Here is a 121,896-nt window from a genome sequence, read left to right as displayed (position 1 = left end):
GCAATGTAGTGAGACCCTGTCTCAAAGAAAATTAAAAACTCAAAAGGCCAATTTATATGTTTTAATTAAATTTATTTAATTAATTTATTTTTTATTTTTATTAACTTTATTTCAGAAAGAGAGAGAGAGATACACAGAGAGAGAATGGATGCTCCAGGGCCTTTGGCCACTGCAAATGAACTCCAGATTTATGTGCCACCTTGTGCATCTGGCCTATGTGGGTCCTGGAGAATCAAACCGGGGACCTTTGGCTTCACAGGCAAATGACTTAACCACTAAGCCATCTTTCCAGCCCTATTCTTAATTTTTCATGTGAAATTTCTATAATTATAGACAATAAACCATGAAAATCGTTCCCTTCTTACTCTCCCCTTCATAACTCCTCTCTCCATCGTAGCCCCTCCCTCTCTCAATCTGTCTCTCTCTCTCTTTTTACTTGTTTTTTCGAGGTAGGGTCTCATTCTAGCTCAGGCTGACCTGGAATTCACTCTGTCGTCTCAGGGTGGCCTCGAACTCACGGCGATCCTCCTACCTCTGCCTCCCAAGTGCTGGGATTAAAGGCGTGCGCCACCATGCCAGGCCAGTCTCTTTTACCTTGATGTCATCATCTTTTCCTCCTCTTATGATGGTCTTGTGTAGATACTGTCAGGCACTGTGAGATCACGGATGTCCAAGCCATTTTGTGTCTAGAAGAACATGTTGTAAGGAATCCTACTTTTCCTTTGGCTCTTATATTCTTTCTGCCACCTCTTCTGCAACGGACCCTGAGCCTTGGAAGATGTGATAGATATTTCACTGCTGAGCACTCCTCTGTCAGTTTTTCTCAGCAACATGGTGCCTTCTGATTTATCCCAGAGGTCATCATAAAAGGCCAATGTCTTAATGTTTTTTTTAAGGTTTTTAATTTTTATTTATTTATTTGAGAGAGGGAAGGAGGGAGAGAGAAAGAGGCAGAGAGAGGGAGAGAGAGAATGGGCGCCAGGGCCTCTAGCCACTGTAAACGAACTCCAGACACATGTGCCTCCTTGTGCATCTGGCTGAGGTGGGTCCTGGGGGATCGAACTAGAGTCCTTTGGCTTTTCAGGCAAATGTAAAAGACCAATTTCTTTTTTTTATAAATTTTTTAAATTTTTATTTATTTATTTGAGAGCCACAGAGAAAGACAGAGAGAGAATGGGCGCGCCAGGGCCTCCAGCCTCTGCAAACGAACTCCAGACGCGTGCACCCCCTTATGCATCTGGCTAACGTGGGACCTGGGGAACCGAGCCTCGAACCGGGGTCCTTAGGCTTCACAGGCAAGCGCTTAACCGGTAAGCCATCTCTCCAGCCCTAAAGACCAATTTCTAAGTCAGGGTAAGGAGGCCAGCTGTCCCTCACAGATTCCCAACACTGGAGACAGGGCTTTAAGACCTGATTCAATCCTTGATTATCCAAAGTTGCTGCTGTTGTGTTTTACATATTCTCTTTGGTTCTTTGTTAAGGAATGAAAATAATGTTATTTGCTTAAAAAAAGAAGGAGGAGGAGGAGGAGAAGTAGTAGTTAGCCGGCACGGTGGCGCACACCTTTAATCCCAGCACTTGGGAGGCAGAGGTAGGAGGTTCGCCTCGAGTTCGAGGCCAGCCTGAGCTAGAGTGAGACCCTACCTTGAAAGAACAAGATAAACAAGTTGGGCTGGAGACACGACTTAACAGTTAAGGTGAGGCTAAGGTGCTTGCCTACAAAGGCTGATGATTGGCGTTTCATTCCCAGTACCCACGTAAAGCCAAATGCACAAAGTGGTAACTGCATCTGGAGTTTGTTACAGTAGCTGGAGGCCCTGGCATGCCCATTCCCTCTGTTTTTCTTCTATGTCTCTCTGCTTGCAAATAAATAAACTTTTTTTAAAAGTTGTTCCAGGCGTGGTGGCATATGCCTTTAATCCCAGCACTGGGGAGGCAGAGGTAGGAGGATTGCCATGAGTTTGAGGCCACCCTGAGACTACATAGTGAATTCCAGGTCAGCCTGTACTGGAGCAAAACGCCATCTCAAAAAAACAACAAAAATGTTACTGTGGGTTTAGAGAGATGGCTCAGCAGTTAAGCACTTTCCTGCCAAGGCTAGGTGCCTGGGTTCGATTCCCCAGTACCTACTTAAAGCCAGATGCACAAAGTGGCATATGGGTCTGGAGTTTGTAGTGGCTGGACATCCAGGCTTGCCTATTCTCTCTTCTCCCTCCCACCCTATCTCTCTCCTTGCAAATAAATAAATAAAATATATATCTTATTATTTTTATTAATAGCTTCCATGATTATAAACAATGTCCCATGATAATGCTCTCCCTCCCCCCACTTTCCCCTTTGAAACTCCACTCTCCATCATATCCCTTCCCCATCTCAATCAGTCTCTCTTTCATTTTGATATCATCATCTTTTCCTCCTCTTATGATGGTCTTGTGTAGGTAGTGTCAGGCACTGTGAGGTCATGGACATCCAGGCCATTTTGTGTCTGGGGGGAGCACATTGTAAGGAGTCCTACCCTTCCTTTGGCTCTTACATTCTTTCCACCACCTCTTCTGCAATGGACCCTGAGCCTTGGAAGGTGAATAAAAATATTTTTAAAAGAAGTTGCTGTGTACTATATGTGGTAAGTTTGATTCAGGTGTCCCCCACAAACTTCTATGTTCTTAATGTTTAATCCCCAGAATTTGGGAACTGGAATCTTGTTGGAAGTGTGTTTTGGGGGGAGGTGGGGGCGGGCTTATGGGTGTTATAGCCAGCTTCCTCTTGCCGGTGTCTGACACACTCTCCTGTTGCTGTGGTCCACCTGATGTTGGCCAGGGGGTGATGTCCATCCTCTCTGCTCATGGCATGTTTTCCCCTGCCATCATAGAGCTCTCCCCTTGAGACTGTAAGCAAAAAATAGACCCTTTCCTCCCACAAGATGCTCTTTGGTCGGGTGCCTTTATGCCTTCTGTGTGAAGCTGACTGCCACAGTCAATTTGGTACCAAAATAATTGGTACCAATTATTTACCTAGGTCAATGAATGCCCAGGGTGCTGGCTGCTGCTGGTCCTTCGGCCAGTGCCCCCATGTCCCCGTGCCCGTCTCCTCCGGTGCCCACAGGGACAATACACACAGTGCCTTTGCAGAGCTGTTCAGACGCTAGGGACCTGGGTGCAACTTCCAGTTCCACAATACCAGATTTCTACGGGTTTGGCCTAGAGGTTCGGGGTCGGAGGTTGGGGGGGGGGGTGGAAATCCCTGGAGCCCGGGCTCAGCGGGCAGAGAGCTTGCTGTCTCTGGGATCCCCATTGACACCTCAGAGTTGGTTGACATCAGCCTTCAAGGTCCCCATCTCGCGGGGCGCAGCAGAGGGGGGCGGGGGGCGGAGCCGGGCGCCGTCGCCCCGCCCCCTCCCGGCCCCCGCGCGCTGCGGGCCCGGGGCGCACCGACCCGAGCGCTGCGCACCGCTCAGCAGCATCAGCAGCCTCGCCGCTGCGGCCCCGGGAAGAGGATTGCGGGCTTCAGGTGGGTCTCTTCCCACCTCCCCCCCCCGAACCCCAACCCCGGCCGCAGCCCCAGGAGGCCTGGTGCCTGGCCGCGAGGGAGGGGAGGAGGGAGGTCGTGGCTCTGCAGATGGAGAGAGGGAGATGGAGATGGAGGGAGGGAGGCGAACCTTTGGCAAGGACCTGGGCTGCGTGGAGGAAGATTTGATGAGGTCCACGAAGCTTGAGGATCGTGGGTGGGGCGAGATCCATCTTCCACCTGCTTGAGTGTGATCCCGCATGTGTGTGTGTGTGTGTGTATGGGGGGGGTGAGTTGGGGACGTGTGTGCAAATGAAGCGCACCAGCGGGCAGTCGTGGGTAAGAAGATTGCGGGCCTCAGGATTTCCAGGAGTCTGTGGGAGGTGAAATGAGCTTGTTGGAATGGAGCAGGGAGGCCAAGGCCTTGAGATGGTGGGTGTGGGTGTGTGCGATGTGTGTGTTTGTGAGGGGGTGGCCTTGAGAACGTGGGTGTGTAGGATGTGTGTTGGGGGGTGGTCTTGAGAATGTGGGTGTGTAGAGGGTGTGGGGGGAATGGCCTTAAGAACGTGGGTGTGGGTGTGTAGGAGTGGGGGGGATATGTGGACTAGAGTGATGTTTATTAGAGATGTGTGTGTGTGTGTGTGTGTGTTTAGGTGTGTGGCGGTCTGGGGTGCGGGAGGGGGTGAACAGGGAATGTGCACCTGGGGGGTGTGAGCCTATCTGGGTGTAGAGAGACGGCTTATGGGTTATGTAAGTAAGGCATAGCTTACAGCGGGCAACAGGTATGTAAACTGTCTGAGAACCCAATGTCCAGGGCCTTGAATGGCCTATCATAAGTGGTGTCCACACCTCTTTCACTCTCCAGGCCTCAGTTTTCACGGGCCATGTAAAAGGGGTCTGACAAGGGCTGGAGAGATGGCCCCGGGGTGTTAAAGGTACTTGTTTGCAAAAAGCCTGATGTCCCAGGTTCGAGTCACCAACGCCCACATAAAGCCACACTCACAAGACGGCGCGCACATCTTGAGTTCATTCTGCAAAGCCTCTGCATCACCCTCTCACTGCCCACCTCCTCTCACAAATAAAAACGATTTAAAAAAGTCCAGGTGTGCCCTCCAGACACAATGGGACCAGACTGTAGGGCATGGGTACAGAGAAATGTGACAGCTTCCAAGGGAAGTAGGCAAGAAGGGTCTCCATTGAGTCCTGCCCCGAGGACCCCTGTGCAGAATAAAACAGTCTTTCTTCAAGTGAAGAGCACTGGAGATGTCGTTCAGTTGGTAGAGTGCTTGCCTTGCATGCCCTAGGCCATGGATTCCACCCCAGCATCACACAAATTGAGCATGACAGTATGTGCCTATAATCCCACCATTTGGCCAGTTTAGGCTACATGACACCCTGCCTTTTAATAAAAGGCAGTGGGGAGGAGGTTCTTTCTTGAGCAGGAAACTAGGAGTCATCAACCACCAAAAGAAGTTCCCACGAGCTGGAGAGATGGCTTAGCAGTTAAGGTGCTTGCCTGTGAAGCCAAAGGATCGTGGTTCAATTCTCCAGGACCCTGTTAAGCCAGATATACAAGGGGGAGCATGCATCTGGAGTTTGTTTGCAGAGGCTGGAGGCCCTGGCGCGCCCATTCTCTCTCTCTCTCTCTCTCTCTCTTCCTCCCTCCCTCGTTCTCTGTCAAATACACAAAAATAGTGTTTGCTTTAAAAAATGTAAAAAATAATATTTATTGAGAGAGAGCAAGAGAGAATGGGCGTGCCAGGGCCTCCAGCCTCTGCAAGCGAACTCCAGACTCATGCGCCCCTTGTGCATCTGGTTTACGTGGGTCCTGGGGAATCGAACCTGGGTCCTTTCACTTTGTAGGTAAATGCCTTCACTACTAAACCATCCCTCTAGACCTAATATATATATATATATATATATATATATCTTTTTTTTTTTAATTGAAAAAGAAAGAATGAACAAACTTGAATTTGTGTATCCCTCTCTTTCAGGAAGCCCCTGCCCGTCTCTCCCCAGCCATGGACAGTCCTAGCCTTCGAGAACTTCAACAGCCTCTGCTGGAGGGCACAGCCTATGACCTCCCGGCCCAGAAGCCTGGCAAACCTGAGCTTGGCTTTCCCTTCCCAGAGTCACTGCGGGGGTGGCACCTCCTCCCTCCACCTCTCCCGTCAGTGAGCGCTGGCCTGGGGGAGCCGGAGCCCGACGACTTAGAGGTAGGAGCTTGGGGCTGACATCCTGGCAGCTGGAGGCTCCTGCCTCAGGACTGGGGGTCTCAGGTCCCCACGCACATGTGTGCGTGCGTGTGTGTGTGTGTGTGTGCGTGCGCGCGTGCACTTCCAGGTCTCCCACTGACTGTTTGTCTTGTCCTGTCTCCCATGTCTTTCCTGTCAGTTGCTTCTCCAGAACTTTCATCTTAGTTCCCTGGCCCTGGTTCCCCTCTGCCCGGCCTGTCTTCTCTGTCTACAACACACACACATCAGGCCTTTTTGAACCATTCTTTTCTAAACATTTTTAGCTGGGGGTGGCGGTGCACGCCTTTAATCCCAGCACTCGGTAGGCAGAGGTAAGGAGGATCGCCATGAGTTCGAGGCCGCCCTGAGACTACAGAGTGACTCCCAGGTCAGCCTGGGCTAGAGTGAGACCCTACCTCCAAAAAGAAAAAAGAAAAAAAAAGAAAAAAGGGGTCAGGGTCTAATGCAGGAGTGGTGGCGGAAAGAATGTAAGAGCCAAAGGAAGGGTATGGCTCCTTACAACATGCTCCCCCCAGACACAAAATGGCCTGGATATCCATGACCTCACAGTGCCTGGCACTACCTACACAAGACCGTCATAAGAGGAGGAAAAGATCATGACATCAAAATAAGAGAGACTGAGATGGGGCGGGGATATAGAGAATAGAGTTTAAAGGGGAAAGTAGGGGGAGAGAGGGTATTACCATGGGGTATTTTTTATAATAATGGAAGTTGTTAATAAAAATTTGAAAAAAGAGCTGGGCATGGTGGCGCACACCTTTAATCCCAGCACTCGGGAAGCGAAAGTAGGAGGTTTGCCGTGAGTTTGAGGCCACTCTGAGACTCCATAGTGAATTCCAGGTCAGCCTGGGCTAGAGACCCTACCTCGGAAAACCAAAAAAAAATTGAAAAAAAAAATGGAGAGGTGGCTTAGCAGTTAAGGCATTTGCCTGCAAAGCCAAAGGACCCAGGTTTGATTCCCCAGGACCCATGTTAGCCAAATGTACAAGGGGTACATGTGTCTGGAGTTTGTTTGCAGTGGCTGGAGGCCCTGGCGTGCCCATTCTCTCTCTCTCTGTTAAATAAATAAAAATAAAATATTAAAAGATAGCATTTTAATTTACTTATTTGAGAGAGAGAAAGAGACCGATTGAGAAAAGGAGAATGGGCGCACTGGGACGAGCCAGTGACTGCAAATAAACTCTAGATGACTGTGCCACCTTGTACACGGGGATTACATGGGACCTGGGGAATCGAGCCTCAAACCCGGGTCCTTAGGCTTCACAGGCAAGTGCTTAACTGCTAAGCCATCTCTCCAGCCCAAGCCCTTTGTTTTTAAAACAGGATCTCACAGCCGGGTGCCACTACACCTTTAATCCCGGCACTCAGGTGGCAGAGGTAGGAGGATTGCCATGAGTTCGAGGCCACCCTGAGACTATGTAGTGAATTCCAGGTTAGTTTGGGCTAGAGTGAGACCCTACCTTGTTAAACTAAAAAAAAAAAATTAAAAAAAAAAGCAGGGTCTCATGTAGCCCAGGGTGGCCTCAAACTGAACTTGCTTTTATAGCAAAGGACGACTTTGAATTCCTGATCCCCCTGCCATTAGCTCCTGAGTGCTGGGATTACAGGCATACCTGACTTTAGAACTCATAGTTTGGGGCTGGAGAGATGGCTTAGCAGTTAAGGCAGTTGCCCGCAAAGCCTAAGGATCCAGGTTCGGTTCCCCAGGACCCATGTAAGCCAGATGATGCGCAAGGTGGTTCATGCGTCTGGAGTTTGTTTGCAGTGACTGGAGGCCTTGGCACACACATTCACTCTCTGACTCTCTCTAAATAAGTAAATAAAAATAAAATATTAACAACAAAAAAAAAAGAACTGATAGTTTTGGCAGGTAGGTCTGTTTAATAATTTAGAACATCATGTCTGTACGAATGCCAAGGTCTCTTGCTGCCCCCAACAAAAGCCCATCTGTAACACCACAGCAATCAGGAGGTAGAGGTAAAATGACCACGAGTTCAAGCTCAACCTGGGGTAGTGTGAGGCTCTACCATGGCCGGGGGTGGGGGTGTTGTGTGTGCAGGGGGAAGCCTGTCTAGTTTTCCATTTGTGGCTGGGGAATTGAATCTAGGCTGACAGGCTTGGCAAGCAAGCGCCTTTAACTGCTGAGCCATCTCCCCAGCCCTAGGACACTGAGACATTTAATACTCTCCACCTTTCTTGCAGTTTCCTCTCTCTTAGGCAGCCTGCCTCCACACTGCCTCTCATCCCCTGATTACAAACAACTGATCCCTAATTGCACCCTGGGAGGGAACTCAAAACCCTAGTGTGGCTGTGGGTCTTTTCTCAAGATAGCACCCACAGCCTCCCCTCCGTGGGACCCAGGGTACAACAATGTTTGAGGCCACCTCTGTGATCATTATTTTGCGTCTCTGCGGCGGGGGAGGGGGCGGCTGGGAGCATTTGTCTTTGGGGGAGATGGGAACGGAGTGGTGAGCAGGGCGGAATGGGTGGAAATGACCACCCATGTTCTCTCGGTCCATAGGACACGTCATCCAGTGACAGTGACTCAGACTGGGATGCAGGCGACCGTCTGTCCCCACATCTGCCCCATGACCACCTCGGCTTGGCAGTCTTCTCTATGCTTTGCTGTTTCTGGCCTGTGGGCATCGCAGCCTTCTGTCTGGCCCAGAAGGTTAGTCTGTGTTTTGGGACTGGGAGGGTTCCTGGGCATGGGAGAAAAAACCAAACCAAATGAACCATGACCAACCGTGCTGGCCGGAGAGGGGTAGACTACACAGAGGGATAGCCAGGCACGGTGTTATACACCTAGAACGCCAGCATCTGGGAGGCTGAGGCAGGGTGACCACCTTGGGTTCAAGACTAGCCTGGGCTACAGAGAAAGATACTGTTTAAAAAGGACCAAGAGAGCTGGAGAGATGGCTTAGCGGTGAAGGAGTTTGCCGGCAAAGCCAAAGGATCCCGGTTCAGTTCTCCAGGACCCACGTAAGCCAGATGCACAAGGGGGCGCATGCATCTGGGCTTCGTTTGCTGTGGCTGGAGGCACTGGCCTGCCCCTTCTTTCTTTCTCTCTCTCTCCCGCTTTCTCTTTCTCAAATAAATAAATATTTTTAAAAGGACCAAGAAAACCCGGACGTGGTCGTGTATGCCTTTGATCCCAGCACCCAGAAGGCAGAGAGGTAGGAGGATCAGCTAAATTCAAGGTCAGCCTGAGACTACGTAGTGCATTCCAGGTTAGCCTGGGTTAGAGTGAGACCCTACCTCGAAAGAAACAAAAAAACAACAACAAAATGAGAAGCCTGGCAGGCCTGGTCGTGCACGCCTTTAATCCCAGCACTCGAGAGGCAGAGGTAGGAGGATCACCGTGAGTTCAAGTCCACCCTGAGACTACATAGTGAATTCCAGGTCAGCCTGGACCAGAGCGAGACCCTACCTTGAAAAACAAACAAACAAACAAAAAAAAAAAAAAATAGAAGCCTGGAATGGTGGCACATGCCTTTAATTCCAGCACTTGGGAGGCAGAAAGATCACCATGAGTTCAAGGCCACCCTGAGACTCCATAGTGAATTCCAGGTCAGCCTGGGCTAGAGTGAGACCCTACCTCGAAAAACCAAAAAAAAAAAAAAAAAAAAAGAAGAAGAAGAGAGAGAGAGGAGGAGGATGGGCACACCAGAGCCTCTTGCCACTGCAAACTCCAGATGTATGAGTCACTTTGTGCTTTACGTGGGTCCTGAGGAATTGAACCTGGGCCATTAGGTTTTGGAGGCATGTGTCTTGAATTGCTGAGCCATCTCTCAAAACCTAGTAACATGTTTCTTCTTCTTCCTTCCTTCCTTCCTTTCCTTCTTTCTTTGTTTCTTTCTTTCTTTCCAAGGTAGGGTCTCACTATAGCCCAGGTTGACCTGGAATTCACTATGTAGTCTCAGAACTGGCCTCGAACTCAGGGTGATCCTCTTATTTCTGCCTCCTGAGTACTGGGATTAAAGGCGTGCGCCACCACGCCCGGCCCCAGGAACATGTTGTCGGTCAACCAACGTCTCTGTTGCCAAATGTGGCCCATCTGTAGTCTTGGATAGATGAATAAACCATATGCTGGATGAGGGCAGGGCCCGAGGAAGCAGAGTGGGGATGAGTGGACCTGTTGGTCATCACTGTCCACCGTCTCTACAAACCAACAAGGCTTGGGCCAAGGGGGACATCCAGGGGGCAGGGGCCACCTCCCGCCGTGCCTTCGTGCTGGGGGTCCTTGCCGTGGGGCTGGGCCTGTGCATGTATTCAGCCACCCTGGTGACCCTGGCTGCCTCCCTTGCCTCCCGAGACCCACCCTAGCTGCAGCTCCGGACCCCACCCTGAATCCAGAGACTGGCAGTCCAGCGCATCCCTGGGCAGAGCGGATGATCACGGTGACGGTGGAGACCACTGCAGCGTCCAGAAGTCAGAACGAGCGGGAGACCCCTTTCCCTTCCTGGCCATCCCCCACCACACCAGTGATGTAAGAGATTAAACAAGAGACCCCTGCAGCCAAACCCAGTTCCGTGTCTGTCTGTCTATGTGTTTGTGCTGGGTGGGGGGCAGTTGGGAGAGGGGGACAAGAGGATGTGCCTGAGGGCTTACGGGGACTGACCAGGGGGACAGATTTTGGTTGACGTCAGACCTCAGAGCTGGAAGAGGTGGGATGCATAGGGTAGAGTTTTCTTTCCCAAATTGGCATTTTATTTTATTTTATTTATTCATTTATTTGAGAGAGAGAGAGAAGCAGATATATAGAGAGAATGGGTGCACCAAGGGCTTTAGCCACTGCAAACAAACTCCAGATGCATGCACCCCCTTGTGCATCTGGCTAACGTGGGTCCTGGGGAATCAAACTGGGGTCATTAGGCTTCGCAGGCAAATACCTTACCGCTAAGCCATTTCACCAGCCCCCAAATTGATTTTTTGTTTCTGTTAATTGAGCTGGGTCTCATTGTAGCCCATGCTGACCTGAAATTCACTATGTAGTGTCAGGGTGGCCTCAAACTCATCCTCTTACCTCTGCCTCTCGAATGCTGGGATTAAAGGCGTGCACCACCACACCCAGCAACTTTAAAAAAATTTTTAGCTCTTTTTTTTTAGTAATTAAAAATTTGTTTTAATTTATTTATTTATTTGAGAGCGACAGACAGAGAAGCAGGCAGATCGAGAGAGAGAGAGAGAGAGAGAGAGAGAGAATAGGCGCACCAGGGCCTCTAGCCACTGCAAACGAACTCCAGACACGTGCGCCCCCTTGTATATCTGGCTAACGTGGGTCCTGGGGAACTGAGCCTCAAACTGGGGTCCTTAGGCTTCATGGGCAAGCGCTTAACTGCTAAGCCATCTCGCCAACCCCTTTAAAAATTTTTTTGAAAGGGGGTCAGAGGGAAAGAGAGAGAAAGGGTGCACCAGGGCCTTCAGCCGCTGTGAATGAACTCCAGATGCATGTGCCATCTTGTGTAGCTGGCTTATGTGGGTCCTGAGGAATTGAACCTGGGTCCTTTCAGGCAAGTGTCTTAAGTGCTAAGCCATCTCTCCAGTCCTAAAAATATTTTTTAATATCTTATTTTCATTTATTTATTTGAGAGAGAAAGGGGGCAGGGGGAGAGGATGGGTGTGCTAAGGCCTCTAGCCACTGCAGACAGACACCAGACACATGGGCCATCTTGTGTATCTGGTCTAAGTGGATCGTAGGGAATTGAACCTGGATCCTTTGGCTTTGGAGGTAAGCACCATAACTGCTAAGCCATCTCTCCAGTCCCCAAATTAACTTTTTCACCTGCAAAATGGAATGTGGTTCTCTGCTGCAGGCCGAGTTGAGACTCCATGGCACTCTGTGTGCACATGACTGTCTGCTGTCTCCCTCTGAGCTCTTCCCACAGCAACTGGAACTCAGCTAAGACAGCCAAAAAGTTAAATGTGGTCAGGCAGGTTCTGGGAGCCACGCCTGTATTCCAGCTACTTGGGAGGCCGAGGCAGGAAGAGCGTAGGTTCAGAAATCAGCCCGAAAGACTAAAAGAGGAGGTTTCATGGGGGACACTTAACTAGCATGTGCAAGGCCTGGAGTTCAAACTCCAGAACCTTACAATAAAAATAAATGTAAAAGGTAGGAGGAAAGCCGGGCGTGGTGGCGCATGCCTTTAATCCCAGCACTCAGGAGGATCACCATGAGTTCAAGGCCACCCTGAGACTACAGAGTGAATTCCAGGTCAGCCTGGCCTAGAGTGAGACCCTACCTCGAAAAACAAAAACAGAAAAAACTCTTGAGCCCAAGAAAGCTGGACTCTAGATGGGCTTAGAAATCCCAAAGCCAGTGGCTTTCAAGTTCTTCTTTTACGATTAGCAAAGAATTGATAAGAACAGACACAAAGAAGGGTAAAGTTAGGGTTGTGACAGATTTTTTTTGTTTTGTTTTTTGTTTTTCAAAGTAGGGTTCACTGTAGCTAGAATTCAGTCTGTAGTCTCAAGGTGGCCTCGGACTCACAGCGATCCTCCTACCTCTGCCTCCCGAGTGCTGGGATTAAAGGCGTGAGCCACCATGCCTGGCAGGGTTATGAAAGATTTTTAAAGTATAGGTATATGTATTTTAAATTTTATTTTACGTTTTTTTAAAATGTTTTATTTTCATTTATTTATTAGACAGAGAGAGAGAGAGAGAATGGGCGCGCCAGGACCTCCAGCCACTGCAGACAAACTGCAGACACTTGCACCCCCTTGTGCATCTGGCTAACGTGGGTCCTTGGGAATCGAACCTGGGTCCTTTGGCTTTGCAGGCAAACGCCTTAACCTCTAAGCCATCCCTCCAGCCCTATTTTATGTTTTTGTTGATGATTTCCATAATTGTAAACAATAACCCATTGTAATTCCCTTCTCCCGACTTTCCCCTTTGAAACCCCATTCTCCATTCTATCCCCTCCCCCTCTCAATCAGTCTCTCTTTTATTTTGATGTCATGATCTTTTCCTCCTATTATGATGGTCTTGTGTAGATAGTGTCAGGCACTGTGAGGTCATGGATATCCAGGCCATTTTGTGTCTGGAGGAGCACTTTGTAAGGAGTCCTACCCTTCCTTTAGCTCTTACATTCTTTCCGCCACCTCTTCCGCATTAGACCCTGAGCCTTGGAAGGTGTGATAGAGATATTGCAGTGCTGAGCACTCCTGTCACTTCTTCCCAGCACCATGGTGCCTTCTGAGTCATCCCAAGGTCACTGCCATCTGAAAAGAAGCTTCTCTAACCAAAAGTGAGAGTAGCATTAATCTAAAGGTATGAACATTAAGAGAAGTGCTTACCAGACACCAGCAGACATTACACTTCTGAGGCTCATGACTACCCCTGTTGTAGGTTTTCAGTAGCAGGGATGTATTCTCTCCCATGGAGTGGACCTCAAGTCCAATTAGAGACCGTTGGTTTCCTCCATAACAGACGTGCCTCTATTGCACATGTTGGCTCATTTGGTGTGGCTGGCCAAATTTAAGGCTTGCAGTGTCCACTGTTGAGTATCGTCACTGGTGATTTCTCTTTCTCCCATTGAACAGCATGCAGAATGACTTTTTCCAGCTTTCTGTCAGCTGGTCTCCATAGAGGAGGTTTTCAGCTCAGCTCCAGCAAGATTTCTCAGTGGCCTTGCAGCCCAAGTATGTGGAGTCTTCAGCAATAGGGTCTTACTATCTCTTCCTGGTGGGAAACCAAGGGCCTCAGCAACAGCCTGTAATGTTTTGGACATATCAGGGACCTCCCTGGCCAACAACTCACTGAAAGGTATCCCATCCCTGGCACTGACAATTTTGTAGTAACAATCTATGGCTTCTGAGTGTTCCATTTTCCAAAAAAGTAGGTTTTCATATGACTTATTTTTATCCTCTTAGATTTTGATTAGCCCTCCCTCCACCTTTCCTTTACTCAGTCTCTTCCCCGACCTCACTTTGTCCTTTTCATCCCCATTAATCTGTTCTTCTACTTACATAAATACAATACCATGCTATTAAGTCCCTTCCTCCCTCCCTCCCTCCCTTTCCATTCTCTTTATATCTCCTTTCTAGCATACTGCCTCTGCTACTGAGTTTTATTCCCACTCACACAGAAGTCCAATCATTTGTAGCTAGGATCCACATATGAGAGAGAACATGTAATGTTTGGCTTTCTGGGCCTGCATTACCTCACTAAGTATAATACTTTCCAGATCCATCAATTTTCCTGCAAATTTCATAATTTCATATTTCTTTACCACTGAATAGAATTCCATTGTATAAATGTGCCATATCTTCATTATCCACTCATCAGTTGAGGGACATCTAGGCTGGTTCCATTTCCTAGCTATTGTGAATAGAGCAGCAATGAACATTTTTCAGCAATTATCTCTAAAGTAATTAGATGAGTCCTTAGGATATATGCCTAGGAGTGCTATAGCTGGTCATATGGTAGATCTGTCTTCAGCTGTCTCAGGAACCTCCACACTGACTACTACAATGGCTCGACCAGATTGCATTTCCACCAACAGTGAAGAAAGTTCCTCTTTTTCCGCATCCTTGCCAGCATTTATGGTGATTTGTTTTCATGATGGTATGGAATCTCAACGTAGTTTTAATCTGCATTTTCCTGATGACTAGGGATGTAGAACTTTTTTTTTTTAGATATTTACATGGCATCTGTATTTCTTCTTTTGAGAACTCTCTATTTAGTTCCATAGCTTTTATTTTTATTTATTTATTTATTTATTTTTTGAGGTAGGGTCTCACACTAGCTCAGGCTGACCTGGAATTCACTATGTAATCTTAGGGTGGCCTTGAACTCACTGTGATCCTCCTATGTCTGCCTCCTGAGTTCTGGGATTAAAGGTATTCATCACCACACTCGTAATTCTATAGGCCATTTTTAATTGGGTTGTTTGATTTCTTATTATTTAATTTTTCAGTTCTTTGTATGTCCTAGATATTAATCCTCTGTCAGCTGTACAGCTGATAAAAGATTTTCTCCCATTCTGTAGGTTGCCTCTTTGCTCTATTTACAGTGTCTTTTGCTGTTAAAAAATTATTAAAAAAAAAAAAAAAAAAAAAAGCTTTGTAATTTCATGAGGACCCAGCGGTTGTTCTGTGGTTTTATGTCCTCAGCAAGTGGGACTATACACAGAAACTGTTTGCAAATAACAATATGTTGAAGGGTTTCCCTTCCTTTTTCCTCTAGCAGTTTCAGTTCTGATCCATTTGGACTTAATTCTTGTGCATGGAGAGAGAAGGATCTATTTTCATCCTTCTATAGATACATATCCAGTTTTCCAGCACCATTTGCTGAAGAGGCTATCCTTTTTACCAATGACGATTTTTGGCATTTTTTGTCGAAGATCAGGTGACTATAGCTACCCGGACTTACATCTGGGTCCTCTATTCTGTTCCATTGATCTACATGTCTGTTTTTGTGCCAGTACCATGCTGTTTTTGTTGCTATGGCTCTGTAGTATAGGTTAAAATCAGGTATGGTGATACCACCAGCCTTATTTTATTTTTCCCCAAAGCAGCCAAAACCAGCTCACCCATTTATTTGATTGAGAACATTAAGGACAACAAAATTAAACAATTTTTTGATGCAATTGTGAATGGGAGTGATTCTCTGATTTCATCCTCTGTGTGTTTGTTATTACCATATAGGAAGGCTACTGATTTCTGTGTGTTTATTTTGTATCCTGCTACATGTCTATAGGTGTTTATCAGCTCTAACAGTTTGCTGGTAGAGTCTTCAGGGTCCTTTATGTATAGAATCATGTCATCTGCAAATAATGATAACTTGACCTCTTCCTTTCCAATTTGTATCCCTTTTATGTGTGTCTCTTGCCTTATTGCTATGGCTAAGACTTCCAGTACTATATTAACTAAAAGTGGGGACAGTGGACATTCTTGTCTTGTTCCTGATTTTAGTGAAAAAGCTTCAAGTTTTTCTCCATTTAGTATTATGTTGGCTGTAGGTTTGCCATAAATAGTCTTTATTATGTTGAGATATATTCCTCCTATTCCGAGTTTATGTAGGACTTTTATCACAAAGGGATGTTGGATTTTGTCAAATGTTTTTCTGTATCCAATGAGATGATCAAGTGATTTTTGTCCTTCAGTCCATTTATATATTGTGTTATATTTATTGATTTGCTTATGTTGAACCATCTCTGCATCTTGGGGATAAAGCCTACTTGGTCAGGGTGAATGATATTTCTGATATATTCTTGTATTCTGTTTCCCTATTTATTTATTTGGTTTTTCAAGGTAGGGTTTCATTCTAGCCCAGGCTGACCTGGAATTCACTATGTAGTCTCATGGTGGCCATGAACTCACCATGATCCTCCTACCTCTGCCTCCTAAGTGCTGGGATTAAAGTTGTACACCACCATGCACAGCTTGTTTGCCAATATCTTGTTGAGATTTTTTTTTTCCTTTTTCGAGATAGGGTCTCACTCTAGTTCAGGCTGACCTGGAATTCACTCTGCATTCTCAGAGTGGCCTTGAACTCACAGCGGTCCTCCGACCTCTGCCTCCCAAGTGCTGGAATTAAAGGTGTGTGCCACCACGCCCAGCAATGGTGCCTTTTTCTTCTCTAATTTTGTTAATTTTTGTCTCTCCTCTCTTTCTTTCAGTTAGATTTACTAAGGGTTTATCAATCTTGTTTATCCTTTCAAAGAACCAACTCTTTGTTTCATTCTTTGGATTTTTTGGGGGGGTTCTATTTCATTAATTTCTGCCCTAATCTTCATTATTTCTTCATGTCTACTGATTTTTGGTTTGCCTTGTTCTTCTTTATTTTTATTTTTAAATTTTCATTTATTTATTTGAGAGCGACAGGCATAGAGAGAAAGAGGCAGATAGAGAGAGAGAGGATGGGTGTGCCAGGGCCTCCAGCCACTGCAAAAGAACTCCAGACGCGTGCGGCCCCTTGTGCATCTGGCTAACGTGGGTCCTGGGGAGTCGACCCTCGAACAGGGGTCCTTAGACTTCACATCAAGCTCTTAACCACTAAACCATCTCTCCAGCCCTTGTTCTTCTTTTTCCAAGCCCTTAAGGTAAAGCATTAAGTTGTTTACTTGTAACCTTTCTAATTTCTTAATGTAAGCACTTAAATCTATCATTTTCTCTCTTAGGACTGCCTTCATTGTGTTCCAAAGGTTTTGGTATTTTGAGTTCTATTATCATTTGATTCTATAATATTTTTGATTTTTTCATTGAACCATTCATCATTTATTAATGTGTTGTTTAGTTCCCATGATTTTGTGTATGCTGTATAGCTTTTCTTGCTATTGATTTGTAGTTTAATCCCATGTGATCAAATAGAGTACAAGGAATTATTTCACTTTTACTGTATTTGTGAAGATTTGGTTTGTGTCCTAATATACGGTCTATTTTAGAGAATGTTCCATGTGCTGCTGAAAAGAATGTTTATTCTGCAGCATTTGGGTGGCATGTCCTGTAGATATCTGGAAGGTTCATTTGTTCTGTGATCTCATTTAATTCATATATCTCTCTGTTTATTTTTTCTTGGGATGACCTGCCAATTGATGATAGTGGGGTGTTGAAGTCACCCACTACCACGGTGTTTGGTATTATCTATGACCTTAGTTCTAATAGCCTTTGTTTGATGAATTTGAGAGCCCCCATGTTAAGTGCATATATGTTTAGGACTGTAAAGTCCTCCTGTTGGAGTGTTCCTTTAATCAATATAAAGTGACTTTTGTTATCTTTCTTAACTAATGTTGGTCTGAAGTCTACCCTGTCAGATATTAGGATAGCAATCCTGCTTGTTTTCTAGTCCCATTTACTTGAAACACCATTTTCCAACCTTTTACTGTAAAATAGTGTCCATCCTTTGTAGAAAGGTGGGTTTCTCGGAGGCAACAAATTGAAGGATCCTGCTTTTTAACCCAGTCTGCAAACCTATGTCTTTTGGTTGGAACATTGAGGCCATTGATATTAACAGAAAGGTGTGTATTTATTTTTACTATTTTTCTTGTTTTGTAGTTCTTCTGGTTTTACCTTTGCTCTCTTGTATTAACTAGTATGAGTATTGTTTGTCTTTTCCAGGTTCCTTATATGTGTGCTTTTCTTTCTCTTCAGCATGGAGGATCCTGTCAAGTATTTTCTGTAGAGCTGGTTTGGTCTTCATATATTTCTTTAGCCTGCTTTTGTTGTGGAATGTCCTTTTTTCTTGATCTCTTTTGAACAGATAGCTTTTCAGGATAATCTTGGATGAAAGTTGTCTTTCAGAACTTGGAATATATCACTCCAAGCCCTTCTGGCTTTTAAAGTTTGTGTTGAGTAATCTGCTGTGAACCTGATGGGCTTGTCTTTGTATGTGATTTGATTGTTCTAACTGCTTTCAATATATTTCCTTATAAATGTATTATTTATTTATTTGAGAAAGAGATAGAAAGAGGCAGATAGAGAGAAAGAGAGAATGGGCATGCCAGGGCCTCCAGCCACTGCAAACAAACTCCAGATGCATGTGTCTCCTTGTGCATCTGGCTTACGTGGGTCTTGGGGAATCAAACCAGGGTCCTTTGGCTTCACAGGCAAATGCCTTAACAGCTAAGCCATTTCCCCAGCTCAATATATAAAAATATTTTTTCTTTGCTTTGTGTGTTTTGTAGTTTAATTATAATATGACAGAGAGAGGTTCTTTCCTGATTTTGTCTGTTTGATGTTCTATAGGCTTCCTGTATCTGTATTGGCATCACTTTCCCTAGGTGGGGGAAGTTTTCTTCTATGACTTTGTTGAAAGTACCTGTTATGCTGGGTGTGGTGGCACACGCCTTTAATCCCAGTACTTGGGAGGCAGAGGTAGGAGGATTGCCATGAGTTCAAGGCCACTGTGAGACTCCATAGTGAATTGCAGGTCAGTCTGGGCCAGAGTGAGACCCTTCCTCGAAAAAACAAAAAAAACCAAAAAACAAAAAAAAAACTTGTTATACCTTTGGAGTGAATTTCTTCTTCTACCGCGCCCTGAATTCTTATGTCTGATCTCTTCGTACTGTCCCAAATCTTTTGAAATTCCCATTTATGCCTTCGTATTAGTTTGTCTTTCTCTTTGTTGGACTATATTAGATCTGCCACCTGGTCTTCTAGTTTAGACATTCTGTCCTCTCTCGCGCGCACTCTCTCTCTCTCTCTCTCTCTTTTTTTTTTTTTTTTAAGGTAGGGTCTCACTCTGGTCCAGGCTGACCTGCAATTAACTATGGAGTCTCAGGGTGGCCTCGAACTCATGGCAATCCTCCTACCTCTGCCTCCTGAGTGCTGGGATTAAAGGCTCATTTCTAGTATTTCTGATTGGTATTTTTTTATTATTATTTCTATTTCCTTACTCATATTTTGTATTGACCTCCTTATTTATTTATTTTGGACTTTTGAGGTAGGGTCTCATTCTAGCTCAGGCTGACCTGGAATTCACTCTGCATTCTCAGGGTGGTCTTGGTCTTGAACTCATGGCGATCCTCCTACCTCTGCCTCCTGAGTCCTCCCACCTCTGCCTCCTGAGTGCTGGGATTAAAGGTGTGGCACCACCACACCCAGCTGACCTCCATATTTCATTAAGTTGTTTTCCTGCCTTCTCTTGGGATTCCTTCAGGAGTTGGTTTTCTTCTTTGATTCCTTTGATTTCTGCAAATATATAGTGTTTTTCTCCCCTTCGCAAAAGTAGGGTCTCACTCTAGCTTAGCCTGACCTGGAATTCACTATGTAGTCTCAGGGTGGCCTTGAATTTTCAGCAATTCTCTTACCTCTGCCTTCCAAGTGCTGGGATTAAAGGCGTGTGCCACCACAACTGACTGTATATAATCATCTTTAAAAAAATCTTTGTCAGGCATTTCATCTAAAGTAGTCTCACTGGAGGTCATTTCTGATGGGTTTATAATTTTTGGTGCAAGTGTATTATCTTGATTTTTTTTTTGTTTCTTTGTATTATAACAAGGAGATTTTTGCATCTTGAGTTAATTTGATGTTTGTGTTTTCTAATTATCTGCAGTGTTCTTGGCTGTATAAAACGGACTTTATATGTCTTCAGTGTTGGGGTTTAAGGTGTCAGGTGTAGCTTTTATACTCCAAGAGAAACAGCAGAATTTACCCTGGGTGTTGAGTATGTCTGCTATTCAAGTGTTGTAGTAGACTGGGTGAAGTAAATTACTGGCAAATTCTAAAATTCAACTAACCAGTATAGACATTCAATCAAAACCAGCACAGAGGACTGGAGAGACAGTTTAGTGGTTAAGACGCATGCCTGCGAAGCCTAAGGACCCTGGTTTGATTCTCCAAGTCCCACGTAAGCCAGATGCATATTGTGGCACATGCATCTGGAGTTCTTTTGCAGTGGGTGGAGGCCTCGGCACACTCATTCTCAGTTTTTCTCTCTCGTTACCCCTCTGTCTGTCTGTAATAAATAAATAAATGAAGATAAAAATAAATCTTAAAAATAAGAAAGACCTTGTTGAAACCAACAAAAAACACTGCGTATACAAGCTTGGGGATTAAACTAAACAGATAATCTAGTAAAGCCAAAGTCCCCGAGGGTGTGTGTTGCCCCACACCTTTAATCCTATCAACTGGGAGGTTGAGATTTCTAGTTTGAAAGGGTTCTAAATCAACCTGGGGCCGGTCAGCCCCTGCCCCCAAGAGTGACTTAAGAAAAAGACAAAAGCCCTAAAAATCAGGAAATGTCAAATGCATCAGCAGTCAACACCAAAATACAGCTTATTTAGGAAGGGTAAAGCCAACCAGGACTGTTATCAGTCAAACGTAATACATATCCTTTCCTGACATGGAAAGGGAGCCAAACACTTCCAGTGCCGGCCTATGTATCTGGCTTTGTACAAATCGGCTCTGTTACCTTTTTGGATGGCTTCAATCTCACCCATGCTGAGTGCCCACCTTGGTCCCTCTCGTTGCTGGGCACCCAGGGGTGAATGAGTTCTACCTATGCTCACAGCCCTGATAGTTGGGGGATGGGAAGCCTTGCAGGGTGCCTGGAGTTGCATCGGATATGCTCAGCGGGTCCCGCTTGTATCTCCTTTTGCAGCTGCTCAGCTGGTCTCTGGAATCTTCCCTTCCAGGTTTCTTGCGTTGCAAGGAGGTTGGTGTGAGCTGAAAATCCCCTCACCCCGTTTCTGCTCCAGCCGCTCTGCACAGGCAGTTCCGGACTGCTGGTGCCGTGGCGGGATTCTGGCCGGTTTCCTCCTTTCTGGAAGATCTTGGGTCTCTCCTGCCTCTCTGCTGTGGTTCATAATAACTTATTTACCTTCACTTTTTTCTTTTTTTGTGAGGTAGGTCTCACTCTGGTCCAGGCTGACCTGGAATTCACTATGTAGTCTCAGGATGGCCTCGAACTCCTGTTGATCCCTCTCCCTGTGCCTCCGAGAGTGCTGGGATCAGAGGCGTGCGCCACCACACTCGGCTATACCTTCACTTTTCAGAAGAATGTATTTTTGCTGTGTTTCCGTTTATTTCCCTCCCTAGGCTGCTTTGGTGTGGCTGGTGAAGGACCCCGGAACCATATGGACGCCATGACAGGCTTCAGAGTCCTCAGTAGGCCTAAGTTTCTGTTTCCCAGCAAGATCTAAGTGTTTTATCTTCTGCTAAGGATGGGCCTAACAGATACTGGAAACTGATCATGCCATACATTCCTGAAGTCATAAAGTTCAGTTCCCCTAGCTCCGGCCCGCCGACCTTGCCGTAAGGGTAGGCTTAACAGTTTAACCGGTTATGCCATACATTATGCCATACAGTCCTGAAGTCATGAGACATTCCTGTAGTCCTGGATGAGCTCAATTCCCCTAGCTCCAGCCCGCCAAAATCCTAAACCAACCAGAGAGTAACTGTTTAAATCAACCAATCATGTACCATTCCCTTCTTCTATGTTCAAATCCCTATAAAAATCCTACCCTCCCGCTACTCGGGGCCCTTGTACGGATCCACTGAGTTGGTGAAGTCAAGAGACTGAGCTTAAACCCGAATTAAAGCTCCTTGTCCTTGCATACACGTTTGGTTCTGGGGGTGCCGAGAACTGGGCATAAGAGCTGGTATGCCACCATCTTACCCAGAACTCTTGGTTCAAAATTTTAAACTGCTGAGCCATACCCTCAGCCCCCTTGGTCCAAATTCTAAAATCACCAAACAAAACCAAGAAACTGTCCGGTACACCTGACTTCTTTTACACACACACACATATATTCATTTATTCATTTTTTTTTGTGTGTGTGTACCAGGGCCTCCGGCACTGCAAGTGAACTTCAGATGCATATGCCACTTTGTACATCTATGTGGCTTTATGTGGTCACTGGGAAATTGAACCTGGGTCATTAGACTTTGCAACCAAGCGCCTTTAATCACTAAGCCACCTCCTCAGCCCCTCAGAAAGTCCTGGCAGGTCAAATCCTCCACAGACCTAGGTCCCGTTTCCCTGGCGACTCCCCGAAATCACAGCCAACCAGGCCCTGTCAAGGAGGCATCCTTCAGGAAAGAGCAAAGTGCTGGTTGGCACCAGGCAAGGTGAACCACATCTTCCCAGTGCTCAGGGAAGCGCACAGTCAGGGCTTGTGAGTAGGCCTGAGGCCACCAAGGAACATCCAAGCAGGTTAGTGTGTTCAATGCCAGGTGATGGATCTGAATGAAGAAAATACCTTCCCAAGTGGGTGTGGGTGGCGCACGCCTTTAATCCCAGCGCTCGGGAGACACAGGTAGGCGGATCGCTAGGAGTTGGAGGCCACCCTGAGACTATATAGTGAATTCCAGGTCCGCCTGAGCTAGAGACCCTATCTCGAAAAATAAAAGGGGACAATGACCTCACGGGTGCTGGGGGCAGCACTTCAGATGCCACCTACGACCCACAGGGCCCCGTGGGGTTGTACCTGCTTCTTGCAACCTGTCTGCACTCCACCCATACCCTCTGCTCGGACCCTCCCCCGCCACCGCCCCCCACTTTTTTTTTTTAATTGAAAGCAGGGCCTCACCCTAGCCCAGGCTGACCTGGAAATCACTATGTACTCTCAGGGGGGTCTTGAACTCACAGCAATCCTCTTACTTATACCTCCCAAGTGCTGGGATTAAAGGAGTGTGCCACCATGCCCTGCGCTCTCCCCCTTTTAACACAATTCACACCACTTCCTCCTCCAGGCCCCTGACAGTGTCTTGATACACTTAATTTGCCAACCACACTCTCTAAAACTTCCGTCCCGTCTTCTATTTTGGTTCTTCGAGGTAGGGTCTCACCCTAGCCCAGGCTAACCTGGAATTCACTATATAGTCTCAGGGTGGCCTCAAACTCACAGCAATCTCCCTACCTCTGAAGTGCTGAGATTAAAGGTGTGGTGCCCAGCTTGGTTTTATTTTACTTAAAAAAAAAAAAAAAATCTGACAGAGAAAGAGGAGAATGAGTGGGCATACCAGGGCCTCCATCCACTGCAAACGAACTCCAGACGCGTGTGCTCCCTTGTGCATCTGGCTAACATGGGTTAACCATCCCTCCAGCCCGTATTTTACTTTTTAAAAAAGTTTTGAGAGTTAGAGAAGCACACACAGGGAATGTTTATTTTATTTATTTGTTTGAGAGTGACAAGGAAAGAGGCAAATAGATAAAGGGCCCGCCAGGGACCCCAGCCACTGCAAATGAACTCCAGATGCATGTGCCACCTTGTGCATCTGGCTTACATGGGTCCTGGGGAATCAAGCCTTGAACCAGAGCCCTTAGGCTTCACAGGCAAGTGCTTAACCGTTAAACCATCCCCTCCAGCCCTATTTTACTTTTTTTTTTTTTTTTTTTTGAGGCAGATTGCCTTTTCTTTTTCTCAAGGTAGGGTCTCATTCTGGTCCATGCTGTCCTGGAATTGCCGTTCTCCATCATGTCCCCTCCCCCTCTCAGCCAGTCTCTCTTATTTTGATGTTCTTTGTTAAAACTATTTTATTTATTTGCAAGGAGAGAGAGAGAATGGGCACGTCAGGGCCTGTAGTAAGCCACTGCAAAGGAACTCCAGATTCACGCAGCACTCTGTGCATCTGGCTTCACGTGGGTGCTGGGTAGGAAGTGCCGTAACTGCTGCTGCTGGCTTTCATTTTTGTCACACTTATCAGCACCTAACGAATGCCATTTTTCTGTCTAGCCTCAGCTCCAACCCCTGGGACATGGCACCTGGGGGCGGTGCTCCCTGCAGGTTTCTGAGCACTCAGCAAGGGCGAGGAGTACGTTTTTGCCAGAGGCTGGAATGAATGGACGCTGATTTATTCATTCAGTAGGGCTGAGCATCCTTTATTTCCGCACACGCTTGTGTGTGTGTGTGTGCACGTACAGACACGCCAGGGCCTCTTGCCACTGCAAACACACATCAGACGCATGGGCTACTTTTTTCTATCTGGCTTTACACAGATACCTGGGAACCGAACGCAGGCCAGACAGGCTGTGAGGGTGAAAGCCACTAACCACCGGGCCCACTCAGCCCCGCTGCGCCCCTCTAACGCTTCCCACTCAGCCCCGCGGCTCTCAGGAGCCAGGCCTGTCCCGAGTCCCCTAACCGAGCCTGGCACAGAAACCTCTATTGCCACACAGGCACGTGGACAGAGCCAAGGCCGGGAGCTGGCTGCTGCGGGCGGGCGCCGTGCCCCGACCTGCCTCAGCTCTTGGAGTAACGCCTTTGCAGCGATTCCCGGAAGAAGCGGAAGACGTGCTGCGCGGCCGCCTGGGCTGCGGCCAGGCACTGCTGGAGCTGCGGGAGGAGAGGCCGTCAGAGCCACAGCCACCTGCGCCCGTACCCACCTGTGCCCACTTCCTGACCGAGGGCAGTGTGCCCCCACCCCAACACGCCTCATCACCCCAGGGGAGGGTGGGCAGCAGAATGACTTTCCCTTCCCAAGTGCTCTCTTCCTGACTCCCGGCCTCACCCTGCGGGCCCGGCTGGCCTTGAACAATCTTCTTGCTCTCAGCCGCCCCAGTACGGAGGTGACAGGCAGATCTACTACCCACATCTTATCTTAAGAGCTATGCAGTTCGAGATCTCAAAAAGTTACTGCCATATGGGTATAGATTCACAGGACAGCCAGGTTGGAAGCGCCCTTAGAGAACATGTGGCCTACATTTTTAATGAGCTTGTTTCTTGGAAATCCAAAAATCTGGGTGACAGCAAGCTGTGCTGGCAACCCTACCTGCTCTAGCCCAGGCTGACCTGGAATTCACTATGCAGTCGCAGGCTGGCCTTGGACTCACAAGTGATCCCCCCACCTCTGCCTCCCCAGTGCCCGGCTTAAAACGCCCTCTTCGTTAGAGGGAAGCAGGGAAGGGCCTTGAGCTTCTCAGGCAGAGGGCAGAGCTACACAGGCCGGGTGGGAGGGAAGGTTCTAGATCCCACACTCCCTACCCCACACTGGCACCTCGGCATCGGAATAGAGCCCCTTCGTGGTGGACATCAACAGCTTCTGCTCCACACTGTCCAGAGCAAACGTGAGGACGGCTCGGGCCTCCTGGGGAGAAGGAGAAAGTAGTGGGGGGAGGGGCGAGGGCCCTCCTGTGCCCACAGCCAGCGGTGATCCCTCCTTTGCAGAACCGCTTCTCACACCCCTTAGCTGGCAGGCTTTATGAGCAAGAGCATTTAATGACAAAGCCATCTCCTCAGCCCCTCATGCCACACACCCCCCCCCCCGTTTTGCCCACAATGTCCCCTAGAGCAGACGGTGCTGGTTAGACACAGGCTCCCCTTCCCCCGGGGCCTCCACTGTACTGGCGGGGTGTGAGGAGCCACTGATGGCTCGTCCAGGTCGTCAACCTGATAGTCACCGCGGATACCAATCTCTGGGTACGGCTGTGAGGGAATTTCTAGACCAGGCTGAGAGGGGACGCCCACCCTAAAGGCGGACAGCACTGTGCCAGGAGCTGGGCTCCTGGTCTGCGTGAGAGGGAGTTAGCTGGCATCCAGTGCCCGAGGATGCGACAGTGACGGCTCCGCCGCCAGCCTGCTCTGCCACGGAACTACCAAGTGTAAGCCACGAGAAAACGATGGCTGTTGGCTGCACCCCGCTCCCTGCACCCGTCAGGCCCGGCGGACGTCGCAGAAGCACCTGCACCGCACTCCCACAAGGGCAGCTGCTGCGCCCGTGGCAGACATGATGGATTAGTGCGCAACTGGCACGGACTGTCACAGCCGCGGAGCACAGCACAGGGCGGGCTGGGTGTGCAGCCTGGGCCAGTGGAAGGATCGGGCCTCTAGCTCCATCTCTTTCCTTTTCTGGCTCTTCCAACGCTGTCGCCACCAAGGCCTCACCACGAAATCCCCTCCCTCACAAGCAGCCCAGTGGTGCCCGACTCCCTGGCTGCTTTGCCCAGGATGGCACCTGCCAGGCACGGGAGAACTCGGGGACTCTGTGAACCCGGGCAGAGGACGACGCGCTTGTATTTCCTTTTGCTTAACGGTCTCACGCTGACCGCTGGCCGGGCAGGACAGAGCCACTGTGCGGAACGGGGAGGGGCTGAGAGACGGCCAGGGAGATCTCAGTGGTGCTGGGGTGGGGGTCCAGCACACCTCTGACCCTTCAGGAACCAGGCGAGTCCTTGTCTGGCTCATGTTTCGAGCACCTGAAGCTGGACCCACAGAGCACAGCCTGCCGGCTGGGACCAAGAGCGGCAGGAGCCCAGTGACCCGCTGAGAAGCAAGGCCAGGAGACGGCTGCGCGTGCCCGGCCACAGCCCCTTCGCTGCCACAACCTCCATACCTACCTTCTCTTGCTTGGCCGTGGGGTCCAGCATGAGGGTCCCGTCAGAGTCCAGGGCACAGGTGACCCCACAAAAGAGGGCTCGCATGGGCACACCTGCATCCACCAGTGCCATACAGGCGGCATTCAGGCAACAAGCCAGGAGCTGGGCACCACGTGCATTGGTTAAGGAGAATATTCACTATGGGGCTGGCCATGCCCACACTTCCACTGTTGCCTGTGGCAGACGTCACTGAATGACCACAGGGCAGTAGTGTGGCCGGATGGGTAAGAGCTCTGGCCAGCAGAGCACGATGCCTGTGGCAGGCATCACTGGCCGATCACAGACCGGCGCTGTGGCAGGACTGCTAAGTGGTCTGGGCTCACGTAACTGCTGTTGCACACAGGGCCTTGCCAGCTCTCAGCACGTAAGCTCGAGCAAGCGCCTTTTGCTGATGGCCAGTCTCCCATGTCGAGTGGGATCAGGATAGTTCACGGACACACACTCAAATACGTTAAACCCACGGAGAGAGCTCCTCCCCGGGTCACAGCACAGGGAGACACCGGGAACCTAGCAGGCAGCTATCACAGCAGGTGAAACTCTGCCCGCGCAGGGCTCCCCAGGAACCGAAAGCCAGAACTCGGGCACCACAGGACTAAGCTTGAGCCTGCCTCCTGGTTGTGTGCCCTTGAGTAGGCATGCCACTTCTCTCTGGGCCAATGTTTCACCACCAGGAATGACAACCCAAGAACACACACCTGCCTCAGGTGTGCCTCTTGATGGGAATGACCACTGCGCTGACTACCTGTGCTGCGGACCACGTGACTCAACGTCGCAGGACCACCGCACGGGAGGCCGCGAGGGGCCAGGCAAGGATACGGAGCCGGCGTCGCTGACCACCTGGAGCACCACGGTGATGGAGGTGCGGGGGTGCAGGGCGCCCAGCACCACCGCCTCACACGTGCTCCTGATCAGCCGCTCGCGGCTCTTCTCTGGCACGCCTGAGGGGACAAGGGGCGGCGGGCGTCAGGCTCCTCTTCCTCTCCTACTCCACCCGCAGCGGGAGACTTGGGCTGGGCTGGCCAACACTCCCAGGGTGAGGCAGGAAGAGCCCGAGACCAGCCACCTCACCCAGCCACTCTGGGGAGGAACGCTCGCATGTGCCCATGCCATTGGTCAGTGCCCGCCCATGCTCACCCCAGAAGGCCTGGCCCATGACACGGAAGAGAGGGGTGAAAGGTTAAAGGACAGAGGTGAGGTGGAGACAGAAAGGGGGAGGTCGCAGCGAGCAAGAAGGGCTGGGAGACAGACTGGGCCTCAGGGCCCTGTGCGGCGGCCTCCGTTACCGGGGAGCCCACTCTTGGGTCTCAGGATCACTTCGAGTGTGGCCTTGTTGAAGATCTCCTTGCTGACCTTCACCTCTGCCGGTCCGTACACTCCAGCCAGCACGGACGTGTCACCTGGGGAGACAGCAGGAGACGCCTCAGCTACCCTGGGTCACGTCACCTTCTGGGGCCCAACATGTGGCACAGAAAGTGGCACAGATGTGGGAAGGCTAAGGCTCCCCGTGGCATTTTTGCCACTTGCGGGCAAAGACTCTTCCAGTACCCACTTCCCTTCCCTTCTTGGCTTCCCCACATGAAAAATAGGGACAACCATGCAACATTCCTCCTAGCACTTCCGTGAGGGTCAAATAACACAGTCCAGGACAGGAGGGTACGGTTCAGCGCCAGAGTGCTTGCCCGCTATATGGGAGGCTCTGAGTTCCATCTTCCGCAACAACAACAAAAAAAGACAGTAAAGTAAGAAGACACAGTACACTTAGAACATTAGGAACAGGGCTGGAGAGGTGGTTTTAACAGTTAAGATGTTTGCCTGCAAAGCCAAAGGACCCAGGTTAGATTCCCCAGGACCCATGTAAGTCAGATGCACAAGGTAGTGCACGCGCCTGAAGTTCATTTGCAGAGGCTGAAGGCTCTGGTGTGCCCATTCTCTATCTGCCTTTCTTTCTCTAAAAAATAAAATAAGGCAGGCGTGGTGGTGCATTCCTTTAATCCCATCACTAAGGAGGCAGAGGTAGGAGGATTGCTGAGTTCAAGGCCACCCTGAAACGATATAGCGAATTCCAGGTCCGCCTGGGCTAGAGTGAGACCCTACCTCAAAATAAATAAATAGAAAAACCTTTATTCCAGCACTCGGGAGGCAGAGTGGGAGGATCGCTGTGAGTTTGAGGCCACCCTGAGACTGTATAGCGAATTCCAAGTCAGCCTGGGCTAAAGTGAGACCCTACCTTGAAAAAATAAAATAAAAAATAAATAAAAATAAAATCAATACAGCATACAGAATAGACTTTTGTTAGCAGTTTATTTTTTTGTTTTTGTTTTTGGTTTTTCAAGGTACGGTCTCACTCTACTCCAGGCTGACCTGGAATTCACTGTGTAGTCTCAGGCTGGCCTCAAACTCACCATAATCTTCCTACCTCTGCCTCCCAAGTGCTGGGATTAAAGGCGTGCGCCACCATGCCCAGCTTTTTTTTTTTTTTTTTTTGAGGTAGGGTCTCACTCTAGTCCAAACTGACCTGGAATTCATTATGTAGTTTCAGGGTGGTCTTGAAGTCACTGTGAGTCTCCTACCTCTGCCTCCTGAGTGCTGGGATTAAAGGTGTACACCACCAAGCCCAGCAACATTATTTTTTTTAAGATTTATTTTTATTTATTTATTAGAGAGACACAGAGAGAGATGGAGAATGGGCACACCAGGGACTCCAGCTACTGCAAACCAACTCCAGATGCATGTGCCACCTTGTGCATCTGGCTTACACGGGACCTGGAGAATCGAATCTGGATCCTTAGGCTTTACAGGCAAATGCCTTAATGGCTAAGCCATCTCTCCAGACCCAAGAGTAATTTTTTTTTTTTTTAAGTTTTTTTGAGGTAGGGTCTCACTCTGGCCCAGGCTGACCTGGAATTAACTATGTAGTCTCAGGGTGGCCTCGAACTCATGGATATCCTCCAACCTCTGCCTCCCAAGTGCTGGGATTAAAGGCATGCACCACCACACCTGGCTCCAATAGTAATTTTAAAAAATACTTTATTTGTTTATATACAAGCAGAGAGGAGAAAGACAGACAGAATGTGTGCAACAGGAAGGCTTCCAACCACTGCAAACAAACTCCAGATGCATGAGCCCCTTTGTACATCTGGCTTCACATGGGTAATGGGGAACTGAACTTAGGTTGCTAGGGTCTGAAGGCAAGTGCCTTATCCACTGAGCCCTCTCTCCAGCCCAAGAATAACTCTGCCCCCCAGGTATCTCTCATTGAGTTGAGGCCTTGTGCATACGTAAACAAGAGCTCTACTACTGAGCTACCCCCTCATCTACCAGTAACTCCAACACGAGTGGTTCCCGAGAGATGCTCCCCCATCCCAACACCCTTCCCTCAGGTCTGCAGGAGCACAGATCCCCAAGGAAAGGACCTGGACCAGGCATCTCACACCAGATTCCCAGAACCTTGGAATCCTTGGCTACATAGTGAGATTAAGATCAGCCTGGGTGACGTGAAATCCTATCTCAGAAAAGCAAAGAACGAAACAGCAGAAACCAAGAAACCTCGGCGCTGGAGAGTGACCAGTGGGTCAAGCACTACCATTCAAGCATGGGGACCTAAATCTGCCCAGGTTGCAACCCCAGCCATGTAAGGCTGTCCCACCTGTAATCTCAGCAGTGGGGAGGTGGAGACAGAAGGATCCTCAGAGCTTGCTGGCTGAGTTGTTAAGCCCAATTGGTAAGCCCTGAATTCAGTGAGAGACTGTCTCGAAAGAAAGCAAAGAAAAGAAAGAAAGAAGGGGGGGGGGGAGGGAGAGAGAAAGCAAGAGCCCGGTGAGGTGTAGCATGCCTTCTGTTCTAGCACTCAGGAGGCAGAGGTAGGAGGATCATTGAGAGTTGTAGGTCAGCCTGGGCTAGAGCGAGACCCTACTTAGAAAAACCAAAGTGGGGCTGGAGAGCAGGCTCAGCCGCTTAAATGTAATTGCCTGCAAAGCCCCCTGGCCTGTTTGGAATTCACTATGTAGTCTCAGGGTGGCCCCCAAACTCACGGTGATCCTCTTATCTCTGCCTCCAGAGTGCTAGGATTAAAGGCAAGTGCCACCATGCCTAGCTTGGCCTGGGTTTTCCTCAGCACCCACATACAGCCAGATGCACAAAGTGGCAACATGTATCTGGAGTTGGTTTGCAGTGGTTTTGAGGCACTGATGTTCTCATCCTCTCTCTCTCTAATATTTTATTTATTTATTTGACAGAGAGAAAGAGGGGAAGAGAGAGAGAATGAGAATGGGTGTGCCACGGCCTCCAGCCACTACAGACCAACTCCAGACACATGTGCCCCCTTGTGCATCTGGCTAATGTGGGTCCTGGGGAATCGAACCTGGGTCCTTTGACTTTACAGGCAAACGCCTTAACTGCTAAGCCATCTCTCCAGCCCTTTCCCTCTCTTTTTTGTGGCTGAAGAGATGTCTTAGCAATTAAGGCACTTGCCTGTGAAGCCTAAGGACCCACATTCGAGTCTCCACATCTCACGTAAGCCAGACGCACGAGGTGATGCAAGCACGCAAGGCTGCACGTGTGCACAAGATGGTGCACGTGTCTGGAGTCTGGCTGCAATGTCTGGAGGTATTGGCGCGCCAATTCTCATCATTTCTCTCATAAATACCAAAGAAGTTAAAAAAAATAGTTAAGAGTTAACAGCTACAGAGATGGCTTAAGACACATGCCTGCAAAGCCTAAGGACCCAGGCTTGATCCTCCAGGTCCCACGTAAGCCAGATGCACAAGGTGGCGCATGTGTCTGAAGTTTGTTTGCAGTGGCTAGAGGGCCTGGCCCACCCATTCTCTCCCTTTCTGTCTCTAAAATAAATAAAATAAATCTCTTAAAAATATTTAAAAAATAAAATGGCAATCAGTTGAGGAAGACACCCAACACTGACCACAACCGCCCCCCCCCCGCAAATCATACATACATGCCCCTACACATCCCCCCCCCAAAAAAAAAAAAGAGGCATGTGGATTTGCCGAGCAGGCGAGAAGCCTCTTCCTGGCTTTGCTATGGTTCTAACTTCTGTGGGTCTCAGAGAGGCCACCCACAGGATGACCACACTGGACTCAATTAATGGCTTCCACGTGTCTCGGGCCATGACAGACACAGTGACCGCACAACCCCGGCTCGCACGTCTAATTGCACGCTGCCTCACAGGCCAGATCACGAGCGCGCTCATGCCCTTTCATGTGGTCTCCAGTTCACGGAGAGAGTGATGGTGGCCAGCTATTAATGCAGTGGCTTGCCACGCCACGCTAACAAACTGTACGGTGGAGTGACAGGGGAGACCCAAGCAAGTTCTGATGGCAAGGTCCTTTCTCCCATGTTCCTAACTGAACACTGCTGAACTGTTCAAAAGTGGGGAGCAGGGCTGGAGGGGGATGGCTTAGCTTGCCTGCAAAGCCAATGGACCCAAGTTCAAGTCCCTCGTTAGCCAGATGCACCAAGAGGGTGCAAGCATTGTTTGTAGTGGCTGGAAGCCCCTGTGAGCCCATTCTCTCTCTCCCCCTCCCTCTTTCTCTGTCAAATAAATAAATAAATAAAATATTAAAAAGAAAAAACACTGGGGAGCAGGCACCATGCGCCTCAGAGCTCCCATGCTGACTGTCACAAATACACAGGGGCTCACCGTCGGCGGTGTGGAGGGAGGAGAGAAAGTTCTGGGGCTGGGGACGGGGCTCCGTGGTCGAATGCTCCCCTAACATGCAAAGACCCAGCTGTAGCTGTATGGGCAGAAACAAACGAAAACTCCACAGAGCCTCAAGCCCCTGTTTGGTCTGTGGTCAGAGTCACTGCAGGAGTTAATTAGAAATGAGGGAAGCCTGGCCTGGTGGCGCCTGCCCGTGAGCAGAGCGCTTGGGGAGGGGAGGACAGGATGGGAGAATTTCGAGTCTGAAGCTAGGGCTGGGGAGCTGGCTCAGGGCTGAATGGCACTTGCTAGCAGAGCCTGATGGCCTGGGTTCGATTCCACAGTACCTACGTAAAACAAGACGCAAAAAGCGGCCCACGCACCTGGAGCTCATTGGCGGTGGTCGCTCTGGTGTGCTCATAGTCTCTGCCTGCCCTCGTCTGTCTCAAATAAACTAAATAAAACAATCAAGCTGGCCACCCTGACTATACAGTGAGTTCCAGGGCAGTCTGGGTTAGAGAGACCCGACCAGGAAAGATCAAAATAAATAAATGAAATATAAAAATCAAGTTTGGGCTGGAGAGACGGCTTAGCGGGTTAAGCGCTTGCCTGTGAAGCCTAAGGACCCAGGTGTGAGGCTCGATTCCCCACAGGCACACCCATTCTCTCTCTATCTGCCTCTTTGTCTGTTGCTCTCAAGTAAATTAGAAATACATATTTAAAAAAAAAAAATCAAGTTTGAAGCCATATTGGGGGACACAGCAAAGTTCAAGGCCAGCCTGGGCTACATTCACAATAAGGCCTTGTCTCAAAACACCAAGAAGCTGCAGATGCAGCTCCATGGCAGAATACTACCTAAGAGAGCCGAGGTCCTGGTTTAGATCAATAGAGAGCTGAAGCTGGCTTTGAACTCTGGATCTCCTGTTTTCACCACTGAAACACTGTGTGTGTGTGTTTGTTAGCACTTCTTTTTTTCTTAATTTTTTCTTAATTTTTATTTATTTATTTGAGAGCGACAGACACAGGAAGAAAGACAGATAGAGAGAGAGAGAGAATGGGCGTGCCAGGGCTTCCAGCCACTGCAAACGAACTCCAGACACGTGCGCCCCCTTGTGCATCTGGCTAATGTGGGACCTGGGGAATCGAGCCTAGAACTGGAGTCCTTAGGCTTCACAGGCAAGCGCTTAACCGCTAAGCCATCTCTCCAGCCCTTTTTCTTAATTTAATTTTTTTGTTTTTTTGAGGTAGGGTAGTCCAGGCTGACCTGGAATTCACTATGTAGTCTCAGGGTGACCTCAAACTCACGGCGATCCTCCTACCTCTGCCTCCCGAGTCCTCGGATTAAAGGTGTGTGCCACCACACCTGGAAATTTTTTAAAATTTTTATTGAGGGCTGGAGGGATGGCTTAGTGGTTAAGGCATTTGCCTGCAAAGCCAAAGGACCCAGGTTCAATTCCCCAGGACCCATGTTGGCCAGGCGCATGCATGTGGAGTTCGTTTGCAGTGGCTGGAGGCCCTGGTGCGCCCAATTCAACCTCCCTCTTTCTCTGTTAAATAAATAAAAATAAAATATTAAAAAAAATTTTACTGAGAGAGAGAGAGAGAGAGAGAAAGAGAACGGGGGTAGGGGGTGAAGTGCACCAGGGCCTCCAGCCACTGCAAACGAACTTCAGATGCGTGTCACCGTGTGCATCTGGCTTGCACAGGTTCTGCGAATTGAACCTGGGTCATTAGGCTTCCCAGGCCAGCACCTTAACTGCTAAACCATCTCTCCAGCTCTATTTTACTTAAATTTAATTATATTTTGTTTGGATTTTTTCTGGGGCAAGGGCATCACTGTAGCCCAGCTCCAGGCTGGCCTGGAGCTCATGGAGATCCTCCAACCTCAACCTCCACAGTGTTGGCATGAAAGGAGTACACTACATCAGATTTAGAACTTTCAAAAAATATTTATTTGACAGAGACAAAGACAGATAGTTTTTTTTTTTTTTTGAGGTAGGGTCTCACTCTATCCCAGGCTGACCTGGAATTCACTATGTATTCTCAGGGTAGCCTCAAACTCACGATGATCCTCCTACCTCTGACTCCCAAGTGCTCAGATTAAAGGTGTGCGCCACCATGTCTGGTAGATAGTTTTATATACGTAGGTACTGGACAATCAAACCCAGGTCATTAGACTTTGCATGCAAGCACCTCAACAGCCGAGCCATCTCTCCAGCCCCAGATTTAGAACTTTTATCTTTTTTTTCTCTTTGTTGGGAGATAGGATCTCATTCTAGCCCAGGCTGACATGAAATTCACTATGTAGTCTCAAGCTGGCCTTTCACTGCGATCCTCCTCCTACCTCTGCCTCCTGAGTGCTGGGATTAAAGGTATATACCACCATGTTCACCCAGGTCAGACTTAGGGGGAAAAATATGTGTGTGTGTATATATACACACATACACACACATATTTTAAGTTTTTTTCATTTATTTTTATTTATTTATTTGAGAGCAACAGACACAGAAAGAAAGAGGCAGAGAGAGAGAGAGAATGGGCGCGCCAGGGCCTCCAGTCACTGCAAAAAAACTCCAGACGCGTGTGCCCCCTTGTGCATCTGACTAACGTAGGTCCTGGGGAATGGAGCCTTGAACTGTGATCCTTAGGCTTCACAGGCAAGTGCCTAACCGCTAAACCATCTTTCCAGCCCCACACATATATTTTTTTAAGGCACTTGCCTGCAAAGCCCAAGGACCCAGGTTAGATTTTCTCCAGGTCCCACGAAAGGCCAGATACACAAGGTTGTGCATGTGTCTGCAGATCGTTTGCAGGGGCTGGAGGCCCTGGAGTGCCCATTCTCTCTCTCTGCCTCTTTGTCTATTACTCTCAAATAAATAAAAAATAAAAATAAATTAAAAAGTTGATACACACACACCAGGCTGACCTGGAATTCCCTAAGTAGTCTCAGGGTGGCCTCGAACTCATGGCGATCCTCCTACCTCTGCCTCCTGAGTGCTGGGAAGAAACAGTTTTTTTCTAGCCTAAAATTTACTTTGTAGCTCCAGGGTGGCCTCCATCCCCTCCCCCCTCCCCCCACAGCAGTGCTGGGATTAAAGGCGTACTTTTGCTACCTCGGATAAGGATATTTCCTAATTCTCTTCAAAACAAGTACACATGAGGCCTGAGAGAGGCTCAGCGGTTAAGGCGCTTGCCTACAACGCCAAAGGACCCCGGTTCGATTCCCGAGGACCCACGTAAACCAGATGCACAAGGGGGCGCATGCGTCTGGAGTTCGTTTGCATTGGCTGAAGGCCCTGGCTCACTCATTCTTTATGCCTGCCTTTTTTCCCCCCCTTTCTCTTTCTCTCTCAAATAAATGAATAAATGAAATAAAAAGTAGGGCTGGAGAGATGGCTTAGCGGTTAAGGCGCTTGTATTCAAAGCCAATGGACCCAGGTTCGATTCCCCAGGACCCACGTCAGCCAGCTGAACAAGGGGGCGCACGCGGCTGAAGTTCGTTTGTAGTGGTTGGAGGCCCTGGCGCGCCCATTTTCTATCCGCCTCTTTCTCTCTGTCAAATAAATAAATTAAGATAAAAAGTAAGCACACCTGAGGCATGTGAGGGTGGCGTGCGGGCTTTTGAATTCTTACCTTGAAGAAAGGAAGAGGAGCCATCGGGCCGGGATAGCAGGTTCTGTTCACAAGCGAAGTGTCGCAGGCTACAGCCAGGAGCCCGGGAGCTGGGCTCGTCCACCTCCATCGCCGCAGACCCCCACGTGGGACGCCCACTCCAGCTTCCGCCTCGCAGCACAGCGCGCGTGCGCGAGGCAGCGTCACGCCGCGCAGCGTCTGCGCATGCGCCACTCCAGCCCCTATTTGTATTGGCTCCAGCACGTGGCTCAGCGTTTACCAACAATCTGGCTCCGCCCACCCATCCGCCTCCCTAACTCTCTCAACGCCATTGGGCGATAGCAAATAGGGGGCGGGCCTTGGCCCGGGCACATCCTACTCAAGGTCCCCGGGTCCTAAACACCTGACCCTCTATTCGGGGTGTCCTTGGCTCCGCCTGTTACGCGTGCGGATATGGATGAGGGGTTGGAGTCATTTTGTGGAGTTTGCGATTGTAATTCTCATCGCCTGTACGTCTTGGTCGCGGTGGGACGGGAAGCGGTAGGAAGCTGGCGGATTTGTGCTGACATTTCAATCAGGCGCCCACCGGGACAGCCCTGAGTCTAGCCTGTGGGAGGGGCGGGGCGCCGAAGGGTTGTTATCCAATATGGCGGCGGCGCTGTCTGCGGCGAAGCTTTGGGGGCCGAGCCGAGGCCTTGGCCAGGCTGCCCTCCTGCTGCTTCGGCGGCCGTGGGTTCGAGGCTTGGCTAGATGTGTAAGTACTGAGACACCCCCCCCCCACCTCCGCTCCCAGACACAGGGTTTTCCCAGAGAGGAGATGGAGACTTAAAGGGTATTTTAAGATGTTGGGGGGGTAGTGGGGAAGGAAGCACCGTAGAATGTGCAGGAATGACAGCCACAGAGGGGAAGAGACTGATGAGAGACTACATTGACTGGAACCCAAGGAAGGCATTTTAATTATTTGAGCGAGAGTGGAAAGAGGCAGTGAGAGAGAATGGGCGCGCCAGGGCATCCAGCCTCTGAAAACAAACTTCAGATGCCTGTGCGCCCCCTTGTGCATATGGCTTGCGTGGGTCCTGGGGAATCGAACCTGGGTCCTTTGGCATCGCAGGCAAATGCCTTAACCGCTAAGTCATCTCTCCAGCCCAAAAAGAGTTTTTAAAAAATATTTTGTTTTTATTTATTCATTAGAGAGAGAGAATGGGCATGACAGGGCCTCTAGTCACTGCAAACGAATACTAGATGTGTGTGCCACCATGTGCATCTGGCTTGCATGAGACCTGGAGAATTGAACCTGGGTCTTTAGGCATTGCAGGCAAGCCTTAACCGCTAAGCCATCTCTCCAGCCTAGGAAATAATTAAAAAAAAATTAGCCAGGCATGGTGGTGCACATCTTTAATCCCAGCACTTGGGAGGCAGAGGTAGAAGGATCGCCATGAGTTCGAGGCCACCCTGAGACTACATAGTGAATTCCAGGTCAGCCTGGGCTAGAGTGAGACTCTGCCTTGAAAAAGCAAGATAAAATTATACATACACACACACACATATAATGTCTATATTGGCAAGCAGTGAGAAATAGAACAGATACAAAGAGAATGAGTGTGCCAGGGCCTCCAGCCACTGCCAAGGTACTCCACGTGCGTGCGCCGCTTTGTTCATGTGGCTTTATGTGGGTCGTGGGGAATCGAATCCTGGTCCTTTGGCTTTGCAGGGAAGCTCCTTAACCGATGAGTCAGCCCTCAAGGAAAGAATTTTATTGTACTCAGGAGAGAAAGAAGCAATGAAGAATCTTGTGGTCCTTGAGAGGGTGGGAAGAGAAGTTGCCCAATGGTTGCCTCCCCTCCACTGGTTAGAGCCACTGCAGGAGGGACGGACGTGGGTGACAGGGACACCCCAGGGGTTGTGTAAGGTAGGCTTCCTTCTGAGTAAAGATCACCCTTGACAGCGGAAATAGCACACCTCAGGCCTTTTGTGGAGTTTTGCATTGGTTGACAACTTGATCCCTAATTCTACTTGTAAGTAGAAACTCACATCATTCCTCTGTCTCCTGATGGAAGAATCCAGGCAAGGACTTTGTGTTTTGTGGATGATGATGATGATGATGATGATTTTGTAGAGAAGAGGTCAGTATGTGTTTGTTGAATACATGAAGGGAGAAAGGGAAAGGGAGGAATCCAGAAGGGTCCAATTTTTTTTTTCAAGGTGGGGTCTCACTCTAGCTCAGGCTGACCTGGAATTCACTCGGTAGTCTTATGGTGGCCTTGAACTCATGATGCTCCTCCTACCTCTGCCTCCCGAGTGCTGGGAATAAAGGCATGCACCACCACACCCTGCCAAGGGTCCAGTTTTGAATATATATATATTATTTATTTATTTATTTGTTATTATTATTTTTGTTTTTTTTGAGGGAGGGCCTCTCTGTAGCCCAGGCTGACCTGGAATTGACTGTGTAGTTTCAGGGTGGCCTTGAACTCACGGCGATCCTCTTACCTCTGCCTCCCTAGTGCTGGGGATTAAAGGCGTGCACCACCACACCCGGCCATTCATAGCAGTTTAATTCCTCTTTTTATGAAATATTTTTTGCTTGTTTGAGAGTGAGAGAATGGATGCACCAGGGCCTCTTATGGTTACAAAAGGGCTCCAGGTGCATGTGCCACTTTGTGCATCTGACTTTAAGTGTGTACTGGGAAAATTGAACCTATGCCGCCAGACTTTGCAAGCTAGTGCCTTTAACCACCAAGCCATCTTTCCAGCCATTCATAGAAATTTAATTCCTCTATTTATTTATTTATTTTAGAGAGAGAAGAGAGGTAGAAAATTGATGTGCCTGGGCCTCAGCCCCTGAGATTGAACTGCAGACATTTGCACCACCTAGTGGGCATGTGTGTAACCTTGTGTTTGCCTCACCTTTGTGCATCTGGCTATCATGGGATCTGGAGAGTAGAACATGGGTCCTTAGGTTTCGCAGGCAAGCATCTTAACTGCTAAGCCATCTCTCCAGCTCTTAATTCCTCCTTCTAAAAAAATATTCTTATTGCTGGGCATGGGTGCACATGCCTTTTATCCTAGCACTTGGGAGGCAGAAGTGGGAGGATCACCACGAGTTCCATAGTGAATTTCAGGACAGCCTGAGCTAGAGTGAAACCCAAACCCTTGAAAAAAAAAACAAAAAAAATTTTTTTAAACTTATTTGAGAGAGAGAAAGAATGGGTGCACCATGGTCTTTTGTGCCTGCAAATGAACTCCAGATACACGTACCACTTTGTACATCAGGCTTTATGTATGTGCTGGGGAATCGAACATGCAAGGACTTTCAGGAGCTGAGTCATCTCCCCAGTAGTGAGCCTCCACATTTCTTGAAAACCCTTGAAAAAGCTTAGAATCCCTTTTGATAATTGCTGGTAAGAACAAGATAATGGGGCTGGAGAGATGGCGTAGTGGTTAAGTGCTTGCCTGTGAAGCCTAAGGACCCCGGTTCGAGGCTCGATTCCCCAGGACCCACGTTAGCCAGATGCACAAGGTGGCGCACGCATCTGGAGTTCCTTTGCAGTGGCTGGTAGCCCTGGCGCGCCCATTCTCTCTCTCACTCTCTATCTGCCTCTTTCTCTCTCTCTCACTCTCAAATAAATCAATAAAAATCTTAAAAAAAAAAAAAAAAGAACAAGATAATGTTTCAAAAAATGTAGTTGAGGGCTGGGGTCATAGCTCAGTGGTGGAGTGCTTGCCTGATATTTGCAACACCCTGGGTTTGAACCCCAACACTGCCTCCCCCACGGTATTAATCTAGCTAGGGCTGGTGGTGCATGACTGTAATACCAATACTTGGAGGCAGGAGGATCAGGAGTTTTGGGCCAGCCTGGGCTACATGAAACCCTGTCTCAAGAAAGAAAAGAAAAACTTATTTGGAAGCCCTCGGTTTAGAAGGTTGCAAGGACTTGGAAGTAAAAAATTCTGGAGAAAGCGGGCAGTTAAGTGGGTGAGTTCTTGTGCTGGGACATGAGTTCACTTCCCTGTTCAACCGCGATCCATGTGTATAACTCCGAACGGTGGATTGCACCTTGACCTCCCCGGGCCTAATGTTCCTCATCACACAATGCTAACGATGGCCATGTCTCTTGTGGAAACTGCACCCGGTACATCCTAAGAGGAGTAGGAATGAAGGTGAATGGAAGGGACAAAGTGATCTTGGAAATCGTGGGAGCCAATGAGGTGTCCCTGGGGGCCAGTTGCCTGGGCAGCTCTCTGGGGAAGAATGCCAGCATCTTGTGAGGTTGTTTCTTCAGTTCATAGCTGTGGTAAGAGCTGAGTGAATGCAGGTGAGAAGGACGGGTAGGCTGGGCACAAGGCCAGCTGGGGCTGGGGCTGTCCTTGGGAGCAGGTGAGAACCTACAGGCTACAGGAGCACAGCCGCGGGAGTGGAGGCAGGCTCCAGCTGTTCTCTGTGGCTTTTTTTTTTTTTTTTAAGCCATCAAACCCTACCCACCTGATTTCAGTCTCTGGAACTCATTTGGCTAGGCAGGTAGGTCAGAAGGTGAGCAGAGTGAGGCACACTAGGGAAAGGCTAGTGTGGCCACAGAATCGGGCTGAGGGCTCCCTGCCACTGCCCTTGTCACTGTTCCTTCCTCGCTTCTGAGAGCCACAGCTCTGGAGAGTGGCGACGTCTTTGCCTTTAACGGACTCGTGTATTGAAAGTTTATTTTCTTTTCTCTTTTTTTCTAAGTTTTTTATTTTTAAAAATATGTTTTATTCATTTATTTATTTGAGAGAGAAAGAGTGGGAGAGAATGGGCTTACCAGGGTCTCCAGGCACTGCAAATGAACTCCACAGACATGTGCACCCCTTTGTGGGCTTATGTGGGTCCTGGAGAATTGAACCAGGATCCTTTGGCTTTGCAGGTGAATGCCTTAACCACTAAGCCTCTCTCCAGTCCCTCCCCCCCTTAGTTTTTGTTTGTTTTTAGTTTTTGGAGGTAGAGCACTCTTAACTCAGGCTGACCTGGAATTCACTATGTAGTCTCAGGGTGGCCTTGAACTCACAGCGATCCTCCTACCTCTGCCTCCTGAGTGCTTAGGATTAAAGGCATGTGCCACCATGCCCAGCTTTGTTTGTTTGTTTTTTCAAGGTAGGGTCTCACTTGAGCTCAGGCTGATCTGGAATTCACTGTGTAGTCTCAGGCTGACCTTGAACTTACAGTGATCGTCCTTCCTCTGTCTTCTGAGTGGTGGGATTAAAGGCACGTGTCACCGTGCCCAACAGTTTTTTTTTTTTTTTGTTTGTTTTTGGTGAGAGGAACGGGTTTATTTTGGCTTACAGACTTGAGGGGGAAGCACCGTGATGGCAGGGGAAAATGATGGCATGAGCAGAGGGTGGATATATGCTGGCCAATATCAGGTGGACAAAAGCAGCAGGAGAGTGTGCCATTTTACATTCAAACCACCACACCATACATAAATTTGTGCATACCTATGGTGAGGTTTAATTTTTTTTGTTAAGAAGTTAACATAATCGGGGCTGGAGAGAGGGCTTAGTGGTTAAAACGTTCACCTGCAAAGCCTAAGGATCCCAGTTCAGTTCTCCAGAACCCACGTAAGCCAGAGGCACAAGGGGGTGCGTGCATCTGGAGTTCGTTGATGGTGGCTGAAGGCCCTAGTGTGCCCATTCTCTTCCTCTCTCTCTCTTTCTCTCTCTGCCTCTTTCTCCGTATCAAATAAATAAATAAGATATATTAATAAAAAATAAGAGGCTAACAATCAAATACAATAGTTATAACCGTAGACAATAGTAAGTTATGTGAGGCTGGAGAGATGGCTTAGTGGTTAAGGTGCTTGCCTGTGAAGCCTAAGGGCCCAGGTTTGATTTTCCAGTATCCATGTAAGCCAGATGCACAAGGTGGCACATGAATCTGGAGTTTGTTTGCAGTGGCTGGAGGCCCTAGTGTGCCAATTCTCTCTCTCTCTCTCTCTCAAATAAATAAATAAGTAACTTTTTTTTTTTTTTTGGTTTTTCGAGGTAGGGTCTCACTCTGGTCCATTAACTCTGTCATCTCAGGGTGGCCTTGAACTCGTGGTGATCCTCCCACCTCTGCCTCCCAAGTGCTGGGATTAAAGGCGTGTGCCACCACACCCGGCTAATGAATAACTTTTTTTTTTGTTGTTCATTTTTTATTTATTTATTTGAGAGTGACAGACACAGGAAGAAAGACAGATAGAGGGAGAGAGAGAGAATGGGCGCACCAGGGCTTCCAGCCTCTGCAAACGAACTCCAGACACGTGCGCTCCCTTGTGCATCTGGCTAACGTGGGTCCTGGGGAACCGAGCCTCGAACTGGGGTCCTTAGGCTTCACAGGCAAGCGCTTAACCGCTAAGCCATCTCTACAGCCCTGAATAACTTTTTTAAAGTTATGTGAATGTGCTCTTTCTCTAAATGTCTTCTTATACCGTAATCACTCTTCATTAAGAGATCTCGTCATCCCACAGTGCCTACATGGTGAAAGGAAGTGAGATGAGCATCTTCGATGTTGTGGCATAGACGTAAGCTACCACGTATGCGGTCGTTGATAACCGAAATGACGACGAGGCGGTCACGGGAGGACGGCACGTGGGCCGTGGATACCGTGGACCGCAGGGCTGGTCCACACGCCCGGCAGGGTGGAGCGCCATGGCGGAAGAGCTTGTCATGCTACCGAACCTGAAGTTCCGAATTGTCTACTTCTGGCCATGGGTCATTAGAGTTGCGGGTGATGCGGGGCCAGCGAGATGAGTCAGTGGCCGGAGCCCTTGCCGTGCAAGCAGGGGGCCCTGAGAGCCTGACACCGACCGACCAGCAGTTATTTTTGTTTTCGTTTTGTTTCTGACAGTTCGCTCGCCCAGCCTGGCCTTAACATCACGATGGCTCTTGTGCCGCTTGTCTTCCCTTCCTAAGCGCTGGGATTGGCGATGGGCCTGTGCTACTACGCCCGGTTTACCTTTTCTTCTCTTTTTCAAGGTAGGGTCTCACTCTATAGTGCCAGGCTGGCCTCAAACTCACAGCGATCCTCCTGCTTCTTCCTCCCAAGTGCTGGGATTAAAAGCATGCACTACCATGCCTGGCTAGTCTTTCATTTAAAAATATTTATTATTGGGCTAGAGAGATGGCTTAGCAGTTAAGGCATTTGCCTGAAAAGCCAAAGACGCTTGGTTTAATACCCCAGGACCCGCATAAGCCAGATGCACAAGGGGGCGCATGCACCTAGAGTTTGTTTGCAGTGGCTGTAAGCCCTGGCGCACCCATTCTCTCAAATAAATAAATAAAAAATAAAGTTTAAAAAAATTATTTTTCGCAGTCAGGGAGAGAAAGAATATGGATGCTGTAGGGCCTCTAGCCACTGCAAATGAACTCCAGATGCATGCGCCACTTTGTACATCTGGCTTTACGTAGGTACTGGGGAATTGAACCCAGGCTGATAGGCTTTGCAAGCAGGTGCTTTTAACTGCTCAGCCTTCTCTCCAGTCCCTTTTCTAATCTTTACCGAAGGGCTTGATGGTTCCGGTGAGGAGTAAAGGAAGTGGCTCATTGTTTTTTGTTTGTTGTTTTTAAATATTTTTTAAATTGATTTAATTTATTTATGAGAGAGAGAAGGGGAGAAAAACAGGCACGGAAAAAGAGAGAGGGAGAGAATGGGCACGCCAGGGCCTCTAGCCACTGCAAACAAACTCCAGATGCATGTGTCCCTTTGTACAGCTGGTTTACATGGGTGCTATGGAATTGAGCCTGGGTCCTTTGGCTTTGCAGGTAAGCACCTTAACTGCTAAGCCATCTCTCCAGCCCATTTTTAAGTTTTTTTTTTTTTTTTTTTTTTTTGGTTTTTCGAGGTAGGGTCTCACCATGGTCCAGGCTGACCTGGAATTAACTATGTAGTCTCAGGGTGGCCTTGAACTCATGGTGATCCTCCTACCTCTGCCTCCCGAGTGCTGGGATTAAAGACGTGCGCCACCACGCCCGGCTGCATTTTTAAGTATTTTTAAAAAAACTTTATTTGCAGATGTACACATGACTTCAAACTAAATCAGTTTTATGTGGTTTCCTGGAATTGAACCCAGGCAAGCAAGCAAGCAAGCACCTTTAATTGCTAATCCATGTCCTTAGTCCTCATTTGTTTGTTTGTTTGTCTTTTGGTTTTTCAAGGTAGTGTCTCACTCTAGCCCAGGCTGACCTGGAATTCACTATGTAGTCTCAGGGTGGCCTCGAACTCATGGTAATCCTCCTACCTCTGCCTCCCAAGTGCTGGGATTAAAGGCGTGCGCCACCACGCCCGGCCGTGTGTTTGTTTTTAAGATGGGCTCTCTATGTAGTTTTGACTGTCCTGTTACCTTCTCTGTAGCCCAGGCTAGCCTGAACCTCAGATCTGCCTGCTGGGATGCCGTGTGTGAGCCACCATGCCCAGCTTCAAAGAGAGTGGTTCATCACGGGCACTTAGTTCATATTCCCAGCACTCAGTGAGTCAGGACTTTAGAAAACTCAGCCTTTCGTTCTCCAGGGACGGTAGCTGGTTGGGTGCTGTCTGACTCACAGAGAGAGTTCAATGCCCTCTTGGGCTTTGCAGATGATCTCCTGAGCATCCCAGAGCTGCTGAAGCCTCAGATCCCCGAGGATCCAGAAAGCTTAGTTGCCCTCTCCTCCCCAGGAGAGAGCAGCTGTCCCAGAAGGAGAGGCACAGCTCTGCTCTGTGCTGTGGGCAGGCCAGTGCCTGGGTTGTGGATTCAGTGGGTTCAGTGGCCTTAGCTGCTCTTCACAGAGAGGACTTGGAATTGACTGGCTAACCCACAAAGCCACCTGGTTGCTCTGGGCCTCCTCCTCCTCCAGCTTTCCTGGGCAGAAAGGGTCAGGTCAGGGACTGGAGAGGTGGCTCAGCAGTGAAAGGTGCTTACTTGCAGAGCCTGGGTTCAGTTCCCCATATCATTGTAAAGCCAAATGCACAAAGTGGCACATGCATCTGGAGTTCATTTGCAGCACAAAGAGGCCCTGGTATGCACATTTTCTCTCCTTCCTCTTTCAAATCAATATTTTAAACATATAAGCCAGGCACGGTGGTGCATGCTGGGAGGCAGCGGTAGGAGGATCATTTGTGAGCTCAAGACCAGCCTGGGACTACAAAGTGAATTCCAGGTTAGCCTGGGCGACAGTGAGACCCTGCCTTGAAAATCCAGAAATTAAAAAAAAAAAAAAAGAAGAAAAGAAATGGTCAGGTGGTTTGTGCAACTGCTGGCACGGCCCTCGTGATCTGTGGCCCTGGTCACATCGCCAGGCCGCATGTCTCCTCCACTCTGGTGGCGTTGGTTCTGCCGGGGCTGTGGGGAGTCAACACAGACGTGTAGCGAAGGACGTCATGTGGCACCTGGGCCCTTAGGTGACTCTTCCCGTTAACCCGCTCCAGCCATCTGGTTGCTCATGTCCCAGAGTGCCGGACCTGAGACAGTCTCGCTCTGCAGGGGACATGGGTTCAGGGCAGCCAATGCCTGTCCAGTGTCCTTTTGCTAGGCATAGACGGAACTAGGTTTCTGAGCCAGGTAGGCGAGTCCTAGCCATCAAAGCATCCCATTCTTCAGTGCTTGTCACTGATCCCTCCCTGTCCCTAACCCTCGGAGCTGATGTCCATTACCTGCCTGTTTGACTAGAATGGTCATCCAACACGTGTTTGTCAGGTGTTCCATATGTGCCGGGCACGAGTTGAGTCATGTGTCATATCAGCTCACGTCATCGTGACAGCTCATGAGAGTGCACTTGAGTTTTACTTAGGCAGCAGTCTGTCACACTCACTGCTGTGTCCTAGACGACTTCCAAACCTGCTGAGCACACCAGGCCACCAAGCAGGACCTGTTCCTATGTGGCCTTTGTAAATCCAGAGCCTCTGTCTTGTAAGTCACTGGCCAACACTGTAACCACTGAACCGTCTCTCCAGCACCTTCTACCAGGTTTCTTTTTCATTGTATTATTATTATTATTATTTGTTTATCAAGGTAGGGTCTAGCTCAGGCTGACCTGGTATTTACTATGTAGTCTCAGGGTGGCTGGCCTCAAACTCATGGCGATCCTTCTACCTCTGCCTCCTAAGTGCTGGGATTAAAGGTATAAGCCACCACACCTTGCTCTATTATTATCATTATTTAAATATTTATTTACTTATTTTGAGAGAGACAGAACGGGTGCACCAGGGCCTCCAGCCACTACAGATGAACTCCCTGTGCACCTGGCTTACGTGGGTGCCGGGGACTCGCACCTGGGTCATTAGGCTCTGTAGGCAAGGGTCTTAACCTCTAAGCCACGTCTCCAGCCCTCCTACCAGTTCTTAAGCACACAATATGAAGTCCAGGCCTGCGCTGGCCCTCCCGTGCACGTGCACGTAGGAACTATGCACACAGCCCTCTGCAGCTTTCTAGTCTTGAAAAGATCCCCAGAGGTGAAGTGTTTGTGGGGCGTCACAGCGAGCTCAGACACTGGAACTTGGGTCTGTGATTCCAGAGCCCCTGCACATGAGCACTGGCTCATCTGTGTGTGGGGTAATTACATTCCCGGTTGCTTGTTGCATAAGCCACCCTGAGGCCTTTCTTGCTTTCTGGGGACTGGTGGCATGCAGGGAGGGGGGAGGGGGGGAGTAGACAGACACAAAACAAGGGAATCTGTAGGTGGATGTCAAGGGCCTGCCGTGCCCAGTGCTCAGCATGGGGAGCATGGTGCTGGCAGGTCTGCCCAGGGATGCCAAGCCCGTGCCTGCCCTGCCTCGAGGAGTGTAATTTCCTCACGACCACAAACGCCGAGCATCACACACACGTAACACGCCGCAGCTCATCCGCTGCAATTAACCAAAGGGGGAGGGCGGGGGACACACGTGAGCCAGGTGCCATCCAGCCTGTGGCTAGCTCGCTCTTTCTGCAGCTGACTGGAGGTAAAGTCACGGCTGCTGACCTGAGTGGAAGAGGTGTAGGAACCCGGGCAGCTGGGCAGCTAGTCTCCAGGGCGTAGGTTTTGGCAGACCAGTCATGGCATACTTTTATTTATTATATTTTAAATATTTATTTATTTGAGAGACAGATAAATGGGCAGAGGCAGTTAGAGAAAGGAGAGAATGGGTACTCCAGGGCCTCCTAGCCACTGCAAACAAACTCCAGATGCATGCACCACCTTGTGCATATGGCTTCATGTGGGTACTGGGGAATTGAACCTGGGTCCTTTGACTTTGCTGGCAAGTACCTTAAGCACCTTAACCACTAAGCCATCTCTCCACCCTATGTGTGTGCGTGTGTGTATACATATATGTATATACACGTGTATATATATACATGTACGTATGTGTGTGTGTGTGTATATGTATAAATTATTTTTAAAGATATGTGGCCTTAGGCCAGGTGTTTGCCTCCTTAAACCTGTTTCCTTATCTCACTGGCAATAGCAAATAACCTGCTTCCCAAATGCTCTGAGCAAGCAAAGCGCCGCCTGGCACCTGGGCCTCTTTGAGTTCTCCCAGCCATGCTTCTAACCTCACGGGCTCCCTTCAGAATGACCTAGAAGAAAACCCTGATTAGCAGCAACATGTCCCCCTCACCTGAGGGAGAGCTGCTTCCATAGCTTTTCAATAAAGGAAGCTATGTGGGAAGCCTCTGGGTTCCAGATGGGTGGACACCCCTGTGGGATGTGGCTGTGGGTGTCTTACCTCCTTCCCTGGGTCAGGGAGAGTTGAAGACACAAACCTTCAAAGCTTCCTTGTTGGTTAAAGGGAAGCGGGTCTGGTGTGGCCTTTTCATAGAACTTGAGACTGGGGAGTATTGGAAAAAAGAGGGACGGTTTGTGGATTTCCTAGCTAATTTAGTGTACAGTTAAATACCTATCATCTCCTGAGGCAGGGTCTTCCATCGCCCGAGATGGGTCTTGACCTCCTAATCCTCTCCCTTCACCTCCTGAGTGTTGGGGTACAGATGAGCATCACCGTGTTCGTGTGATGATTGAACGCGGTTCTGGGGTACGGTGAGCATCACCGTGTTCGTGTGACAATTGAACGTGATGCTGGGGTACGGGTGAGCATCACCGTGTTCGTGTGATGATTGAACGCGGTGCTGGGGTACGGGTGAGCATCACCATGCTGGTGTGATGATTGAACGTGGTGCTGGGGTACGGGTGAGCATCACCGTGCTCGTGTGACGATGGAACGTGGGGCTGGGGTACGGGTGAGCATCACCGTGTTCATGTGATGATTGAACGTGGTGCTGGGGTACGGGTGAGCATCACCGTGTTCATGTGATGATTGAACGTGGTGCTGGGGTACGGGTGAGCATCACCATGCTGGTGTGATGATGGAACGTGGTGCTGGGGTACGGGTGAGCATCACCATGCTGGTGTGACGATGGAACGTGGTGCTGGGGTACGGGTGAGCATCACCGTGCTGGTGTGACGATGGAACGTGGTGCTGGGGTACGGGTGAGCATCACCGTGCTCGTGTGACGATGGAACGTGGTGCTGGGGTACGGGTGAGCATCACCGTGCTGGTGTGATGATGGAACGTGGTGCTGGGGTATGGGTGAGCATCACCGTGCTGGTGTGATGATGGAACGTGGTGCTGGGGTACGGGTGAGCATCACCGTGCTGGTGTGATGATTGAACGTGGTGCTGGGGTACGGGTGAGCATCACCATGCTGGTGTGATGATTGAACGTGGTGCTGGGGTACGGGTGAGCATCACCATGCTGGTGTGATGATGGAACGTGGTGCTGGGGTTCGGGTGAGCGTCACCGTGCTGGTGTGATGATTGAACGTGGTGCTGGGGTACGGGTGAGCATCACCGTGCTGGTGTGATGATTGAACGCGGTGCTGGGGTACGGGTGAGCATCACCGTGCTGGTGTGATGATTGAACGTGGTGCTGGGGTACGGGTGAGCATTACCGTGCTGGTGTGATGATTGAACGTGGTGCTGGGGTACGGGTGAGCATCACCGTGCTGGTGTGATGATGGAACGTGGTGCTGGGGTACGGGTGAGCATCACCGTGCTGGTGTGACGATGGAACGAGGTGCTGGGGTACGGGTGAGCGTCACCGTGCTGGTGTGACGATGGAACGTGGTGCTGGGGTACGGGTGAGCGTCACCGTGCTGGTGTGACGATGGAACGTGGTGCTGGGGTACGGGTGAGCGTCACCGTGCTGGTGTGACGATGGAACGTGGTGCTGGGGTACGGGTGAGCATCACCGTGCTCGTGTGACGATGGAACGTGGTGCTGGGGTACGGGTGAGCATCACCGTGCTGGTGTGACGATGGAACGTGGTGCTGGGGTACGGGTGAGCATCACCGTGCTGGTGTGATGATGGAACGTGGTGCTGGGGTACGGGTGAGCATCACCGTGCTGGTGTGATGATTGAACGCGGTGCTGGGGTACGGGTGAGCATCACCATGCTGGTGTGACGATGGAACGTGGTGCTGGGGTACGGGTGAGCATCACCGTGCTGGTGTGATGATTGAACGTGGTGCTGGGGTACGGGTGAGCGTCACCGTGCTGGTGTGATGATGGAACGTGGTGCTGGGGTTCGGGTGAGCGTCACCGTGCTGGTGTGATGATTGAACGTGGTGCTGGGGTACGGGTGAGCATCACCGTGCTGGTGTGATGATTGAACGCGGTGCTGGGGTACGGGTGAGCATCACCGTGCTGGTGTGATGATTGAACGCGGTGCTGGGGTACGGGTGAGCATCACCTTGCTGGTGTGATGATTGAACGTGGTGCTGGGGTACGGGTGAGCATCACCATGCTGGTGTGATGATTGAACGTGGTGCTGGGGTACGGGTGACCATCACCGTGCTGGTGTGATGATTGAACGTGGTGCTGGGGTACGGGTGAGCATCACCGTGCTGGTGTGATGATTGAACGTGGTGCTGGGGTACGGGTGAGCATCACCGTGTTCATGTGATGATTGAACGTGGTGCTGTGGTATGGGTGAGCATCACCGTGCTGGTGTGACGATGGAACGTGGTGCTGGGGTACGGGTGAGCATCACCATGCTGGTGTGATGATTGAACGTGGTGCTGGGGTACGGGTGAGCATCACCGTGCTGGTGTGATGATGGAACGTGGTGCTGGGGTACGGGTGAGCGTCACCGTGCTGGTGTGATGATTGAACGTGGTGCTGGGGTACGGGTGAGCGTCACCGTGCTGGTGTGATGATGGAACGTGGTGCTGGGGTACGGGTGAGCGTCACCGTGCTGGTGTGATGATTGAACGTGGTGCTGGGGTACGGGTGAGCATCACCGTGCTGGTGTGATGATGGAACGTGGTGCTGGGGTACGGGTGAGCGTCACCGTGCTGGTGTGATGATGGAACGTGGTGCTTGGGTACGGGTGAGCGTCACCGTGCTGGTGTGATGATGGAACGTGGTGCTTGGGTACGGGTGAGCATCACCGTGCTGGTGTGATGATGGAACGTGGTGCTGGGGTTCGGGTGAGCATCACCGTGCTGGTGTGATGATTGAACGTGGTGCTGGGGTTCGGGTGAGCATCACCGTGCTGGTGTGATGATTGAACGTGGTGCTGGGGTACGGGTGAGCGTCACCGTGCTGGTGTGATGATTGAACGTGGTGCTGGGGTACGGGTGAGCATCACCGTGCTGGTGTGATGATTGAACGTGGTGCTGGGGTACGGGTGAGCATCACCGTGCTGGTGTGACGATGGAACGTGGTGCTGGGGTACGGGTGAGCATCACCGTGCTGGTGTGACGATGGAACGTGGTGCTGGGGTACGGGTGAGCATCACCGTGCTCGTGTGACGATGGAACGCGGTGCTGGGGTATGGGTGAGCGTCACCGTGCTGGTGTGACGATGGAACGTGGTGCTGGGGTACGGGTGAGCATCACCGTGCTCGTGTGACGATGGAACGTGGTGCTGGGGTACGGGTGAGCATCACCGTGTTCATGTGATGATTGAACGCGGTGCTGGGGTACGGGTGAGCATCACCGTGCTGGTGTGATGATGGAACGTGGTGCTGGGGTACGGGTGAGCGTCACCGTGCTGGTGTGATGATTGAACGCGGTGCTGGGGTACGGGTGAGCATCACCGTGCTCGTGTGATGATGGAACGTGGTGCTGGGGTACGGGTGAGCATCACCGTGCTGGTGTGATGATGGAACGTGGTGCTGGGGTACGGGTGAGCGTCACCGTGCTGGTGTGATGATTGAACGCGGTGCTGGGGTACGGGTGAGCATCACCGTGCTCGTGTGATGATGGAACGTGGTGCTGGGGTACGGGTGAGCATCACCGTGCTAGGGGACGATTTAACATGGTGCTGGACTTCGTGTGTGCTTAGATAAGCACGGCAGTAGCTGAGCTGCCTCCTCAGTCCCCTATTTTCCTGTTTTGTGAGACAGTTTCTTATATAGTGAGGCTGGCCTCAGACAGTTTTTTATTTTTATTATTGAGAGGGGTTGGGAGAGAGAGAGAATGGGTATACCAGGGCCTCTAGCCACTGTAAATGAATTCCAGCTGCATATGCCACCATGTACATCTGGCGGACCTGGATTCTGGGAATTGCTATGTAGTTCGGGCTTGCCTCAAATTCATGATCCTCCTATCTCAGCATCCCAGTGCTGGGATACAAGGCCAAGCAGCGCTGTTTGTACCATACCTTTGCCATCCACCCCGTCGGACCTGGCAAACTGCCCTTGCGCTTCCATGCTCTGTGTAAGCCAGGTCTGACGTCTGGGCTAAACCCACACCCATCTGTTCAGCAGTGTTTGAGCACCTGCTGCTCCCAGCCCTGTGCAGGGCTTCGCGGGCTCCAGACGTCTGTCCTTACGGCCTAGCAAACAAGACACATCAAACAGGGAAAGGGGCCAGCCCTGCCATCTACACCTGAGGGACAGAAGGCAAAGCTTCTCTGGGGAGGTGACATGGGAACAACAGCCACAGGATAACAAGCAGGCAGGGATATGGAATATGCAGAAGCTGAAATCGTGTACCAGCAGGGCTGGGCGTGGTGGCACACACCTTTTATCCCAGCACTGGGGAGGCAGAGGTAGGAGGATTTCCCTGAGTTCAAGGCCACCCTGAGATTACATAGTGAGTTCCAGGTCAACCTGAGCTAGAGTGAGACCCTCAAAAAAACAAAAAAAAAAAAAAAAAAGATTTTTTTTTTAAAGAAAATATGGCCTGGAGAGATGGCGCAGTGGTTATGGTGCTTACCTGCAAAACGTGACAACATGAGTTTGAGTCTAATACCCACGTAAAGCCCGACACAAAGGGACACACGCATCTCGAGTTTGTTTGAAGTAGCCAGAGGGCCTGCTGTGTCCATTCTCCCTCTCCCTCTCTCTCTGGGTCTCTGGGTCTCTCTCTGCTTGCAAATAAATTAACACAGCTATTTTTTATTAATTAAGAATAATTGGTTGTGGTGGCACTCGCCTTGAATCCCAACACTTGGGAGACAGAGGTAGGAGGGTTCGACGTGAGTTCGAGGCCACCCTGAGTACAGGGTGAATTCCAGGTCAGCCTGGGCTAGAGTGAGACCCTACCTCGAAAAACAAACAAAAATTATATGCGTATATTAAGAGGCCCCAGTTCCCCAGCAGCCTGGGCATGGGCGTGGTAAGTGTACTAATTGTAGATTCTACTTAGAGATGTACTGTTGAATATTTTATATGTGTACTCCTTTAAACATCTTTTTTTTTTTTTTCGAGGTAGGATCCTGCTGTAGCCCAGGCTGACCTGGAATTCACTATGTAGTCTCAGGGTGGCCTCGAACTCACGGCAATCCTCCTGCTTCTGCCTCCCGAGTGCTGGGATTAAAGGTGTGTGCCACCACGCCTGGCTTAAACCTTATACTTTTAAAAAGTATGTTTATTTGAGAGAGCGTATGTGTGAGTATGGACAAATCAAGGTCTCTTTCTGCTGCAAATTAACTCTAGATGTAAATGCCACTTTGTGTGTCTGTATTTGGGTACGGAGCCATTCAGCCTTGGCCAGCAAGCTTTGCAAGTAGCTTTACCCACTGAGCCATCTCTCCAGTGTGTGTGGCACATGTCTTTCCAGACAAGGACTCGTATAGCCCAGGCTAGCTTTGAGCTTCCTTCTTTTTTAAAAAATAATTAAATTAATTAATTAACTTAAATTGTTTATTTTTTTTAAATTTATTTGAGAGCGACAGACAGAGGGAGAAAGAGGCAGAGAGAGACCGAGAGAGAATGGGCGTGCCAGGGCCTTCAGCCACTGCAAACAAACTCCAGATGCGTGCTCCCCCTTGTGCATCTGGCTAATGTGGGTCCTGGGGAATCGAGCCTCTAGCCAGGGTCTTTAGGCTTCACAGGCAAGCGCTTAAACACTAAGCCATCTCTCCAGACTAAAAATTAATTTATTTTTTTATTGACAACTTCCATGGTTGTAAACAATATCCCATGGTAATTCCTTCCCTCTCCCCACTTTCCCCTTTGAAACTCCACTCTCCATCATATCCCCTCCCCCTCTCAATCAGTCTCTCTTTTATTTTGATGTCATGATCTTTTCCTCCTATTATGATGGTCTTGTGTAGGTATTGTCAGGCACTGTGAGGTCATGGATATCCAGGCAATTTTCTGTCTGGAGGAGCACATTGTAAGGAGCCCTACCCTTCCTTTGTCTCTTACATTCTTTCCACCACCTCTTCCACAGTGGACCCTGAGCCTTGGAAGGTGGAATAGAGATATTGCAAGTGCTGAGCACTCCTCTGTCACTTCTTCCTAGCACCAGGATGCCTTCTGAGTCATCTCAAGGTCACTGCCTTCTGCAAAGAGAAGCTTCTTTAACCAAAAGTGAGACTAGAATTAATATAAGGGTCTAAACTTACTGGGCAGTTTGATGAGCATAGAATATACATTTAGCCAGATAGCAGCAGACGTTTCACCCCTAGGGCTCATGACTACCCTTGTAGGTTTTCAGTATCAGGGATGTATTCCCGCCTATGGAGCAGGCCTCCAGTCAAATTAGAGGGCAGTTGGCTTCCCCTATAACAGACGTGCCACTATTGTACCCATTGGCTCATTTGGCCTGGCTGGACAAATATAAGGCTTGCAGTGTCCACTGTTGATTATCTTTACTGGTGATTTCTCTTTTTCCCATTGAACTGCATGCAGCATGGCTTTTTCTAGCTTTCTGTCAGCTGGTCTTCAGGAAGATCCTTTTTTTTTTTTTTTTTTTTAAATTTTGAGACAGAGAGAGGATGGACATGCCAGGGAATGCAACCACTGTAAACTCCAGATGTGTGTGCCCCCTTGTGCTCATGTGTGACATTGTACACTTTTATTATTATATGTCTGCCTTATGTGGGACCTGGAGATTTGAACATGAGTTTACACCACTTTTATTTGTTTTGTTTTGTTTTTGGAAGTATGGTTTCACTGTAGTCCAGGCCTAACTACAACTCACTACATAGTCTCAGCTCACCACTTTTTTTTTTTTATTTATTTTGAGTGTGTGTGTGTGAGTGAGTGAGAGAGAATGGGCACGACTGGGCCTTCAGACACTGTGAATGAGCCCCAGATACACGTGCCCCCTTGTGTGCATGTACAGCGTTGCGCACATGCATCAGTGTGCATTTGGCTCTGTGGGACCTGGAGACTTGAACATGAGTTCTCAGGCTTCACAGCCAAGTGCCTTAACCACTGAGCCGTCTCTCCAGCCCTGGCCTTGAATCCTTTCTGTGTAGCCGAGGATGACCTTGAACTCGTGATCCTTCTTCCTTTGTCTTCCATGTGTTGGGATTACAGGCATGTACTGCCGTGCAAGGCTAGACCTCACACTTGGCATGTTTTCCATTCTTCAGGCCAGGAGACACATGAATAGGGAAGCCATTGTCACCCCGAAAGAGATTTCATCTCAGGTCGTGTGATGCCTGAAGAGTTGAAAGACTGAAGCCCTCCTTCAGTGGCCACTGTGCGGTGCTGGGGTCAGCACGGACCCAGAGGGCAGTGCCCTAGCAGCAGAGGGAGACCTCAGAGGCTGGCGCACAGTGTCTGGGAATAGGTAGAACGGCCACTTCTTGAGCAGCCTGCCACTGTTGAGTGACCTCAGCAGCTCAGTGGGGTAGAGGTGCTGTTGTCCTAATTTTATGACAAGGAAGCTGAGGCACTTTTCACTACATTACAGGAACTTCCCAACAGGGGAGCCAGGCATAGTAGCGCCCACCTCTTAGTCCAGCACTGGGAGCTGAGGCACAAAGATTGTGAGTTCAAAACCAGTGAGCTTACAGAAAGACGATGGAGAGGATCAGGTGCTGTGCCTGAAACTCTTAGGACCAGGCCACGGTGGCTTACCTTCCCTACTGTCCTCTTGGCGCCAGAGATGAGTTGGTTAGAACCCCAGTACCACTTTTGACAGAGCGCCTCTGCCCTCTATGCAGCACCACAGCTCCTGACAGAGCCCTCTGCCCTCTCTACATCACCACAGCGCCTGACAGAGCGCCTCTGCCCTCTCTATATCACCCACAGCTCCTGACAGAGCCCTCTGCCCTCTCTACATCACCACAGCTCCTGACAGAGCCCCTCTGCCCTCTCTATATCACCACAGCGCCTGACAGAGCCGCTCTGCCCTCTCTATATCACCACAGCTCCTGACAGAGCCCCTCTGCCCTCTCTATATCACCACAGCGCCTGACAGAGCCCCTCTGCCCTCTCTATATCACCACAGCTCCTGACAGAGCCCCTCTGCCCTCTCTATATCACCACAGCGCCTGACAGAGCCCCTCTGCCCTCTCTATATCACCCACAGCTCCTGACAGAGCCCTCTGCCCTCTCTATATCACCACAGCTCCTGACAGAGCCCCTCTGCCCTCTCTATATCACCACAGCTCCTGACAGAGCCCTCTGCCCTCTCTATATCACCACAGCTCCTGACAGAGCCCTCTGCCCTCTCTACATCACCACAGCTCCTGACAGAGCGCCTCTGCCCTCTCTATATCACCACAGCTCCTGACAGAGCCCTCTGCCCTCTCTATATCACCACAGCTCCTGACAGAGCCCTCTGCCCTCTCTACATCACCACAGCTCCTGACAGAGCCCCTCTGCCCTCTCTATATCACCACAGCTCCTGACAGAGCGCCTCTGCCCTCTCTATATCACCACAGCTCCTGACAGAGCCCCTCTGCCCTCTCTGTATCACCACAGCTCCTGACAGAGCCCCTCTGCCCTCTCTATATCACCACAGCTCCTGACAGAGCGCCTCTGCCCTCTTTCCAGCACCCGCACAGGCAGCAGCAGCAGCACTTTTCATCTTTGGACGATAAGCCCCAGTTCCCAGGGGCCTCAGCAGAGTTCATGGACAAGCTTGAGTTCATCCAGCCCAATGTCATCTCCGGAATCCCCATCTACCGCGTCATGGACCGCCAGGGCCAGATCATCAACCCCAGCGAAGACCCCCATGTGAGCCTGCCCCTTCTCCCGGGCCCCCATGCCCAGACCCCTGGCCCAGCGTCTCTGGGGTCCCAACCTTCCTGTGTGTCTGCCTCCGCCTGCAGCTGCCCCAGGAGGAGGTTCTGAAGTTCTACAGGAGCATGACGCTGCTCAACACCATGGACCGCATCCTGTATGAGTCCCAGCGGCAGGTACGGGCAAGGGCCACCTCAGCTCTGCTAGAGTGGGACGGGGGTCCTTTAAGGGGTCTCAAATGTTCTTGGAGTCTTCTTGGGGCTCTGGAAGAATGTGGGAGGGGTTCGTCCCGGGACACTAAGCACACCTGCCCTGTACACAGCAGAGAAGCCCAGAAGCCAGCTCACAGTCGTGAGAAGCAGGATGGGCCCACTGTAGCTCACCCAGAGGCTCAGAGGCCATCCAGGCCGCCATCAAACGTGTGTGGTTTCAGAAACCCTTAGGCCAGTGTCCACAAAGGGGGTGTGTATTGTTAGAGTCCACAGGGCGCCCTTGCAGACACAGCTGCATCCAGAGGTTCAAACATCAGCCCTGTCTCTCCCCATGGGTAGCTTCTCCATTCTCCTTTGCTTTGGCCTTTCTCATTGTTGAGCTCTTCTGGTCTGCTGGCAGTTCCAGGCACAAGAAGGGGCAGAGAGAAGGGCTTGGGTACAGTCCCAGAGCCACCTTAAGATTAAAGTTCTGAACCATGGTCAGGCACACTTGTAATACCAACACTTGGGAGACAGAGGCAGGAGGATCAGGAGTTCAAGGCCAGCCTCAGCTACGTGAGATGCTGTCTCAAATAAACAGGCAAAAAAGTAAAGTGAAAAGTCATAGTCCTAGCCCTGCTCTGATGCAGTGGCCCTGGGACAGCTGCTTGAGCCCTGTGTGTCCACTTCCTTTTGAACTGGGAATTGTGCTAATCTATGTTCCACCTCTGAACCACACGCCCAGGCCCTCACTGTGGATCTAGACAAGTGCTCTACCTCTGAGCCACGCCCCCAGCCCCTCACTGTGGATTCTAGACAAGTGCTCTACCTCTGAGCCACGGCCCCAGCCCCTCACTGTGGACTCTAGGCAAGTGCTCTACCTCTGAGCCACGCCCCCAGCCCCTCACTGTGGATTCTAGACAAGTGCTCTACCTCTGAGCCACGCCCCCAGCCCCTCACTGTGGATTCTAGACAAGTGCTCTACCTCTGAGCCACGCCCCCAGCCCCTCACTGTGGATCTAGACAAGTGCTCTACCTCTGAGCCACGCCCCCAGCCCCTCACTGTGGATCTAGACAAGTGCTCTACCTCTGAGCCACGCCCCCAGCCCCTCACTGTGGATCTAGACAAGTGCTCTACCTCTGAGCCACGCCCCCAGCCCCTCACTGTGGATCCTAGACAAGTGCTCTACCTCTGAGCCACGCCCCCAGCCCCTCACTGTGGATCTAGACAAGTGCTCTACCTCTGAGCCACGCCCCCAGCCCCTCACTGTGGACTCTAGACAAGTGCTCTACCTCTGAGCCACACCCCCAGCCCCTCACTGTGAACTCTAGACAAGTGCTCTACCTCTGAGCCACATCCCCCAGCCCCTCACTGTGGACTCTAGACAAGTGCTCTGCCTCTGAGCCATGCAATATTTTTGTCTGCACCTGCCTTGGAAGGGACATTGTTTTTTTTGGTGGTGGTTTGTTTTTTTTAATCAAGGTAGGGTTTCACTCTAGCTCAGGCTGACCTGGAATTCACTATTAGGGTGGCCTCAAACACATGGTGATCCTCCTACCTCTGCCTCCCCAGTGCTGGGATTAAAGGCATGCGCCACCACACCCGGCTTTTTATTTTATTTATTTATTTATTTTGATTTTTCGAGGTAAGGTCTCACTCCACCTCAGGCTGACCTGGAGTTCACTATGTAGTCTCAGGGTGGCCTCGAACTCTCGGCGATCCTCCTACCTTTGCCTCCCAAATGCTGGGATTAAAGGCATGCACCACTATGCCCGGCTAATTCTTTATTTTATTTTATTTATTTTATTTTTGAGAGAGAGAAAGAGGCAGAGGGAGAGACAGTGGGCACACTATAGCCTTTTCAGCCGCAGTGAACAAACTGCAGGCGCATGCGTCCTAGTGCGCATGCACTACTTTGCTCGCTGCGTCACGCTCTGTGAGACCAGGAGACTGGAGCATGCGTTCTTAGGCTTCGCAGGCCTTAACGACTAAGCCATGTCTCCAGTCCTCACTGAAGGTTTTGACCTTACATTTTGTTGTGAAGTAGTCACTGTGAGCCACCTGGCTGGGCCTGAGAAGGAGTGGCCTGGATTCCATCCTTCCCAGGCTGCCCAGAGCAGGGCTGGGTGCTGTGCGGAAAGGGGAAGTGGTCTGGGGGCAGTCCCTCGGTTGTCCACCACCTCTGCTAGAGCCTCTTACCTTTGACTGGGCTCAGGGGACCCTGCTGTGACTTGATGTGCACGGCCTACGGGGCTAGAGGACAGTGCAGCAGATGGAGGCCGTAGCCCACATCTGAGCTTTTCACCCACAGAAGCGCTGTGTGGCTCTCTAGGAAGGGTGGTGTTGGTACTGTCCCGAAATTTCCCTTGTTCTCTAACCTTGTCCACAGGATCAAGCCAGCCCTTCCTTTAATTTTTTAAAGTATTTATTAGAGAGAGTGAATGGGCACGCCAGGGCTTCCAGCCATCACAAACGAACTCCAGACGCATGAGCCACCCTGTACATCTGTCTTACATGGGTACTGGGGAATTGAACCTGGGCCCTTATGCTTTGTAGGCAAGTGCCTTAACAGCTAAGCCTTCTCTCCAGCCCCTCCCCCAAATTTTAAAACATTTCATTTATTTATTTAAGAGAGAGTATGTGAAGGAGAGAATGGGCTCGCCAGAGCCTCCAGCCACTGCAAACGAACTCCCAACGCATGCGCCCCCTTGTGCACCTGGCTTATGTGGGTCCTGGTCAATTGAACCTGGGTCCTTTGATTTTGCAGTCAAGTGCCCAACTGCTAAGCCATCTCTCCAGCCACCCCCCAGTTTCTTCTTCTTTTCTTTCTTTTTTCTTTTTCTTTCTTTTCTTTTTTTCTTTTTTTTTTTTTTTTTACTTATTTGCAAGGAGAGGAGAGGAGAGGGGGAGAGAGAGAATATGAACGGGAGGCTGGGCATAGTGGGCACGCCATTAACCCCTGTACTTCAGAGGCAGAGGTAGGAGGATCACTGAGTTTGAGGCCAGCCTGAGACTAATGGTGAATCTCAGGTCAGCCTGGGCTAGAGCAAGACCCTAGCTCTAGAAACCAAAGAGAGTGAGAGATCGGGGTTGTCAGGGCCTCTTTCCACTGCGCCACTTTGTGGATCTGGCTTTATTTGGATACTGGGGAATTGAACCCAGGCTCTCATGCTTTGCAAACAAGTGCCTTTAACTACTGAGCCATCTCTCCAGCCCTAAGCCAATACTTGTCTCTCTTTCTCCCTCCCTTCCTTTTTTTTTTTTTTTCTCTCTCTCTCTCTCTCTCTCTCTCTTTCTTTCTTCCTAGGTAGGGTTTCACTCTAGCTGACTTGGAATCCACAATGTAGTGTCAGGGTGGACTTGAACTCAAACAGTCCTCCTCCTACCTCTGCCTCCCAAGTGCTGGGATTAAAGCGTGTACCACCATGCCCGGATCCAAGCCAACCAACCCTTTCTGCCCAGCCTCTGCTCCACTCTGAACAGCCTCAGTCCAGGCCAGGTCGTGCCATGCCTGCATGCAGTGACTTCCCGTCCTCATCTTGGGCTTTGGGATTTGATGGCCACATGCAGTTACAGCCATGACTTCATGCAGGACATTCTGCTCATTTTGCCTGTTTCCACACTGTTCACGGTGGGGTCCTTGGTTGGACATGTAGCTCCCTGGTGGAGTGCTCTCCTAGATGCAGCAGGCTCTGGGATCTGTACCTAAGTGTGCAATACACACACATGCACAATATAGCAAAAAAGGAAATTAAGCCGGGACGGTGGCATGTGCCTGTAATCTAGTACTCGGGAGACCAAGGCAGTAGGATTGTTCTAAGTTGGGGATTACCTTCAGCTACAGAAGGAGACCCTGTCTCAACCCCACCCCCTCCCCCAGAACAAGTAGGACTAGTAGTAGAACCCAACGCTGTGGTGTGCTGTGTGGGAGACCCCATCCCCGCGGGCTCGCGCAGCCGCCTGTGCCTGCCAGGGTTGTGACTGACACGCCTTCCCGCTTCAGAGGAAAATCTTCACAAACAAAAGCAGTGGACTCACGGGTGAATGGTCTCTCCTTTGACAAAAGAAGGGGACAAGTGGCCCGTGACCCCCCTGGTGGCAGCACAGTGTCCGCGTTCGCACAGTCTCCTCCCCCTTTTCTGACCTTGTACAGTGTTTCGTGTTGGCCTCTGGTTAAGTTCCCTTCTAACTCAAATGGCTGCTGCAGCTCCCTCCATCATGGCTTTAATTTTTTTTTTTTTTTTCCTCCCAAGGTAGGGTCTCCCTCTAGTTCAGGCTGATCTGGAATTCACTACATAGTCTCAGGGCAGCCTTGAGCTCACGGCAGTCCTGCTACCTCTGCCTCCAGAGTGCTGGGATGAAAGGCCTGCACCACTATACCCGGCTCATCATGGTTTTTTTTTTAAACATTTTTCATTTGTTTTTACTTTTCATTTATTTGAGAGAGTGAGAGAGGCAGAGAGAGACAGTGAGTGGGTGCCTCAGGGCCTCCAGCTGCTGCAAACAATCTCCAGATGCATTCACCACCTTGTGGATATGGTTTACGTGGGTCCTGGGGTTCGAACCTGGGTCCTTAGGTTTTGCAGGCAAGTTCCTTAACCATTAGGCTGTCTCTCCAGCCCCCTCCCTCTTGTCTTGTTACAGGCAGCATAGAAGAAGGTGGGAGGTCACAGGTAGCGTATCCTAGCTCTCTTCCCACTCACACCTTCATGGGGCTTTCTGGGGAGATTTCTTGTTGCTGGGACACACACCTGACTGGAAGCCATTCATGGAGGGAAAGGGTCCATGCCGGCCTGTGGTTTCCAGGGGCACGTCCCATCACGGCAGGCTCTGCGTGGCAGAGCAGAGGAGACAGCCGGGCATCGCCCTCCTCACACTCACTAGAAGAAAGCAGCAGGGGCGAGCGAGCGAGCAGCACACAGTGGGGCTGCTCTGGTGAACCCCAGGGGCGGCCTGGTGACAGCCGTCCCCCAGCAAGGCTCCTCAGCGCTTCCAGATCGCCACACGCGGGGCCCAAGGCCTCAGCGTGAGCCTGTGGCGGCCCTGCACACTCAAGCCACACGGCAGCCCCAGTCAACGCCCCTCCTCCTCCCCGACCCTCCCTGGCTGCCCGGGAGGCTGGGCAACATGGCCTTTCGGTTCGGACAGGTGTCGCCTAGGGCTGAATGAGGTACCTGCTACCAGGAGGGGTGGGACACTGGGTTGGCAGCCAGTAGCCTCTGCTCCCAGCCCAAGTCCAGTTTCCCCAGGGAGCCGTCAGGTTCTGCCACATGCTGATTGACATCATAGCCCTGTGGGCCCTCTGTGCCCAGAACCCGCCCACCCACTTGGCAGCAGAAGGTTAATTAACTTTTAATTGGCTCCCCACTTAGAAGTACCTGTCCATCACTTTCCCCTAGCAGCAGGAAAGCTGGGGGCCCCAGAGCAGCCCTGAGCCCCACAAGAGCCTGCCTGGGTGTCCTGAGGGGGCCCTGCCAGAAGAGCTCCTCCACCTTCTGCACTGTCTGGTGACCTCATGGATGGCATCTGCCAGGGGTTCCCCAGCTTTGCAGCCAGGCTTCATCTTGGCGCCCTCACCTACTTGGCACCCGTCCTCATGCCGCACAGCAAACAGCCTGTCCAAACTTGACCCTGACCTCTTTCTTTCAAACCTGCTCCTCTTCCTCCCCAAGTCCATTTCTTAGCTCTGGCCGCCACCAGCCTCCACTCACCCCTGCGACCCCAAGTCCCCAAGTGCCGTCCCTTCCCTCCCTGCTGCCCCCGCCTCCTCTGGGTCCCTGTTTCTAGGTGGTAAGACGACCGACCCAGGCCCACCCCTGCCCTCTCCCCCCCGCCCCCGACTGCAGGCTGCCTGTCATGGGCTGCGCTTGCTGCCCAGAGCTCACAGCAGAAGATGGAGGCAGGGGTGTAGCCCACGGTCACCTCTGACTGGCCAAGGAGGCTGGGGACCTTGAGTGGCTTTGTGGGGCCCGAGGGCTGGGCAGGCTAGGTGAGCTGGCCTGGCTAGGCCACTTCTGACCCCACTGCCTCAGCCTTCGGAGGACGGCTCCCTCTGCCTCGTCAGCTTCCAGACATCCCCGCTCTCCTGGCTCTGAGCAGTCAGCCCCCTCCGATTCCCACAGAGGCACCCGAGGATGTATAAAGAGCAGGTGTGGCCGTGCCCCTTCTCTGAGCATCGTCGGTGGGGCGCCCCATTCTAGAGGATAGCCCACACTGCTCCTGCATTACTCGGGTGCTGCCTCCGTGCGCCTCATCTCCTCCTTCCCACGTCAGGTCATGGCCTTTACTGTGCCTCTGCCTGGAGCCCTCCGCCCACCACACCTTTGCCCGGTTTGGCCACTTTGCCCTTGCCCGGCCATGCCTACTGCCTCCTTTGGGCGCTTGTTACTCCAACTCTCACTGTTAGAACAGTTCCTCTTGCAGGGAGGAGTTCCTCATGGCCTGGCCCCGTGTTACAGTCAGCTTCATGTTGCTTGGATGAACCTCCAAATCAGACACAGTTTCTGGGAGGAATGGAACAATTAAAGCTTACAGATCCAGGGCAAGTTCCATACTGGCACAGGAAGCTGGGCCCCTCTCACAGGTCTATGCAGAAATGGCACCACAAGCAGGCACACTGGGAACCCCAGGCAGAGCTCAGACACTGCATATTTAGGCTGGAATTCAGATTCTCCCCCAGTGACACTTTAGGGTTGGACCCTAGACTCACTCACCCACAGTGACGGCTCCTCCAGCCCACCTGGATATAGGTTACAGGTTTTCGTAAACTCCTGGATCTGCTGAGGGACATGCGTTCAGACCACCACACCCAGGGTTGTCTTCAGGAAGGCAGCCGGGGGCTCGCACGCAGGACTCTCGTTGCCTAGCATAACCCAATCTGGGCCCTTCACCCCCAGGGCCGGATCTCCTTCTACATGACCAACTATGGAGAGGAGGGGACACACGTGGGGAGTGCTGCTGCCTTGGAGCCCACAGACCTGGTGTTTGGCCAGTACCGGGAAGCAGGTATGTTTGCCTGTGATACGGTCCTGGGGTCTCAGTTGAGACCTATATTCTACTTCCTCTGTGTTCTCCTAGGGGCCTGGTGCTATGAAGGTCTAGAGGCGTGGCTCAGCAATAGAGCTTGTCTAGAATCCACAGTGAGGGGCTGGGGGCATGGCTCAGAGGTAGAGCACTTGTCTAGAGTCCACAGTGAGGGGCTGGGGGCGTGGCTCAGAGGTAGAGCACTTGTCTAGAGTCCACAGTGAGGGGCTGGGGGCGTGGCTCAGAGGTAGAGCACTTGTCTAGAGTCCACAGTGAGGGGCTGGGGGCGTGGCTCAGAGGTAGAGCACTTGTCTAGATCCACAGTGAGGGGCTGGGGGCGTGGCTCAGAGGCAGAGCACTTGTCTAGAGTCCACAGTGAGGGGCTGGGGGCGTGGCTCAGAGGTACAGCACTTGTCTAGAGTCCACAGTGAGGGGCTGGGGGCGTGGCTCAGAGGTAGAGCACTTGTCTAGAACCCACAGTGAGGGGCTGGGGGAGTGGCTCAGAGGTAGAGCACTTGTCTAGGATCCACAGTGAGGGGCTGGGGGCGTGGCTCAGAGGTAGAGCACTTGTCTAGAATCCACAGTGAGGGGCTGGGGGCGTGGCTCAGAGGTAGAGCACTTGTCTAGAACCCACAGTGAGGGGCTGGGGGCGTGGCTCAGAGGTAGAGCACTTGTCTAGATCCACAGTGAGCGGTGGGGGTGTAGCTCAGAGGTAGAGCACTTGTCTAGGATCCACAGTGAGGGGCTGGGGGCGTGGCTCAGGGGTAGAGCACTTGTCTAGGACCCACAGTGTGGGGCTGGGGGCGTGGCTCAGAGGTAGAACACTTGTCTAGGACCCACAGTGATGGGCTGGGGGCGTGGCTCAGGGGTAGAGCGCTTGCTTAGCTCATGTAGCAGTCTGGTTTCGTCTCCATCACAGGGTGAAAGGGGAGTGTGTATAGGAGGAACTTGCTGAGTCAGGAGCAGTGACTGTCAGTTGTTGGTTTGAGGGCCCTGGAGCTGTCCCTGGAGGTGCCCGCAAAGCACATTTGAACTTTCCTCTTAGGCACTCCCCAACCTTGGACAAATTGCTTGACCATGTGTCCTTGTTTATAAGGGAAAGGTAACTGCAGGCAGCTTCTGAGAGGAGACATGGGTCATTGGTGCAGCGTGTTCCCCGCAAGGTCTGGTGCAGGGAGGCTGTGTGGAATGTTCCTTCACTGGAGGCTCTTCCTGGGACTGCTTTCCAGCAGGGCAGGCAAGGCCAAGCCAGGGTGGCCTTCCAGAGGCTTAACTGAGCATCCTGTGTACAGTGGCCAGTCCCCCCACCCCAGTGCATGGATCATAGCAGTCTCTGGAGGCTGAGGCATCACTGGTTAGGAAAGCTAAGTCTCCCAGGCACTGGGCAGCTGCCGGGTGCTGATGGGTGTGTGGAGAAAGCAATGCACGGACTGGAGCAAGGCTCACCAGCACCCCTAGACCGGCTGCATAGCCCTCTCCTCGTGGCAAGGCACCTCCCAACTGGCATGGGAGCCTGGCATGGTGGTGTACACCTGTCATCCCAGCACTCTGGTGGTGGATGTGAGGAGGGTCACAATTTCAAAGCCAGTCTAGGCTGTGTCGTGAGACTACAAAAACAAAACAACTCAGCAGCAGGAGGAGAGGAGGTCTTCGCAGCAGCAGCTGCTCATCAGCCCTGGGCTCTGGAGGCCAAGGCTCCACCGCTGAGGCTTTTGCTGCAGAGAGGCATGCTGGTGGCAAGGCTGGCCTGGACTCTGTGGCCTTATAGCGACCCCCTCCACCTCCCCCCCCCCACACCCCAGCCACATCAGGTGGTGGTCCGTTGCTGTGAGAGCCAGGGAAGCTCCAGAGAGCCACAGTGAGGCTGTGGGCTCAGGCCACCTCCCCTCTGGGAGGCAGGGCCAAGTCCTCCTGGGACCCAGTGACAGTCCTCGCTAGGTGCCACCTGCCAGGGGTGGTACTTGTCCCTTGGCAGGGTGGGGGCAGGGAGCAAAGCAGCAGCAGGTGTGTCACAGCACTGGTCCCCAGGGCCTCGCTGACTGCTGGTGCAGGTCAGAGCCGCTGCTGCTGCGCCCCACACTGAAGCTTGTTTGTTCACTGGTGCTGGCAATGGCGTCAGGGCACTCCCGCATGCCAGGCAGGCACTTTACCAGTGAGCCACGCCCCAGCCTCGGGACTCTACTTTTTAAAATATTTTATTTATTTATTTGAGAGAGAGAGACAGAGAGAGAGAGAGAGAGAGAGTGAGAGGGGGGCAGATAGAGGTAGAGAATGGGAGTGCCAGGGCCTCTAGCCACTGCAAACAAACTCCAGATGCATGTGCCAATTTGTGCATTTGGCTTTGCTGTCAAGAACCTTAACCAGTAAGCCATCTCTCCAGCCCCCAGGACTCTTTTTTTCTTAATATATATTTTTATTGACAACTTCCATAATTGTAAACAATATCCCATGGTAATTCCTTCTCTTCCCCCAAGTTCCCCTTTGAAACTCCTCTCTGTATTGTATCACCTCCCCCTCTCAGTCATTCTCTCTTTTATTTTGAAGTCATCATCTTTTCTTCCTATTATGATGGTCTTGTGTAGGTAATGTCAGGCGCTGTGAGGTCATGGATATTTAGGCCATTTTGTGTCTGGAGGAGCACGTTGTAAGGAGTCCTGCCCTTCCTTTGGCTTTTACATTCTTTCCGCCATCTCTTCCACAATAGACCCTGAGCCTTCGAAGGTGTGATAGAGATATTGCAGTGCTGAGCACTCCTGTCACTTCTTTCCAGCACCATGATGCCTTCTGAGTCATCCCAAGGTCACTACCACCTGGAAAGAGAAGGTTCTCTAACCAAAAGTGAGAGTAGCGTTAGTATATGGGTATGAACATAGGACTCCTATTTTTTTTTAAATCTTATTTATTTATTTGTTTTTGGTTTTTTCAAGGTAAGGTCTCACTCTAGCTCAGGCTGACCTGGAATTCACTCTGTAGTCTCACAGTGGCTTTGAACTCACAGCGATCCTCCTACCTCTGCCTCCTGAGTGCTGGGATTAAAGGCGTGCGCCGCCACGCCCAGTCTTGGACCACTTCCTGCGCTGGCCGGTGCGCGTCTCCTCTCCACCAGCCTTGTCCCCTAGCCAGAGAACTCTGCTGTCCTGGCATAATGTGGCTAGGCCATACCCAGGTCTGTGCGAGGAAAAATATTGAAGGGCTGCAGTGGTGCATTCAGGAAGCCGAGTGGGAGGAGCTCAAATTCAAGGCCAATCTGGAGTATTGAGCCTAATTCTGGCCCAATCAAGCTTGGCCTAGTGGTATATACCCACAGCCCAGCACTTGGAAGGCAGGCTAGCACTTCCCTACCAGTTCAAAGTCAGCCTGATCTACATAGAAAGTTCCAGCCAAGCCAGAGTTACATAGTGAGATTCTGGTTTTTTTTTTTTTTTTTTTTTTTTTTTGCTAAGGAACGTGTACTAATGGTGATCAGTACAGAGACAGGCCCGTGTCCCTGTCTCGGGGCCTTTTAGCGATCCGTACTTCCCCTCCTCTTCCTGACACCATCCTGAGTAGTGAGGCTCCCGCTGGGCCCCTTGAGCGGCTGTCAGCTGATGGGAAGGTGGGTTCCTCCTCTGCAGGGTCCCGGCTGCCATTCAGGGCTCACGTGGATCTGTCGCGCTCCATCCGCAGAGTGCTCAGGGTCGTGCTGTACCCTCAGGGTGGGCTTCCCAGTGCACTTGAATCCCTCACAGGCAGTGCCACTGTCTGTCTTTTGAGCCTGACGACTAAGGGAGGTCTGCACTGCAGGGTTGGCATGCTCAACACAGCTGCTTTTGGGCAAGCCCAGGCTGTCAGGGTGGCACGCTGTCTCAGAGTCGCAGAACCCTCCGGTCCTCTGATGTAGCACACTGGGCCCCTCTGCTGAGCTGCTGTCTGCCACGGCTTTCATTTGAAAGATTTTGCTCTGTAGGACATTTTCCTCTCAGGGTGAGTTTGACTCAGTGGCCCATACTAAAACACAGCCAGGCGTGGCGGCACACACCTTTAATCCCAGCACTCAGGAGGCAGAGGTAAGTGGGATTTCCATGAGTTCAAGGCCACCCTGAGACTACACAGTGAATTCCAGGAAAGCCTGGGCTAGAGTGAGACCCTACCTCGAAAGAAAAATAAAACCACAGGGGCTGGAAGGATGGCTTAGTGGTTAAGGCACTTGCCTGTGAAGCCTATGGACTCATGTTCAACTCTCCAGGTCCTACATAAGCCAGACACACAAGTGCACAAGGTCGAGCATGCACACAAGGTGGCACACGTGTCCTGAATTCAATTGCAGTAGCTGGAGGCCCTAGCATGCCAATTCTCTCTCTCAAATTAAAAAAAAAATGCCAGTCTGTTGGACTTACCTCAAAAAAATATATTTTAAAAAAAAGAAACACAAATCTCAGCTTCTGACTGAAGTGTTTTACTTGTTTGTTTGCACGTGTATGAGTGTGGAGTGTGGGCATGCCGGGTTTCTCATGCTGCTGAACATGAGCACCCATCCATGGGCACTTCACAGGGGTATCTGGGGAACTGAACCTGGGCTCACAGGCTTTGCAAGCCAGCTGAACCCTCTCTCCAGCTGCTAAATCATAGTTTCTCACTGAAAAAGACAAAACGTTTTGGGTCACGGGTGCAGATCAGTGGTGGAGTACTTGCCTAGCACGCCTGAGGTCCCAGCACTGGAGAAAGAAAGGAAAATGGCCAGAGCTGGGTCATTCTCACTGTCACGTCCAGTGCAGTCCAGCCATGCTGTGCAGAGTTCTTGTGCTCATTCAGTCACGTAACAGAAACAGCTAATGAGCCTGTGTGGTAAGTAGCCTGGCCTCATACACACTTCAGCAGGGCAGCATGCCCAGTTCACACACAGGTCTCTCTCTGGTTTGCCCACTGCGTCATTTCTGTGACACCGGCCTGTCTGTGCGTCCCCAAGTTTGCCTACCTCCTTCAATGTAGATCTTTTATCTCACTCTCTCCCAGGCTGACCTGGAGTTCACTATGGAGTCTCAAGGTGGCCTTGAACTCATGACAGTCCTCCTACCTCTGCCTCTGGAGTGCTGGGATTAAAGGTGTGGGCCACCACACCCAGCTCCTATTTTATTTTATATTTTTGGTTTTTTGAGGTAGGGGCTCTCTGTAGCCTAGCCTGACCTGGAATTCACTACATAGTCTCAGGCTGGCCTCAAACCTACAGCGATCCTTCTACCCCTGCCTCCCCAGTGCTGGAATTGTAAGTGTATGCCACCATGCCTGGCTCTATTTTATTTTATTATTATTTTATTTTTGAGGTAGGGTCTCACTCTACCTCAGATTGACCTGGAATTCACTATGTATTCTCAGGGTGGCCTTGAACTCATGATGATCCTCCTACCTCTGCCTCCCTAGTGCTGGGATTAAAGGCATGTGCCACCATGCCTGGTTTTTACTTTTTAATTTATCAAATTATTTATTTAGGACAAAAAGAGAGGGAATGGTCATGACAGGACCTCGTGCCAATGCAAATGAACTCCAGATGCATGGGCCACTTTATGCATCCAGCTTTACATGAGTATTGGGGAATCAAACTCTGGCCTTCAGGCTTGAAAAGCAAGCACCTTTAACCACTAAGGCATCTCTCCAGCCCCCTGTTTTATTGTTTTCATTTAGACAGCATCGTCCTGTGTACCACAGAGTGGTTCAGACTCACAATCTTCCTTCCTCAGTCTCTTGAGCACTGGGTTCAGGCCTGCACCACCATGCTAACATGGATCCTGTTTTGTACAGATGAGGGCAGGAATTCTGGGCAGAGAGGAGCTAGGCCTGCTTACCCACGAGCGGGTCTGCCGCCCTGCCTCCCAGGGCACCACGTGCCACACTCACAGCCGCCCCCTCTGCCAGGTGTGCTCATGTACCGGGACTACCCCCTGGAGCTGTTCATGGCCCAGTGCTACGGCAACGTGAACGACCCAGGCAAGGGGCGCCAGATGCCTGTCCACTACGGCTGCAGGGATCGCCACTTTGTCACCATCTCCTCCCCGCTGGCCACACAGATCCCTCAGGGTAAGGACACGTGGTCTGAGCTTGTACATGTGAAACTGTGTCACACCCGCATGGCCCGGGCTTCTCTAGCCCCCTGGGTAGATTTCTGGATGGGCAGTGCTGTCAGAGCCCGGCCTGTGTGCAGTGTGCATTATGCGCGTGCGTGCGTGCCTGCGTGCGCACAGGTGCACGTGCACATGGTGTGGAGGCTGGAGCTCATCTGAGCTCTGGCGTTGTCCAGGAACTGTCGGCTTCGTTGTGTGTTTTGAGGTGTTACCACTGGGACCTGGGGTGTTCTCGTTCAGCTAGGCTGGCAGCGAGACCCAGCTATCCACTGGTCTTCACCTCCCCGGCGCTGGCATTACAAGTCCCCTGCACAGGGCTTTCAAGGGACCCATTAGCAGAGGGCCCTGTGGTGCCCCTACTTACCCAGCAGCCGTGACCCTCCCTGACCACACTTGACTTCCCAGTCTGGTGCTACCCTCCCCCGGCCAGTGCATCCTGGGGTCCAGACACTGCCCCCCTCAGTGTGCCCCGAGTGCCTCCTGGGGTTCAGGCGTCCTCAGCTGCTGACTTCTACTGCCGCGGGGTAAGCAAGGGTGTGCATTGTTATCCCAACTGTGAAGAACAGGAACTTGAGCAAAAGAGGGAAGTGACTAACTGTGGCCCAGAAGGAGGAAGGCAGGAGCTCATGAGCTGCTGTGACCACAGGGCCCAGGTCCTACCCTGCCCCTTGTTGGGCCGACCTAGAGTTCACTGTACAACCCTTGAACTTCCACACAGTGGGGGGGGGGGGCAGTGGAGACTACCAGGGTGCTCTGCCTGTGTGCACCCCACTTCTTCCCAGGTCGGCAGGCTGACAGGGCTGCAGGGCGGGGCTGCTGTGCCGGGTGCTCGGTTTGGGAGTGCGTAGAGCTGCGCCTTCACCCCACTGTGCAGTCAGGTGGTAGGGCAGATCTTGCGGGGGAAGGGAATGGCGCTCTTTGAACTGGCCCTGGCCTGACCTCCCATTACTGTGTGCTCCGAGACCCACATTTGGCAGATGTGCCAAATGTGCCTGCCATGGGCTGGGTACCACTCTGCCCTTACTGAAGAAGGGGCCCAAGCCTCAGCCCTGCTGCTGCTTCCATGGTGTGTGTTGAGGGGAGCAAGAAATTGGGTGATGGGGCAGCACCTAGAATGTGGTGTGCAGGAAACAAGGACAGAGCAGTGCATGTTGGGGGCGCTTTCACAGGAGGTGACGTTTAAGTGCACACCAGAGGGAGGAGCCCCCAAGGCAGAGGTGGGTGCGCTGTCCAGTGTGTGAGGGGCTCGGGGCTGGGAGAGGGGACAGCCCCCCCGAGCCCTGGGGCCTGAGAGCCTTAACCTGTTGCAGGGACTTGGACCTAGTGTGGCCAGAGGGCCTGGGATGAGGAGTCTGTCATGGACACACTGGGCCAGGCTCACCTCATATTAGACCCTTGGGTGAAAGACCAGAGGGCAGTGCAGGTAGCCAGCTAGGAGGTGAGGGTGGCCGAGGTGCTCCATGGTGTAGTGGAGCTGTGGGGAAGGGCAAGGTGCTTCCTCTCATTTGAAGATGGTGTGGGCGCAGGAGTGACAGTTTGGAGTCAGGGTCAAGGTGTGTGCTTTTGGCCTGAGCACCTGAAAGGCTGGTGCTGCGGTCAGGAGAAGGCTGGCTCTGGGCTTCCCCTGGGAGCTGGTGACAGCTGGCTAAGCCTGAGGCCTGGGGGTCTGTGGCGGTGTGGGGGGGCTCCTGCTCATCACTTCCCTTGTCGTGCAGCGGTGGGGGCGGCCTATGCAGCCAAACGGGCAAATGCCAACCGGATTGTGATCTGTTACTTTGGTGAGGGGGCAGCCAGTGAGGGCGACGCCCATGCTGGTTTCAACTTTGCGGCCACCCTCGAGTGCCCCATCATCTTCTTCTGCCGGAACAATGGCTATGCCATCTCCACACCCACCTCCGAGCAGTACCGCGGGGATGGCATTGGTAAGGGCCCTGGACCCCCACTTCTCCTTCCTCTTTTCTTCCTGTGGTATCTGCACAAGTGAGGCAACGGGAAGGCAGTGGAGTCTTCCTCCCTCCCTCCACTCCCCCTGCCCTCTCCTGCCTATCCTGGGACCTCACCAGCAGTTTCTGTCTCCTCAGCGGCCCGGGGCCCCGGGTATGGCATCATGTCTGTCCGCGTGGACGGCAACGATGTGTTTGCCGTGTACAACGCCACCAAGGAGGCCAGGCGGCGAGCTGCGGCCGAGAACCAGCCCTTCCTCATTGAGGCCATGACCTACAGGTGCCTGCCTCGCCCGCTGCTGCCCGCGGCCAGTCACAGGCCCTCCCGCCCCCAGTGTCCCCCTCACCTTGCTGTGCTCCCCCACCCCTGCTAACCCCGGCCCTCCCCCCCGGCCAGGATCGGGCACCACAGCACCAGTGACGACAGCTCGGCCTACCGCTCGGTGGACGAGGTCAATTACTGGGACAAGCAGGACCACCCGATCTCCAGGCTGAGGCACTACCTGGTGAACCGAGGCTGGTGGGACGACGAGCAGGAGAGGGCCTGGCGGAAGCAGTCGCGGAAGAAGGTGAGGGCCTTGCGGCGCCGGCGCGGGCTCAAGGAGGTCCCGCCAAGCCCGGGTCATCAGACGGGGAGACTCTGTAACCCCAGCTCTGGGCCCATGTGTGTCCTCACTGTGGAACCTGAGGCACGTCGTCTGCCCATTTTCTCATCTCTAAGGTCCCAGGGTCTCCACCTCAGAAGGGTGTTTAAGGACAAGATCACTTGGCCTGTATGTGGGGCAAAGGCACTAGCTGCCCACCTGGGCCATGTTGGAGTCAGGAGTCCGAGCCCCTCCCTGGCAAGGTGAGGGAAGGGCCGGCCTCACGCAGAACCACACACTCAACCTCGGTGGTCCTGGGCAGCGAGCCCCTTCCTGTCTGCGCCCTGGTCCTCTGCTCTGGGCAGCCTCATCCTAGGGCTGCTTAATGTAGTGCCTGGTCCCTGCTAGGGACAGAGCCGTGGCTGTCTGGCTGCAGGGAAGAGAGCCCTCTTTCCCACTTTCTGTGTCACGCAGGTGATGGAGGCCTTTGAGCAGGCCGAGCGGAAGCCCAAACCCAACCCCAACCTGCTCTTCTCGGACGTGTACCAGGAGATGCCCGCCCAGCTCCGCAGACAGCAGGAGTCCCTGGCTCGGCACCTGCAGACCTACGGGGAGCACTACCCCTTGGACCACTTCGACAAGTGAGGCCCTGAGCCCTCAAGAGCTAGTCTGTGTGAGCGGCAGGGACCCCGCCGGCAGGACGCTGCCCCATCCCGGCGGCTCCACTGCCCGCTCCTGCTTCTCTAGGCTGATTCATTGGGACCGCAGCGTTCGCCACGGCTCCCTCACTTTCACCTGGGACAGTGCCTCCTACCAGGGGCTGGGCTAGGGAAGACCCTCTGGTTGGGGGCGGGCAGGGCAAGGTGGCTCAGAGAGAGGGAGCCTGGTCAGCAGTGAATAAACTGCCCCGTGCTTGGCTGTGCTCCTCTGCAGTTGTCTGGCAGTGGTGGAAACAGCTCTCCACCAGGGCTGGTTGGTATTGGGGTTTCTTTGTGTGAGATAGAGTTTCTCTGTGTAGCCTTGGCTGGCCTGGAACTCATGATCCTTCTGCCACAGCCTCCTGAGTGATGGAATTACAGAGTGTGCCAACATCATGCCCAGGCTTTTGGTTAGGAACGTTCCAAGCTCTAGGTAGATAAGGCCGGAAGCTGAGATCCCTGCTTCTCCTGTAAACTTTCCAAAGCTGGAGGGGCAACCTGGGCAGAAGGGTGAGGGTGAGACGCCCTCTGGGGACAGTGGCTTGTTCTCCCTTGGGCTGGCACAGCCTGTGGACAGTAGTGTCCAGGATGTCCACTAGAGCTGGCTGGGCCAGGAAGAGAAGCACCCAGTGTGAAGGGCAGGGCACAGCTGACCCCTCGCAGGGGTCCCACAGGCACAAGAATGACTGCAGGCCTCAGAGCAGAGAGGATGTAATGCTGACAATCAGAAAGTAGCTCACACACCTAAGGTCACTGTCTGCCCAGCCCAGCCCAGCCCCTGCTCAGGCCAGTGCCCCACCCCAGTTCCACACAAGGCTCAGCACTGGACCCCGGGCTTCTGCAGGTGTCTCCAGAGCCGAATGCTGTCCTGGGGGCTGAGGGGTCGCACCAGCAGCAGGTCTCGCAGAGCACAGGGGTCCTTCTGGCGGTCTGCTGGCCAGGCCGTGAGGAAGCCTGGGTGGGTCCGGGGCACCAGGCCCAGGGCACGGAAGCAGAGGCCAGTATAGACGTCATCAAAGGGGAAGGGTGCCACGCGGGCGGCTGCCTGCAGCAGCCAGGGAGCCAGGCGCCCCGCAATGACGTAGCCACCTCCACTCGCGTAGGCTGGGTAGCTACCCTCAAAGAAGGACTGGGGCACGTAGAATGGCCCTCCTGGCTTCCGGAGGGGCTTGGCCTGGGTGAAGACCTCGCCCAGGTAGAGGCTTCGGGCCCAGGTGGGTGGCAAGGCCTGCAGGTGCTGCAGCAGGGCAGTGGTGTGCACGAAAGCATCGTCCTGAGCCTGCAGGACAAAAGTCACCCCGGGGCAGTGACGGCCCAGCCAGGCCAGCAGCAGCAGGTCTTTGAGTGTCCGGTTGTAGGGGACATCAAGGAATTCCCAGAGCAGCAGGTCACGGTAGCGCTGACTCTCCCAGGTCACCAGTGAGCGCAGGTCAGGCCCGCCCTCACCCCGAGGGGATCCCAGCAGGAAGAGCAGGCGGGTCCCGGGGGCCGCCTTGCCCCACGTCTCCCTCACAGCCTGTCGTTCCGCAAAGTGGCCTGGTTCCGACTTGACAGCCAAGAGCAGATAGGGGACATCGTTATCGCTGCAGCTGGCCACGTGGCTGTCCTCCCCTCCAGGCAGCCATTGCGGGAAGCTCCTACAGGCTGCTGACAGCAGGAAGCGACGGAGGTCCTCAGGATAGGAGGCAAAGTCCGGGATCGCTGAGGCTGCAGCCACCCCCCAAGCCTGGCAGTGCCCACTGGGCAGAGCCCCCAGCCGCCTCTGCTCCTGGTTCCAGTAAGCGGAGGGCAGCGGGCCAGTCTGGCCTAGGCGGACAGAGAGGTTGGAGGGCAGTGTGGGCTCAGCATTGGTTGGCGCTGGGCCAGGCAGGGTGCCCCGGTGTCCCGGGTAAGCCTTGCTGAGCTTGGACCCCGATGTCCACTCGATGTACACTTTGAGGCCCAGGAGCGTGAGCAGCGCTGACAGGCAGAGTAGGCACTTGGGGCAGCGCATGACCCGGCCCAGAGGAGGGGCCGCCAAGGGAGCTGCGAGGGTCACAGGGAGCCACAGAGGCCGCTGGGTGTGGGATGGACCTCCGGGGAGGGCCAGCCAGGCTCAGGCGAGCAGCCTTGGGCTCTGACAGTCCCGGCCACCCGGCAGTGGCTTCTCAGATCATGACCCAGACTGCTCCCCAAGACCCAGCTATCACCTTTTCCTAGACCTGGGCGCCCCTCCCTCCCAACCTCACTCTTCCTCCTCCCTGGATGCTGGCAGATCACCTACTTGCCCTCCCTGGCCAGCGGAATTGCCGCCGCCTCCCTCGCCCCATTCATCGGGCAGGGGTTGGTCTGGCTTTTTCCCTCTTCTTGGAAACCCTGCCCACTTCTCCCAGCAGCCCCCCACCCCCGAGACTGGGGATCTCGGTCCTCGGTACCTGTGGTCCGGTTCCGGCCAGCTCGGGGCCCTCGGGTGAGGCGCTGCCCTGCCAGGCCAGTGCGTCCTCGGGCTGCCCGCCCAGCCCGCGCCGGTTCTGGGAGGGAAGGAGGGAGGCGGGCGGGGAGGGAGGCGGCGGCGGGGCCCCAGGGGCCGGGAGGAGCCGGGGCGGGGCCGGGGGAAGGCGCGCCGGCGAGTTGGGGCTGGTTGCTGGTGCAGCCGCGGGAAGGTGCCGTGCCGGCGCGGTCACCGACGGGGGCCGGGCGGGGACCGGGGGAGGGCGAGGGGCTGGCCCGAGGCCACGGCCCGAGGCGGGCGAATGTGCTGAGTGGGCCGGGATCAGCAGCCCGCGATTAGGGGTGTCGCCGGGACAGCCTCGGGTGGGGCAGGGCCGGACACGTCGAGGAGAGACTTGGCTAGAGACCGCTGGAGGCGCAGGTGGAGGGTGAGACCGGCCTGGCTGACCGGCCGGCGGAAGCCACGTGAAGGGCAGCAGAGCATGAAGGGGTGGGGTGTCCTGGAGCCCGGGAGCTAGGCGCCCCCACTGCACCGCCTCCCCTCCCTGTGACTGGGCTGCCAGCCCTATCCACCCTTGGGGCCGCCCCTCCCTCCATGCTCCTGGCTCCTTGGTCCCCCCCTTGGGGCAGGAGAGGGTGTCTGCGCAAGTCCTCTAGGCCTCAGCTGTCCTGGGAGGCCAAGTGCGTGGGGGGTGGGGATGGGGAGGAGCTCCTCCTGGATATCCTAAGCCCTGGATGGGGACTAAGTCCTCCCGAAGCCGGGGCTGACCCCGGTCAGCTCACCTGCTGTGGAGGACCGCCCAGACATCATCTGAGAGCCCAGTGTGTGTCTGTGAGCACAAGTGTGTTCTCGGTCCGGTCCTGATTATCACCACCACCACCAAGTTTGCATAACGGAGCCCGTGTGAACAGCTGGAGGGAATGGTAAAGCTAATGGAGTAAGAGCGAGACTGGGGACCCTTTTTCACCTCCCCTCCCTAGCACAGGCGCTGGGCCACAAGTGGCCCCTCTCGCCCTGCAGGGGCCTGGGGAAGTCTCCCAAGGTGCGGTGCCTGCTGCCGTGCACACCACCTGGGACCAATCAGGTGGAGCCACACCACAGCCCAGCTGGGAGGGTTCAGTGGAAAAGCACAGGGAACCGGGCGATGGAGGGACCCGACGCTTCTCACAGGCCTCCAGTGGACTATATGGGGGGGGGGGGGTGGTTCTCTGGGTCTTGTGCATCTGCACCAGGCCACGGCAGTTTTCGCTCCTCAGCCTCAGGAACTCAGACCGCTGCCAGCCAGCTGGTGACCACTGGAGCTGCCCCAGCCAGGCAAGCCTGGCGGCAGACTTGGCACAGATGCCCTGTGTAGTCTGCAAAATCGCGGGCCTTTGTTACAGAGGTAGGGTCTCACTCTTGCTCAGGCTGACCTGGAACTATGTAGTCTCAGGGTGGCCTGGAACTCACGCGATCCTCCCACCTCTGCCTCCCGAGTGCTGGGATTAAAAGCGTGCGCCACCACGCCTGGCCCTGTTTTGTTTTGTTAAGGCAGTTTTGTAGCCCAGGCTGATCTTAAACTTGCGGTCCTCCCGCTTCAGCCTCCCGGCGTAAGGATGTGTTCTTGGGCGTGGTGGTACAGAACCCAAGGCAGTGCGCATGCCAGGCGAGCGCTCCATCCCTGCGCTGCACTCCCCAGCCCCAAGTCCTGTGCCAACGGTGCCCGTCGGGAGCCCGCGGCTCTGAGCTGAGGGTTCACGGACCTGTCAGCAGGGGGCACGGTCGGGTCTCCGTGGAGGCCATCATGAGAACCCGGGGTGCCAGAGGACCGGCGGCGGGCCAGCTCTCTGGTATTGACAAGGAAGGCTCAATCACTTTTTAGTCTAACCAAAGAGCTCCGTTCTGAGAACCTTCCGGGCTATCGTGGAAGCTCTGTAGCGCTCAGACCGACCTGACACCCCCAGCCGGTCTTTATAAACAGCAATAACCCTGAATCGTCCTTGCTGCCCCCTCTGCGGAGCTGTTCCGCACAGGCGAGCACTGCATCGACCACAGGGCACAGGTGGCCGTGATGCCCGGACTCCCTTCAATGCTGCGCCCCAGGCCCACGGTCCCGACCATCCCCAGCCCTCCTGGGTGTGTACCCATGTCCTGGGACCACAGACTCTGCCATCCCGGCCGAGGTGAACAGGAAAATAACAAGTAACGGAACATGAAAAGTTTAATAGAATTAGCTTCATGGGTGAGTCAGGACTATGACAGGTTCCCTGAGAGAGCAGAGCCTCCATGGGGACACTGCCCATGAAGCAGCCAAGGCAGGGGTGCCAGGGTCGGCTGCGGGCCACGGAGCGCTGCAGTTGGGGAACCAGTGCCTCGCAGCTCCCAGACGCCCGGCTGAGCTGTAGGCTGTGAACTCCATATGGTTGGCGCCCCAGCGCCCTCTGCTGATGAAACCAGCTGTGCCATGGGGAAAACAATATTCCCAAAGCCCGCTCCGTTTTCGGAGCAGGGAAAAAATAACCCACGAAATTTGGAGCTGACGTCAAAACACACAGGTCAGATGCACAATGCCGCGAGACCTGGGGTGCTTCAGGCCTTTAGTGCACACTGGCCAACAACTCCAGCCACCTGCAGCATTGACCAGTCCCGTGCAGGGATCAGCTGTCACTGGAAAGGACCAGTGGGAGCCTATGTCAGGCCAGATCCCAGCAGATGGACACATGCTCAAACGTAGACAGTCTGCGGAGGCCTCTTGACGGGTGCGCGGAACAGGCAGGGAACTGTGCAGTCCCGCGTGGAGAACGTGGTAGAGTCTCCTAGGACCAGAGTTGTGCCCACTGGGGACAGGCAGCCAGGAGTCTACACACCCTCTCCTTGCCTCTGATCTGCCCGCCCTCCCATGCTGAATGAACCCCACTGAACACCTGACCATGGGGACCGATCAGGCCTTACAGAGCTCCACAACACACACCAGAGCGGGGCTGCAGGCTAGGCAGAGACGGGGCTGCCTGTGTCCCGAGGCTGTTCCTCACGCCGCAACGTCAGACCCTGGGCCCAGTCAGCCCCCAGGACCTCACAGTGTGGCAGCATCTCCTCCACCAGGATCTGGGTGAGGCCTGGGTGGGACACAGCGGGGAGGTCTGAAATGTCCAGCCTGCGGAGGTTCCTAAAGGGGGCGAGAAGGGCAGAAGTTGGCATGAGAGAGTAGTGTGTATGTGGGGGTGGTACTGCAGGTGGAGCCCGGTGTGTCTTGCACACTAGACAAGTGCTCTACCTCTGAGCCACGCCCCCAGCCCCTCACTGTGGATCTAGACAAGTGCTCTACCTCTGAGCCACGCCCCCAGCCCCTCACTGTGGATCTAGACAAGTGCTCTACCTCTGAGCCACGCCCCCAGCCCCTCACTGTGGATCTAGACAAGTGCTCTACCTCTGAGCCACGCCCCCAGCCCCTCACTGTGGATCTAGACAAGTGCTCTACCTCTGAGCCACGCCCCCCAGCCCCTCACTGTGGATCTAGACAAGTGCTCTACCTCTGAGCCACGCCCCCAGCCCCTCACTGTGGATCTAGACAAGTGCTCTACCTCTGAGCCACGCCCCCAGCCCTCACTGTGGATTCTAGACAAGTGCTCTACCTCTGAGCCACGCCCCCAGCCCCTCACTGTGGATCTAGACAAGTGCTCTACCTCTGAGCCACGGCCCCAGCCCCTCACTGTGGATCTAGACAAGTGCTCTACCTCTGAGCCACGCCCCCAGCCCCTCACTGTGGATCTAGACAAGTGCTCTACCTCTGAGCCACGCCCCCAGCCCCTCACTGTGGACTCTAGACAAGTGCTCTACCTCTGAGCCACGCCCCCAGCCCCTCACTGTGGATCTAGACAAGTGCTCTACCTCTGAGCCACGCCCCCAGCCCCTCACTGTGGACTCTAGACAAGTGCTCTACCTCTGAGCCACGCCCCCAGCCCCTCACTGTGGATCTAGACAAGTGCTCTACCTCTGAGCCACGCCCCCAGCCCCTCACTGTGGATCCTAGACAAGTGCTCTACCTCTGAGCCACGCCCCCAGCCCCTCACTGTGGACTCTAGACAAGTGCTCTACCTCTGAGCCACGCCCCCAGCCCCTCACTGTGGATCTAGACAAGTGCTCTACCTCTGAGCCACGTCCCCAGCCCCTCACTGTGGACTCTAGACAAGTGCTCTACCTCTGAGCCACGCCCCCAGCCCCTCACTGTGGATCTAGACAAGTGCTCTACCTCTGAGCCACGCCCCCAGCCCCTCACTGTGGATCTAGACAAGTGCTCTACCTCTGAGCCACGCCCCCAGCCCCTCACTGTGGATCTAGACAAGTGCTCTACCTCTGAGCCACGCCCCCAGCCCCTCACTGTGGACTCTAGACAAGTGCTCTACCTCTGAGCCACGCCCCCAGCCCCTCACTGTGGATCTAGACAAGTGCTCTACCTCTGAGCCACGCCCCCAGCCCCTCACTGTGGATCTAGACAAGTGCTCTACCTCTGAGCCACGCCCCCAGCCCCTCACTGTGGACTCTAGACAAGTGCTCTACCTCTGAGCCACGCCCCCAGCCCCTCACTGTGGATCTAGACAAGTGCTCTACCTCTGAGCCACGCCCCCAGCCCCTCACTGTGGACTCTAGACAAGTGCTCTACCTCTGAGCCACGCCCCAGGCCCTCTCAGTGGATTCTAGACAAGTGCTCTACCTCTGAGCCACGCCCCCAGCCCCTCACTGTGGACTCTAGACAAGTGCTCTACCTCTGAGCCACGCCCCCAGCCCCTCACTGTGGATCCTAGACAAGTGCTCTACCTCTGAGCCACGCCCCCAGCCCCTCACTGTGGATCTAGACAAGTGCTCTACCTCTGAGCCACGCCCCCAGCCCCTCACTGTGGACTCTAGACAAGTGCTCTACCTCTGAGCCACGAGCCCAGCCCCTCACTGTGGACTCTAGACAAGTGCTCTACCTCTGAGCCACGCCCCCAGCCCCTCACTGTAGACGCTAGACAAGTGCTCCACCTCTGAGCCACGCCCCCAGCCCCTCACTGTGGATCTAGACAAATGCTCTATCTCTGAGCCACAACCCCAGCCCCTCACTGTGGATCTAGACAAGTGCTCTACCTCTGAACCACGAACCCAGCCCCTCACTGTGGATTCTAGACAAATGCTCTATCTCTGAGCCACAACCCCAGCCCCTCACTGTGGATCTAGACAAGTGCTCTACCTCTGAGCCACACCTCCAGCCTCTCACTGTGGATCCAGGACAAGTGCTCTACCTCTGAGCCACGCCCCCAGCCCCTCACTGTGGATCTAGACAAGCGCTCTACCTCTGAGCCACGTCCCCAGCCCCTCACTGTGGATCCTAGACAAGTGCTCTACCTCTGAGCCACGCCCCCAGCCCCTCACTGTGGATCCTAGACAAGTGCTCTACCTCTGAGCCACACCCCCAGCCCCTCACTGTGGGTTCTAGCCAAGTGCTCTACCTCTGAGCCACGCCCCCAGCCCCGCACTATGGGTTCTAGCCAAGTGCTCTACCATTGTGCTACACTCTGGGTCCCTCCATAAATTTCTATTTATTTGACAGAGGGAGAGGCATATAGAGAGAATGGGCACACCAGGGCCTTTAGCCACTGTAAACCAACTCCAAGACATATGTGCCATCTTGTGCATCTGGCCTACTTGAGTCCTTAGAGTTTGCATGCAAGCTCCTTAACTGCTAAGCTATCTCTCTAGCCCAATAAATCTTTTTTTTAGAAAGTGTGTACAGGGCAGGAGAGATGGCTTAGTGGTTAAGGTACTTGCCTGCAAAGCCAAAGAACCAAGGTTCAACTCCCCAGGACCCATGTAAGCCAGATGCACAAGGTGGCATATGCACCTAGAGTTCATTTGCAGTGGCTGGAAGCCCGGGTGTGCCCATTCTCTATCTGCCCTTCTCTCTGCTTCCTTCCCTTCCTCTCAATTTAATAAATAATTTTTTTTTTTTTTTTTGAGGTAGGGTCTCACTCCAGCCCAGGCTGACCTGGAATTCACTATGTAGTCTCAGGGTGGCCTCGAACTCACGGCGATCCTCCTACCTCTGCCTCCCAAGTGCTGGGATTAAAGGCGTGCGCCATCACGCCCGGCAATAAATAATATTAAAAAAAAAAATTGTGTAGAGCCTGGCATGGTGACACACGCCTTTAATCTCAGCACTCAGGAGACAGAAGTAGGAGGACTTCAAGGCCACCCTGAAACTACCTAGTGAACTCCAGGTCAGCCTGAGATAGAGTGAAACCCTACCTCAAAACAAAGAAAAAAAAAAATTGTGTTCATGCATGTTCGCATGTGTGCATTTTATGTGTAAGTGCAGGTCAGAGGAGAACTTCCGGGTCAGTCTTTGCCTTGGATGAGGTGGGCTTTGGTCTCCCACTGTGATCTGGGAAAATCTCTCGTCTCCACATGCTGAGATGACAGAAGTCTGTCTGTCAGGCTTAAAGGATGTCCAAGCTTTTTACATGGGGCCTGGGGAGGGGCTCCGGACAGAGCGCTGAGCGCTTTGCCCACGGGGCCTCCGCAGCCCACACCACCCACGCCAAGTTCACTCCCTGCAAGAAACCTCCTCCTGCCTTCCCCTGCAGCAGCGGGGGTTGTGATGGAGGGACTTCGCAGGCAAACAGGAACCCCGCCCCCCCAAGTTCTCCTGCGTCACTTTGGGTGGGAGCTGCCCTGGCACAGGGCCAGCCTGAACTGGGAGCTTACTGGAGGTGGTGGAGGCAGGCCAGGCCCCGTTCCGAGATGCGTGGGCACCCGGCCAGCGAGAGCTCCTGCAGGGAGCCGGCCAGCGGGTGGAGGCGGCCGAGACACCAGTCGTCCACGTTGGGGCAGCGCCGCAGCCGCAGAGAGCGCAGCTCCTTCAGGGGCACTGCAAGAGCAGGGCCGGCGGCGGGGGTCGTGCTGGAGCCCGGCGGCCGGCGGCAGGGCCGGCCTGCCCCGTCTCCACCCACCCCGGCCTACTCACGGAGGTGGTCCAGGCCCTGGTAGTTGATGGCACAGCCGCTGGCATCCACGGCCTCCACTGGCACTCCCTGGAACTCCAAGAACTCGGAAGAGAAGCGGCCACGCCCATCTGGCCGGATCCACTCCTTGTCGCGAAACCTGGATTGGGGTGGGGTGTCAGTGGCACCCACCCTCACCGTGCGTGTCTGGAGGGCTGCCATGTGCGGCCTTACCCCACGACGGTGGCACCGGCGAGGCGAGGTTCTCCCTGACACACCAGGACACTGAGACACCAGATGTCACTGACCACATGGGCTCGGCTTGGAAATTAAAGTCCTCCTGCCTCAGCCTCCAAGGCGGCTGAATATGTACCGGTGCTGAGGGCCGAGCCCAGAGCCTTGCACTTGCCAGGCGGCTGGGCTTCCACCAAGCTAAACCCCCAGCCCCGTAAAAAACACCTCTGAGGGCTGGAGAGATGGCTTAGCGGTTAAGCGCTTGCCTGTGAAGCCTAAGGACCCCGGTTCGAGGCTCGGTTCCCCAGGTCCCACGTTAGCCAGATGCACAAGGGGGCGCACGCGTCTGGAGTTCGTTTGCAGAGGCTGGAAGCCCTGGCGCGTCCATTCTCTCTCTCTCCCTCTATCTGTCTTTCTCTCTGTGTCTGTCGCTCTCATATAAATAAATAAAAATTTTTTTAAAAATATTAAAAACACCTTTGAGGCAGGGTCTTCTCATGCAGCCTGACTGGCTGTCCAGTTGCCGGAGCCATGGGCATGAAGCCACCAGGCCCAGCTGACTGACGTGCGATGCCAGGCCCCATGACACACGTTTGTACAGTGAGCTCCCCGTCTCCATGGTGAACCTGCCGTCAGCAAGTGACCAACCCACCCACCCCACTTTAAAAACCACAAAAGGGCCGGCGCGGTGGTGCACACCTTTAATCCCAGCACTGGGGAGGTAGGAGGATCACTGTGAGGTTGGGGCCACCCGGAGAAGACATAAACCACAGAAAAGGGCAGAAAGAGGCCACCACGGTCACACAGCCACCCACCCCTCCCCCACTCTGAACGGTCCCTGCGTACTTGACTGAGCCTCCTTGCTTCAGAACGAAGAGGGCCCCTGCGATGGACGGGCCATATTTCTCCTGGATGCTGCTGACGGGTCTGTGGAGAAGGTGACAGCAAACGTGACGCCAGGAACCCTTAACACACACACACACACACACACACACACACACCACAGCCACTGGAGACTGGGGAAGTACTCTAGCTGGGCTGAAACTGGTTTTTACACCAGTTGTAGTTGCAGTCAGAGACGAATTGAGGTTTCAAGTAGGGTAGGAGGGGTGTCACGTGTGTTTTCTTGGGCCCTTCTGGCTGCTCCTCAGACTTGTGACTGAATGGGGTGAAAGATGACCAGTGATTAGCCTTACAGAGAAGGGGCCAGAGCAGGCCACCAATGGTAGAGGTGAGAACTGGCTACGTCTGGAAGAACTGGATGGGAGGGCAGAGAGAAGCTGGGATAGGAATCAGGAGAGCGTCTTAAAAATTTGACATGAGCCGGGCGTGGTGGCGCATGCCTTTAATCCCAGCACTTGGGAGGCAGAGGTAGGAGGATCGCTGAGAGTTTGAGGCCACCCTGAGACTACATAGTGGATTCCAGGTCAGCCTGAGCCAGAGTGAGACCCTACCTTGAAAAACCAAAAAAAAAAAAAAAAAAAAAAATTGACATGAAAGCCCTGCGTGGTGGCACACGCCTTTAATCCAAGCACACGGGAGGCAGAGGGAGGAGGACAGCTGTGGGTTCGAGGCCACCCTGAGAGTACAGGTCATCTTGGGCTAAAGCAAGATCCTACCTCGAAAAACCAGAAAGAACCAAAAACCTTTCTGACATGAATAACTGGGTGGCCAGTGGCATCCATTGTTTGGATGGGGAAGGGTTTAGGGTCAGCAAATTTTTGTTTTTGTTTGGTTTTTCGAGGTAAGGTCTCGCTGTTGCTCAGGCTGACCTCGAATCACGGCTATCCTCCTACCTCTGACTCCAGAGTGCTGGGATGAAAGGCGTGCGCCACCACGTGGGGCTCGGTGAAACAGGGGAGAAATAAGAAGTTTTGTGTTAGCTACTTTGGATCTGAGACGCCAACTAGACTCCCAAGCAGAAGTACCTATAAGAAGAGAACCTTCTAGAAGGTTCCAAAGAAATGAGTTGAGGGTGGGAGCTGGGCTTTGGCTGGGAGGCCTGAGCATCAGGGTCTCTCTGGGCTCCCGCAGGCCCTGGGTTCTCACCGATTTTTCCAGTGCATCTTGTGTATCTCCATCCGCAGTAAGTACTCCCTCAGAACCTCAATGTCGTGGAAGTAACTGCTCAGGAACTGGAGAAGTGTTCTTCTCTTCTGACTGCTGTCTGGGGTCACTGACTCACGCATGTCATGGATGCCCCTGGCATGCCTGGTCCACTCTCGAGCCACCCGGCGCAGGAACTGAGTGGGAAGAGGAGAGGAAAAGTGAGACAGAGCTCTGGTTCCTGTAACCTGAACCTCAGCGCCTGGCTTCTGGAGGCTTATGAAACACCTCTCAGGACTTCTGGACTCTGGGCTGGGGTGTAGCTTAAAGGCAGACCTCCTCTGCCTGCTTCCCACAAGGCCCTGGCTCAAGCCCAAGCACTTCCGCCCCAGCGGATCTGTGATGCTAAGCATTTCTCCATGTGGTCCCCAAGTTCTTTCATTTAAGAAACCCTGAATTCTGTTCCTAATTTAACTGGTTGTGGGTTTTCCAAGTTTTTCCTCTAATTTTTTTTTATTTTTATTTTTTTAGAGAGAGAATTGTCGTGCCAGGGCCTCAGCCACTTAAATCGAACTACAGATGCTTGCACCTCCTAGTGGGCATGTGCAACCTTGTGCTTGCCTCACCTTTGTGTGTCTGGCTTACATGGAATCTGGAGAGTAAAATATGGGTCCTTAGGCTTTGCAGGCCCTAATTTCGTTTTTGTAAAATATTTTATTTATGCTAGGCTTTTTTTTTTTTTTTTTTTTTTTTTATGCAGCTGGCTTTACGTGGGAACAGAACCAGGGCCTTCAGACTTTGCAAGCAAGTGCCTTTCACCACTGAGCGAGTTCTCCAGCCCCCATATTGAATTAAAAAATAGTAAATTTAGCTGGGTGTGGTGGCGCACGCCTTTAATCCCAGCACTCAGGAAGGCAGAGGTAGGAGGATCACCGTTAGTTTGAAGCCACCCTGAAACTACATAGCTAATTTCAGGTGAGCCTGGATCAGAGTGAGACCCTACCTCAAAAACCAAAAACAAACAAACAAAATATTTTACTTATTTGAGAGAAAGAGGCAAAGCGAGCACACAAGAGAATGTGCCAGGACCTCTAGCTACTGCAAAGGAATTCCAGACACATGCGCCACCTTGTGCATCTGGCCTACATGGGTACTGAGAAACTGAACCTGGGTCCTTAGGCTCCACAGACAAGTGCCTTAACTGCTAAGCCATCTCTCTAGTCCCTTTCCTCTAATTTCTTACCAAATCCTTTTCTCTCAAAACCTTCATGATGGCTTAGTTTTCTAAATTCATCTCTTCATTTTACCCAATTCTCCATGTGGTCTTGCCGAATCATCCTTCCCTCTATGTAACCTTTAAGTTTAGGGGTGAGGGATGTTGGAGATTAAAACAGAAGCACCCTCCCAATGAGCTACACCTTTCTCCCAGTCTTTATTTTAAATTTTCTTAGTTGCACGTTAGATACATGTCTGTTGGAGGGAAGTGCACTAGGACAAAAATTGGCAGCCCTTTCCGAGTCAGGCTTCTGTGGATGGTATGGGCACTGAACCCTGGGTCAGCAGACCTTTTTTTTTTTGCAAGCAAGTACGTTTAACCTCTGAGCCATTTTCCCCAGCCTTTAAATTATCTTAATTTCAATTTGTTTTTCCTTTGGGAGTCTTGATTCCTTTAAAACCCCATTTCCTTGGGTTTTCTGTCAAGAACCTTTTTAAAAATATAAACAAGAGTTGGAGGGATGGCTTAGCAGTTAAAGCGTTTGCCTACAAAGGCAAAGGATCCTGGTTCAACTCTCCAGGACCCACATAAACCAGATGCAGAAGACGGTGCATGCGTTTGGAGTTCATTTGCAGTGATGCTCTGGTGCACCTATTCTCTCTCTCTCTCTGCCTTTTTCTCTCAAATAAATAATTTTTTTTTTTAATGGACCGGGGAGATGGATCAGCGGTTAAAGGCACTTGCTTGCAAAGCATGATGGCACGTGGTGTTTCCCCAGTATCCATGTACAACCAGCTGCACAGAAAGGTGCATGCATCAGGAGTTTGTCTGGAGTGGCAAGAGGCTGTGACACACCCATTCTTTTTCTCAGCTTGCAAATAAAATATTGTAAAAATTAAAACTTTTAACTTATTTGTTTGCAGGCATGTGAGTGAACATGTCTCTTAAAGCCTCATGTCTCTAAAAGACACTTACCTCTAAAGTCAAAGGACCTCAGTTCAAAGCTCCAGGACCCATGTAAACCAGATGCACAAAGGGGGCGCATGCATCTGGAGTTCGTTTGCAGTGGCTGGAAGCCCTGGCGCGCCCATTCTCTCCCTCTCCAATAAATAAAACATTTTTAAATTTTAGTTTATGTATTTGAGAGAAAGAGGCAGAATGAGAGAGGATGGGAGAGAATGGGCGTGCCAGGGCCTCTAGCCACTGCAATCGATCTGCAGACGCATGAGGCCCCTTGTGCATCTGGCTTTTGTGGGTCCTGGGGAATTGAACTGAGGTCCTTTGGCTTTGCCGGTAAGCGCCTAAATTGCAAAGCCATTTCTCCAGCTTTTCCTAAGCGACTTTAAGCCATCTTAATGACTGATCAAGATTCTTAAATCTTGCAGGGCGTGGTGACACACGCCTTTAATCCAGAGGTAGGAGGATAGCCATGAGTTTAAGGCCAGCCTGAAACTACATAGTTAATTCCAGGTCATCCTGGACCAGAGTAAGACCCTACCTCGAAAATAAAGGAAAAAAAAATTCTTAAATCTCCATGAATTTCCCTCAAATGTACCCTTAGCGCTTCATCTTCCAGGCCAATCCCTGTTACGCGTTCTTCATTGGCTCCGGAAGTGACCCTTCCTTCTGATTGGCTAGGCGCGCCTCTCTCTCACTCCCATTGGCTGTAACCTAAGGCCCCGCCCACCAGCTCTCTCGGCTCCTCCGCCGCCGGGGCTCCGCGGCCGCAGTTTGGGGGTCCGCAGGCCCAGGGGCGCGTTCCCGCGCCTGGCGTGACCGGACACTCCCCTCACCAACTCCGGCACTTTGTCCGCCGGAAGCCTGCGGGGCCCTGAAGGCGGAGCTGCAAAGCTGATTTCAACTTTGGGGTTCCTTGAGCTCCGGTCACCTACCGCCCCGGGCGCCGCCATCTTGATGACGCAAACCGGAAGGGGCTGGACTTTCAACACGTGCTCGGCCAGACTACTTGTGGCCACGCCCCTCCTCCTCCTCGGAGCCCTCTTAAAGGCGCATACACCGTGTGGTCTGTGTAGGGAGTTAACGGTTACAGTTTTTATTTATTATTATTTTTTTTTTCTTTAGCTTTTCGGGGTATGGTCTCGCTCTAGTCCGATGCTGACCTGGAATTCACTCTTTAGTCTCAGGCTGGCCTCGAATTCACTGCGATCCTCCTACCTCTGCCTCCCCAGTGCTGGGATTAAAGGTGTGCGCCACCACGCCCGGTTTATTTATTTTCTAAAATTATTTATTTATTTAAGAGAGAAAGAGGCAGAGAGAGAGAGAATGGGCGCCAGGGCTTCCAGCCACTGCAAACGAACTCCAGAAGCATGCGCCACACCTTGTGCATCTGGTTTACGTGGGTCCTGGAGAGCCGAATGGGATCCTTTGGCTTTGCAGGCAATGCTTTAACCGCTAAACCATCTCTCCAGTCCCTCTCTTTTTTTTTTTTTTTTTTTTTTTTCTTTTAATTGACAACTTTCATGAATGTAAACAATATTCCAGGGTAATTCCCTCCCTTCCCCCACTTTCCCCTTTGAAACTCCACTCTCCATCATATCCCCTCCCCCTCTCAATCAGTCTCTGTTTTATTTTGATGTCGTGATCTTTTCCTCCTATTATGATGGTCTTGTATAGGTAGTGTCAGGCACTGTGAGGTCATGAATATCCAGGCCATTTTGTGTCTGGAGGATCACTTGTTTTGTTTTGTAACAGTCTCACTCTAGCCCAGTCTGACCCAAAACTCACTCACTGTAGATCCTCCCGCCTCAGCGTCCTAAAAACCTGGGATGACAGGCTTCTGCTACTCAGTCCATTTTCCATTCATTTTCCTGCAAATTTCATAGTTGGTGTTTTTCTTTACAGCAGAGTAAAGCTGCTTCGTGTGTAGGTGCTCTGTTGTTCCCTAGTCTGGTTTTATTTTTTATTTTTTGGTTTTTCCGAGATAGGGTCTCGCTCTAGCCCAGACTGAACTGTAATTCACTGTGCAGTCTCAGGGTGGCCTTGAACTCACAGCAATCCTCCTACCTCTGCCTCCCAAGTGCTGGGATTAAAGGCATGAGCCACCATGCCTGGCCCTTGTGTTGTTTTAAACCATCAAGGTGACCTGAACCGGAGGACAGGCAAGGAACAAGCTGGGGAGGGGTGGGGGGCAGGCACAGAGGTCAGGGGGAGACCATTCAGCAAAGGAGGCTGGAGAGGTGGGGGGATTTTATGAGGACAGGCAGTTTGTACCAATCATGGACCTGCATTTCTTAAGGCTGCATTTGGATCCAGTGAGACAGAGGAGGAAACATAGAAGAAAGAGGAGGAGAAGGAGGAGAAAACAGTTAGCTGAGTCTCACTGTGGAGTGGACTTTGGGATAACTCTACAAGCCCCTCCCAGACCTTTTCTCCCTGACAGCCTCTCAGAGAACCTGTCATCTGAACCTTGCTCCTTCCTGCTGTGGGTCCAGGGTTCAGACTATGGAGCTGTGGACGCAGCTGAGGGAGGCCGGGCTGGAGCCCCCAGGGCTGGGCCCACCTCCTCGGGCCCTGAGGATGCCCCCACCAGAGGACAGCCCTGGTCACACCCTCATGGCCCCGGGGACGGACACTAGAGGTGCCAGGGAGACCCTGCTGGGGATCTGGAAGGAGTTGGTGAGTGGGGATGGATGGATAGGTCGGAAGGAGTTTCTAGAAGGAATCCAAGAGGTAGAGTGAGAGAATGAATGAATAGAAATGAATGAGTACAGAAAGGGGCAGGGATAAGCCGGACTTGGTGGCTCATGCCCGTAATCCCAGCATTTAGGAGGCTAAAGCAGGGGAATTTTCAGTTTGTGGCCAATCTGGGCTTACAGAACAAGACCCCGTCTCCAAGTAAATAAATGAAGTTGAACGGGAGAGATGGTGGCTCAGCAGTTAAAAAGAGCGCTTCCGTGCCGCAGAGATGGCTTGGCGGTTAAGGTGCTTGCCTGTGAGGCTTAAGGACCCAGGATCAATTCTCAACGTCCCATGTAAGCCAGACGCACAAGGTGATGCAAGTGTGCAAGTTCGCACATGCTCACTAGGTGGCACATGCACCACAGTGGCTGGAGGCCCTGGTGTGCCAATTCTCTCCCTCCCTCTGTCTTTCCCTCTGTGTCTCTTACTCTCTCTTTGTCTTTCTGACTCTCAAATAAACAACAAAAAAATTAAACCATAAATTTACTTTTTTCTTTTTTTTTGGTTTTTCGAGGTAGGGTCTCACTCTGTCTCAGGCTGACCTGGATTTAACTACGTAGTCTCATGGTGGCCTCGAACTCACAGCGATCCTCCTACCTCTGCCTCCCGAGTGCTGGGATTAAAGGCGTGCGCCACCACGCCCGGCTAAATTTACTATTTTTTAATTCAATATAGGGGCTGGAGAACTCGCTCAGTGGTGAAAGGCACTCGCTTGCAAAGTCTGAAGGCCCTGGTTCTGTTCCCACGTAAAGCCAGATGCACTAAGTGGTGCATGCATCTAGAGTTCATTTGCAGTGTCAGGAAGCTCTGGTGTGTCCACACCCACTCCCTTTGACCCTTCTCTCAAATAAGTAAATAAATTTGAAAAGTTAAATATGCCAGGCATGGTGGCACACACACCTTCATTCCCAGCACTTGGGAGGCAGAGGTTGGAGGATCGTTGTGAGTTTGAGGCCAGCCTGAGACTCCATAGTGAATTCTAGGTCAGCCTGGGCTACAGTGAGACCCTACCTTGAACTCCCCCCGTGCTTCCCCCTGCACTGCCCCCAAAAAAGAGAGAGCTGGAGAGGCAATGTCAGGGTGTGGGGTAGAAATTAAGAGGCACCATGCAAAGCAGGGTGGCACTGAGAGCCCAGGGTGCCTGCGGAGGCCCTACCCAAGTGCTGAGAACCTGCCCCCACCCAGCTCTTAGAAGACCCTCTTGCCCCATGTGGCAAGTCCATGATGTCCCTTTTCTTGGGGGGGGGGGTCGAGGTAGAGTCTCACTCTGGCCCAGGCTGACCTGGAACTCACTGTGTAGTCTCAAGGTGGCCTTGAACTCATGGTGATCCTTCTACCTCTTCCTTCTGAGTGCTGGGATTAAAGGCGTGCGCCACCATGCCCAGCCCCATGATGTCCTTTTGTACCACAGAGGAATCTACGTCGAGTGGATGTCCAGCTGTTGGGCCAACTGTGCCACCTGGGGCTGGAGATAGGAGCGCTGCGGGAGGAACTGCTCACCATCCTGGAGGAGGAGGAGGAAGGTGGTGGTGAGGAAGAGGATGAAGAGCCCCAGAGGCTGCAGGAGGAAGGGCTTCCAGGGGCCTCCTACCCGACCCTGGGCCTCCCTGACTTTGAGATGACTATCTGAGATGTTTTTCTCTGACACACACATGCGCTGCGCCGCTAAGTAAAGAGATTTGAAGATTTGGACTCAAGGTGCTCCTTCAACAGGCGCTGTCTCCGAAGGTGTCTGGGGCAGAGGGATCCAGGCTGCAGCGTTCCAGTCAGTGGGTTTGGTTGTAGCATAGGGAGTGGCTCAGAAACCGCAGGTATGTGGCAAAGCAGCAGAGCCTCTGTTGTGGCCTGGAGATGGGAAGGTTTGCAGAACTGATCATATTTGAGAAGGGGCCTCCTATGTGGGAGGTACCAACGAATATTTAGCAGTTAAAACTTGGTGAGGGGCTAGAGAAATGGCTTAGTGGTTAAGACACTTGCCTGCAAAGCCAAGGGACACAGGTTTGATTAAGCAGGACTCACACAAACCAGATGCACGAGGGTGTGCATGCATCTGGAGTTAGTTTGCAGCGACTGGAGGCCCTGGTGCACCCTTTCTTTCTTTTTCTTTTTTTCTTTCTTTCTTTCTTTCTTTCTTTCTTTCTTTCTTTCTTTCTTTCTTTCTTTCTCCCTCTCTCTCAAATAAATAAAGAAAAATAAAAAATATTTAAAACTTGGTGAGCCAAGTGGCGGCACATGCCTTTAATCCCAGCATTTGGGAGATAGAAGTAGGAGGATCACCATGAGTTAGAGGCCATCCTGAGACTACAGAGTGAATTCCAGGTCAGCCTGGGCCAGTGAATCCCTACAAAAACAAAAGCTGATCTGGAATTCAATCTAGTTCCAGGGTGGCCTCAAACCCACAGATCCTCCTACCTCTGACTCCTGAGGGCTGGGATTAAAGGCGTGTGTCACCATGCCCAGCCCTCTTTTGTTTTTTCATAAATTTAATTGTTTTTTAAATTTGCAAACAGAGAGAGAGAGAGAGAGAATGGGTGCGCCAGGACCTCTAGCCTCTGCAAACTAACTTAAGGTGCATTGCCAATTTGTGCATCTGGCTTTCTGTGAGTACTGACCCTGGTCATCCGGCTTTGCAGGCAAACGCCTTAAACACTGAACCATCTCTCCAGCCCTCTTGGATTTTGAGATAGGGTCTCACAATGTAGCTCTGGCTGGCATGGAACCAAAGCTTAGCCTGGGGCTCTCATTGATCTTGCCTCATTCTCTCCTGATGAGATTGTTGATCACCCTTATTCTAACAGTAACAAATGGTTATAAATACTAAAAGCCAGGCGTGGTGCACATGCCTTTAATCCCAGCACTCGGGAGGCAGAGGTAGGAGGATCGCTGTGAGTTCAAGGCCACCCTGAGACTACATAGTGAATTCCAGGGCAACCTGAGCTAGAATGAGACCCTACCTCAGGCAAAAAAAAAAAAAAAAAAAAAAGCTGGGTATGATGGTGCATGCCTTTAATCCCAGCACTCAGGAGGCAGAGGTAGAATGATAACCATGAGTTCAAAACCACCCTGAGGGCTGGAGAGATGGCTTAGTGGTTAAGCGCTTGCCTGTGAAGCCTAAGGACGCCGGTTCGAGGCTCGGCTCCCCAGGTCCCACGTTAGCCAGATGCACAAGGGGGCGCACGCGTCTGGAGTTCGTTTGCAGAGGCTGGGAGCCCTGGCGCGCCCATTCTCTCTCTCTCCCTCTATCTGTCTTTCTTCCTGTGTCTGTCACTCTCAAATAAACAAATAAATAATTAAAAAAAAAAAAACACCCTGAGACTACATAGTGAGTTCCAATCAGCCTGGGTCAGAGTGAGACCCTAACCTGGGAAAAAAAAAAAAAAAAAAACAAAACAGCTGGGCATGGTGGCGCACACCTTTGATCCCGGCACTTGGGAGGCAGAGGTAGTAGGATTGCTATGAGTTCAAGGCCATCCTGAGACTACATAGTGAATTCCAGGTCCCTACCTTGAAAACCCAAAAGAAAGAGGACTAAAGCTAATCCAAGATAGTTTGGCCCTGGAACCTGTGATGTTCCAACTCTTCATAATTGTGCAGGTTTTAATCAATCAATTAGCCCTGTCCAATCTTTAACACGGGCGTGGCATTTCTCTGGGATTTTCAGTTCACACCATTAAGCAGTAACTGCCTCTCTCCCCACCCTCCTTCCTGGCAGCCACTGTGAACTTAACTACTCTATGGGTCTCCCACAGGTGGGGTGGCAAGGTAGTTATCCTTCTGCGACTGGTTTATTTCAACATTGAAATATTGTAGCATGTGTCAGCATTTCTTTTCTTTCTTCTCTCTTTTCTTTTTTTTTTTTAATTTTATTTATTTATTTGACAGAGAAAAAGAGAGAGAGAATGGGTGTGCCAGGGCCTCCAGCCATTGCAAATGAACTCCAGACAAGGGCGCCCCTTGTGCATCTGGCTAAGGTGGACCCTGGAGAATCAAACCTGGGTCCTTTAACTTTGCAGGCAAACACCTTAACCGCTAAGCCATCCCTCCAGCCCATCTTTTCTTGTGAGGCAGGGTCTCACTCTAGCCCAGGCTGATCTGGAACTCACTATGTAGACTCAGAGTGGCCTCCAGCTCACTGTGATTCTTCTACATCTGCCTCCAGTATTTTGTTGAGAATTTTTACATCTGTATTCATGAGGGAGATTGGTCTCTAATTTTCTTTTTTTGTTCTATCTTTGCCTGGTTTTGGTATCAGAGTGATGCTGGCTTCGTAGAAGTTTGGTAGGATTCCTTCTTTTTCTACCTTATGGAAAAGTTTAAGGAGCACTGGTGTCAGTTCTTCCATGAAGGTCTGGTAAAATTCACCAGTGAATCCATCTGGTCCTGGACATTCTTTAATTGGGAGATTTTTTTTTTTCTTTTTGGTTGGTTTATTTATTTGAGAGTGACAGACAGAGAGAAAAAGAGGCAGATAGAGAAAGAGAGAAGAAGAGAGAATGGGCATGCCAGGGCCTCCAGCCATTGCAGACGAACACCAGAAGCATGTGCCATCTTGAGTATCTGGCTTACATGGGTCCTTGGGAACCAAGCCTAGAACTGGGGTCCTTAGGCTTCACAGGCAAGTGCTTAACCACTAAGCCATCTATCTCTCCAGCCCCAGTTGGGAGATTTTTGATAACTGCTTGGATCTCCATACTTGTTATAGGTCTATTTGAGTGGTTAATCTCTTCTTGATTTAATTTAGGTAGGTCATATATATCAAGGAAATCATCCATTTCTTTCAGATTTTCAAACTTAGTGGAGTATATGCTCTTATGTCCCTATGATTTTTTGAATTTCTCTGGTATCTGTTGTGATGGTGTCTTTTTCATCTCTAATTTTATTAATTTGTGTCCCTTCTTTTGGTCAGATTTGCTAAAAGTTTATCAGTCTTGTTTATCCTTTCAAAGAACCAACTCTTTGCTTCATTGATTCTTTGGATTTTTTTTTGTTTCTATTTCACTAATTTCTGCCCTAATCTTTATTATTTCTTCCCATCTATTGATTTTCAGTTTGCCTTGTTCTTTTTCCAAGGCCTTAAGGTAAAGCATTGTTGTTTATTTATGAAATTTCTAATTTCTTATTATAGATTCTTTAAGCTATAAATTCCCCTCTTAGGACTGCCTTCATTGTATCCCAAAGGTTTTGGTATGTTGTGTTCTCATTATCATTTGATTCTATGAATTGTTTGTTTGTTTGTTTTTTTCAAGGTAGGGTTTCACTCTAGTGATTTTCTTTTTGATTTCTTCATTGACCCATTCATCATTTAGTAGTGTATTGTTTACATTCCATGATTTTGTGTATGCTCTATAGCTTTTCTTGCTATTGATTTGTAGTTTGATTCCATTGTGGTCAGATAGAATGCAAGGAATTATTTCAATTTTCTGGTATTTGTTAAGATTTTCTTTGTGTCCTAATATATGGTCTATTTTAGAGAATGTTCCATGTGCTGCTGAAAAGAATGTGTATTCTGCAGCATTTGGATTACATGTCCTGTATATATCTGTTAGGTCCATTTCTTCTAGGACCTCATTTAGTCCAGATGCCTCTCTGTTTATTTTTTTTTTGCTGGGATGACTGGTCAATTGATGAGAGTGGGGTGTTGAAGTCACCCACCACCACTGTTTGGTGTTATCTGTGACCTTAGTTCTAATAGTGTTTGTTTGATGAAGTTGGGAGCCCCCATGTTAGGTGCATATATGTTTAGGATTGTAATGTCCTCCTGTTGGAGTGTGCCCTTAATCAATATAAAGTGGCCTTCCTTATCTTTCTTAACTAATGTTGGACTGAAGTCTACCTTGTCAGATATTAGGATACCAACCCTGCTTGTTTTCTAGGCCCATTTACTTGAAACACCATTTTCCAATCTTTCACCCTAAGATAGTGTCCATCCTTTGTAGAAAGATGAGTTTCTTGGAGGTGACAAATTGAAGGATCCTGATTTTTAACCCAGTCTGCGAATCTATGTCTTTTGGTTGGGGCATTGAGGCCGTTAATATTAAGAGATATTATTGAAAGCTGTGTATTTATTTTTGCCATTTTTTTTTTGTTCTTCCAGTTTTACCTTTGCTCTCTTGTATTAACTAGTATTTGAATATGGTTTGTTTTTTCCAGATTCCTTATATGTGTGTTTTTCTTTCTCTTCAGCATGGAGGATTCTTTCCAAGTATTTTCTGTAGTGCTGGTTTTGTCTTCAAATATTCCTTTAACCTGCTTTTGTCATGGAATGTCCTTATTTCTCCATCTATTTGAATGGATAGCTTTTCAGGATAAAGTAACCTTGGTTGACAGTTGTTATCTTTTAGAACTTGGAATACATCACTCCAAGCCCTTCTGGCTTTTAAAGTTTGTGTTGAGTAATCTGCTGTAATCTTGGTGGGCTTGCCTTTGTATGTGACTTGATTTTTCTCTCTGCTTTCAATATTTTTTCTTTGGTTTGTATGCTTGGTAGTTTAATTATAATATAGTGAGGAGGTTTGCCAGGTTTTGTCTGGTTGGTGTTCTAAAGGATTCCTGTATTTGCATTGGCACCTCTTTCCCAATGTAGGGTAAGTTTTCTTTTATGATTTTGTTGAAGATGCCTACTATGCCTTTGGAGTGAAATTCATCTCCTTCTACTATACCCTGAATTCTTATATTTGATCTTTTCATAGTGTCCTGAATATCTTGAAATTCCCATTCATACTTTTCTATTAGTTTGTCTTTCTCTTTTTTGGACTATATTAGATCTGCCACCTGGTCTTCTAGTTTACTATTCTGTCCTCTCCTTCATCCATTCTACTGGTGAGATTTTCTACAGTTTTTTATTTCATTAACTGTGTTCTTCATTGCTAGTGATTTTGACTGGCTTTTCTTTATTATTTCTGTTTCCTTATTTATGTCTTGTATTGACTTTGTTTCATTAAATTAGTTTCCCGTGTGTTCTTTTTGATTCCTTTGATTTCCTCTCTGATTTATTTGAACATATTTATAATCATTCTCTTGAAATCTTTCCCAGGCATTTCCTCTAAATCAGTCTTACTGGAGGTCATTTCTGATGCATTTATACTTTTTGGTGGATTTATATTGTCTTGATATTTTGTGTTTCTCGTGTTATAATGTACATATTTTTGCATCTTGGATTAATTTAATGCTTTGATTTTCTAATTAGCTGCAGTATTATTAGATGTATCACTCAAGGAGCTTAAGATACAAGGTGTGGCTCTTAAGATTCTCAGAGTATTTACAAAAGTGACCCTTGATGTTGGGTTTGCCTACTATGAGAGTATTCAGATAGGCTGAGTGGAACAACATATAGGCCGATTCTAAAATTTAACTAAAAAATATACACATCCAATGAAATACAGAACATAGTATTTATGCAAGATTAGGTATTGTGACAACCAGATCCTCTAACAAAGTCACTGTCCCGTAGGGTGTGTGTTGCCCCACACCCTTAATCCTGTCAACTATGAGGCTAAGATTTTGGTCTGTTGAGGGTTCCAAGTCAGCTGGTGACCAAGTGAGACCCTTCCCTAATGTACAACATAAGAGGAAACAAAGGCATTATAAATCAGGAAGCAACAAATGACCAGCCCAAAATATAGCTTATTTAATTAAGAATGGCAGCCGGCTGTGGTTGTACACACCTTTAATCCCAGCACTTGGGAGGCAGAGGTAGGAGGATTGCTGTGAGCTTGAGGCCAGCCTGAGACGACATAGTGAATTCCAGGTCAGCCTGGGCTAGAGCAAAAAACCTTACCTTGAACCTCCCCCACAAAAAAAGCAAATCCAGCCATCCATGATGTTTAACATATAACTTATCCGGACATGGAAGGTTCAATTAGCACTTCCGATTCAAGCCTATATACCAGGCTTTATTTGGCGGGTACTGACCTGGTGTAATCCCAGTTACCTTTGGGGATGGTTTTGGTCTCAATTATGCTGCGCACCTGCTTGGGTCCCTCTTTGCTGCACTCTGGGCTCAGGTAGGCTGGCCGGGTCGCTGGATCGCTGCTCCGATGGCCTGTGCCGGGTGCTGTGTAGGTGAGCTCCCTTCACCCAGTCTCTGGTGCTTGCTGGCACTTGTGCTGGCGGTGGGGGAGGGGAGGCTGGGGGTGGTGGCTGCAGTTCACACTGGTCCTCGAGATCTCACAAGCTGCTCCGCCATGCTTCCCTGCCATCCTTCCTTCACGTTTCTTGAGTTTGCAAGCAGGCTGGTGAGCGGAGAATCCCCTCACCTGGCTCTTCCTGCAGCTCAGGCTGAGCCTTATGGCCGTGACCATGCGGACCTGGTCCCACCACTGCTGGAGCCGCTGCTGCCTGCTTCTGCGGGCCCCGCATGCTCTGGATCTCTCCTACGTCTCTGCTGCAGTGGATGATTTCTTTCACACCTTACTTTTTAGTAGAAGAGTGTATTTTGCTGGGTTTTTTTTTTGGGGGGGGGGATTACTCCCTTAGGCTGCTTCGGCATGGTTCCTAGGCTGTCATCTTAACCGGAAGTCCAAGTTTTGTTTTAACTCTAGCCTAGGCTGACTTTGAACTCAGAAATCTCCTCCCACCTCAGCCTTCCAAGTGCTTGGATTAGAGGCAAGAGCCCCCACACCCAGCTGAAACTTCCTGGTTTATTAATTTATTTATCCACTTATTTTTCAGAGAGAGAGAGAGAGAGAATTGGCATGTCAGGGCCTCAGCTACTGTAATCAAACCCCAGACTCTTGCTCCACCTAATGGGCATGTGCGACCTTGCACTTGACTCACTTCTTTAAAAAATTTATTGGAGGGCTGGAGAGATGGCTTAGCGGTTAAGCTCTTGCCTGTGAAGCCTAAGGACCCTGGTTCGAGGCTCAATTCCCCAGGACCCACCTTATCCAGATGCACAAGGGTCGCAAGCGTTTGGAGTTCATTTGCAGTGGCTGGAAGCCCTGGCATGCCCATTCTCCCTCTCTCCCTCCCTCCCTCTCTCTCTCTCCCCCTCTTTCTCTGTCTGTCACTCTCAAATAAATAATAAACAAAAAAATTTAAAAAAAACATTTATTGGAGAGCAACAGAGGGAGAAAGAGACAGACAGAAAAAGAGAATGGGCATGCCAGGGTTTCCAGCCATTGCAAATGAACTCCAGACATGTGAGCCCCCTTGTGCATCTGGCTAACGTGGGTCCTGGGGAATCGAGCCTCGAACTAGGGTCCTTAGGCTTCACAAGCAAGTGCTTAACCGCTAAGCCATCTCTCCAGCCCTTGACTCATTTTTTTTTAAATTTTTATTAACATTTTCCATGATTATAAAATATATCCCATGGTAATTCCCTCCCTCCCCACCCTCACACCCTTGACTCACTTTTTGAGCATTTGGTTTACATGGGATCTGGAGAGTTGAACATGGGTCCTTAGGCTTTGCAGGCAAGCACCTTAACCACTAAGTATTCTGTCCAGCCCCCATTTAAAAAAATTTATTTATTTATTTATTTATTTATTTATTTGCAAGCAGAGAGGGGGAGGGAGATTACAGGTGCACCAGGGTCTCTTGCCACTACAAACAAACTCCAGATGCATGCACCATTTTGTGCATCTGGCTTTACATGGGAATTGGAGTCCTGAGCCTGGGCCACCAGGTTTTGTATGCAAGCGTCTTTAACTGTTGAGCCATCTTCCACGCCCTTAACCTGGCTTTTTATCCACTGTCCAGACAGATGTGGGAAGATGCCAGTCGTATGCCTGCTTTATCTTTCTCAGCCCTCCCTGAACCTCTGAGGTTGCTGCTGCGCCAGGAGTTCCTAAGCAGCATGGTGACCACAGGACAGGGCTCATAGGCAGGCCTGAGTCAGCTTAGCAGGTCCACTTGGTTTGGGATTTTCTTTTTTTTGAGGTCTCGCTCTAGTCAAAGCTGACCTGGAGTTCACTATGTAGTCTCAAGGTGGCCTTGAACTCACGGCGATCCACCTACCTCTGCCTCCCGTGTGCTAGGATTAAAGGCATGCGCCACCACGCCTGGCAGCAAGTCCACTTGGAAAGGAGCATTTCCTTGAACCCTTCCCCAGGAGACATAGATCCTCAGCCCCTGACGTCCCACCACCACATCCATTCTCCTTAGACATGAAGATCATTCTCCTTGCACACCCAGGCCCAACAGACATCCATCCTGGTGAGAAGTGGGGTCCTCTCAGGGAAACAGGGTTCCCAGCAGCCTGGCTATCCCAAGAGTGGTCTTGGGAACTGAAATCACAGGGGTGTGAGGGAAGAGGGAACAAATGCAAGTCTGAGGGCATGTGGAAGTTTGAATGTGAATGTATGTCTCCCTCAGCCCCATAGCATTGGGAATATTTTAAGGTTAAGCTTCCTGCTGAAGTCTCCAGAAGCCTCCTGGAGAAAGTGTAATTGAGGGCGGGGTTGCAACCTGGGTCCCGGCCAAAGGTGTGTTCGGGGAGGATGGATTTTGATTCCAGCCCAAACGTAGGTGGAGAGCTGTTTGAGCTCTGGCTGCTGGTGCTGTCTCTCTGCTTGGACCTATGAAAGGGAGCCAGCTTTGCCCACCATTGATGGCATTCCCCTGGACTCTCTAAGCTTGAGCTTGAAATAAATTCCTTCCTCCCATAAGCTGTGTCTGGTTGGATGTTTGTCCCAAAATATGGAGCTGACTACAACCATATGCTCCTCCTGGGAGAGGCTCTGCTCAAAGGGACACCCAAGTCCAGGAGCAGCGTGAGGGCTGAAGCTCTTCTCCGTGGAAGAGGACAGAACAGGCAGCAGAGAACCTGGAGTCAGCCTCAGCTTCTCACTGCCCAGGGTGTGCCCCCATGTTAGGGACTGCTGCTCACAGGTGAGGGGATCGTGCATGTGGAAGGAGAGTGAGCAGAGACTGGTTGGGGTACCCCAGGTAAGACAAGACCCTGAGAGGGGACACAGGACTTCTGCTTGGAGCCTGAGGGGTAAGGACACAGGAAGGGATGGGAACTCAGCAATGGGAGGCTCTGGAGACCTGGACATTGGTCATGTTAATGTTCGGTGGCTGCTATTTATACCCAACAAATTGAAGAACTAGAAGGGAAAAAAAAAAAACACTTATTAATAACTACTTTCCTAACTGGCATTCTTCTTAAGCCCTGAAAGACAATCCCAATACAGAGACATCCCAGGCTGAGAGTAATCCAGGACTACCATGTCCTTCTAGGCACGTAAAGATATGAAAAATTATCCTTGGTAAGTAGACAAAAACAGAAATTGACACTGTTATGGCCTGTGTAATTACAAATACCTATTGCAGTTATGTAGGTGACTTTTTCTTTGTTCTTTTTGGTCTTTCGAAGTAGAGTCTTGCTTTAGCCCAGGCTGACCTGGAATTCACTCTGTAGTCTCAGGGTGGCCTTGAATTCATGGCAACCCTCCTACCTCTGCCTCCTGAGTACTGGGATTAAAGACATGCACAACTACACCCGGCTTTTTTCCCCCCAAGGCTAATTTTTTAAGGCAGAGTCTCACTGTAGTCTAGACTAACCTGAAACTCAATCTGTAGCCTCAGGCTGGCCTCAAACTCCCAATGATCCTCCTACCCCAACCCCCTAAGGGCTGGGAGCAAAGGCGTGTGCTACCATGCCCAGCTTTTTTTTTTAAAGTTATTTCACTAGTAACTACACATGGGCTACTGGGTTGGGTTGCCCTGACAGAGAAACGTTACAGGAAACTGAGTCACATAGAGCTAACACCAGAGACAGAGGATCAGAAAATTTACTCGTGTTGGCATGATTTAGGGGAATAACTTCCAACGCCGGAGTCCTGAGCTCTGACACCTCAGAGTTTTACAGACAGAATGGCAGGCAGTCTGACATCATCTTGAATTCTTTCCACGGTTGGTGGGTTACAAGTTTCTAAGGTTTCATGATTTGGGGGCACAGAGAGAAAATTCCTCAGCAGTCAGTGATAAGGAAGTACAAATGTAGACCAGAAAGCCGTGTGCTCAGGGGTGTTTGTGTGCATGGCTGCACTAGCCATGTAGCATACACGCAGATGCGGCTTCAAAGACAGGGAGGAGAGCTGTGGTCCTGCTTCTTCCTGGTGAAGCCTGCACGGTAGAAACTGTTTGACAGTGTCATCTGGGCCTGGCTTCTTTGTTAAGTTTCTTCTACCACAATATATGTTCCTGCAGTAACACACACAGACTCCCCCAGACCCTAAGAGGGACGCTCCGCCAGGCGACTTTGCTCGGGTGTTAGGAATAAAAGGGCCCGAGGCTCGTGACTTAGCAGCCCTTCGATGGCTCACGGCGGTCAGCACCACGGACAGTGTCAGGAGCCGGAGCCGCGCGGGCCTGCCGCTGGAGGAGGGGCGTGGAGAGAGCGGTGGGCAGGTGCCCCTCGTCCTCCCGGCACTTGAGGACTGAGGCAGGAGGGTGTCTGAGGCCAGCCTTGGTCACATACACAGATCTTTTTTTCAACTTGCATACTTCATTTCATTCATTTGAACGCATTATGTTGGAAAGGAGGAAAAAGAGCATATGGATTTTTTGTACATTTAGCACCATGACACAGGTTCTAGTGTCAGCAGCCTTTTGAAAATTTGTTTTTGAAGCAGGATCTTGCTAAGTAGCCTGGGCTGGCTTTGCTGTGTGGCAATCTTCCACAGATCTCTTAAAAAAAATTTTTTTTTAAAGCCCAGTGTGGTGGCGCACGCCTTTAATCCCAGCACTCGGGAGGCACAGGTAGAAGGACTGCTATGAGTTCAAGGCCACCCTGAGTCTACATAGTGAATTCCAGGTCAGCCTGGACTACAGCAGGACCCTGCCTTGAAAAACCAAAGTAATAATAATATTTATTATTTTAATATTTAATATTATTATTTTAAAGGGCTCTGGTCCAGGTTTGGTGGGCCACACCTTTTTTTTTTTTTTTTTCTCCCTGAGGTAGGGTCTCACTGTAGCTCAGGCTGACCTGGAATTGACTATGTAGTCTGAGGGTGGCCTCAAACTCACAGCGATCCTACCGCCTCTGCCTCCCAAGTGCTGGGATTAAAGGCATGTGCCACCACGTCCGTCTGCCCATGCCTTTAATTGCAGTACTCAGGAGGCAGAGGTAGGAGGATCACTGAGCTTGATGCCAGCCTGGGACAACAGAGTGAATTCCAGGTCAGCCTGGGACAGAGTGAGACCCTGCCTCGAAGGGGGAAAAAGAAAAAGTGGGCTGGGGAGATGGCTCGGCTCGCATGGCCTACGCAGCAGTGGACAGTCAGAGACCCCGCCTCAAACATGGTGGAAAGTGAGGACCAGCACCCGGGGGTGTTCCCTGACCCGCGCACGCTTGCCGTGGCACGTGCGGTCCTGCACGCATACATGGATGTGCACGCATCACTCTCACGCACAGATTAGAGAAACATCAAGCGCTTTTATATTTCAGCACCGATGATGCAATGTTCGAGAAGCTCCCGAGAGGAAGGACAGTGCACGCTGTGCGTGTCGTCCACTTCTGACGTCCCCAGCTTTTCTCCCATCGTCATTTGCTCTGCTCGGGACGCCTTCAGGGGCCACTCTTCAAGGACAGCAACGAATCTTAAGTCTTCCTTGGCGTTACTTTTGTCATCGCTGGGACCAAAGCACGTGACAGAAACCCCTTGCAGGGGGGAAGATCTGCTCTGGCCCATGGTTTCTCAGGAACCGCTGCGGTTTCTTGGTCCCATCTCCTGTTGTTTCAACAAGCCTCTGGACAGCACCTCCAACTGGGTCCAAGCACTAACACGTAAGCCTGCTGGGGGCACGCAGGGCATATCCGCAGTACGGCCCCCATCAGGAAATGGGCTTCTTTTCCCTTCATGCCTGTGTGCTGGCAGAGGTGCGTGTGTGTGCATGCATGTGGAGGGCGTTATCCTCGGGAATGCTGTTCATCTCTCTGTCGGCCATGCTTTCATTGGTCTGGACCTCACTCATTCAGCCGGTCTGGCTAGCCAGTACGCTCCTGCCGTCCTCAGTTCCCCAGGGCTGCGGTTATAGGTGCACACTGCCGCCTGGTATTTACGTAGGTCCTGGGAACCAAGCTCACGTGCTCACCCTTTGAGGCAAGCACTCCATCCACTGAGCTATTCCCCTCCCCCCAGCCCCAGACGGTAACCTGCAAATAGTCCTTCTTCAGATTTGCAGAACATCTGGTCGCCTTCAGACATCAGTGTGTGTAAATGCCTCTTTATTTTTTAGTCTGTGCAGCAAGTAACCAAAGCATACTACTTGCTCTGTCCACCTGTGAACTGTAGGAGCCAGGAAGGGGTGGGAGCTGTACCTCAGTGGTCCAGAACCGGGCTTTCATATGCAAGGCCAGGGAAGAGATTCCCAACACTCACACTGGCAAACCAGGAAGTAGCCCTGGCCGGTCAAGGTTGATTTGTGATTTTGCAGCCATAGAAGAAGAAAAGGAGAGGACTGGGGAGATGGCTTAGTGGTTAAGGCGTTTGCCTGCAAAGCCAAAGGATACCGGTTCAATTCTCCAGGATCCATGTAAACCAGATGTACAAGGGAGCGCATGCATCTGGAGTTCATTTGCAGTGGCTGGAGGCTCTGTGTGCCCATTCTCTCTCTCTCTCTCTCTCTGCCTCTTTCTCTCTCAAATAAATAATAAAATATATTTTTTTAAAAAAGGAGAGAAATGCCCTGGATGATAAAGACGCCCTCCACAAGTCCGCTCCCTGCCTTGCCTTGTTTCCCTACCCACCAAAGCCCTTCGTGGGCCTGAGTTTTCCTAGATGGAAGGGCGAGGCAGGGTCCCACTCTAGCCCAGAATGACCTGGAACTCACTGTATCCTGGGCTGACCTCAAACCCACAGTGAACCTCCCCAGTGCTGGGACTGTAGGCTCGAGCCACCATGCCCAGCTTCAACATGGAGCGTTGAGGACAGCAGCTCCTCCGCCTCCCAGTGTGCTGGCCTTTGAACTGCTTTGAGCTGCTGGCCTGGGCCCAGCAAAGTACCTGGATGTCACCTGTCCAGCTCTTCAGCACTTGGGCCCCTTCCTGGACATGGTGGGCATTTCATGGACCCCAGGACAAAGCAGAAAGGTAACCCTGCAATTTTATTGGATTATGCAAAAGGGGTGCAGTGTTTCTCCAGTCCAGCTGGTTGGTTAGGTTCTGAAGGCAGGCAGGAGGACTAAGAGGATGCCCCAAGAAGGCCGTGAACCAGAAGGTCCTGAACCAGCAACATGGGACTTCTCTAAGATGTTAAGGATCTCAGTCACCTGGATGCTCCCGATACGCTGAAAATCTGTTAAAAGCTTGTGGTGCTCTCGGGCACAGCCCATGAGGAGGAAGGAGGTATTGAGAGCCCCTGGGAGGAAGAAAGGGAAGAATCAAAGGCACTTCTTGTGGAGACAGGGTCTTATATAGCCCAGACTGGCCTCATACTCGCTGCAGATCTGAGGACAACCTGCCCCCCCCACAAGCGCTAGGGCCACAGGGGTGCTGGTAGGGTACTGGACCAGATCACGAGCTGCTGAGGGCGGGCTCCAGCCTCCACGCGTGCTAGGAAAGCACTCCACCAACTGAGCCCACACCCAGCCCTGGGCCAGGGGCACCTTGAAGACTCAGACCCTGCTCTCTGACCAGACACCTGAGCACCTTACCCTGTTCTCCATGCCAGTCATATGCCCAGTCCCCTGCACCCCAATGCCATCTCTGAATCTCACCAGCCTCTCTCAGATGCGTGAAGGCACCAGAAACCATACAGCCCAGTACAGTCTTTTGATAAAGTCCCTGCCTTCTTACCTGCCTGAAGACTTAAGGTGGAACTGTAACACGTAGGAGCGGTAAAGGGGCAAGTGTGAGTGGTGACAGAATTTGGAAGGCATTCCTTGTCATGCCTGCCCACGCAAGTTGGACAGCTGCGGGAAGACGGCGCTATAGACTTAGGAGCATTGGCCTTGAGTTTCACAAAAGGCTCCAGGTTGGTGAGGTTGTTGCAGAGATAGGTCCGGCAGACGTGGCTGTAGGAGGCAATGGACACTCCGGGCGGAGAGATGAGGTAGGAGATTTGCGGAGGGTGAGATAAGGCTGTGGCACAGCCTTTAAATCCCACGACTCCCCTACCGGTCTCTGAGGATAGAGGTAAGACAGGTCTGGTCAGCTTGTCGCCTCACCTAGAGTCCACCCTTCCCTCTCCCCTGTAATTCCAGTCCACGACCAGCTCCGCCCCTCCCTGAGGACAAGTGATGGGGGCAGAGGGCCTCAGCTCACGGCCTCACCCACAGCCCTCCCTGGGCTTCCAGCACCCACCTGGCTCCGCCCCGGGCCCACCAACTACAGCTCAGCTGCACAGGCATAGTCGCCGGCGTCTAAATCTGTGTCTCCTCATCCTTCTAGTCGCAGAAGCCTCTCTGCCACTCTCCCCCAAGCCACCCAGCTCCATTCTATCCTATTCTCCAGCCCACACTACAAACTGGGACGTACTGCGCCCCAGCCAGAGACCTGACGTGTCCCTAAACATTCAATGAGCTAAACCTCCGAAACCCTGGCCCTGGGTGCTGGGAAGGGTCACCTGTCTCAATAAGCAGGATGGTCTCCTCGCAGCCCTCTCTCAATTGACACACCATGCTCCTCATGAGAAGCCACTGCCAGTTGTGCAAAGTGACAGCTCTGAAGAGGGAGGCTGTTGCTTCATAGCACAAAAGTGATCCAGTCGCTAGGGAGAGAACAGTCTTCCACATCAGCTTCTAGGGACAGCACCCACTGACCCCAGACCCTGTCCTGAGGGATGCAGATACACAGCCCACCTTCCCCTGGGGAAGAGGCCAGCCTCCCACCTTTTGGGCTCCTATTGCATCCAGCCCCACAAGACATACGAGGCAGAAAGGAGGCAGCCCCCAGGAGGCACAGCAGCTGAGGAGGTCGCAGGTACACAGGCCCCATGGTCCTGTGTCAGGGTCCTGAGATGCTGGGGGTCAGTCTGGAACCAATTTCAGTTGGAGTGCCAACTTGGGTTCTTGTCAGACGCTGAATTCTCTGTCCACCTGCTCCGGGTGACTGTTTCTGGAGCAGAGAGTTGACTGAGTCAGCTACTGTGGGGTGGGTCCCCCCAAGACCTCCAGTGACACATGCTCCCATTTCCATGGTCTGTCTCCCCTCTGATCGCTTGCACCCAACACATCTCAGAGCATGGCTCGCATGTGCTCCTCTCTCCCCACTACTTAGGTCATCAATCTGGAAATCGTACGTGCTGCAGTCAGTTTCTTGCTGAGAAGAGCATCTAATCAGACACAGCTTACGGAAGGGGTTTATTTCAAGCTTACAAAATCCAGGGCAATGCCATCAATTGCAGACAAAGCTGCCCACTTCCATAGGTCCATGCAGAGAAACCACCACAAGAAGCAAATGGCAGCACCCGCGAGCAGGAGCCACCGGAGCTCAAACCACTCCTCTGACACCTCGGAGGGCCCGACTCAGACCTGCCCCCAAACACACCTTATGGCTGGACTCCAGGATCTGTCCCCAGTGGTATGCCTCGCTTCCCCAGTAGCAGAGATTCGAAGGTGTCACTGCAGGTCTCAACGGAGCCTACCCCAGGGCTATACACACGGCTCAGCAGCTAAGATGCCTGCCTGCAAAGCCTAACGGCCCTGGTTGGAGTCTCCAGCACTTAAGTAAAGCCAGATGCACAAGGTGGCACATGTGTCTGGGGTGTGTTCACAGCCGCTAGAAGCCATGATGTGCCCATTCAGTCACTCACACTTGTTCTCATTCTCTCTCTCCTTGGAAGTGAATAAATAATGGGTTTACTAAAGCAGTATTCAGAAGTAAATTGAAGACCCACATGGTGGCACACACTTAATCCTAGCACTGGGGAAGCTGAGATAAGAGGATCACTTTGAGTTCCAGGCCGCCATGGGATACAGAGGGTTCAAGGTCATCTTCTCTTATATAGTAAGGTCAAAGCCAGCCTAGGGGCTGGAGAGATGGCTTAGTTTTTTATTTTTATTTCTTTATTTTTTTCAAGGTAGGGTCTCACTCTAGCCCAGGTTGACCTGGAATTCACTAGGTAGTCTCAGGGTGGCCTTGAACTCATGGTGATCCTCCTACCTCTGCTTCCCGAGTGCTGGGATTAAAGGCATGCGCCACCACGCCTGGCCTATTTATTTATTTTTTTGAGGTAGGGTCTCACTGTGGTCCAGGCTGACCTGGAATTCACTATGTAGTCTCAGGGTGGCCTCGAACTCACGGCGATCCTCCTACCTCTACCTCCCGAGTGCTGGGATTAAAAGCGTGCATCACCACGCCTGGCCTGAGATGACTTAGTGATTGAGGTACTTGCCTGTGAAGCCAAAGGACCCCGGTTCAATTCCCCAGTACCTACATAAGCCAGATGCACAAGGTAGCGCATGTGTCTGGAATTTGGTAGCAGCAGCTAGGAGCCCTGGCTGGCCCATTCTCTCTCTCTGGTGGCGCACGCCTTTAATCCCAGCACTTGGGAGGCAGAGGTAAGAGTATCACTGTGAGTTCCAGGCCAGCCTGAGACTACATAGTGAATACCAGGTCAACCTGGGCTACAGTGAAATCCTACCTCTAGTAATAATAAGAAGAATAATAAATATTTTAAAAAGATGGGTGTGGTGGTGCACGCCTTTAATCCCAGCACTTGGGAGACAGACAGAAGGATCGCCTAGAGTTTGAGGACACCTGAAGACTACATACTGAATTCTAGGTCAGCCTAGAATGAGACCCTACATTGAAAAAAACAAACAAAATTAAAAAAAAAAAAGCCTAACACAGGAGGAGACACTGCCTCAAAAAGAGAAGAAGAAAAATGGAGAGCAACCCCAGAATTTGGGAGGTAGAGACAGGAAGATCAGGAACTCAAGGTCATCCTCAGGTGCATGACAAATACAAGGGCAGCCTGAGCTACATAAGACCCAGCCTCAGATAAAGGAGGGAAGGGGCTGCAGAGTTGGCCCAGTGGGTGAGGCGCTTGCCCACAAAGCCTAAGGCCTGGAGTTCAATTCTCCAGTAGCTAACGTAAAGCCAGATGCACTAAGTGGTGTATGCATCTGGAGTTTGTTTGCAGTGGTAAGAGGCCCTGGCTTGCCCATAGTCACTCTGTCTATCTGTCTGTCTCTCTCTCAAATAAACAAATAAATACCAATTTAAAAATAGAGCACGGACATGGTGGCACACGTCTTTAATCCCAGGATTTGGGAGACAGTGGTAAGAGGATTGCTGTGAGTTCAAGGCTACCCTGAGACTACAGAGTGAATTCCAGGTCAGCCTGAGCTAGAGTGAGACCCTACCTTGGAACCACCTCACCCCAAAAAATAATAAAATAAAAAAAACACAAGCTGGTGTGGTGGTGCACACCTTTAATCCCAGCACTTGGGAGGCAGAAGTAGGAGGATCACTGTGAGTTCAAGGCCAGCCTGAGACTACATAGTGAATTCCAGGTCAGCCCGAACTACAGTGAGACCCTACCTCGAAATACTAAAAGCTAAAATAAATAAATAAATAAATAAAATAAAATAAAATAAAAATAGACAAGGCTGGAGGAATGGCTTAGCACTTAAGGTGTTTGCCTGCAAAGCCAAAGAATCCAGGTTCAATTCCCCAAAACCCATGTTAGCCAGATGCACAAGGGGGCAGTTCATTTGTACTGGCTTGCACTCTCTCTCTGTCATATGAATAAAAATAAATTTAAAAAAAGATTCACAAATTAGTCAGCTAAGAATGCCTGCCAAGGCTAAGGATGACAGTGACGTGGGAAGGGATACGAACTGTGTAGGCTTTGCAGTCCAAGGTTGGTGTCTTCAACACTCTTACTAAACTGTGCCATCTCATCCAGTCTGTCCTCTCTGAGCCTGCTCTCTCATTTATAAAACATCCTCCTAACACATTCCCCAGGGCCGTGGTGCATACAAAGAAGACTGTTCAGGGCTGGAGAGAAGGCTTACATGAAGGCATCTGCCTGCGAAACCTAAGGACCCAGATTGGATGCCCCAGGACCCACATAAGGCCAGATGCACAAGAGGGCGCATGCATCTGGAGTTTGTTTGCAGTCTCTCTCAAATAAACAAATAAAAATTGGGCTGGAGAGCTGGTTTAGCAGTTAAGGCATTCGCCTGCCAAGCCTGAGGATCAGGGTTCGATTCCCCACGACCCACATAAGCCAGATGCACAAGATGACAAAGGCACCTGGGGGTTCCTTTGCAGTGGCTGGAGGCCCTGGCACACCCATTCTCTGTCTCTCTCTCTCAAAATATATAAATGAATAAATAAATAAAATATATTTTATAATAAATAAAAATTATTTAAAAGTCCCTCCCTTGCTAGCATTCGAAGCCACCTCCCCAGCCCACCCCCCACCACACCCCAAATTAACCTTCCCACCCTTAGTGCACGTCCTCTTGCACAGATGTCCCACTGGAGTCGCCTTCCGCCAACTTTTCAAGACCTGAATGCCACTCCGACACTGAGGTTGGGCGCCACGCATGCGCACACGGCCTGCAAGCGCCAGCAGCAACAACGCCCGCCACGCGCCGGAGGTTCCTGGGGCGGGCGTGGCCAGCCTCGCTCTCATTGTGGTATTCGACGCCCCATTGGCTAGCTGCCTGGGGGAAACGAACCAGTCAACGCGCGCGAGGCTCAAACTCGAAGCGCTATTGGCTGTTCCCGTGGCTGTCGTCGCGAGGGGTTGCGGAGAGGCGGGACCTCAAATCTTATTGGCTGCCCATCTCGGCAACAAGAGGTTGAGCTGGGAGCTTATTGGTCGCGCGCCCACGCGCACACACAGACACACCAACACACGCACGCACGCACGCACGCACGCACACCCGCAGAGCCTGAGGGCGACCGGCCGTTCCTGGCGCCACTGTGTCAGCCACCTTGCTTCTCTCTTGAGCCGAGCGGGATTCTGCCCGAGGCTGTGGTAACCGCGGCCCTTCTGGGTCCTTCTCAGGAAGTTGGGGTCCCCCGCCCCCACCCCGCCACCATGGCCTCCCTGGGGACAGTCCACTGGCTCGCTCCCTCGCGCTGGACGCCCGGCCGACCCCCCTTCCCCCGCCCCCCCCCCCCCGCGCTCCTCGAGCCCAGCCCCCTCCCTCCCTCCCTTCCCGGGAGCCAGTGTTTGGGGGTGATGGCTGCCGTCTCCAGGGGAGGGATGGGGGAATGGGTCACCTGTGGGAAACGGACTGACTGCTGGCTGTGGGGACATAAACCCTGGGGACGGAGTTAAGGAGCTTGTCTGCCAAGACCAGGGTTCGATTCCCCGGGACCCCACGTTAGCCAGATACACAAGGGGCCATACGCATTTGGAGTAGGTTTGCAGTGGCTGGAGGCCCTGGCGCATTCCCTCCCTCCCTCCCTCGCTTCCTTCCCCCCTCCTCTCTCAGCCTCTTCCTCAAATAAATAGGGGCGCTTGCCTGCAAAGCCAAAGGACCTAGGTTAGATTCCCCAGGACCCACGCAAAGCCAGATGCACATGGTGGCGCGTGCGTCTGGAGTTTGCAGTGGCTAGAGGTCCTCGTGCACCCATTCTCCCTCTCTGTCTCTCAAGTAAACATATGTGAATCCAAGAAATTGTATTAGGGCTGGAGAGATGATTAGGGTGCTTGCCTGCAAAGCCTAAAGACCCATGTTCAACCCTTCAGATCCTGTCAGCCACATACACAAGGTGAATCAAGGTCTCACAGGCATACACAAGGTGGTACACACATTTGGAGTTTAATTGCAGTGGCTGAAGGCCCTGGCATGCCAATTCTCTCCCTCCCTCTCTCCCCACTCCATCTCTCTCTCCCCCTCTCTTCTCCCCCCCCTCACTTTCTCTCTCTCTCTCTCATAAAAAGTCCAGTCTGTTGGGCTTGCTTCAAAAAAAAGAAAAATACTGTACAAGGGGCTGGAGAGATGGCTTAGCAGTTAAGGCGCTTGCCTGCAATGTGAAAGGATCCCCGTTCCATTCTCCAGGATCCATGTAAGCCAGATGCACAAGGTGGCACATGCATCTGGAGTTTGTTTGCAGTGGCTAGAGGGCCGGTTGCGCCCATTCTCTCCCTCCATCTCTGTCTATAATAAATAAATAATTCTTTTAGAAAAATTGTACTTAAAAAGGGGCTGGATAGATGGCTTCGCAGTTAAGGCACTTGCCTGCAAAGCCAATGGACCCAGGTTTGATTCCCTAGTAACCACATAAGACAGATGCACAAGGTGGTGCATGTGTCTGGAGTTTGCACTGGCTGGAGGCCCTAGTGCACCACACACCCATTCTCTATCTGCCTCTTTCTCTCTTTCACCCTCAAATAAATACATAAGCCAGGTGTGGTGGCGCACGCCTTTAATCCCAGCACTTGGGAGGCAGTGGTTGGAGGATAGCCATGAGTTTGAGGCTACCCTGAGACTCCATAGTAAATTCCAGATCAGCCTAGGCTAGAGTGAGACCCTACCTCGAAAAACAAAAAACAACCACCAAAAAAAAGAAGTCTGGGCTACAGCGAGACCCCGCCTTGAAAAACCATAATAATAATAATAATATTAATAATAATACTAGTAGTAGTAGTAGTAGTAAAGATAGTCTCACTCTGTAGTCCAGGCTGGCCTCAAATTTGATCCAATTCTGTCTCACCCCCTAAGCTCTGAAATTACATGTGTGAGCTAGCATGCCCCACGCAGTAAACATTTGTTGAATTAATGGAGTCCAGTGAATATAACGGAGCCAGGCCTGGTGGCACAGGATTCTAATGTCAGCTATTCAAGAGGCAGAGGTAGGAGGATAGTAAATTCAAGGACAAACTGGGCCTATTGAGATCCTGTCTCAAAAAAATGATAAAAATAGGGCTGGAAAAATGGCTTAGCGGTTAAGGTGCTTGCCTACAAAGCCAAAGGATACAAGGTCCAATTTCCCAGGATCCACATAAACCAGATGCACAAGCTGGCACATACGTCTGGAGTTTGTTTTCAGTGGCTGGAGACCCTAATGTGCCCATTCTCTCACTCTCTCTCTCAAATATTTTTTTGTTTGTTTGTTTTGTTTTTCGAGGTAGGGTTTCACTCTAGCCCAGGCTGGTCTCAAACTCAGAAATCCTCCTACCTCTGCCTCCCAAGTGCTGGGATTAAAGGCGTGTGCCACCCCACCCAGCAAACAAAATTTTAAAGAAAAAAATAATAAAAATAAATGGACTGGCCGGAGATGGTGCCGCACACCTTTAATCCCAGTACTTGGGAGGCAGAGGTAGGAGGATCGCCATGAGTATGAGGCCACCCTGAGACTACATAATGAATTCCAGGTCAGCCTGGGCTACAGCGAGACCCTGCCTCAAAAAACCAAAATAATAATAATAATAATAATAATAATAATAATAATTATTATTAATGGACTGGGGATAGAACTCAGTAAGTACAAGGCCTTAAATCCAATCCCCAGTACAACAAAGAAACAATAATAATACCTAGTGAAAATGGGGCAGTAGCCAGGCATGGTGGCACACGGCTTTAACCCCAGCACTCAGGAGGCAGAGGTAGGAGGATTGTGGTGAGTTCGAGGCCACCCTGAGACTACATAGTGAATTCCAGTTCAGCCTGGGCTAGAGTGAGATGCTCCCTTGAACAGAAAAAGAAAAATTGAAAAAGAAAAACGGGACAGGAACCAGACATGGTGGTACGTGCCTTTAATCCCAGCACTCAGGAAGCAGAGGTAGGAGAATCACTATGTGTTTGAGGCCAGCCTGGGACTAGAGTGTGTTCCAGGTCAGCCTGGTCTAGAGTGAGACCCTACCTTGAAAAAGAAAGAAAGAGAGAGAGGGAGTGTGGCAGGAAGGGAGGGAGGGAGAAAATCTCAGAATAGTGTTTTGGGGGAAGGTTATCAATAGAATAAAGAGGCAGATTTTTATCAGATGGTATATGTGGTACTCAGAATTGATAGCACAAACAAGAGGGTAAGATGACAGTTGTCAGAGAGGGTGACCAAAAACACTTGGATGGGGCAGGGTATAAGCATAGTTGAGGGGTTGGATCTAGGAGGTGTACATATGCCTGAACTTGAGATTCATCATTGGAAAGTGTGTAGGTGAGCAAAAGAGAAGTCTCTGCATTGAAAGAATGCTAACAGCCAGGTGTGGGGGCTCATGCCTCTGATCCCAGCACTCAGAAAGCTGAGATAGAATTGCCATGAGTTCCAGTCCAGCCTAAGCTACTGAGTTGAGTTGCAGGTCATTCTGGGCTAGAGCAAGACCCTGCCTCAAAAAAGGAAAATACTGGGGCTAGAGAGATAGCCCCAGTGGTTAATGTGCTTGTCTGCGAAGACTAAAGACCCAGGTTTGACTCCCCAGGATGTAAGCAGATGTACAAGTTTGCACATGTGTCTGGAATCTTTGCAATGACTGGAGCCCTGGCATGCCCATTCTCTCACCCCCACACCTGCCTCCTTCTCTCTCTCAAATTAAACAAAAAAAAAATCTTTTTTTTGAAGTAAGGTTTCACTCTAGCTCAGGTTGACCTGGAATTCACTATGTAGCCTCAGGGTGGCCTCGAACTCATGGCGATCCTCCTACCTCTGCCTCCCAACTCCTTTTTATTTATTTGAGAGTGTGAGAGAGAAAGAAACAGGGGGCGGGGGAGAGGGAGAAAGGAAGATAATGGGCGTGCCAAGGCCTCTAGCCACTGCAAACAAACTCCAGACGCATGTGCCTCCTTGTGCATCTGGCTTTTGTGGGTCCTGGGGAATTGAACTGAGGTCCTTTGGTTTTGCAGGCAAATGCTTTAACCACTAAGTAATTTCTCCAGCCCCCAATAACTTTTAAAATATTGTTTTAAATTTTGTTTATTTATTTATTTGACAGAGAAAGGGGGAAGAGAGGGAGAGAGAGGGAGGGAGGAAGAATGGGTGCACCAGGGCCTCCAGCCACTGCAAATGAACTCCAGACGCATGCGCCCCCTTGTGCATCTGGCTTATGTGGCTTATGTGGGTCCTGGGGAATTGAACTGAGGTCCTTTGGCTAAACCATCCCTTCAGCCCAATAACTTAAAAAAAAAAGACCAAGAGGAGGTGAGGTTTTTAGGAAGGAAAGTCTAAATTTAAGTCAAGGGTTGAAGAGAGAGCTGGTCCAGTGGGGGGGGGGGGGTGGCGCAGGATGGATGACCACAGATGTGGCCTGGTTAGGCAAAGGCTCACATAGCTGTCCTGACCCACCACTCTTGTCCCTAGATCCATGGATCCTGAAGGATGCACTACTAATTCCAGCCCAGGGCTGGAGACCAGAGCCCCCCAGGGCACGGAGCTTATCCCCAGGGGAGGTGTCAGTCGCTCTCCAACCTGTGCCCGCTGCCGCAACCATGGCGTCACTGCCCACCTCAAAGGTCACAAGCGCCTCTGCCTCTTCCAGGCTTGCGAGTGTCACAAATGTGTTCTTATCCTGTGAGTATGGGGGCCAGAAGTTGGGGCGGGTGAGTCTCCTCTGAAGGACAATGGCTGACTCTTGACTTTGAACCCCCATCTCAGGGAGCGCCGAAGAGTCATGGCTGCCCAAGTGGCCTTGCGCAGGCAACAAGAAGCACAGCTGAAGAGGCGCCTGGCCCAGGGACTGATGAGAGAGGCGACCCCCCTCAAAGCTCCTCTCCGTGTCAGGAAAGGGGCCGCTCGACTAGGGATCTCTTGTGAGAGGCCGGCTGACCGTGGGGTGGGACTTGCATAGGTGGGGACAAGAGTCCTGCCACCAGGTTGGTGTGTAGCCTTGGGCTACCCTCTCCTCACTGGGAGCATGCACTGAGAGCTGACAGTGTAAAGTGGGAGCTGGAGAGATGGCTTAGTTGTTAAGGAATTTGCCTGCAAATCCAAAGGATCCAGGTTTGAATCCCCAGGACCCGTAAACCAGGTGCACAAGGTGGCATATGCATCTGCAGTTAGTTTGCTGTGGTTAGAGGCCCTGGCCCATCCACTCCCTCCCTCACTCCCTCTCTCTTAAGTAAATTAATTAATTTATTTTTAAAAATGGATATAGGGCTGGAGAGATGGCTTAGCGGTTAAGCGCTTGCCTGTGAAGCCTAAGGACCCCGGTTCGAGGCTCGGTTCCCCAGGTCCCACGTTACCCAGATGCACAAGGGGGCGCAACGCGTCTGGAGTTCGTTTGCAGAGGCTGGAAGCCCTGGCGCGCCCATTCTCTCTCTCTCTCCCTCTATCTGTCTTTCACTCTGTGTCTTTATAATAATAAATTTAAATAAATTTTAAAAAATGGATATAGCTGGGAGTGGTGGTGCACACCTTTAAACCCAGCACTCAGGAAGCAGAGATAAGAGGGTCCCCGTGAGTTCAAGGCCAGCCTGAGAATACATAGTGAATTCCAGGTCAGCTAGAGTGAGATCCTACCTTAGGAAAAAACAAAAAGAAAGAAAAGAAAAAGAGGAGGATTAAGAACTCAGCTGGAAGGAGCTGGGAAGACCACACAGTACCTAAAGCATTTGCCCTGCAGGCGTGAGGACCACAGTTCAGATTCCTAGCACCCATGTAAACGCTGGGTGGCCTGGAACAGGGGTAGAATGGTTATCAGGAGAAAGAACTTACTGGCTCTCTCCCTGATTCCTCACAGCTGGGAAGGAGAACATAGCACCCCGGCCTCAGAGTCCCCATCAGAGTCCCCACGGAGCAGTCCCGCTGGTACTGACAGCTCCTGGGAAGGTGAGGAGAGCCTGGCCCTGGCCCTGAGGGAGTGGGTCCCACACTTGGACTTGCAGACCCCTTCCCCTTGCACCTGGGTTCCAGCCCCAATCCTGGCTTGCTATGTGATCTTCCATGAGTCTTTTTTTTTTTTTTTGTCACCAAAATAAGAGGATGGAACTTGAAGAACCAGATTCAGGTCCTACCCTCATCCTGCCCTCTTCCCTTACAGGAGAGTTCCCGTGGGCCTCTGCTGTTCAGCCGCCCTCCAGAAGCCTTGCCCTTGCCCTGGACTCCGATGCCTCCTGGGCCTTGGGGTCCTGCACACTGGCTGCCTCCAGGTCTCTCCATGCCACCCCCTGTGGTGTGTCGCTTGCTGTGCCAAGAATCTGCTGTCCCTCTCCACCCATTCCCTGGTAAGACGATAACTCACTCTTTCCCTCTTTTTTTTCTTTTTTTTTTTTTTTGATACTTTATTTTTATTTATTTATTTGAGAAAGAGAAAGAAGCAGAGAAAGAGAGAATGGCACACCAGGGCTTCCAGACACTGCAAACTAACTCTAGTTACATGTGCATCTGGCTTACTTGGGTACTGGGGAATCGAACCTGAGGTCCTTTAGCTTTGTAGGCAAGTGCCTTAGCCTCTAGACCATCTCTCCAGCCCCCCAACTCGCCCTTTGTAATGCAGGTTGCCTCTGCTTTAGAAAGGAGGGAGGAGAAAGACACAGGTGGAGACAAAAGTTGTGACCTCCAAGCCAATGAACACTGTTCTTTTGATGTCCCTTAGGCTTTGACACTGGCACCTCTCTCCGGCTGCCCACGCATGGGACCCTCCCAACCTGCCCAGGATCTCGCTCAGTACTGACAGCTCCTCTTTCTGGAGAGCCACAGGGGCCCCCTAACCTGCACCACACGTAAGTCAGAATGGAAGAACCTATTCTGGGCTTGACACACCTTAATGGATGATGCAGAAGAGATAGTCTCAGGCTGGGTATGTGACCCCACACTCTCCAGCTTAGGTGTTCAAGGTCATCCACAACTACATAGAGTTTGAGGCCAGTGTCTCAACAAGAGGAGAGGGAAAGGAGAAGGAAGGGCTTCAGATAGTAGGTGAGGCAGAACTCTCCTGACTCTGCGGTGTCCTGTGAATCTTTGGACAAGCATCCAAACCTCTCTTAGCCTGCTTGCCTATGAGTGAATGGAAATGCTGAAATGAGGCACTATGAAGATGAGCCTCAGAGGCGTAGTGGTAAGGCCAGAGGGCATTAGAGAAAACTGAATGGGGATCAAGCTCCCTTTTCATTTCCAAGGGACTGGGGAGCTAGAACAGGCAACCAGACTCTCTGATAGAACAAGGAGAGCAAGCCCAGTCCCTCTAGGTATTGTGTCTCCTTTTTTTGTGGTGGTGTGTTTTTTTTTTTTTTTTGAGGTGGGGTCTGGCTCTAGCCCAGGCTGCACTGGAATTCACTATGTAGTCTCAGGGTGGCCTCCAACTCACAGCGATCCTCCTACCTCTGCCTCCCTCCTGAGTGCTGGGACTAAAGGTGTGCACCACCACACCCGGCATTTGTCTGCTTTTGAAAAACTGATAACACCAGGCATGGTGGCGCACGCCTTTAATTCAAGCACTCAGAAGGCAAAGGTAGGAGGATCAGTGTTTGAGGCCACCCTGAGACTACATAGTGAATTCCAGTGCAGCCTGGGCTAGAGTGAGACCCAACTTTGAAAAAAATACTGCTAAATGAAAGACTGACAACAATGAGACCTGTGATCCTCACAATAGCATAGAAGGAGAAAGCTTGTAAGGGTTTTCTTATAGAAAACAAAGCAGAAGGCTGCAGAGATGGCTCAGCAATTAAGGCACTTGCCTGTGAAGCCTAAGGACCCAGGTTCAATTGCCCAGTGAGCCAGATGCACATGGTGGCACATGCATCTGGAGTTTGTTTGCAGTAGCTACAGGCCCTGGAGTACCCATTCTCTCTCTCTGCCTCGTTCTTGCACTCTCTTTCTAATAAATTAAAATATTTTTTAAAAAAGAAAGCAAAGCAGACCAAGATAGGGAGCAACATTTGCCCAAACCCCCAGTGTCCAGTGCCCATAGGCTTTCAGACTCCCAAATCAGAGGTCTGACCTGCTTCCATGTGCATGTGTCTCCTTGTTTCTAGATGCTCAACTCTGGTACTCCAGTCCTGCAGCACCCCAGACTCTCTTCTGCTACAGCCACAGGTCCTGGGAAAGCAGTGCCTTCTAGGATCCAGGGAGGAGGTTGAGCCCAAAGAATGGCAAATCAGGGGACTGAGGGAACCAGGGCCAAGGGGCAGGCATGCAGGGGGTTCCCAGTCTGCTTCTCCCCCTTTCCTTCACAGGCCCCAGGTGCTTCTTGTCTGGCCTGCACTTCTGCCCCCTCAGAGCGACAGCTGCAGCGAGAGGCAGCCGAGGCCCTCATAGGGCTTAAAGATTCATCCCAGGCTCCCCGACTGAGTGCATCAGTCCCACCCAACCCTGCCTGGATCTCCCTACTGCACCCTTGTGGACCACCAGGTAACCTACTCCCTGGAACAAAAAGACAAGGATGTTGGGAAATCGAGGTCACTAGAATAAGCAGGGACCTCTATTACAAGTCAAATGTCCTTTGGACCAGGCCCAGGTTCCTCAGCCTGGCCTCTGAGATGGCAGTTGTGTTACTTAAAAGTCACTGTTGTTCTTATATTGACTGCATAGAAAAAGGAGACAAAGTAAACCTAATCCCATATACACCCCAGCCTGGGCCACTGTTCTTGGTCTGTATTGTGAATGGGGAGATATGGAAAAAATATTTATTTATGCCTGGCGTGGTGGTGCACACCTTTACTCCCAGCACTCCAGAGGCAAAGGTAGAAGGATCGCTGGGTGTTTGAGGCTAGTTTGACATTACCTAGTGAATTCCAGTTCAGCTTGGGCTAGAGCGAGACCTTACCTCAAAAACATTTATGGGATGGAAAAGTTGTTTAGTGGTTAAATCACTTGCCTGTGAAGACTAAGAACCTAGGTTCAGCTCCCCAGGACCCATGTAAGTCAGATGCACATGGTGTCACATGCATCTAGAGTTCGTTTACAGCTGCAGGAGATCCTGGCACACATGTTCTTTCTGTCTGCCTTTCTCTTTCAAATAAGTATATTTTTTTAAGTTTTAAAACATTATTTATATGCAGGGAGAAAGAGAGACAAAGGAGAGAATGAGTATGGGTATGCCAGGGCCTTTTACAAAGGAACTCTAGACCATGGGCCACTATGTATGTCTGGTTTTCCATGATGCTGGGGAATCGAACCCAGGATGGCAGGCTTTTCAGGCAGTACCTTTAACTGCTGCGTCATCTCTGAGCCCCAGTAACTCACTGTTTGCAAGTCTGGTCTGAACAGCAGATGTCTAGTGCTTTGCTGTCAAGGCGCTTGGGCCCTGAGGAAGCAGGGGCTTGCCATGAATGGACATGCAGCAACAGAGTACAAAGCCTGGACTCTGGCTCCAGCCCATGGCTCCCCTCTAGACCTTGGCCTGCTCAGGTCTGAAGAGGAAATGAGGTGCGCAGGGTCTGGGCTGGAGGAGTGAGCGTCACATTGCAGGAGCTTCTGTTGCAGTGTGGAACCTGGAAACTTTCACAGGTCACAGTGGCAAGACAGAAAGAAACCTTCAAGGAGACAGAAGGAAGCCTGAGAATCCTCTGTCCAGTGGTGGACTGGCCTAGAGGAAGCTGCTGGGATGGGGAGAGATGAGGCTTCTGATGAGAGCTGGCTGCCAGGCTCGGGAGTCCGTCCCAGCAAGGTGCAGAGAGGAACTGGGGGACGCTCAGCTCTAGGCAGGGACTTCAGAAACCCGAGCTTTAGGAAGAGAAGCGCGGCAGCAGTGCTAGAGGGCTGCAGGCAGGAAGGTCAACCAGGCACACGAGGGCGAGGCCTGCACCAGTGGTGCAGACAGAAGTCACGAGGAGGCTGATGTGACCTGCTCCTGCTCCTCCCTTTCCTGCCTCCCGCAGCTCCCGCTGGAGGAAGAGGATTCCAGCGAGCTGGCCCCCGCGCTCCGACCCAGCCCGGCTCCCTCTGTCTCTGTGCACATTGGGCGCCTGGAATCCATCTCCCTTCGGAGCTCGGACCCGCAGGTGGAGGCTGCCTTACGGGGACAGGAAGGTGACCACCTCCTGCCCTGCATAGCTGCTGCATTACTTGCGAATTTTTGCATGGAATTTAATGTGTAAGCTTCAGGCTTTTTTCTTTCTTTCTTTTTTTTTTTTCCTAAGCCTTCAGACGCCTCATTGGCCTTGAGTTCCGTTTGTAGTGTGGGTGTTTCTCTGGCCAAAGGTGAATACTCTCAGGCTACTTTTTGGATCCTGGGCTGGTTTAACTCTCTCCAGTAAAGACAGCTGTACAGTTTAAGGTGATCAATATCTAAATACATTTTTACATGAATTCATGTTCTGTATACACCTATACGCATGTTTCTATGCATGTGAAAACTGGAGAGTACTTTCATTTTGTATCTATGTTTCTGTGAATTAGCAAGAAATAAACCTTTGTAATTTTAAACCACTGAGATTTGAAGAAAATTTTTTTAGTATTTATTTCCGTGTGTGCATGCCCATGTGTGTGTGTGTGTGTGCGTGCGTGCACGCGCACACATACCAGGGTCTCTTGCTGCTGCAGAGTCATGCCAGATACTCAAGCCCTTTTTATTTTTTTTTAGTTTTTTGAAGTAGGGTCTCACTCTAGCCCAGGCTGATGTGGAATTCACACTGTAGTCTCAGGGTGTCCTCAAACTCATGGCAATCCTCCTACTCTGCCTCCCGAGTGCTGGGATTAAGGCATGTGCCATTATGCCCAGCTCTCAAGCCACAGTCTTGCATCTGACTTTACATGAGTGCTGGAAAATTGAACCATTAGCTGGCTGGCTTCACAAGCAAGCATCTTTAATCACTGTGCCATCTCCTCAGCCCTGAGTTTTGAAGTTTATTATCACAGACTAACCTAGTCAGTCCTAATAAAAAGGACTTGTTCATCCTCAAAAGAGAATCATGGGACTGGAGAGATGGTTTAGCAGTAAAGGCGCTTTCCTATGAAGCCTAAGAACCCAGGTTCAATTCCCCAGGACCCACATAAGCCAGATGCACAGGTTGGTCAGATGCACAGGGTGGTGCATGTGCCTGGAGTTCATTTTCAGTAGCTAGAGGCCCTGGCATGCCCACTCTCTCCTTTACTCTCTCTCTATTCTCTCATTCTCTGCTTCTTCCTTTCTGTCAAATAAGTAAATAAAATTTTAAAACATTAAGACAAGAAAATTGAGCTGAGTGTGGTGGTGCACACCTTTAATCCCAGCACTCAGGAGGCTGAGGTAGGAGAATTGCCTTGAGTTCAAGGCCACCCTGAGACTACATAGTAAATTCCAGATCAGCCTGAGCTAGAGTGAGACCCTACCTTGAAAAAAAAAATAAAATAAAAAAAAAAAAAAGAGACAGAGAGAGAGAGAGAGAAAATGATGTATTCAAAAACCGTCACAACGCCAGCGCAGCATGACAGCTCCCACCTGCGCTCCCTCTGCTCAGGAGGCCATGCAGCACTGCTAAGAGCTCAGGGCCAGTCCAGGCTACCGTGGGAGATCTACCTCAAAACACAAACAAGGCCTCCGCCGGGCATGGTGACACACGCCTTTAATCACAGCACTCGGGAGGCAGAAGTAGGAGGATCGCTGTGAGTTCAAGGCCACCCTGAGACTACACAGTGAATTCCTGATCAGCTTGAGCTAGAGTGAGACCCTACCTCGAAAAAAACATGGGGGGATAGAGGGATTGCTTAGTGGTTAATGTGCTTGCCTGCAAAGCCTAATGACCCAGGTTCAACTCCCCAGTACACATGTAAAGCAGATGCACAAGGTGGCACATGTGTCTGGAGTTCATTTGCAGTGGCTAGAAGCCCGGAAGTGCCCATTCTATCTGCCTCTTTCTCTATCTATCAAATAAATAAACAAATGAAATAGTTTTT

General features: G+C 51.2%; 8 protein-coding genes and 1 non-coding gene across 15 annotated transcripts; 5 read left to right on the top strand and 4 right to left on the bottom strand.

Annotated features, from left to right (window-relative positions):
* Positions 1-3,417: 3,417 nt before the first annotated feature.
* Tmem91 (transmembrane protein 91) lies at positions 3,418-10,286 on the top strand. Of its 2 annotated transcripts, XM_045134299.1 has the most exons (5): positions 3,418-3,507; positions 5,499-5,720; positions 8,281-8,430; positions 8,874-8,935; positions 10,075-10,286. In XM_045134299.1, exons 2-5 carry the CDS (start codon positions 5,526-5,528, stop codon positions 10,250-10,252), a joined length of 585 nt encoding a protein of 194 aa, XP_044990234.1. In that variant the 5' UTR covers positions 3,418-3,507; positions 5,499-5,525; the 3' UTR covers positions 10,253-10,286. The 2 variants fall into 2 exon arrangements, with proteins under 2 accessions (XP_044990234.1, XP_044990235.1); XM_045134300.1 differs by lacking the exon at positions 8,874-8,935.
* A 13,722-nt stretch (positions 10,287-24,008) lies between these two features.
* On the bottom strand, positions 24,009-35,960 carry Exosc5 (exosome component 5). The gene is made up of 6 exons (XM_004670309.3): positions 35,807-35,960; positions 27,801-27,914; positions 27,334-27,455; positions 26,479-26,619; positions 25,140-25,229; positions 24,009-24,478 (listed from the first exon to the last, which is right to left on the bottom strand). The coding sequence occupies exons 1-6, from the start codon at positions 35,913-35,915 to the stop codon at positions 24,386-24,388; spliced, it is 669 nt and encodes a 222-aa protein (XP_004670366.2). The 5' UTR covers positions 35,916-35,960; the 3' UTR covers positions 24,009-24,385.
* Positions 35,961-36,420: 460 nt separating this feature from the next.
* On the top strand, positions 36,421-72,932 carry Bckdha (branched chain keto acid dehydrogenase E1 subunit alpha). The gene is made up of 9 exons (XM_045134536.1): positions 36,421-36,539; positions 55,989-56,171; positions 56,267-56,353; positions 63,266-63,374; positions 69,282-69,443; positions 71,203-71,409; positions 71,569-71,710; positions 71,828-71,999; positions 72,489-72,932. The coding sequence occupies exons 1-9, from the start codon at positions 36,432-36,434 to the stop codon at positions 72,657-72,659; spliced, it is 1,341 nt and encodes a 446-aa protein (XP_044990471.1). The 5' UTR covers positions 36,421-36,431; the 3' UTR covers positions 72,660-72,932.
* A 475-nt stretch (positions 72,933-73,407) lies between these two features.
* Positions 73,408-75,205, bottom strand: B3gnt8 (UDP-GlcNAc:betaGal beta-1,3-N-acetylglucosaminyltransferase 8). Its single transcript, XM_004670377.2, has 2 exons — positions 75,127-75,205; positions 73,408-74,737 (listed from the first exon to the last, which is right to left on the bottom strand). The coding sequence occupies exon 2, from the start codon at positions 74,703-74,705 to the stop codon at positions 73,530-73,532; it is 1,176 nt and encodes a 391-aa protein (XP_004670434.1). The 5' UTR covers positions 74,706-74,737; positions 75,127-75,205; the 3' UTR covers positions 73,408-73,529.
* Positions 75,206-77,325: 2,120 nt separating this feature from the next.
* On the bottom strand, positions 77,326-87,522 carry Dmac2 (distal membrane arm assembly component 2). Of its 6 annotated transcripts, none has more exons than XM_004670378.3 (7): positions 87,488-87,522; positions 84,383-84,576; positions 83,180-83,260; positions 82,123-82,259; positions 81,864-82,026; positions 78,094-78,288; positions 77,326-77,938 (listed from the first exon to the last, which is right to left on the bottom strand). In XM_004670378.3, exons 1-6 carry the CDS (start codon positions 87,503-87,505, stop codon positions 78,111-78,113), a joined length of 771 nt encoding a protein of 256 aa, XP_004670435.2. In that variant the 5' UTR covers positions 87,506-87,522; the 3' UTR covers positions 77,326-77,938; positions 78,094-78,110. The 6 variants fall into 6 exon arrangements, with proteins under 6 accessions (XP_004670435.2, XP_044989771.1, XP_044989770.1 ...); XM_045133836.1 differs by having other exon boundaries at positions 77,326-77,912; XM_045133835.1 differs by having other exon boundaries at positions 77,326-78,288.
* A 1,488-nt stretch (positions 87,523-89,010) lies between these two features.
* Positions 89,011-90,986, top strand: Erich4 (glutamate rich 4). The gene is made up of 2 exons (XM_004670310.3): positions 89,011-89,231; positions 90,706-90,986. Exons 1-2 carry the CDS (start codon positions 89,058-89,060, stop codon positions 90,922-90,924), a joined length of 393 nt encoding a protein of 130 aa, XP_004670367.1. The 5' UTR covers positions 89,011-89,057; the 3' UTR covers positions 90,925-90,986.
* A 13,413-nt stretch (positions 90,987-104,399) lies between these two features.
* Positions 104,400-106,179, bottom strand: Lypd4 (LY6/PLAUR domain containing 4). Its single transcript, XM_004670311.2, has 4 exons — positions 106,113-106,179; positions 105,809-105,952; positions 105,040-105,366; positions 104,400-104,602 (listed from the first exon to the last, which is right to left on the bottom strand). Exons 1-4 carry the CDS (start codon positions 106,177-106,179, stop codon positions 104,400-104,402), a joined length of 741 nt encoding a protein of 246 aa, XP_004670368.1.
* Positions 106,180-114,448: 8,269 nt separating this feature from the next.
* Positions 114,449-120,306, top strand: Dmrtc2 (DMRT like family C2). Its single transcript, XM_012951626.2, is given in 9 exon segments — positions 114,449-114,654; positions 114,739-114,893; positions 115,823-115,911; positions 116,126-116,306; positions 116,678-116,804; positions 118,056-118,116; positions 118,257-118,431; positions 119,901-119,935; positions 119,937-120,306. Coding segments are annotated over 9 exon segments (1,212 nt in total). The 3' UTR covers positions 120,120-120,306.
* LOC123454959 lies at positions 118,570-118,697 on the top strand. The gene has a single exon (XR_006633598.1). It is a non-coding gene; the product is annotated as a small nucleolar RNA SNORA51 (small nucleolar RNA).
* Positions 120,307-121,896: the final 1,590 nt, after the last annotated feature.

Source organism: Jaculus jaculus, chromosome 14 (genome assembly GCF_020740685.1).
Source record: "Jaculus jaculus isolate mJacJac1 chromosome 14, mJacJac1.mat.Y.cur, whole genome shotgun sequence".
NCBI classification, from domain to species: domain Eukaryota; kingdom Metazoa; phylum Chordata; class Mammalia; order Rodentia; family Dipodidae; genus Jaculus; species Jaculus jaculus.
This window is presented reverse-complemented; position numbering and strand designations above follow the sequence as displayed.

Coding starts and splice junctions, on each gene's coding strand:
- Tmem91 (XM_045134299.1), top strand. CDS start 5,526: ATGGACAGTCCTAGCCTTCGAGAACTTCAACAGCCTCTGCTGGAGGGC. Junction 5,721..8,280: donor CGGAGCCCGACGACTTAGAG/GTAGGAGCTTGG, acceptor CTCGGTCCATAG/GACACGTCATCCAGTGACAG. Junction 8,936..10,074: donor AGCACCCAGAAGGCAGAGAG/GTAGGAGGATCA, acceptor TTGCCTCCCGAG/ACCCACCCTAGCTGCAGCTC.
- Exosc5 (XM_004670309.3), bottom strand. CDS start 35,915: ATGGAGGTGGACGAGCCCAGCTCCCGGGCTCCTGGCTGTAGCCTGCGA. Junction 27,915..35,806: donor CTCCTCTTCCTTTCTTCAAG/GTAAGAATTCAA, acceptor CTGTCTCCCCAG/GTGACACGTCCGTGCTGGCT. Junction 26,620..27,333: donor TGGTCAGCGACGCCGGCTCC/GTATCCTTGCCT, acceptor CGTGGTGCCCAG/CTCCTGGCTTGTTGCCTGAA.
- Bckdha (XM_045134536.1), top strand. CDS start 36,432: ATGGCGGCGGCGCTGTCTGCGGCGAAGCTTTGGGGGCCGAGCCGAGGC. Junction 71,711..71,827: donor ATTGAGGCCATGACCTACAG/GTGCCTGCCTCG, acceptor CCCCCCGGCCAG/GATCGGGCACCACAGCACCA. Junction 72,000..72,488: donor GGAAGCAGTCGCGGAAGAAG/GTGAGGGCCTTG, acceptor TGTGTCACGCAG/GTGATGGAGGCCTTTGAGCA.
- B3gnt8 (XM_004670377.2), bottom strand. CDS start 74,705: ATGCGCTGCCCCAAGTGCCTACTCTGCCTGTCAGCGCTGCTCACGCTC.
- Dmac2 (XM_045133835.1), bottom strand. Junction 82,260..83,179: donor AAGCAAGGAGGCTCAGTCAA/GTACGCAGGGAC, acceptor ACCCCAATCCAG/GTTTCGCGACAAGGAGTGGA. Junction 78,289..81,863: donor GCCTGCCTCCACCACCTCCA/GTAAGCTCCCAG, acceptor CGCCCCCTTTAG/GAACCTCCGCAGGCTGGACA.
- Erich4 (XM_004670310.3), top strand. CDS start 89,058: ATGGAGCTGTGGACGCAGCTGAGGGAGGCCGGGCTGGAGCCCCCAGGG. Junction 89,232..90,705: donor TGGGGATCTGGAAGGAGTTG/GTGAGTGGGGAT, acceptor TTTGTACCACAG/AGGAATCTACGTCGAGTGGA.
- Lypd4 (XM_004670311.2), bottom strand. CDS start 106,179: ATGGGGCCTGTGTACCTGCGACCTCCTCAGCTGCTGTGCCTCCTGGGG. Junction 105,953..106,112: donor GGCTGCCTCCTTTCTGCCTC/GTATGTCTTGTG, acceptor TTCTCTCCCTAG/CGACTGGATCACTTTTGTGC. Junction 104,603..105,039: donor CACCTTAAGTCTTCAGGCAG/GTAAGAAGGCAG, acceptor TCTTCCTCCCAG/GGGCTCTCAATACCTCCTTC.